The 114634-nt window shown below is 40.3% G+C and overlaps 3 protein-coding genes and 1 long non-coding RNA gene across 7 annotated transcripts; 1 reads left to right on the top strand and 3 right to left on the bottom strand.

The window, feature by feature from the left end:
* Window positions 1–2180: 2180 nt before the first annotated feature.
* On the bottom strand, window positions 2181–6573 carry LOC311266501 (uncharacterized protein). The gene is made up of 4 exons (XM_084368896.1): window positions 6402–6573; window positions 4348–4831; window positions 3506–3609; window positions 2181–3010 (listed from the first exon to the last, which is right to left on the bottom strand). Exons 2-4 carry the CDS (start codon window positions 4821–4823, stop codon window positions 2835–2837), a joined length of 756 nt encoding a protein of 251 aa, XP_084225022.1. The 5' UTR covers window positions 4824–4831; window positions 6402–6573; the 3' UTR covers window positions 2181–2834.
* Window positions 6574–7313: 740 nt separating this feature from the next.
* rab11fip4b (RAB11 family interacting protein 4 (class II) b) lies at window positions 7314–68239 on the bottom strand. 4 transcript variants are annotated; one of them, XM_084345579.1, is made up of 16 exons: window positions 67861–68239; window positions 62927–63014; window positions 60638–60717; window positions 23515–23771; window positions 22934–23122; window positions 21188–21322; window positions 18068–18103; window positions 16325–16424; window positions 15655–15758; window positions 15298–15438; window positions 14908–14989; window positions 13288–13425; window positions 12940–13101; window positions 11160–11240; window positions 10571–10714; window positions 7314–9657 (listed from the first exon to the last, which is right to left on the bottom strand). In XM_084345579.1, the coding sequence occupies exons 1-16, from the start codon at window positions 68011–68013 to the stop codon at window positions 9541–9543; spliced, it is 2007 nt and encodes a 668-aa protein (XP_084201705.1). In that variant the 5' UTR covers window positions 68014–68239; the 3' UTR covers window positions 7314–9540. The 4 variants fall into 4 exon arrangements, with proteins under 4 accessions (XP_084201705.1, XP_084201706.1, XP_084201707.1 ...); XM_084345580.1 differs by lacking the exon at window positions 11160–11240 and having other exon boundaries at window positions 67861–68234; XM_084345581.1 differs by lacking the exons at window positions 60638–60717; window positions 62927–63014; window positions 67861–68239 and adding an exon at window positions 39001–39486.
* Window positions 68240–71958: 3719 nt separating this feature from the next.
* LOC311270547 (uncharacterized protein) lies at window positions 71959–80603 on the top strand. Its single transcript, XM_084375487.1, has 11 exons — window positions 71959–72027; window positions 72436–72584; window positions 72679–72841; window positions 74015–74392; window positions 75310–75591; window positions 75681–75704; window positions 75945–76046; window positions 76159–76189; window positions 76594–76643; window positions 76804–76838; window positions 79844–80603. The coding sequence occupies exons 2-11, from the start codon at window positions 72582–72584 to the stop codon at window positions 79940–79942; spliced, it is 1167 nt and encodes a 388-aa protein (XP_084231613.1). The 5' UTR covers window positions 71959–72027; window positions 72436–72581; the 3' UTR covers window positions 79943–80603.
* A 5823-nt stretch (window positions 80604–86426) lies between these two features.
* Window positions 86427–90812, bottom strand: LOC311272115. The gene is made up of 3 exons (XR_014624526.1): window positions 90725–90812; window positions 88242–88315; window positions 86427–87065 (listed from the first exon to the last, which is right to left on the bottom strand). It is a non-coding gene; the product is annotated as an uncharacterized lncRNA (long non-coding RNA).
* Window positions 90813–114634: the final 23822 nt, after the last annotated feature.

Raw genomic sequence — 114634 nt, 5'->3', positions numbered from 1 at the left:
CTGGTCACACTGGAAACAGATGGAATTACTGGTGGTGATTCACATCTGAGAAATGTGGCCTAAAGGCCTGGAGCTGATTTCCCAAAGCCATCTCAGCACTGGGAAATGTAATTTGTATTATAATCAGAGTCTATCTAGTCATTAATGTAGTAATACAGCGTGGGTGGGTTTAGCGTATTAGCAGTGAGCTGAAGTTGACCCATAGAGCTGGTTACAGTACAGACCTCCAACATGTCTGCTTATTTGTCCAAAGACAGGATGTGGAGAAAGGGCCCATTGAGACATATAGAAGCATTAATCACTCACCAGGATTACAACATTTATGAGACATGAGGCTATTTCTTAACAATGTAACTCTGATACCACCCCCATAAATTTATAATGCAAGCTACTGCAGCATTGAAGGGGAAATCCAAAGGAAACACAATGAAACTGAGGCCGGCTTAGTCAATAATTGTGATTGTGAAGCAGCCTCACACAAAAACTAAAAGTGAAGCGTGGTATGCGAGCTGCTCCAGTGGCAATGAATAACAGATGGGTCTTTGGGAACAGATTGATAGGGTTGAGGGGCACTTTAAATGAGGAAACAGGCACATTTTTATATGAAAAGCATCTACGTCTAAACAAAACAGGACCCATGGGAGTGAAAAAATTGACCGTGTAACATTTTCTGTCAAAGAAGCAGTGACAGGACTTAGTCTCATGATGACATGACAGATTTGACTTATGATGACATGACAGATTTGACTCTGGCATTTCTGGTTTCTGAATTTGGGATAGTTATTCATGCTCGAGGGTATTTATTGAATTGTCTACTATCAAACAAATAACATATGTGATTTCTGCTTTGGAGTCGATTTTGACTTGAGGGCCAGAGAATGATCATTGGTAGAGTAAATTAATAATGACATGTCAGAGTGGGTCAGCCTTCTGGAAACAAATGCTTCAAACAGATAAAGACAAACAGATTAATGAACATTCAGACCATCCTATAAACGGTCTGGATGACTGGATGTATATAATACTTCTCTTTATTGGAGGCGCCGTGGGCCAAACTCTACTGGCAGTCGCATATTTTGCATTTAGTTTCATAACCAATGAATAGACAAAATATGTGCTTGTTTTGTTCCTCCTTGTCTTGTGATTTTTTTTTTTTTTGGTTGAGTTTTGTCTTGTTTCAAATATTTGTGTCCACTGCATTTGATGGAGCGTGTTTATGTTGACGACCATGGCCAATTGTGTGTGTGGCAATGAAGAGTTGTGGGGGTTTGTATGTATATCTTGTGATTTATATTTTGTAGATACAATTACCCCGGGGGGGGGGGTTTCTACAAAACTGCATTTTTCTCTTATTTTTGGCGCTCCATTCGCAACTGTCTGAAACTCCTATGAACAGTTCAGTGGGACTTGCACTTCAGGTGCTCAGTGACCATCTCAATGCCCGTCTTAAGCGGCTGCGAATGCCAAAAAAGGATGACAATATCATCATCTTTCACAATCCTCATCGTCACTCCTCCAGTCACATTTGCCCTGTACATCAACTATGAAATTCACGCAGACGGCCGGGGAACATCAAACGCTACTTCATCTCTTTGATAGTGATGGATCTGATGTTGCATACTTTTGCTTGAAAAACAAACCCGCAGCTACTTAAAATTCATCTACAAAGTCTCATCAGAGCACACTGTGGTTGTGGATTTTTCCCCAGATTATGACCTCAATCTATTATTGACATGGTGTCTGTGAACATGAATGATTTAGTATCATTAGATGACAATCGGCTTAGTAACAGTTGCCTCCATCTTTAGTTGCTTTCTGAATGAAAATCCAGGGAGAAAGGGGGTTTGAGCAGTCTGCAAGAAAAGTGCCTTATGTATCCCAAGTCCTTGGGAATGAACCCACTGAACTCCCAAAGGTGTGTGGAATAACTCAGAGAAACAAAATCTGACACCAACTCTTCCATCTAGTGGCCAAAAGACGTCACTGCTTCTAAAAATCGATCAAATAAAACATAAAGCTGGCAACATGAGTAATTCTTTTGGTTTGTGTGGTAAAAATAGGACTGAGAGATCCAAACTGGGGAGGACCAACTCGTCCTGGACAACCCTGCAGCACAGGAGAAGCTCATTTTGACTGGAGCAGTGAGCAGCGGAGATAAATATGCACGGTTTGACCACAAGTTAGAAGAAAATTGGTTTATTGTGGTTATGAAAATGAAAATGAAGGTCTGAACAGGCAGATAACAATTTGCTGTTGCCATATAACCAAACCATAATTTCTTGGTAGGGCTGGCTGCCTCAAAAGAGCAACTTCTAAGCACAACCCATTTGAGGTAAACTTACATAAAAACATTAGTTCAGTTTTTGGAAGACTAGAGAAAATTTGAAGATATGGAAGAAAGACAAATGCATGACTGTTTTTAGTAACAACGGTCACTGGAGTGGTACAACAGCAATGTGTGGAAGTTAGCTAAAATCATTAAGATCACAGAAGCCTAACAAATTATTATGTTGCAATATAAAACAAATATAAAATCTGATTATAAATTATAAAATAAAACCCATGATTAAAAAAAACCAACCTACACTCCACCCTACAATATTTGACCTAGAAAAAGCATTAAACAATTTGATTTTGAAGCTTTGCATAGACGCTAAAGTTTTAAATCTAATTTCTTCCACTAATGTTTTCGATGAGGAAAAAAAACACAGATGCTGACTCAACAAATAATCTAAGAAAACCATAAAAAGTCTTCACAACGAACTTCTCAGTTAATTTTGGAATGTGAACGTCAACTTCTTCCAATCCTCTAACATAAACAGATTACGTCCGGCTTACTCGTCAGCGTCTGCAAACTGGTCCGGGTCAGTGGGGATGCTGAAGCAGGACCACTTGACAGGGCGTGGGTGGTGTATTGCTGGTCTGTAATTGGCTGTCAGCGGCAGGTCAGCGATGTGCGTTTGCTTAAGTCTCAAATCCCGCAAAGCAAAATGGAGCAAATCCTCTGGACCTGGAGGAGGCAAGGAAAAACAGAGTCAAACACGTGTACTTGGCCTAAATCCTAAAAAAACAGCTCTGAAAGCCAACCTCAGCTGGAGGAGAAATAGCTTGTTGTGAGAAAACCTTCAAAAAAGCTGAAATTTGCCTTTTGATCTCAAGTTGTCCAGGTAAAACAGTCCGGTAGGTTCAACTGGGTTCAAGCAGGTTGAGACATAAACACCAACTTCCATCAGAGAGAAAACAATGACCTCTTTTGTAAAACTGAAATGAATGTATCTCATATAAACAGCAATTTCTGTAGATTAAATAAAGATTGTATTGTATCGTTTCTTAGTTTCAGTCATTGGTTACAACTGCAGTGGTAACAACACTGCTACAATTATCCTCACTGCTGCAAAACAGATGTTAATTTGTAAGACCTATATATGTATTTCAGATATTTTGTGTCATCAATATACAGCACTGTTGAGGGAGATAATGTGATATTTAAATGAGTTTTCTTTACCATAGGGTCTGACCCCAAAACACATCTTTTCCCAGACAGGCACTGTCACCTCTTGAATCTCACTTTCCCAGTCCTCCTGCTTTTGTGGTGGCAGCGGTGGAGGTCTGTAAAGGATTAATAGGTCTCAAACAAACATTTTTCAGAAAAATGTCATCAAATGTCATGTCGTCTTTGCCAAGACAGCAAGGGAACGTAGCAAAATGTTTACATGTTTTGTCTTTGATTATCTGACACTGTTAATTCAATATTCTGCCACAGAGCAGTGAGAGTGGTTACAGGAGTAGTTTATCTGCTGTATAAGGTAAATGAAAAAAAAAAAGACACCACTCATATTTATTATAAGTATAAATTATTTTATATAAGACTACAGTCAGCTGCCTCAGTCCAAAGAGGCTACCAGAGCCTCTACAGCTCACAGAAGGTTATGGCTGAGCCGTCTTCCCTTGTTTCCAGTCTGTATGTAGGCTTGTGTTTTAAAGACAAATATTATCTTCTCATCCAACTCCCAGCAAGAAACACTGTTAGAGCTTCTTCCAAAATGTCAAACAATTTTTTCGAGTCATAACTTCTCTGATTTCAGCTTCTCAAATGTGAATATTTTCTGGATATTTAGATTATTATCATTATTATTATTTTCTGACATTTTATGGATCAAAATAATTTTAGTTGCAGCTATAAACTATTCCTCTGACACTGAGTTGCACAACTGTAAACAACATTTACATTTTAACCGTTGCAAGCGTCTACACCAGCCTTGTAACAGCTCATACTCGAGTCATATAGAGGAGATTCGACTGACAGGTGAGCAGTTGTTTAAAGAAGCTGTGAGGCAGGTGACGCACCTGTTCTTTCGTCCTAATTTCTTCCGTCTTCTCTGTTTCTTTGCTGCTGCTGACAGGCTGGGCTCTGGAGCCACTTGGTCAGAATAACAGGGTGAAGAAACAGTGTCTAGACTGGCAGCCCCATTTACTGAGATACCACCAGGATAGTCTGCTCTGTTGACCCTGCCAGCTGTTGAGGCATCACTGACAGCTGGAATAGTGCTACCATGCTTCCTGAGTGTCCTTGGTGGTGGTGCTTTTCTACGCTCGCCCTTGTACTCATGGTTAATATAACCATTAACCATGCATTGCGGTTTGGTTCCATTCAGTGTGCCAGCTGGTGTGCTCTCATTGGTGCTAGTGGCAGCTGCTGGGTAGCCATTGTGGACAACGGCTCCATTAACCAAATCTGTGCCTGGAGCCAGACCGTTGGCATTACAGGTGTACCGACGCCTTCCTCTCCTTCTGCCCTCATAGTTCATACCAGTCTGAGGCATCACGTCACCTGTAATGTATAGTAAGACCGTTACTATGCCAAAGAATGGCAAAAATCAAAACTGAAAACTCAAAATATTTTTGTTTTGTTCTGTTTCAATGGTTCTAAACAGATTAATTAAAGATATGAAGAAAATTCATAGTTCATTATTTATTGTAGATATCTGTGGAAACTACTAGATTCATTGCCATGAAATCTGGTGCATTCACGGTCCTGGATGGATGGGTCCTAATGACTTTGTTGATCCCCTGGCCCAGGCCTGTTTGTACTGAGTACTTTTAGGCTGTACTGGTCATATAGAATGAAATAATAAAACCAGTACATGTACCAGTACAACTAACACCTGTTGCAAAATCATCTAGTGTGAAATGTGATACTTTAGATAAGTGTAATTTTCTTTAACATACACTTAAATTAATCCAAATGTGAGTTCACTGCACTTGCAAAACTATTGTTAATAGAGTAACAAAGCGGGAGGAGTTATTTTGAGCTTCCAATGTTATGGAAGTAAAAGTCCTGCTCATTTTCTCCACAGACATGAATGTTTAATGACTTGTTGGTGTGCAATCGAGGCTTGGAGGGACATGAAAATAAGACAATCACTACAAAATATGTGGTCCACTGATTTAAGATAAAGGGCGGGAAATCTAAATATAAGAATAAGTTTGTAGAAACCTTCTAACTTATCTTTTTTGTATTTCTGAGTCAATGTTAGATGTACTAAGCAAGTATAGTGCCATCTTCAACACACTTGCTTGGCTTTTCCTCCATAGCAACAGTGGCTGGGGATCCTGGGTATTGTAGTACTAGCGCCATTCACAGTCCATACCAAACAAGAGAAAAACACGATTTCTCAGAAACAAAATAGAAATAATCAAAAGAGATCGTCCTGACTGATCTAAAAGATTTCCATGATCATTGAGGAAAACATTGACAAAATAATAAAATCAAAGGGGGATTACAGTAAGTACAGTACCCTTCTCTTAGCACTTCTGCTAAAAAACTCTTCATTTTCAGGACTGAATAAACAAACTCACCTAAAAAGGACAACACATTTTCATACCGTTTATATTTGGTGATGCACTGATGCAATAATGCACCTTTATTCCAACTGGAATAAACTAGTGTGAAGGCACCACCTGTGACAGATCTGAATCATCTCAGCCTGCATGCCACAGAGCATGATGGGATGTTAATTGCGTGATTTTACCATGTGTTGAAGCATCGGCATTTCTCATGTCTCTCCACTCATTTATTCAGTAAGTTTTTCCCTTTGATTTGCCCCCCCATCTGTACACTAGAGGAGTCCTCCCAACCCCTAAAGAAAGACAGTTAGTTTGACTGCCAGTTCAAAGCTAGAAGCTAACTTAGCTCCCTGTCGCGACAGGCTAACATTAGCTACGTTAGCGCTGTGACTGACAGCTAGCTTACTTATTGAGAGTTACTGTGCTTAGTTATGGGGGAAAAAAACACAATCGGTTAAAAACATACATCACACACGAAAGTCCAATGGGAAAGAAATCTCATAACTTAGTGCTAAATCCTAGCGTTAACTAAGTTTTATTTAGCTAACTCTTACCTGCACCGTAGCCTGAACACTCCCCCGTGTAGCGCACAGGGACCGGCCCACAGACTCAGTGGGAACGGGGCGGACGACAGGGAAGAAAACTACACGCCGGTAGGAGGCGCCACAAAAAAGCAATGCCATATTTTTTAGAGTTTGTTTTTTCTATTCAGCTTATAGGGCGTTAAAGGAACACCCCGAGGAGAAACTATAGTCTGTTTAGCTACAGTATCACCCTCTAAACTTCTTCACAATTGATTCTTATGTTAAATTAAAGGAAGTTAACGACCCAACAGCGACCCCTAGCGACAGGAGCAACTTCTCAAAGTCACCAGTGGTGACAGGACTGAAAAGTTACATCACTGAAATATTGCTTACAAACAAAACTACCTGTATTCAAATAATACTTAAGTAACAGTACAGAGTATTCTTCTCAAACACTAGTTTGAGTTGATGTTTAATGCATTATCAATAGCAGGCATTCAAACAAAGGGGGTTTGACATATTTACAGTAGTTTGAGTAGTTGTAATTAGTTACTTCAACCCCTGAAAAATCCCTCATATTTGCCATATTCAGGAGGCTTGTCCTGTCGGGGCTCTGAGGTAATGGTTTGCTTCTAACAGGTCCCTGTAAGTGACAAAAATAGAGTAAAACTGTACCTGGCATTGTCTATATATTCAATTTGTTATAATTACTGAAAGACAAGAATACACACACTTTAATTTGATTGTAAATTCAGGAATCAGATGTGTACCTGTATAACAATAGGTTATTTCAATGCCAGGTCAAATGTTTTTATTTACAGCACAGTATGTACAACACAGTGGAAGCTAAGACATCAGCAGCGTACACTGTAGGCATAGAATAAGTAGTTTCATGTTTTAGAAATCTATTAACTAAAATGATAGAAAGTTCATGAGACAGCATCACTGCCAAAGCCATTTTTATTGCTATTTATAATGACTACATCGCATTGGATAGCCCCAATGAGTCAAAATTTAAGAGCTACAGGAAATGAGTTTCTGACAAATTTTACAGCTTAATGTATCGTTCAGAGTGTTTTGTAAAGCAAAACATAGACAAAAATCAGCAGGTATCGGTAAATAAGTTAATATTGCTCATAATGCTCACCATTTAGTCGAAGTTAGGAAGACAGTTTGCAAACATATAAAAAGCCAGTTTAAAGCAAATTGAATAGCAATGGACTCACTGTGACTAACAGAAAAAAGAAATAAGAAATGCAACAAAACTTCCCCTGCTGCATTAAAAAATCCTTGACAAAATATTCCCAAAATGCTAACCCGGTCTGCGTACCATACAAAGCATTGTGCTATATCGCTTTTCTAATAGGACACCTAGGCAATCACAAGTTCTTTCTTGATAAAACTGTATAAAATTGTTTTCATAGTATCAATCTGAAAAAGAGTGGTGAGTGGCACATGAATACAAATTATCACTATATAATTACAACATTTACAAGTCAGGAAAATATGTCAGACACAGACATAGAACGTAGCTTCAAAAAACGATGTAAATCTATCGCAACATCATCTTGAAAAATGTCCTCAAAAGGCACAGACAGAAGAACAGGTGAACCATGCAAAAGGAAACAAAGTTTTTTTTTGTGCAAGGAAGCAAAACTCAAGTTTAGAATAATTACATAATACAGCAGATTGAAGTTGTTTCCCCTCTCTAAAACAATGCCCTCTTCAGTACAGTACTGAATACTGTACATGTGTATCACAACGCATATTAACCTATGACAGAGATTTAAAGTCAAAAAGCCTTTTTGGCTGAAAGTGAAATATCCAGTTGTACATTCATGATATTTACAGTATTAGAGCGTTTCAGAGAGCTATCCGGGTGTTAAAAACAATCAGCAACCTGTAGGCTTCAATGAGATTGCTAATCCAGTCGTTTGTACCAAAAAGTGAGTCTCCTGTGCATGATCACATACAATATCTGAGATGATTTCACTGAGCTTAGAGAGATGATTCAGTAAACCATGTTACAATGGCTACCAGTCACTTCAACACAAATCCACCACTCATCCTGTACATTCATATCCTTACATTTCTGTGCAACATCGTTGGGTCTATTGCTAGCAACAGTGGACCTTTTTCAAGATCATGCATTGCTAGCAGATAGCAGCCATGGAAGTTACAGTTTAAAGACACTCCTTGGTTGCAGCTTCCGCTCCGTAAAGTGACACTCGACTGCTCACCAGCACCAACTAAGGGCCACTTCTCAGTGAAAGAATATTCACTATTGGACTGATTGACACTGCAAGGTTACTGGAAGACATGTTCTCAAGAAAAATCACCTTCGATTATCCATTTACGACTTCACCAATACCCTCCTTTGCTACCATACACGGCCCATCACCTGACTCCCCAACTTGGCTCATCTCGACTCAAAATTTCCTGCTTCCCTTTTAGTTATAGGGGTTCTCATTGTTTCCTTTCTCTGACCACTTGCCACGATCTTCTCTTAAAACGTACCTGTCCAAACACGTCATCAACGTGCACTGTTCAGAGAACACCTACATGACGGAGGAGAAATGATGGGCAGTTTACCGATCAGGCAACACTCGACTGTTTTTGCCTTCATGCCTCTGAGAGTCGGGTTAACAGTCTGGTTGCCAACTTGCTCGTCTGCCTCACGACTGATTCTCTCTTCATCACACCAAACTGTTTATCTGTGGATAAAGCAGCTAATATTACACCAGGATGCAGTAGAATCCACGTCAGGCTTGTGAAATGTTCCAGGTTTATGTTTTACGTACGTGTCCAGTGTTCTACGCAAGAAATCACCAGTTCAAAGTTGTGACAGTAGCTACAGTTCACAGCATCGACAGCGAATAAAAAAAGAGCAGGGTAGGAGTTGAAGACTCACAGTAGTTTGACCTACAGTCAGAGAGCAAAAACTTGTTGAAAAAACTCCCTTTAGCTCAGTGCAGAAGTACTTCTTTTCCCTGCCACAAACAGCAGGGGGCGACGCATGTCTATGTATATGTTCCAGGTTCTAAAACTGGCTCTGGTTCTCTCTGCATTCCTGTACAGATTCCTGACCCGGTGTGCAGGTTCTCATCAAACAACTGGAATGATCCTTTTCCTGAAACCGGGAACGATTCTCATTCCAGTTGAGTCACTGCTAGTTCTTGATCTCCAGGATGGAGGGGTTGTGGTCCAGAATGGACAGGATGATTTTGTCCATGTACTGTCGCAGCCGTATGTTGATTTCTTCCTGCTCCTTCAGGGCTTCCATTAACTGAGGAGAAGAGTAGAGGAGAAGGATGTCAAACACATTTTCTTTTTAGGTTGTCAAACAAGGTGAACTAATCTTACCAGTTGTGAAGTATTAACACAAGAATTTCTTTGTTTTATTGTGGAACCTTTGTTAAAGCTAAAGCTAGAGTATTTTGTTAAAGCTGGGATATCGTTTAATACTGGACACATACAATGTTTTTATGGGTCCACATATATATAGCAGAAATGGTGCTCAAAGCAACCAATTATCTTGTAATAGGGTGAATGATGTCTCTGTCTCAGCTATCACTTGTTTCTGCACTATGTGCCTTCAGTCAGAGGGTAGGATCACAGTGTTACATCCATGTTTACTTCAACATACAAGTTTTCAACACATAACATTGTTATGATGTAATGAGTTTTGTCTGTAGTTAGTTAGACTATTTGTCAGATGTAATGCCTAACAAATTGTAACAGACCTGGGATTTGTATTTAACACAGTGGTGCCAAATCACACAAAACGGCAGTTTCTACATAATGTTGCTTTAAGGCTGCAATTAACAAATTACATCGTAAATTAAACTCCAAACTATTTTGATAATCGGTTAATAATTTTGTCTTAATTTCATAGTTGACTTCTAGTTAATCATGCAACTCTAATCAAAATGGTTGCCAGGTATTTTCTGCCTAATCAATGAATTGTATTTCTAATGCTGCTATACAGTAGTTACAGATCTATGGTGTTAAATTATTCCATTTTAAGCATTGATAGCCTATTTCCATAGTATTTGTTTATGTGTGACATATAGCCATGGTGACGACCACCATATCATGCATATTTGATTCAAATCTACACTAATCAAATATCTAACACTGCTCTCCTGTGGCATGTCCTAGAAATACAGTTCTGCTCTAACTGCTGCGTGTGATTGTACCTGGTCTCTGGAGGCGTTATCTATCTCTGCAGCTAGAGACTGGGCCTTGGTCTGTGTGGCAAACAGGGTCTTGGCTTCATACAGACTGAGGCTGAGGATCTGACCATTGAGCTCATCGTTCTGCTCCCTCAGCTTCTGGTTCTCCTGAAATACAGAATAAGGGTGGGAGTTAGAGGAGAGAGCCGTAGGATGAGAATGAGATAAGTATCTGGACCACAGAAGTGTATTTGGAGTGATGATGATATAAAAAAAAAAATGACCGCTACTCAAGCCTCACTCAACCCACACAAAAAAAACACTGCACCTCATCCAGCAGCAAACAGAGCATCTATTTTGGCAACACCTACAGGACATAACATGGGTTATAAGTGTTACAGAACAAACTGCTCCCCTGCTTTGTCTGGCGTGTTATGAAAGCTCCATGATTAAGTTGCCTTTGAGTGCTGACACGAGGTCAGTCTGCTTTTCCCTTGTTCCATCCTGAACCATTAGTGAGGGAACTGCAGCACTGACCCCAATTCAGTTCACTCTTTACTCCATTGTTATTAGTGGTTAATCGAGAGGTCAAAGGTCACGGAAGCAATTTTACCATCAGACCGGGACAGAGCCGAGCCCCAGATAACACCAGGTGCTGGAATTCAGGGGGGAGAAAGTCCTGGGACATAAATCGCTGGACACACACACATACAGACATTTACAGAGGTGCACAGGCAGGCGTAAGATAGTGAGCTTAATCCTGATGGATATCACAGTGCAAATTAGAGCTACTCTGAAACTGCAAGAAGTAGCTCAGGGTAGGAAGTTGATATATTGAGAGAGAAATAAGTATCAGAAGATTAAAGCTGGTATAAAACCATTAATATAATTCCCAGTCTTGGTTGCCTGCAGTGAGTGTGACGAGTTCAGTGCGAGGTTGCAGGAGGAAATGGACCTTATCATCTAAGTCACTGATAAGATACACACACTGTGCAAATCAGCAATTCTGACTGACTGTCTATGCAGAGGCTTACAGAGTTACTTCAAGGCTTGGTGGTTTTAGTAACCTCACCCTATTCTGTTGGCTAAGGAAGCATAATATCTAATGCATATCATCAAGTCCTGAAAATGACAGACTCCTGTGTAACTTCACGAGGCTTTAACGTCGACTTTTTCAATCTGAAAACACTCTCATCTAATCCCTTATCTCTACTTTGCACCAGGTCTGTTCACTTTGCAGGGATGGAAACAGAAAGTTGGCATCTGAGTCTCTAACTGTGAGAGGCGGATGTTACTGCATCTAGATATACAGGCAGGAAAGATAAAAAAAAAAGTGTGTATTTTTTAATTTTGGGTTGAACTGTTCCTTTAAAGTGGATCTTAAGAGGAGGAGCCAATGTGACTGACTGTGATCGGTACCATCCCCTAACCCCACTGGTAATGTGTGATAATGTATTCTGCCTAAAACCACCCTGTTAGGTCTGCAGCCACACAAATAATGTTCCTCTGGCAATACTTAAACCAATTTATTATGTTAAATGGAAACAATTATACTTCCTGTAAGACCAAGATTAAGTGCACTGAGTTCTGCAGGGATAAATATAAATCTGTAAAGTATCATCTGATCCATCTCAATCATTGTGCAGGCATGTCCTCCCTGGTTATAATATAAAAAGTGTACACGTATTGTGTTGCTGTGCTGCAACTGTACCCTATTGGGCCATTATGTGTGAGGAAGTAATTGTTTCTAGAAATAATGCAGGGATTAGCTGAATTTGCATTTTTATTACAATTAAGTTGCACATTGCTGAAGAGACTGTCAGACAGTAGCATGACGGTCAGTCAAGCATTTAAACTGGTGAGAAAAAGACACTTATGATAAATAAAATCAACCTGTACTCCTATACTTCTAATATCTATCAAATTGAGACACACTTTTGAAATCAAACTTGGAAATCAAGTAAATTCTTCATGTTTAAAGAAAATAAAAATAACTGTGTTCAGCCAAGACACACGACTGCTGCTTTAACATTAAATCAACCATGATTATAGACAGCATTCAATCTGTGAGGTTATAATTATGTAGTATATAACAGTGCATCCAAACCAAAGCACAGAAATCCCAGTTCACTGTACAACAAAAACCCTCTGATGAAGTCTTCTGCTTAGGTATTGGTGAAAATCCTTTCATTTCGTATGTATGATCACCTCCCTGCAGACTAGCTGTGCAAACACCAGATTTAAGAAAGCTGTCCAACAGGCGCCATGTTGCTTCTTGAAAACCAAAGTGAAAGTGTTTTATAATTATCCCTGCATCTTAACGCACACTCAGTTGCTACATTACTTACTGAGCTATGCACAACAAAGACATGAAGAGAGCCTTTAATCGGTACCTGCTTGAGCCGCTTGACCTCGTGCTCCAGCTCCACCTCCCTGGTCCTGGTGTTGAAGTCTGCCAGCCCTGAAGAAGTGCTGCCGCTGCGGCCGCCGGGCCTCTCTGTCTCCAGCTTGAAGAGCTGCAAATGCTCCAATTCTCGACGCAGGTCCTCTATCAGCTACACAGAGACAGGACAGATGAACATTATATAAGGCCAATGCAGTATTTTGTAAGTGTGGGTGTACGAGCAGTGCATGATTGCAGTGAGAGAGAGAGAAGAGTGAAAGAGAGGAAACAGAGTGAGCAGTAGAGCAAACAACCCACTCTGTGTGTGTGTTTGATTACATAAAATAATCCCTCCCACCTCCTGCATTTCTTCCTTCTCTTTCTGGAACTGGTATCTGTTCTGTCTCAGTTTGTCCATCATTTTCCTGTAGAGGTCCATCTCATCCTTCAGCCGCAAACTGGTGTCCTCCAGCTTGTCTGTCATCCTTTGTTTCTCCTGAGGAAGGACAGACATACACCCTCAGTGTAACACACACCATTAATCTTGTTTGCTGTGTTTCTTTTTTTTTGTTCAGAAAGAGTAACATCTGTCGTTTCAGTTCCTGCCTCAGTGTTTCTTCCCTGTCCTGATTATCCGAGCTTCATCCGCTTTAGTACTGTAAATATCTTTTTACACCTTGTCCTGTACTTTCCTCTTCACCTGAGTTTCTGATCCACTAGAAACGTAGCACACAGTTAGAGTTTGAAGGTAGTGTGTGCTATGTTTTTCATTTATGTCAATATATACTATGCTGTATAAACTCACTTCTGAGATAGGCTTTATACTTACAGTGTTTCATCAAACTTTGAGAACCCACAAAGACATACACACATATCTACATTGATAGACACATTTGTATTATTTATATACTATTAAACAAAGATTTGGCATTTTTATTCAAGTATTTAAATAGAGTGTTACATTTTCTATTTTCTGTCACTCTTTTGCTCAGACTTTTTATTTTTAAGCGTGAGTTAGAGCTGACAACTATCTGATTTGGTGTCATTAACGTAGTTACTGTCTCAAAATGGAGGTGTGCATCAACACCCCAAGGCTGTTTCTAACACCTCATCCTGTGAATAAAATTAATCTTAGTGTGTGTGTATACACATGTTGAACAGTATTTAACTACTAAAGAAACATTCAGGGACAAGACGACTGTGTTGACAATTGTGAATGGGAAAAATTACATAAGACCCTGTTTATTAGAAAGAGAAGATAATCAGATCAGCAACTGATTTAGCATTGTACTAGTATGCAAGTGTTACTAATCACATTAATTAAGGCTTTATACCTAAATAGAACAGAACCTTCATTGTACGGTAACCACCATTTTTCCAAGGCTGTGTGAGTAGTACTCGTCAAGTAAACACACACTTTAATTTGTAAAAAGGTCGGCGTTACCCTTTAATGTCACAAGCAACACCTGTGTGCCCCTACTATTTCATGGCAACATGGCTGCTGTGAAAAAGGACAAAATCAATGCAGCAGAACCAGAGAAATCACGTTCTTCTTTCTTGTCAAAGCCTTGCTACATTACCCATAATGCACCCCATATCTTCTGGTATGTATGCTAGTAATGGCCAATGTAACCTCGAGGCTGCTAGCCTCAAGCAAAGGTGAGGAGCAGGCTACAAAGGTCTGCCAAACTCATGTCTTTCTAACTTCACACTTCCAGATTTTGTCTACTTTGAAATGTGTAACCTTCCAGCCTGATTCAAGCGACATCACATAATAATCAGATTTCACACATCTCCCTCTGGAGCCAGAAAAGGCTTTTATAAGTTCTTTCACATATGCATAAGTACCCCCCCCAACACCTGTAAACAGACTTTGTTGTGTACAATCAATGGTGTTCCCTTTTAAAAGTTAAAATAAGGACAGAATAAAGAAAACACAAACAGGGTAAAAGACAGCAAATATACAAACATGGCTTACCTCATCCAGTTTCTCTGTTTGTGATTTGAGCCGGCACATGTTCATAGAAAAGTCACTGTTCTCGTCCTCCAGTTGTCGAACTCTAAAAAAACACAAAATCCCTTATGTCAGTTTACTTTTATATAAAAGCTGAGTTTGGCTCAGAGTCAGCTAAGGCGCCTACACTAACCATATGCTGCAGCTCCAGAGGCAACAAACTAACCTCTGGAGGAATCTGAGTTTAGCATACGGTTTTACATTCTGCATTTTCTCTTAACAGGCAGGCCTGTCAATGTCCATATTCAGGGGCTTTAAAGCAACGAAGACAGAACATTATACACTTCCAATCCATACAATTGAAAAATGTATTGTTTGTGCATCAGTTTGCTCGATTATTTTAGTGTTTCTCACCGGTTGGTCAGCAGCTCTATCTGTGTGTTCTTGTCTCTCTCCATCTTGCTGTAGGCCTCTCGGTGTCGTCTCAGCCCCTCCTGCACACTTTGTTCTGCTCGCGTCTCCTGGTCTTTAAGCTGCTCCTCCAGCTCATTAACCCTGGGATGATCAACACATCACACAAGATTGTGTGTTACATTTTGAAACAGTGAATACCAAATGACTGTTACATTCTGTTGCATAAGGTCTGCAAGATGAATAGTGTTGACCTTTCAACAGTGAGAAGTTAGACAGATGATCCGTATGAAATGGTCCCATCATTTATTTGTTCTAAAATAAATCTTTTGTTTCTGAAACCCAGCTTTCAGACTCTACCTGTGCACTAGCTGTGTGTTCTCCTGCTTCAGCTTGGACTTGAGATCGCCGTTCATCAAAATCTCATGCTCCAGTTCTGCCACTTTCTTCTCCAGAGAACTCACCTGATAGAAACAAAAACAGTTTACCAAAAACCTGGATTTACACCATATATATAAATAACTGATAATTAAATGTAGGGATGCATGCTCAATAATGCCTCCAAGTATGAAAATGTCTTTCAAATGTCTCTAAACATAACAAGAAATATTAAATTAGGTCAAAATAAAGCTAGTCTACAGTTGAAAGACACTAAACGAAAACACTTCCAATACTTCCTACAAGTAATTATGCAGTTCCCAAGTTTTTAAAGACTTTTAAATGATAACCATACTCCTTGAATTTGCAGACGCAAGAGGAATCCCAACAGGGCTCATCCTATGAATTAGCATTCTCAGCTTAAGCTGTGCATCCACCAGGAACAGCCCTTCTCAACTCCCTCTGTGTTTGTAGAGCGTAAAAAACGCTGACGGTGAGAGTTATTTAATCTTTTTGAGTTTAAAGTATCCTCACAGAAACAGGAAAGGCTATTACTGCTTCCCACGGTCATTTGTTCAGTGTGTAAAAGAGGTTGGTTAAATAAAGGTCTGTTGACGCAGATCAACATACAGACACGCAGACACATCCGTACCTTCTCATTGATGTCGATGTCGCAGGAGTCGATGCTGTCTCTGAAAAGGTCTTCTGTGCTGCCGTTACTGCTGCTCAAGTTGCTGTTGTGAAGCAGCTGCCTGCTCAAACACACACAGAGACACACACAAACTTAAATAATCTGCTGGGAATAGATCCAGGTGAGGACCAGCTGGTTCTCTGCGAGTCTGCATATATATTTATATGTGTGTGCATGTGTGAGAGAGGAAAGGGAAGTGTGCTCTATCCTGCAGTGATGTAGATGATATAGGACTGTGAGGACAGAGCCAAGCAGAGAGGCTGCTGCAAACAGAATTAAAATTAGTACTGTGTCGCACAATAAAGTGTGATACGGCTGCCCCCTTTTACACTGATGGAATAACTTGAGAACAGAAAGCTTGTCCATTATTGAGATTAGCAATATGGAGAGGAGAGGGGAGGAGAGGAGAGGAGAGGGGAGGAGAGGAGAGGAGAGGAGAGGAGAGGAGAGGACAGGAGGCTTCCCACACCTTCTTAAATATCAAATTCAAGTTGTTATCGAGGACTTTTCAGGCTAAATTCCTTAAAATTCAAGGACCCAATACAGAATAGTCTGAGACACGGATCAAGGTTAATTAATGTTTCAACACAGAGAATCTTTATAATGAGAACTAGCAGGCTTTACAGAGAGAGGCTTGAATGTGTGAACACACACTCACTTAATTGTGCTGTGGTGTTACAGTGATGACATGCAGGAAGCAGAACATAACCTTCACACTGACGTAAAGTGAGAATACATTACAAGAACCCAACATATATAACTTCAAGCATTTTCAATTAACGACTTCTATTTATCTCCTAACATTCAAGGCCTTGATTTTTTTCCCCTTCAAATTCACAAACTGTCAAGGATTTCAAGGAGCGACTAGGAGGAAAAGATAGTGGAGATGAGGCGCACAGAAGAGTAGAGACGCCATAATTATACATTTTGATCGTATTATTAAAAACCTCTAGAACCCACACGCATCGGTGTCATATTACACAACACACCACAAAAGGGCATGCTAATCATGTAGCAGTCATGCAGCGTACCCACTTAACGGGACGAAGCTCTGCTAAAAGCACATCATAACTATTTTTACCTAAACAAAACCCATTTTTAACACCAAGGGGAGGAGAGGAGAGGAGAGCAGAGGAGAGGAGAGGAGAGGAGGAGAGGAGAGGAGAGGAGGAGAAACAAAGCTGTAAAGTTGAAGAAGTAATCACATGAGACAGAGAGGACAGTAGAAGGAACATGGGGAGCGAGCCAAACCTAATATTGAATACATAGATCAGGCCTGACAGGCCATTTTCACTCTGTCACTATAACTCAGTTAGTGTGGGCTGAAATGGAACAAAAGCTCGGATACAAAACATTTCACCCAGTACAGACCAACAGGCTGTGAAGACGGATACATGGCTGAAAAAGCTGATGATCAAACTCAACTCTTAAAGTAAAGATTTTCCATCAGTTTCGTTCCAGATAAGATTACTTCCATCCAGACATTAGTTAGTAATTAACTAGTTGTTGGAGCACAATGGTCGGGAGGCGGACTGATAAGGAAGCAGCAACTAATCTTGCTGTCAGTGTCCTTGTGTCAACAAATAGAGCAAACACGTGCAGCACAGGCATAAACACACACACAGTACAAGTGAGTGACCTTCAATGTAGACACACACACAGAAGCACACTTAAGACTCACATACACACAGGTAAGAGGCCTACCTGCCAAAAGCAGTGCTGGAGATTTTCCTGTTGGGGCTAGAAAAAGAAAGAGAAAACAAAACGAAAGACATTTTTATTACAGTGAATTGCCATGGATACGTCTAGACTCACAACAATGCACTGGAAACTAACTGCTGATGGCAATTAAGATTTGGGCTGTACAGTGTGGCAGACATGTAGCAAAGAGAGAGAAAGAAACACCGAAGGACAAGCCAATGATAATACAATTTCACTCCTGGTTCAGTGAGCGGGGGTTTCTGTCAGCTCAGCAACTGTCTCAGGGGGACAAAAGCCCAAAGGCTCTTTCAGTCTGACGTGTATCACTGTGCTGGATTTCACATTGGATTGACAAAAATGAGCAAACATACTGCAGGGTCACACAAGAGACAGCTAAATTAATACAGTAAAGAATATACAGAGTCTGCGCATGTTTCTTTCTATGATGTGTCAACCCAAATTTGATTGGGGTAATGTTTTTAGGGGTTACACCTATGATAATAGCTACTTTTTGACAATATAAAGGCCATTTTATGACACTTATATCGTGATACTATTATAGAATAATTATCAATAAGTACACCCTTTCAAAGAGCAATCACCATCTCATTCTTAACGGTCAGTCAATGGAACTGTGAAAAAAAACGTAGAAAAATCCAAAATAAATAAAATAAAAACCACACAACCAATATGGTATAAATAAATATATACATTTAAAATATATAAATAAAAAACAACAACACTCAGGGGAGGTCCACATTCTTGTCTAAACAAACATGCTTGTAAAAATAACAGGCAATATTGAAGTTAGCATAAATTATCAAGGTCATGCATATTCATCGATAAGCTGATAATGTGCGATAAGTCGATAATATCATCATCATGACAGGCCTAATGAGGTTTGTAGTCCATCATGTCTTATATTATTCTCACTACTTAAAAGGTAAAAGATCAACTCTGCTTCAACAGTCATGCAAACTGTGAAGAAGCTCAAACAGGACGCATTATATTCAGTGCAAACAGCAATTGTAGGAAACAGAGTGGTGGAAAGAAATGATTGACAAGGGTGTTGAACAGGCTGATCATCAAGAAGGATCCTCTCAGCATTTAGACAGAGTAAAGTTTTACAGTGTGTATAAACCTGAGTGACAAAGGGACAAATTGTGGAGAAGTATACAGCTTTGTTTTTAGTCTCTGAACCCTCATTTATTATTGAACAACATTTCTGTGGTGAAGTACTTGTGCTCTCTGTCTGTCTTTGCTGCATTTACATTCAAAATCAACTAATTAAAACATTTGCCTTTAATTTCTGTCACTTTTTGCACTTTTGACTTGGTGCTACCGATCTATCAGTCACAATCATTCTTCTTTTTCTATGCGTTATTTTCAAATGAACCAAACTCCACTCACTGTTTTATGTGTTTATTACCTGTGCTTCACTGTGGCCAGTTTAATTAAATTAATTGTGTTTGACATGCATAAGTGATCCTTTAAATATTGTATGCGTATTACTTTCTAATTGCTTAATTGAAAAAGCTCCTTCCTCTGTCCTTTCTGAATCCACTTAGTCTTGCTTTTAATCCTTTACTCCTTGGATTAATCTATATGATGCCTTGTTTTTAGACAGTTTCATATTCATCCACGACCTGCTGCCCATGCCTTCATACAAATCTTCCTTCCTCATCAAAATCCATTCCCTCCACCATCCTAGCCCAGCCTGTGTCTACTTGCTACGAGCTCACTCCATTTTAAAATAATTCTTCCAATCAATTTCCCTCTCCCGTTCTTTCTCTTTCCACTCTCTAACTCTTCCTTTCTTTCTGCACATCTCTGATTCATTATTCATAAAGGAAAAGCATGGGTCTAATCAGGAGGGGCATGTTGGATTATTTCTCCGGGGAGAAATCCTGCTGAGTCAGCAGAGAGGCTCAATCCATGTAACAAAGAAAGAAAGCGACTCCACCATTCACACTACAGTCAAACACATTGTTCTACAACATATAATCTTCTGAAATAACTCTGTGCGTGCTTGTATGTGAACTTGTGTTTGCAGGTGGACAGTAGAGCTATTGCTGGTCACCACGGATTATGTTTCCAATAATAGATTCCCTATCACAATGGTGGATGAGGTAAGCACAGGAGTAACAGCCTTATATAACAATCAATTAGTGTTTGTGTACATAGTTGTTCATGCATTAAACAGAAGGAGGGACACTTAAAAAACTCCCCTGTAACAATATTACATCATTGTTATTACATATTACGACCATCGCCAGTTTGCAGTATGAGTGGACCAATGCACTTTAAATCCCTCTGTGTGTATCCTGTATATACACATTATAGCTGACAGTGTGGTGCAACATTGTGGTGCATAGTTCCTGTCATGTATAATTCAGTTATCATACCCTGGTTGTGTCTCTAAACAATAGACACCAGGACAATTAATGCTCACCCTACCTGTTTTTAATTGGACGGTTCTGTTTATGGAATCAGCTATTGTGTGGCTGCTACGATATATTTCACCATATGAAGTTACATTGATTTTAATTTGACTAAAAGAGACAGGAAATATTGCAATCAGCAACTAAATGTTGACTGGATTATAGGCATAAAATGGTGGTCAGCAGGAAATGTTTGAAAACAGGAAAACAGCAAAAAATGTCTTAACTCCCAAAGTTACCTCTGTTCTCCACTTGCACAATGTAGTGTGATGTATATTAGCTTACAAACTGCATGTCCTTTTGCCTCCAGTGCCTTCAGTATACATCTATAATTATGTCAGTGCTTTTTCATCCATAATTTAGTTAGAATACTTCACTTTTCTCAGTTAACTTGTCTATATTTTGTTTAGTTTACCATTCGCTTTTGTATATAGTGTTTTTAACACACACCTAATATCACGCAACTTTAGCATGTTGTTAGTTGCTAACGTAGCTAACAGTTATCCATCTTTCTAAATATGAAGAAATAGCCTTATAGCCTACTGTAGAGTTGGCACTGGAAAGATGATCTGCAGTTCGTTAGGTGGATATACATCATACTAGATGGAGCATTGTGTTTGTACGGACAACTTGCATTTAGTGGGGGCAGATATTGTGTCATACTGTTGTGTATGTGTCCTACCTGTTAGCCTTGAGGTTTTTGAGGCGAGCCTCCAGGTCATTGAGCAGGTTGACCTTTTTGCTGCACTGAGAACAGTAGACATCCATCAGTTCACCAGTGTAATGCTGACGCACCTTACGAGGAGTTTGGCCTGCACTGTGAACAGACACACACACACACAGTTTTTTATCTTTGGATAAGAAGAAGTCATCTTACATTTAACTGCTTTTGATTACAAGTACAGGTGTAAACATTTGACCATTTTAGTGTGTAGAGAAGAAAGGCTGACATAAAACAATGCCGCCTGTGCCAAGACACCTAGAACATTGATCTAGCTATCCACTAAATAACAGCAATAAAAACTGGCACCGAGAGAGAAAGAGATGTAAAAGACTGAGAAGGAGAGAAGGAAAACTATCTATCAGATGATCCACATTTCCTGGGACAAAAATTCTGATAATAATAATATTGATAATTGTGCGATAAGTGTGCGGGTCAATCCTGCTCCACTGCTTTTTTCTAATCACACATAGAGCTGATCTCTATAAAAACCTGAATTGAATGTAATAATGAATTTATTACATGTAGCGTTTTATGTGTTCCTGGAAAAGCACGGTGTAGCTTCCTCTTCACAAATGAAATTAAAAGGACCTGACATTGTGATGATCTGCAGGGAGGGATTTTGTGATATGGAGAGGGCAGAAAAGATTACCTGCATGTTGTGAGAACTGCCGGTAGCGTTCAGTACCAGCCTCCTTAAAGCACTGGTATCGATATCTCAATGTTTTTTGACAACACTAAAAGGTAGCAACACTCGAAGCAAGACAGCAAAACAATGGCCTTATTACCAAACTTTTAAGGTTTTAAGATACACACCTTGATTTTAATATAGCTTCCAATAACTCCCCCAAAATCCCATTATTTTCTCCCAGCTCACTGTTCATATAAGTCAACACAGTTCCCACACAGTTGAGGTTTTAAATCTCAACCTCAGACTCTCAAAATGTTTGCTTTGAGAGGCACTATACCAAAATTAGTGAGTGCACCTTTAACCCACTTTGTACTGTAGTTTTTCAAACTTCTTTCCCATGCTGAGTTTTCTGAGGCTTCTTGTAAATCCGGGCCTCATTTTGAATTTAAATCCCCATGCCAACTCCATCTGGTGAGTTTTGTCTGCTTGGTATGCGTGGAAGGAGCATGGAGCAGTATTGCCAGTCTATCAGCCAGGAGACTTAATCCCATTAAACACAGACCTTTGATGAATATTAATGTGGCCTTAAGGGTAAAAACTCCTTAGCTACACTTTTACAGTCAAGACTCAGAATAATATGAGTCAGGTAAGGATTCAGAGAGGAGCATCAAGTCCATATTTAATAGAGGTGAAGCTACAGCAGCTGGTCAATGTCCTCATAATGACTTAACATGAATTAAACTACACTTAGCAGCACGGTGGTTCCCAACCCATGGTCTGCAGACCGGCACTGAGCCACAAAACATTTGCTACTGGGCCTAGAGGAAATGCTATGATCATCAAGAAACCTGAATAATTGAACAATTAGAAAGACATTCATAGCTAATTAAGGCTATTTATAGACTAATTACATTGCCCTTTTGGTTTGTCGGTACTATCGCTCCCTGTCACACCCCAAAACAATTGGACACTATTAGTAGGTCATTAGTACATGTGGTAATCAATTTGTCTACCTACTAGTGTCCCACTCAGCATTCACACATGAAGACATGTTTCTTTGTCTGTCTCTCTCTCACCTAGAGGGAACAGATGACCCGAGGTCGGAGTATCCGTTGGTGCGAATCTCGTCGTCTGGGCAGGGGCTGCAGTAGGGAATGTAGTCCGGTTCCTCTCCTACTCCGTAGTCCTCAAACTGCTCCTCGTTCAGAGAAGCCGAGGAACGCGTCGATAGGTCGGAGGTCACTGAGATGCTGGTTTGACCACACCTGAGGAAAAAGCGGAGGGGGTTGGTGTTATACTTACATAGACTCTTTATTTTGAGTGGCAAACTAACAATGACATATGATTACATTCAGGAGCCCCTGGTATATCATACTTTTAATTCAGTATATAAGATACATTTTCCCTCAAATATCACTTAGACTAGACTGATACATGTACATTCAGACTTAACTATTTTTAGTAGTAAAAGATCATTATAGTCTGAGAGATAATTTCAGAGAGCCTGGGGAAAAAAATGAAAGGAACAGACATATTTCCCCATGAATTAGGTTCTCTACGGTATGCAGCACTGGATCAAGGAGCGCAATCGAACATGGACTGAGGTAAGATTTAGAGACAGTCAGACAGAAGTAATAAAAGATGGAACAGGGCTTACTTCTCCCCAGGAAAAAACAGATCCCCCAGTACGTCCTCCTTGTCTCCCGGTCTGATCAGGCCTTCAGAGGTGTCTGACCCTTGGGTGCTTTCCACAGCACTGTCTCTGTCTGATTCCCTCTCCCTGCCCTCGTCTGCCACCTCCTCCTCTGGCTCCTCCACCTCTCCTGGGAACAGCTGGCACTCAGGGACGGGGTCAGGATCAACCCGTGTGCACATGATGACCGGACAAACCGGCTCCTCCTCAATCTCAATACCCTGGGGAAGAGAGGAATAGGGAGAGAAAAAGGTGTTCTCATGAGTATGTTTAGAAACAACTTTACAGACGCTGTCCTGTTAAACAAAAACATCTCGTGCAGATAGGGCCGGGTTGTATGGCTATAGTTTTAGGTCATATTGTGATGTATGATATATACCTCGATTATCAAATTATCCGTATTCTTTTTGAGTGATTGCAAGCCCGCTTCCGAACATCACAAGACTGATTTCAACCGTCAATGCAGACATAGCAAAACAAAATGACATAAAAGACACAGGGGGAGACTCTAATGGGGGGAAATCAGTGTTAGTGTCTTGTATCTGCAGAGACCCTGCAGCCGTCTGCCTGTGTTTCCTTTTTTCTCAGTTTTTTGCTGCTCGGGATGCTTTACCAACCCGTAATGTTGGTATTTGATGTCCTGGGACTGAGATTCAACCAAGTTTACGAACATCTTGGCCAAATCCTACCGATTCTACCTTTAAGTTTAATAGTCTTTGAATTATTTTAATATGATGTGAGGTTCAGTGAGATTTGCACAGAAATATCCGGTTGAAATGTCCTTCAGCGGGATACTTTCAACTTTAATCCTTTGAGAACATGTCAGAGCCTGTGCCTTTTAACTTTATTTTTGAGTAAGAAGTTGAACCAGTATTCTGCAGCCAAGGGTTAAAGACTTTACAGTGTTTAAAGTGTGGAGAAAAATTTGAATCCTTCCTATTTCAATATCTTGCAAATTCATATTTTCAGACAGTGGAATTCACAAATCAAGGCTGTTACAAGTGTTGTCAGTAACACTTGTGGATTCTGGTTTAGGGTGGATTTCCCATTTAGTAAATTCCTTCACTGTGGGAATGGTCTTACGTTGACAAGTGGGGGTGTAGAGGGCTTGAAGGGTGAAAGGGCAACAGGTCAAAAGTCATAAGTCCCGCTCCATCTAGTTTCATTCTTCAGCGGCTCAAATCTGGTCTAACGCAACAGAGAACAAGGACTTTTCTCAGCATGACTGAACAGCTGAGACACGCAGCAGCATGAAGGAGGTGGGCAGGTGACGAGGTAATCAGAGAGGAGAGGCTCATGTGTTGGGTAGTGAGCAACAGAAAAGTGGAGAAACAGGCACGGATGGTGGTATGGACAGAGCTGGTGAAGAAGAATAAGTACAGAATAGAAGAAAACAGCTAACGAGTGAGGAGAAGAAAAATAGGGCACGGGGGAACAAAGCCGAGAAGAAATGAAAGGAATTATCAAAACAGAGTGGGGCTGAGATTAGACGAGAGTGTGAAAGCTGCAGAAAAGATGTAGGTGAGGCAGAGATAACAGTCAGGTCGGTATTCGACAACATTACAGACTAATAAAAGATTTAATAAAAGAAAAGATTCAGACAGCTCTCTGTCTCTCATACACACAACCCTGATGTTTCATCCTTAAATCTCCACTGATACAGAAACTGTGAACTGTGAATTTCTAACCCCTTACTGAAACATTTAAATAATACAGCACGATTTGTATTTGAACCCTTCCTTTAGCCCATTAAGACCAAATGTTTCTCCCTTTCGAGGCTGATGTCGTGAGTGTGTTTTGGATGATGTTGTCACATTCAAGATGTGACTGAGGAAATGCATTGTGATGTGTTAATTGACATTAGAGCAAAGGCAATCATTTCCAATTAAAGCCGAAGTCTTAAGCTCTTAAATGTTTGTAATCTCCAAAAGGCTGAGAAATAAAGGTTTTTGTGAATGTTGACAATTGTGTCAAGTCTTTTACAAAGTCCTTTTTAGTTTTTAGGAGGTGTTTTCAAACGATGCCTTAGGTTTTAGATGACATCGCCCTAGGTCTTAATGAGTTAAAAGAGGAAAAATGTTTTGTCTAAAATGACTTGTGTGGCACTGTCAGGTGGAAATGGTGCTGCCTTTATGTGTGTTTGTTTTTAAAGTTATTTCCTTTTTTCAACTCTATTTTTCCTCAGTGCGTTTTAAAAATGTGCTTAATAAAAAAAACCTTTTACTTACTCTACTTACTTTATTTTGAGTAATTATTTTTCAAGTAAAAACTTAAAGTTGTTTATATAATGGGTGGCTGTCCTAGTGGAATACAAAGTTGTTCTCAAGTGTCAATAAATGAGAAAGCAAATAAATAAATGGGCTGTAATATAACAAGCCATTGGGCCTCGTTGCTTAATTAGAAAAGGAAGATTGTGCATGCAGATCCAAAATAATAATTAAAAAAAAACAATAAAGTTGGTTTGAAGCCTCATTGAAATGAAAAACAAGAAAAAGCTCTCTTGGCAATTTTGGCCTGTTGAGTCTTGCCATGACTGATGAGATGGTCTGTAAACTACATCCTGGTGTAATTTGAATGCTGTTCAGAGAAGATTATCTGCTCATATCTGAATTATGTACTGTATTCATAATCATTTACATCCCTATCCTACACGCAACAAACACACACAGACACACAGACACACACACACACACACACACACACACACACACACACACACACACACACAAACACACACACACGCACACACGTTCATGCCTGTGCACAACTAAATTAAAAAACTACCAATTCATCTCATAAACTGAGGCTTTGTGCTGTAACAAAGAGCCGACGTGGGGTCTGGAGCTGAGTCACAGAGAATAAAAAGAAGGGGAAAGGTCTCTTTAGCATTCCTCAGACCAGTCTCTTTATTTCCCTGCAGCAGAATAAGAAACAGTGAGAGGCACGAAAACAGGCAGCCCCCCCTCTGCACTGCAGCACAACAATTAAAGAAACTGAACAAGCTAACACAGCGGGGAAGTTTAACACCTGATGTGCTCGTTCTGAGGAGGAGAGTAGAGGAGCTTTTCATGTAGGGCTAGCCCACATAATAACAACAAGCAAAGTTAGAACTAATCAAAATATAGAACAGAGCCCTTCAACATGAGTTCAAAAGGTGATATCAGATTGATGACATCAGATTGTTACATTGGCTGGAAAGGATAATTTCATTGGAAAAAAACAAATTTTCTCATCAATGAAGCAATAATATCCTCAAAAATGTTTAATATTCTTACACCGTAAAGTCTGACAGTGACTTAACTTAAAAACGAATAATTCTAAATTGTTAAAACTTTTTAGCTCGTAAAACTTAAATTGAATAGTCTGCGTTACTTACCTCTGAGGGATTCGGTTTGGTACTTTTTCAGTAAAGTCAACTTTTATAATTTACAGTAGGTTTGTGAAGTTAGTTCCTTCTTTCTAATCACTCTTCAAAACTTACTTTTATAGGAAAGCTTTTTATCTTGACAGGTTGTACTATTTTTGTATTTTTTTGTTGTTTTTATATAGACTGAGTGTGCTGTTGCATCTTGTTCTGTCGAGCACTTTGTAACAGCGATTTGTGTTATACAGTAACGTCTATTTTTACTATTTAGAATAACAGTCAGGTTAAAGTTATTAATAGCTTCATTCTCATAACTACTGTACGTGTGTTACACAAATACAATATGCCCAGTAAAGTCTCATTTTTAAGTATTTAAAGAGGATCATTTTCTCTCTGTTTAGGTGAATGCGTGTCGAGTACTCAAGTGTTCAGACACAGAAACGATACCTGTTGAGCAGTCAGTCAAGAAGGAGGAGAAGAGAAGCACATGTGCCATCATTTAGACTGCTAATTAAAGCCGTTCTGACAGCTTTTGTTTCAGGCAAAGACACTAATGGACAATAATACCCTACAGTGTGTGTGTGTGTTTGTTTTGAAACAGAAGTACTTTGCACTCTGACAGTCTGATGAGAGCAATAAAAACGTTATGATGGAGGGAGGAGCTGTGTGTGTGTTTACAGTTGGCCTCTATCTGTACCTGCCAGTTATAGAAAAAGCCTTGGGGCTGCAACGGCCAAAACATGAGCCTGCAGATTGTTTTGAGTTGTTTGATTCCCCGGAGTACAAACACAGCTAACCTGCCAAACAGCACCTAACCTGCCAGTGGCCTTTAAATTTTGCTTGTGCTTTCAAATGCAGCAGCTGTGTCTGAAGCGCCTTCACATCACCCTTTGGCCAAAGCAGGATTTTTATCGCCATTAAATGTTTGCTGCTTGGAACAAGGCACCTCTGGTCAGACAGAAGGGGGATACTGTGCTGCAGCACTGGACCATATGAGAAAACTGATGCATTTTCTGAGCATTAAAGCATGTAAACATATTTTCGAAGTTACCCAAAATAAAACTATGAACCTCAAAATGAGCATAATATGTGTTCTTTAATGTTTATGGTGCCTTATGGTCAGATTATCTGTATTAAGTGAAAGAGAATCTATACTGTATCGTGCTTGGACAACATTCATGTCCATGGATTTCGTTTCTCAGATGTAAAGACATTTACAGGAGAGGAACAGGAAAGATGTAATAAATAAATCAATAAATAAATAATTATTCAGCTTTACATCATTACACTGCGCGGCGTGCATGCTGTTGTACACATTTTTATTTCATATTTTGCCTTAAATAAAATCAGGAGAAGATTTCCGATCTCTCTGTGAGTCTGTTGCTGCAGGGTCTGACCTAGTTAAAATACAGACATCCTATCATTTCTTTCCTTCTTTCCTTCCCACTCTCCCAGGTGAGACTAATGTCAGAAGAGGAAAAAGATAGAGAGAAGAAGAAGACGTAAAAAAAAAATCAGGCTCTCTCTGAGATGAGAAATTCAGGCTGACTGAACAGACCTTTTCTGTGTGTTTGTGGTCAAGTCAGGTGTTAATTTAAGAGTAGAACATGAATGTGTACTGTACATCATGCTTAGCCAAACCCTGTCCAGGTGCTGAGTATAAAGCCGAGCTTCTCTTTCATCAATCATCACTGAATCCCTCACATGTGGGATTTATTACACATAGTTTTTTTTTTACATGTCATGTGTGGCAGAATAAGCATGCGTATGCCGTGAACTCTCTCTGGAAAAAGACTGGTCAGGCACTATTTACGAAGATAGTCAGCGCAGATTTTCCAGGTAGAGAAACAGTTGTGCAGCAAGAATAGTTATGTATGAGCTGGAGTAAAGAGGAGACTCCAACACAGCCAGACTCTCTGAGAAAAATGTATTATTAACATCTACTGCAGCTATAAAAGAAATGTAAGTGGGGAGAACAGAGGTGGATGGATGGATGGATTCATGGATAGATGGAGGGATAGATTCATAGATACAGAAAGTGAAGAGCAGGGACTCTCGTCACTTTTCTATGGGAAGTTGAAGAGAAAGAGAGTGAGGGAGAAATATCACCAAATGTCAAGTGGACAGAAGTGAGTCAGAAAACATCAGAGGCAACTTAAACTAACACAATAAACACAACTTCTGAAATCTGTTTGAAGTAACTGGAAAATAATCTGACCTCTCAATTAACTCTCAGCTAAACTTGGCAGTGAGCATGGACGGTGGGCATAGATGGAAGTTTATGTAACATGAATGATGACTACTACTCAAACCATGTTGACACAGCCCTGAAACTCAAAGTGTTGAGTAACATAGTTGTCATGCTAAAGTAATTGAGCAACATTGTGAAAGATCACATAGAAAATGGTGAGATGCAAATGATGTCACTGTATTAGAATTGCTGCTACAGTACTAGTTGCTAGGGAGGCAAACATTCATTATTTCCATGTTAGAGACAAAGTGTGTGTTTGTGTGAGAGAAAGATTTGGGACCAAACAGGTGAGACACACTGAACTATTTTATTTCCTCTGAGACGAACTCTAGTCAAATAATTAAAATTCATCCAAATACACGATGCAAATTGTCATGGACATAAATATCACAGAGGTGATTCTTACGAAGTCGCATCAACTTGGTGTTTGGAAAACGAATGCAGCCCGACTAAGAAGCAAAGTGAACAACGGACCATTGTCCCCGCAGAAATGCATGCTTGCTTATAATATTTTTCATATTCTATTCGATATTCTATTTCTGCTTCTTCATTTGCAGCACTTGCTTTTTTATCTTTTTATTTCCTTTTACTATGTTTATTGTTCTGGACCAAAACATCAAGTGAAATACCCTTACTGTGAAAACTTACTTGGCAATAAACTTGACACTAATTCTGATGACTGGCGCAATACAATGAGATGGAGCCATAATCAGTGTTAATAGTTCAGATTCAGATTCAGATTCAGACAACTTTATTTATCCCCGAGGGGCAATTCGGTTCAGCAGACTCAATTTCGTTAAAAGACAGATAAAAGGAAGAAGAGGGAGACAAACAAATCCATGTCGGGTAATCAGTATGTGGCACAGACTCTCACAGCGCATCAGTAAATAAAAAACACAGTGATACATGGCACCATAAATAAATAGCAACAGTAATTACAATAAATATAAAGTGCTTCTTAACACGTTACACTTGTGCTTATCTAAAGCAAGACTGTCCTCTCAGGAAAAACGACAGCATCAGATGTTTCCCCCCGAAACAACGTTCAAATGACAAAACCCTCTAGCGACATAAAAATTGAGACATGAGCAAAGGAGGAATTCAGGTGACTGTATTACCAACAACACAACTGTGAACAAGGCAGATGGCTGTTCATTTTACACTTCTAACAAGAATTGGTCATCGTTGTGTCTTCAGAGCATGTCCACAATAGTTCCCCAACTCCCCTTTAAGGGTACAGACCAGAGTACCAATTCAAAATAAATCAAACAGTGCCACATTTCGGTATGTCATAGCTTATCTTTAGAGTATAGAAAAGAAGAGAAAGACCAATACATCGCCCCTACAACAAGTCACAGTGAGTCAGGGAAATGCTCACTGCAATATTTGTACTGAAAAATACAAAGCTGAGCCGTGCAACATGTCTAACCTGAGGAAACAACTGGTCAAACAGAAAATATTAAAGCTGAAGCTTGTGCAGTGCTCGACAGTCCTGAAGTTCCCTGTAGCTCTCACAGCTGACTTTAGCACAACATTAATTAGCTCATTAATGTAGCGTGAAGCCCCTTTATGAACGGGGAAACCTTAAGTCAGGCATCAACAATTCATTGGTATCTTGAGGTAATTAATTAGCTAGTTGGAGAAGTTGCTGCTAGAGATAACTAGATTTTTCCACTGTCTCGAATGATGTTATGTTAGCATTTTTACTTGTGTTACCCAAAACCCAGCTACTGGCTGCATCTGAAATTGTTTACCGACAATCTGTTTAGTATACTACAACAATACCTGAGATGTTTTACTATGTCTGAAGCCTTAACCAAAAGCACATGAATTGCGTAGTATTTACTGGCAAATACAATAGCATAAAAGCACTGCACTTCCTCTACTTTGGATAAGGCTGACGAGACGCTGCAACAATGTATTGCTGCTTTTAATAATTTTCCTTTTGAAAGGTGTATTTTTATATTTTGTCAAATAATGTGCTGATATTACATCAGTTTCTACAGTTTAGTGCAGTTATCTAGAGGATAGTGCCACTCACTCAAGAGTCACTTCCAGGTCTCTGAGCAGCTTAATCTTTCGAAGTACTACAAACTTTGGATTTTGTCATTTCATTTGGAGGAATTTTCCTGCTACTACTGCTAGAAGAGTAAAGTAATCTACATTCATTCATGTGAAAAAGTTTAAGAAAATTTAGTTCATTCTGTTTCTTTCTCTTCACACAAGGAATTTGATAGCTTTTTTTAGTAGCTAATCAGTGTATTTCCACTTGGCAGCCATATACTGTTGTATACAATAAAAGCTTACATGCACACACACACACACACACACACACACACACACACACACACACACACACACACACACACACACACACAGTGACAGGCAGAGTGACATTAACTAATTACCTACTGAGAGGCAAATTAACTTGAGATTAGTGTTCAAACATGAAGTCATCAAAGACCCAAACTGTTTATCAAGTTCAACAACAACAGCAGCAGCAGGAACAGGATTGTTGCAGCCATCATTAAAAAGATAGACTCCCGATCCACCTCTTCTCACACCCCTTTAGTGTGTGCTGAGTGCTGAGGGTCAATACCATTTTAGTGCTGAACATATCATTTATCTGCCCCTCTGGCACACTGGAGAATTATGTGGATGACCATGCATTTCAAGGCGCTATTGATCTCGATGTAAAAAGTGGGAGATGGCTGCTAGCCCATGACTGGGTAAGAAAATACAACCTGAACATCTTATTTTCTCATCTGAAGAGTGACATGTGTAGGTTAGTTTCACTGTTTGTTGTCAACGTTTGCAGAATTTTACAGGAAAACATCTCAATTGCCAGCAGATAACGCAATAAATATTAATAAAATACATAAAAATCAAGGAAAGTGTTGATGCAATTTGATCTACATTAGATATTTAATTAATTAAAAACATTCTGCATTTGAAGAAGTTGAAGCTTCATCTGCCAAAAGAGATGCAGCAGTCTTTAAAGATCTTAGCACTCTATTGAGGACCGCCCTCTAAGAATATTTAAGGAACATGTTTGTGGTTTGGGCAATACTAGATTAAAGGAATTATGCAGCTTATAGGGATTTAAAACGTGTTGTTGTCTTTTTGTTGTATAACCATCTTGTTGCTGTACAATGAAGCAAAACAAATGTTGTGCAAAAAGACAGAGAGGACAAAACAGAGATGGAGAGCTGCAGCAGTGTGGGCTGGAATTGGATGAGCGGACACATGAACTGACATCGACTGGATCGATCCACACTCTCACGAAGCTTTGATTTAGCATGAGTCAGCAATCAAAAGGAGAAGAGTGAGGGAGAAATTGAAAATGGGGGGAATATAGAGAAATGGAGGGAGAGAAAACAGAAAGAGATAGAGGAGAGAGAAACAGAGAGAAAGAGACACAGCAGTCTCTCTGCTTGTGTTTGTCAGACCGGGCTCCAGAGATAAGAGGCGTTTCTCTGCAGAGGCTTCATCTCGCTCTCTTTGTTCTTTTCATCCTCTCTTACTCTCTCTTTCCGTCATTCTTCTAAGCCCTGAGCTGCTCAAATGCTGCCACCACAGAAATATTCACCTATAAAGTGAAACGTTTAATGCTCCTGCTCTGATATTCAGCTTTTTGACTCTGTCACCCATGGCTCTTCTGTCACTCTGAGCTTCAAATCTCACCAGTGGGTAACAAGAAGCACTGAGACAGGCGGGCATAAGAGGCTTTACAGAACCTAAAAGGGATATTCTAATTCACAAAAGCTGAAATGGTTAGTTGATTATTTGATTATCATTTCAAGAATTATTTGAAGCGAAAAACCCCAACATTGGTTGGTTCCGGCTTCTAATATGTGGGGATTTGATGCTTTTCTTATAAAAAATATTATATTATAATACATATTTTGAGCTTCTGAAGTGCTCTTTAAAGATGTCACCTTTGGCTTGGGGAAACTGTTATTAGGGCCCGAGTGCTTGCCAGCGCGAGGACCTATTGTATCTGTAAGGATTATTTTTTTCCTCCCAAACGATCGCATATTTGGCGGCCTGAACATACCCCAAAACTCACCAAACTCGGAACATACGTCACATGTGGTGAAAAATTTGATAACTCAACATGATTGGGGGTGGGTGTGGCCAGGGGACTCCATAGTGCCACCTAACTTTTTTTTTTGCAAGCGGAAACAGTCTTGGATCATCATGAAATTTCTTGAAATCGACTCATGGGTCTCAAGGATTTAGCCACAAATTATTTTTCTCGGAATTTTTGATGACCTTGATGATCAACAGTTATCCAAATCTTTCGCCTCCGATATACCTGGTGGGCGTGGCAGTGCAGTCAATTTCGATGCTTGCCCATTGTAAGAGGCATCTCCATGTATGACCAGATGCACAAAATACCGCCAGGCACCGAAACCCTCAGTCCAACAGGAAGTCGGCCATTTTCATTCAAAGTCGATCCTTTGCCATAAAGCAGGAAGTCCTTATAACTTCGACATACAATTTCTCATCTACACCAAATTGCTCACACATGTAGAGGGGTGAATACGTCTATGCATCAATACTGTGTCATATCTATAGCGCCCCCTAACGTCGGGTCATGTGAAGAACAACTTTCTCTGATCTTCATGAAATTTGCAGGAGTCAAAGATTTATCCAGGAATTATTTTTGTCAGAACTTTTGCCGCAACATGAAGTCGGCCATCTTGAATGGCATGTGGCGATTTTAATTTTTCTTTAGGATGACTTTAGGCTGTTTGCAGACTCACCAAATTTGGCTCGTAGCTTCTAACCCATGAGTACGTTAATTCAATGCCACAACTGCCCTCAGGAGTGGCACAACAGCTTAGTAGCGGCCCCTAACGCCCCCCTTATGGCTTTTCCCATTTTGTACGTACCCATTTGCTGCCTCGTACTTTAACTGACTCCTCCTACAGTTTTAACACCACAGACTTCACATTCACTAAGTATCATCCTCAGACCTTGATGATTAACACTTCTCAAAAGCTTTCGCCTACGTTATACCTGGTGGGCGTGGCGGTGCGGTCAATTTCGCTGCTTTGCCATTGTAACAGGCATCTCCATGTATGGTGTGTGTTTGACACAAATTGTCCACTAGGTGGCACTGTTGTGTTTTGGGTCACACGTATCCCATTTAGGTAGGAACCTTTCCACAGGCAACGGGCGAGCAGACATCTAGGCGCGTGCCCTCCGACGGTGGCGCAGCCCGAAGTACGCAGGTCGAGGGCCCGCTCATCACTGCTTGCAGTTTTAATTGCAATTTTTTTTTTTTTAAATTTCCTTACATTTCATACACAAATAATCAAATAATCAAGAAAATTTTGAAAATCAAGAATTATGCTTTAAACCAGAAAATAATCAGCAGATAGGTGGAACTAATATTTGCATGTACACATCACCTTCAAAAAGTCTTCATTAGTTGAGCGACGATCATATTCACACAATACCACGACAGGGGAGCATACACACTCTCTGTGTACGCGTATGTGCATGTATCTGCATGCACGTCTGTATTATTCAGCTCCAGAGGTAGGCAATACTCTTCCTACGCATGCAGACACTCACACATTACACAAAGGGGAAGTAATGAGTCATATTTCACAAACATTTTGTTAAGTCAACACTGTGAAAAGTAAATGAGACACACACACTCGCCAGAAAGAACTACTGCACGAAAACACCTGAGACTGCTAAATAAAGTCTCTCTTCCTTCCTGCTCATTCATCCTTAAGTCAAAACGGTAAGTAAAACATCAACACCAGGGCTGTAAGAGCAGCTTGACACACACACCTACACATCTATAAAAACATTATGACTCCACGCTATGCAAAGTGTTCCAGTCGCACACACACACACACAAACATTTGTTTCCACCTGATTCTCAGGGGAAACAGGTAGCTGCTTGGATTACCAGGAATGTAGCCCTGGACAAAGGACAACATAGGGAGGGACTGGAGCTGCACACTGGAGACTTTGTGGAGGTATTCTCAATTAAGCCCAGCTTAGACTCAAACAGGAAACCCCAAGAGGTGAAAGAGCATGTGTGCCTTCGTTTTCTGTTGTATTTCTGTATCGACTGAAAAAGAAGAAAATGTCTTAACATGCAGAAAGATGTGGGAAGTACTTATTTCAAGCTGAAAATCTGGGTTTAGAGTGAAGATTTACATTCAAACTAGGTTTAGAAGTTGAGTAAAGGGTTAAAACCAGGTAGAAGTTACAGTGGTTAAAAAGTTAGCCCTGTTACAAGTGTTTCAAACCACATGTGTGTAGGTGTGTGTGTATGCAGTATGCCCATTGAACTAGGAGAACTTGAAATACATCCCTTGGTTATGAGCAATTGTGTTCGTGTGCGAGTTGTTGAGTGGACTGTGGTTTATCCGTTAGAACATGTCAAGACGATTTAGCTCTGTTAATTGTAGATCACAGATGCTGCAAAGCAATCGTTGCATCCTGCTGACTGCTGCACATTCAGTCAGTGCTCCACATGTGGAGGTATGTGTGTCAGTGAGTAAATGTGTGACACCACTGATCCAAAAGATAAGAGTATTTCTTAGAAACAAAAAGTAAAAAGAAAGCTAAATATTTGTTCTGGGCCTATGCTATAAAAATCCAAACACAGGCTAAACAGTCCCTGTCAATTTGAGGTGTAATTAAGAGAAGCTGTCACATAAGTCGGCAGGTGTGTGAATTCGGGTGTGTTAGTCCATTTGTCCTTGTTATGTCAAACACCTCTTCTGAACTCTAAGTGTTTGACGACTACTAACAGTATGTTTGAACAAAACTTGGTACTTCATATCAAAACAAGGAAGTAAGCATTCACCCACAGAAGTCAAACCAAAGTCATGAGCTTTGTTTTTAACCCTACAACAGACAGTGTCATACAATCCACTGGGTCTGCAGCTCATGATTATTTTCATTATATTTCTTTAACGGTATAATATAATATTATAATATATAACATTTAAGCATTGAAGTAGCACTTGCTGCATATTTTGTGGAGTTGTGTTGATTTTACCAAATGTTTCCGACAATGTTCAAGCCCAGAGAAATCTGTAATTCTATTTAATGTAAGGGTGCATTTCATTTGGCACCATGGCACTTTAATTTACGGTAAAACATCAGATGATACGGCAGAGAGTGAGGTCGGAAGTCGGCGAACATTTCTGCCTGAGTCACGTCAGATTTTCGTCGGCAATGGTGTTTGTTTAGCAATTAAGGCAACAACCATTATCCAGTTCTACTTATTGACGTCATCAAACTCCGTCTTTTGTCGTCATTGTTTTGATTGAGTGATATAGCAGAAAAAATACTGTGCGTTTAACATTCAGATGTCTTGTATTGTCTCACCAGAACCCAAGATATTTAATTAACAATGATACAAAACATAGAAAAGCAGCAAATTATCACTTTTAGGAGCTGGAACCATACATTTATTTTCCATTTTTGCTTGTTTATATTACTTAACAAATGAATCAATTGTCAAAGTTTTCAGGATTCATTCTTTACTCTAAACTTCTGAACTAATGGTTTTAGGAACACTTTAGTCATGTTTCCTTGAATTATCATCATCAATACTATAATAAGCAATTGCGAGAAGAGAAGTTACATTCATCTTTAAGGGAAAAGCACAACACCCTGACTCATATGTAGCGGAACGAACGCTTCACAACTCTGTCTCAGTCAGTGTTCAAATCTGTCGTCCTCACAGCCACAGCGTGGTGTGTCTGGCACGTTGAACGTCCTCTCTGAGTCATCACACTGACATCCAGTGAGAAGAAAAGAAAGCACCTCACTGTTTTTTTTTAACAGCGTGCATTGTCTTTTTCTTGAGCCACTGTTTGACAGCCCTCTTGCTGTTGGCCGTTGAATGGGGGCATTTAAGTGTGTCGTTAGTGGCAGGCAAAAAGCAGGTGGTCAGGCCTCTGCCTCTTGTCAGCTGTTGCATGTGCAGAGCATTAAGTATTTTCTTAAAGGAAAACTACAAGAACCAGAAGAGCTTCTGCAGATGTTCAGAGATAACATTTGGATAACCACAGCAAAATGTTGCTACTTAACGTTTCTGCAAACCAATGATATGCTGCCATTTTTAAAGGTCAGATACACCATATTGAAATTTCTACACATTTCATTAATGAACTGACTGTGGGAGGCAGAGGGGATGCTGGTGGAGCCAGTGACAGCAGTTCGAGACTGCATATTAACATGTGTTAGCAGGACACCACTGGACCTTTTTAAAGACACCTCAGGACAATTTCTGAGCTGTGATTTCTGATGAGAAGTCAGGACATCTCCAGCCATGTTTGTGGCGACCAAAGCAGCTAATTTAAGTAAGAAGTAACTAACTATTCGTATTAAGATAATTATTTGTTTTGTTTCGAGTTTGTTCTTTCTTCTCTTGCAGAGTGAGACATCATAGAGAGCAGTGACTGTTTTAACTGCTGCAGATTAGCCTCCATTCATCCAGTACAGCTCAGTGCTGCATGCTAATCTAGTTATTCTAGTCCTGGTGTACACACTGTGCACTGTGAAATACACTTGGCTGAATGTCAATCTTGTTTAAGCAGACAAAAACAAACTACTGCAAAAAAACAAACAAAAAACCCCAACTATACTATATGAACTTTTACAAAATGATTTTAGTGGGAAACAAAATCCAGGAATGTGTTGAGCACAGGACAATCAACACGCATTTTCCTGTTCAGCTGAAGGAGAGTAAATCTCGTTATGTAACGTCCAGTCACAGACCAGGAGTATTCAAATCGACTATTGGGTCTGACGTCACATGTTGCTATTGTGATCCCCACAAAGGACTCACCTTGCCTTTCTATTTTTGGAGTAATGAATTAATATTAGAAGGTGCAAAAGGTACAGTTGTACTGTTAACATCACATGTTTAATAAGGCTTATATTCCTGTGCTGGCAACAGCACACTGTTGCTGCATTTTTTAAGATCATCTTAATGTCTCTGGTAATATAAAGAACCTGTTTCTGAGGCTGTAAACATCTTAAGTTGTAAATAAAATGAATTTAAACACAATTTCTAAGCCATGTCATGTGAGTGTCATGTTAACAGTACACCTTACATTTTCAGTGTGTTTGGTTCAAAACACAGTGTGATTGTTATGGTATAAACCTCCCTATTTTCTCTGAACTATGGCCTGAGTAAACTAAACTAGAATAACTTGAATTACACTTTAAATCAACAGAACATTTCCAAAGTGAACCTCTTTACGTCATTCATCTGTCTTTTCCTTTTTTCAATCCATCTATACCTGGCCATGCTATATCTGTCCTGTTCCCTGCACACTTATTTTGATCACGCTCTCTTTCTTGCTCCCTCCTTCCTCTCTGTCACTCCCTCTCTTTACAGCTACCCTGATTTTCCAATTAATCCCATTACCATCAGAGGGATGGTGAACCGCGACAGAGCCACCAGCGACTGAGGCACCGAGAAAATGATAAGACGGGGAGGAGACGAGAGCGAACAGAGGAGACAGGACGGTGCAGAGTGATGACACAGACGCCAACAGCTGAGCAAGACAGACAGGGAAGCTGTGAGGCAGGGTCACCCGCATGCAACACACACACATTCAAACACAAACTGGGGGACAATGGACTCTGCGCTGCCGCTGATCTCGCCTGTCTCCCCCCTTCACTAAAAACTATTTTTGCTTTCTTGGTGTTTTTAGCCTGCCTCTCTTTCTGTCTTTCTTTCTTTCGCCTTTGAGTCCATCCTCTGTTTTGTTCCCATTCTGTCAAGTATTCTTTCGTCATCCCCATTTTCCAGCTGACTGGGTGCAGTCTGGTTGCTTACCCCGTTTACTAGTGAGGAGAGTCCATGGTCAGCAGTCCCCCTCTTTCCACCGGCCAAACCCTCATCCACTGAAGTCATCCACTCGCCCTGTTCACCAGGGCTAAGTCTGTTTGTCTTGGCTCACACACACACACACAATCCACACACTCACACACACACACACACACACACACACCACACACAGGTGCTCCCTTCAAAGGCAATAGGAGGAGGAAGCGCCGGGATAGTCCAAAGGGTGAGTCCCTGCTAGTGGTATAATCCAAAAGAGAGGCAGAGGAGCGGCGCAGGATGTACCGTTCACTTTAAAACGCTGCTGCACCGGCTGCCTGGTTTCTCCTCCACCAACAGAGACTGCGACTGCCTCTCTCTCTCTCTCTTTGTAGCACACACACTCACAGATACACACACAAACACAGACTCTGGACCTCACACCCTCACACTCACACACTTTCCCTCTCTTGCTGACTGGTTCGCCGGCTGACTCGCATTCACACAGTGAGGGCTCAGATCAGGCAACAGTTGTTGAATTCATGGCCCCTCCTCCCCCTCCCTCCCCTTTGCGGGTGGTTGCTTAGCAACTGGCTTCTGTGGGCGGGGCTTGCGAGAGCCCTCACATTGCTGCACAGTCTGCTCTGGGCTGCCGCCTACTCAGGCTATATTTGCATATCAAGCCCTGCCTGCCTCTCTGTCCGGCTCTGCTGTAGCAGAGGCCAGTGTCTGTGTGGGCTGTGGAGAGGGGGAGGGAGGTGAGCGCTGTCATTTAAAACTGAAACAGTTTGTCTTCAGTGATGTAGCAGATTCAAAAAGAAGAAGACACACTGGTTAGTCACAATAGGAAGGAGAAAAGGGGGCATGCAGGGTGATGGCAAAACAGCTAGAGGCATTTGTTGTTCATTTCACTCGCCTAAAACTTTCAAACAAGTTCAGAAAATCACTAGTGTCTGCAATGTTATCTGCACAAACAGAAAGCTTGAACTGGAACGGTCAATTCATTGATTAGTTATTTATCAACAGAGAATGAATTGGCAACTATTTCAATAATGAATTCATTTTACAGCAATCTTTTAAGCAAAAATGACAAAAATACCGTGGTTCAAGCCTCTTAATTGAGATGATTTGTTGGTTTTGTTAGTCTTCTATGTTATCAAACTGAATATCTTTGGATAATCAACTGTTGGACAGACAAGCAACTTAAATATCCAAACTGCAGCTTCAAAGTATTTTCTAACATTTTATGGACAACTAACTGAGTAATTGAGAAAACATCAGACAGATTAACAACCCAGTCACCGGAATAAGCATGTTTCTGCAAAACCATATGTAGGTTAAAACTGGAGTTGCTTTATGTTGCAACTGTACTATGTCTGTTTAGGTAGAATTTTCTATTTCTCTCTTGTCACAACTCTGTGCTTATGCTCTGCTTAGGCTTAGCCACAAAAACCACTTGGTTAGAAACTATTCCTATCACGGATATTTCACTTCCGTGAAATAAAGCTTGTTTTGGTTGCCACAAAAGTACATGTGAAGCTCTTTTTCATGGTTTCTAAATAGTTGACATTCTACAGTTAGATGTGTTGTATTGATGCAGTAATTGATTTCTCTAAGAGTTGATTATTGACTTAAATGAATCAGTGAAACCAAGATCAATTAAAGATCTGTATTTACTTTCATGTGCAGAACGGATGAATGGAAACTCTCTGCACCAGCCTATTTAAAAAAGCAAAACTATTCTTGCTATAAATGTTATAAAAACAACATTTTTCTCTGCTATGCCATTTCTGCTACATTTCTAAATAATTTCATAGTACTTAAGGTCTCACTGTTGGGCCCCTAAGCATATAAGTTATTCCTCAAAGAATACACAGAAGTTTTACATAAATGTAGGAGCCGAGTGGGCTCTCCATAATGTTTACCATTATTTCTTTTGCAACTCTTATCTGAGCTCCACAGGGCATTTCAATCATCCTTTCAGCTGCTGTACTCCTCCACTTGGATCTTTAAAAGTGGCCCTATTCTAGTTAGAGGCTGACCAGCTTCTGTTATCAGTCAGAGATACAGAAAACAACCTTGAAGTCAGCACAGTACGATCCACTCTGTTAGTATTGTCATCTCAGAACTACCCTTACTCTCATATTGCTGTTGTCTCGTTTATATTTGAAGGACTTGTTCGCCATGCTGTGGAAACAGGATAAATCATACACTCTGCCATCATCACACACTCTACCATCACAACAAATCCCCTCTGGTCTCTGTGCCACTTGAAATAAAAAAAGAACAATGACAGCTTCTGTTTGATTATTCTGTTACTTCTGTGCTTTTATTTTTTGATTCTCTCATCTTCTTACTGTCTTTCCTCCTCACCAGAACTTTAGATTAATTCATCAATTTAATTAACCCATGTTGTCATCAAAATTATGATACAATCTCTAGCTATATGTTGTTTTGTTTGGACTGGACTCAGCTGCCTCTGGCAAGAGCTGATGGCAGCTGAGCCAAAACTTCATCCTGCTAAAATTACAAAAAAATGTCAGTGAGCGTATCATCTCTCGTTATCTCTCTTGCTCTTCCGCTCACATTTTGTAGTGTTTCAGCGTTAATTTAATGACTCATACTCTGCATGCCAGCCAATCTCTGTGTCTCATGTAGTAGGTGTCAGAGAGCTACTTGATGTGAGCACCCTGATGCTGATGAAGAGGGAGAGGTTGTGAGAAAGACGAAGAGGAGGAAAGAGATATGATCCAAGCTCAGGGAGCCAAATAAAACCTAATTGTGTGGGAAGGAATGCACCCTTCCTACCGTTTTCTTTCTCCCTCCCTTCCTCTTGCTCTTCTTCTCCGTCACTTCTCAAAGATGTTGGCAGCGACTCAGCCAATTGCCTGCGGCTATTTGTTTATGTGCAATTTGTTAGAGGGCTGGCCCCTTTCCCCCCTTTCAAAGAAGCCATTTACAATTCTATTCATGTCTACCTGCCTCATTCACACTGCAACACATAGTTACGGACCAAGGGCCTGGCTTTCACTACGTGCTTTCACATATCGTTAACAAAGTTATGTTAATGCTATTCAGAGAGGGGACGACATTATTACGTTACTTTCTGTAATGGTGTATAATGGAGTAGGGAGGTGCTGTATTAAAGCGATGAGGCTAAGTGGCAAAGAGGAGGTGTTGAATGGACACAAGGCTGAAGCACCTTCAGATATATACCTTAAGTGCACATAGTGAAGTGTTAAAAAAAACAAAAATTAAACAAATGTGTGGTTTCAGCTGAAGCAGCTCTGTGGGGATTCTCGTCCAGCTGCTGGGGTTCGCAATGCAGCAAGACGAATGACAGAGAGGAAGAGGGTGGGGGTAGAGATGGATGGAGCGAGAGAGGGAGAGGCCCCAAAGAATAAGGAAAGAAGCAGAAGAAAACAAGGCAGGGATACTCTTTAGGGGGCAGTGGGTCGGTAGGCTGCTTATTTGGGTCGAGTGCTGTGAGTGCCAATAACGCTGCTGCTGCTTCTTGCAAAGATCTGCAGAGATTTGGATGCACGCTCCACACGTGAACCTACAGATTTCCTGTGACAATGTTGTTACTAGGGATGGCAGGAGAAAGATTTAATTGCAGATTGCGATTAAAAACACTCACAATAAGGTGATCGTGGTGAATTGTTATTATCAGGATAATCTGTCTAGCTCGCTAACATACAGTCCTAAATTTATTTAACCTTTATTTGCGCAGGATAACCTCATGGTTTATGATTGCTCTTTGTTTGTTTTCCACAAAAATGCAATAAAAATATCTGTTGCAAGATTAACGTGATTTCAATGTTTTAGTGCTATTTTCAAGAATTTTAAATGATATTATCTTGATGACATCGTGAATCGCAATTATGTTGGACATGAGATTTTCATATCTTCTCATGCCTAGTTGTTACACACGAGTGAATTTCATTTCAGTCCGTGAGATCAGCAGTTCTGCCATGTGTCTTCAGGCTGCTTAATCCCACCAGCCTCGGGTATTCATGCCGCAGCTGATTCTGCAGCCTTCTGAATTCCTTTGGTGCTCCCGCCCCCGATGATTTCCATAACCCCAGTCTGCAACATGGCATGGCCTGATCGGACTACTATATTTTTCTACAGCCTATAAATTATGTGTATGTTCTGTGTTAATTGATAAATACACGTAATTTAGGGTTTAGGGTTGCAAGGAGTATCTGTTGCAGAGCCTGAGATCTGACAGCATGCAAACATTAACTGCACAACTATGTGACATTCATTTTAATGACAATGTAGGCAGTGGAGGCACTGAGAGGGTCAGGCAGCGTGAGTGAGTGAGAGAAAGATTGAAAGGGCTGAAATGTGCAGCATCATTTCTGTTGCTATCTTGAGTTTGCAGGGCTTGACAGAAAAAGTGAAACTATGAATAAATTATTTTCAGTATGTGCGATTGAAAAATGTAAAAGATCAATCTGATGGGAGCAGGGATCCAAAGAGGAAGAAGAAGGCACTTCTATTAATTCCATTTTTTTTTTCTCACACATGCACAAACAGGATCTATACACATGTATTAGGTTTGAAGAGGTTTCAGAGTGAAGGGGCTGCCCCATATCAGGCACCCAGAGCAGTGAGGGATTCATTTCTCTTCATCAGGAAGCACTTTTTATCATAAAACCCTTCAGCTCTAATGCCAAACACAGAGTATCAACAGCGATTTAGTTTCAACTTCCTCAAACTTATTTGTGCGCTTAATCCATCCAACAGTATACTACACCATTGTGCGTACACACGCAAAAGCAGAAGTACTGCATAGATGTATGAAATATAATCTCCTGCTAGTGCAGTTCTAGTCAGAACAAAAGACTAGAAATATAAAATTGAAATAAAAATATGAACATATCCGATGACAGAGAACATTTAGAAGGAATCCCGCGGGTCAAACATGTAAAAGATGCACCACTTCCTACAGCAGGACCCAGACTCTATCTGTTGTTGACATTATGGCGGGGATATAAGTGAAACCAGGCCACTGGGTTAGTGTTGCCTGCAGGGAAAACTCACACACAATTGTGGAGGTATTGATTACTGGTGAGGATGCATCTGTTTATAGAAGGACACAATGTACTCTGACACAGTTATGAATGACAGAATACAATAAGACTCCACTCAGGAAGGAAGGGATGCACTTCAGCATAGTAGGCAAAGACAGACACACTAATACAGGCAGACACGCACAGACACGTACAAACCCTTTTTGCCTGTAAACACCTCAAGGTCTGTGATGGACGGGGCATTAACCGATCAGTGGTTCCTGCTACATGAAACATAGCTTAGCAAACTACAATCCTCATTGTTTTCTTTTTTCTTTTTCTGGCAGCTTTATATGGCCTTTTGACTTACAAATTCAAATCTATACCAGCTGTAAGGTAATACATAGAGTACTTCACAGACAGCGGGCTGCATATGAGAACAGTGCATAGTGTGATTTCAAACTGGCACGGATGGATGTGTCTGTGACTTCATTATGCACAGGTCAGTTATAGGTCACTCAACATGCCTTATATATGGAGATTAATGTAGGCCTTTTTACTGACAACATGACTGTGAGACAAAGCAGAATGGAGGTTCTGTTGAATATTTAAAATGTTTAAAATATTAGCCAATGCAATGCTGTGCTCAGCTAATGATTGCTATGTTGCGATGACAAACCTAGTTAATTAGCTTATTCAGTTTAACTTTCTGATGTCAACTTTGCTTCTACTGTATATTGAAGTTTTCTCTCTTTTTAGGCCTATCGATGATGTTGTAAGATATTCTGTATGTTCAGTATCCTTGGACAAGAACCCCAAATTGCTCCCAGTGGCGGTGCCATTCACAGTCTGCTTGAATGTCTGAGCACAGAAATATCATGGGGTGCTTCGGATAGAAAACTGGCAGCCCATTTGTGCATGAATGTGTATGTGAATGGGTGAATGTGACAAGTTCGGTAGCACTTTAAAGCTCCTATTTGTAAGATTAAGTTGATTTTTGAGTCTCATTCCCAACTTGACAAATAGTGATGCTTTGGGATTGTAGGTTCGGTCAGCTGCCATCCAAAAGCGTCAATATGTATACAAGATGGGAAATAGACAAAAAAAATCTTACAAACAGGAGCTTCAGAAAAGAATGGTAAAGAAAACAGGTGATTGACAACAGATCAAAGCCTGACGATCAATACTCAACCTGACCATCCATCTATCAAATCACTTAGAGACAAGTGGGACAGGAGACCACTCAATATTGAAAGTGAGGAAGACAAATACCAGTCTGATTAAAAGCTGAGATAGGAAGCTGAGAGAGGAACAAACACAAATGAGTTCAAAAAGAATTCTTCCTATCTGCATAAAGTTTTCTACAACACCATTATATCAAAATCCCCTGTGTATCTTTAGCTCAGAGCCGAAGAAGAAGTGCTTCAGCAGGATGTTCAGGGTTTAATGGAGGTTTTCACTTCCTTTATCAAAAGGTTACAGTGGGTAGAGGGGGCACTCTGTGTGAGCTGAACCGAAACAATGCAACGAGACAACGGTTGCTAATTAGCCTGACAGACAGGAGGGAAAACACTGAACCGTGAAAGGAGTTATTGACCAAGGTCATGGAATATAAACACACTTTGTTTAGAGATGAACAAACACAAGAGATGCACAGAGATCACACAAGCAGTGGCTGAGGTAATTTGAATCTAACGAGACAGAGAAACGGTATTTTCAAAGCCTCGACTGTTCACAGACATGTTTTTGTCTTTTCTCCTGAATGGACACATTCATTCATTTAAAGACTTTCACATCTTGTTCTTTAAAGTTTTTGAAAGGTGCCACAACAGACACACTGCACTAAAGCATGAGCTGTAACCTCACAGAACACTAGACATGAAGCACTGGAACCAGTATCAACATCACAGCAGGACACCAGTGATAACCCATTCAGCATGTGATAAACTAAGAGTTATATTTTGGAGTATTATTCCAGCTGCACAAAAAGCAGTGCAGCAGTGTGGGTGCTGACACAGGAAGTCAGCCCCGGTAAACATTTACACCAAAACTACTCCTTTCTTTCACTCACAGTTCTCGTTTACGTGGAAAAAGGATTTGAGCCAGCTATCAGGCTGTTTTGCGTCACCTTGTTATCAAACCATTGTGCTGAAACACTTTGAAACAGTTTGTGCAAGCATGAACTTCCTTTAAGGCTGTATTGAAACCCTGTGGTGTGGAGGCAACACTTACGTGTGAAATTGCCTTTTAAACTTAGTACATACGCTGCTCATCATTCTGCTCACAGCTGCAACAAGAACGATGTTGTGCGGCAACTAGTGATTAATTTAACAATTGATTATTATTATTATTATTGATTACTGCTGCTTATTTTCACTATAAAATTATTGTTTAGTATGTAAAATGTCAAAAAAAAAAGTGAGTTTAAGTTTTGTCTTATTTTCTTAAGCTAAAATTCCAGCTGTGCTCATTTACATATTGTTAAAGGAGCACTACGTCAGAATTTTAGTTACACTTTGCTCAACAGTGTAAAGAAAAATAAATTTTGACATTATGATGTTTTGGTATTGGTTTGCCGAGATATCGACTTAAGTTAGCATGCCAACCAGCTAACCCCCATCCTGTCCTGGTCCAAAGCTCCTGTGCTAACTGGGCAACAGCAGCTACAGTTAGCAGCAGTTTTGAGTATGAATCCAACAGGTATGAATCCGACAGCTGCACCTTTAAATATCATGTCAGTAAATACCCCCCTAAATTCAGAAGGTTTAGGTCATCTCCAGTCAGTTTAGTAAATGCAGCGCCTGACTCCAACCATGAGTGGGAGTGTGTATATCTAACATGCTAACTTCAGTAGATATCTCAGCAACCCAATACCAAAACATCATAATGTCAAAGCTTTGCGTGTGTGAAAGAGGCAAAAAAAAGGGAGGGAGAGAGACAGAGAGAGAAAGAGAAGAGAAGGAGGAGGCAGTGATCCAGAACTGAGCTCCTGTGACAGCTTTTCTATTCAGTCCACACATCACAGGACAATCAGCGACCTAATTAAACAAACAGAAAGCGAATGAGGGAGAAAAAGAAAATAGAGAGAGAAACAGAGAGAAAAGATGACAGGAACAAAGAAAAAGTGACGCTGGAGGGAAAAAAGATGGGTGGACTGATCGAAAGTTAGTTGGACAAACAAAGGAGAAAATGGGGATCAAAGAAACGACAAACTGCCGAAAGATGGAGGGAAAGAGAGGATCTAAAGAGCCGGTGGAAAAAAATCAATGATTAAATCAGACGAGGCCCAAATAAAACATGAGCAGCAGGGTAAATACATAGTAAAGTTAGAAAATGGAACCAGTAGTGAGGAGGGCTGCAGTGTTTAACACACTGGCCTTGAGCAACATAAGAAAATGCTGGCTCAGATTTGGGGGCAGAAAGAGAGAGGGGTTGAGGGCAACAGTGCTGTTGCAAGCAATTCAGTTTATCCACTTTGAAAGGAGGAAGACAGGGTCCGGACACTAATTATGGATAACAAGACAGACAGACGGACAGCAGAGCTTAGCGCAGACCTCCAGCACTAGTCAGGGGAGATAACAGTAGAGAGAGACAGCAAATTAAGGAGAGAGGGAGGAGAGTGGTACAGAACGCAAGAGAGAGAGAGTAAAATATTTTATTTAATAAGACTCATAGCAGATGGATGGCTCAGGGTTTATATTGTTTCTGCCTTCCACAAAGACACAGTACAATTTCCTGTCTGCAGCCTTTACAAAACAGGCAGTACGGCATAAACTGTGAACAAAAACAGTGGAAAAATCCACTCAAGTAAAAGAGGAAAGAAAACAGACTCTGCTGGAAACCAAAGACTAAATGACAGAGAGTGTACCCTGTTGGTCACACTGATTCAGCTATCTGACACTTTCAAGTGAGGCATCACTCAGACTCAGTCTGAGAAAGACACAGAGCAGTCTGTGCTCATAACACAGTCTGTGCTACTGCTGTGACTGAGAGTTTGGTGGTGGACTGCAACAATCTGTAATGTCAGCTTTGACGATGACAAATGTGTGTTTCTGAATGCACATGTGTGATTTGGTATTTCATATGACACGTGTGTGAAAAAATGTGTCAGATACATGTTTAAGTTTCACACACGATTAAGTGTCGCTGAGCAATGTGACATTTCCTTCTTCAATCTTTGCAGAAAGGCCTCTTACCAGTGTAAATGTCTTCGTGCGGGGAGCGATGAATGAGGCACGCAAGCAGAACGAGAAGTTGTTTGGAAATCAACGGCTTAAAGTGATGGCAAGGCAAAGTGTTGAGAGGGGTGTCATCAAAAAAGGGAAGGGCCAGAGGAGATCACCCACGCACGCCCTAAGATAGACAGAACAGCTGCATAAGCACATACAGTGCTGTATAGACTCTCTTTATACCAAGTATAGTATAAGTGCTCCAGATTAAATGACAATATACTTCAACTACTTCATAACCTGTACAATGAAACATAGAGGAGTTTACTAAAATTATTCCAAAATAAATCAGTGAAGGTAGCAAACTGACTTATACTCCTCTGTTGCACAGGAGGAAAAAAATTGCATTCAATTGCCAGTGCAAATGTCCCAGCAGTGGTGCCGCAGCCTCATTGACGTTTACTGTTGGGAGGCTGGTGAGGGATCCTAAACGATTAACAACTGGTGGGTCTGTCTACACTATCGTCTGTATACACCATCCTGAAGCAAAAAGCAAGGACTGCAGTAGAGAGAGAAGACGTCCTTTCAAATTGGGCCGAATAATTCAAGTAATAAAATAAATTCCATTTATTATCTCAATATTGCATGGCTATCTGTAGTTTTCTTCCATAACTCTACCTCTCTACTCCTCCTTATTTCCTGTCAGACTGCACAGTACAACTCCATTTTCTCCCTTTGGCAAAACATGCAAGAGCAAAAGAAAACAACAAAAAAAGCTCTAAAAAAGGTAAAATTTTGAGGCCTACTGATTATCTGTGACTATATCTGTGTGTATTAGAACAAACTCCCTGTACGCAAAATAAATGAGCATATGCAAGTCTACGTGTGTGTGTGTGTGTGCATGTGTGTGTGTGTCTGTAAAAGCTCATGCTTCATGCTCTCCACCCAGATGCCCCTGGCAGGAGGTGACCTCTGTCCAACAACAGACGGTCTGGACCTGTGGCAACACACACACACACAGTCACACAGGGATGGAAAGAGAGACTCAAAGTCCGCTCAAAGTGAGAACAAGGTCATGAAAACTTACAGAATAACTGGCTGAAGAGGAACAGCAGAAATAACCACCTTCTTCAGCTTCCTCTTTGATTCTAGCCACGCTCGCATTCATCGCAGCTCTCCTCCAAAAGCGAATCCACCTCACAACACTGCCTCAAGCTCGAAATGTAAGGTAATGTAATATTCCCACATCAGCAATATGAACATTGCTATAAAAAGATTTTAAGCCCCTTTAGTGGAGTTTGTAACTTGTTCAATATTGCAACTCTGTTTTGAATAACAGAGAAGTAAACACCCCCAGGACACAGAGGTAATCAAACGCCAATGAAAAGCATCATCTATCAGAAAGTTGGAAGATGATTACTGAATTTGTGTGTGTTTCCGTGTGTTTTGATGCCCCGCAAAGACATGACGACAGTGAAGGGAGAGAAAGAGAGAAGTGGCAAGATGAGGCGGTCAACAATAGTATGAGATTATTAATGCAAAATAACAGGGTTGCTGTATACGTAAAGAACATATATGCGTAAACATTAAACTGAAGAACTGGACAGTGCAAGAGAAATGAGTGAGAGTGAGTCGTGCTAAAGATTCATGGCCATAGCTGTCCAATGAGATCATGGGAGAAAGGCAATTTGTATGTTCATGTGTGGGAAAGATGGAGAGAGAAAGAAAGAGGGAGAGAAGCAGAGAGAGGGAGGGTCTCAGGGTGAACGAATGATGTTTCTGTTCATTAGCAGTCCGCCCTTATAGCCGCGCAGTTACAGGATAATCATGTCTGCTCGGTGGCGGTGTGTCCTTGACTGTCATTGGTGGGACTCTGCTGGGCCTTGTCTCTATTCCAGACTCTCTGTGTATGTGTGTGTCTGTGTGTATGTTTGTGTGTGTGTTTGTGTGTGTGTGTGTTTGTATGTGTATGAGAGTCTTTCAAAACTTTAATTAACCAACTAAGCCAAACACATCGGTGCCAGAAACTGTGAGGCAGCAATGCTTGTGCTCGTCCAAAAAATCAACAACATGTAATTCCCTTCCTTTCCAGTCAGCCTATTGTGTGTGCATCCTCCAATCCTCTGAGAATCTGATGTATAACTGAGACAATAGTAACAGTAATGAGCATATTCTGCACTAAATATTTTTTAATGGTATTTTTTTGTCAAATATGAGCATAAAAAATGACAAACATAACAACTGTCCTTGAGTGTTGCAGCCGCCTGCACACCAGAACACCTCGCTGCAATTTTTGTTATTGATACTATCTATTGATCCTTGAACAGAGCCAGAATGATTTGCAACTACACAATATTGGGTCGACTGGCTGCTTTTCTCAAGGGTGCTGTGCAAACTTCTGCAGCACTGTGATCGATGGGTTTTCCACACAGCTGCATTACGGTTACAGTTTGTACATGTGACGACATGAGTTGTTTCAAATTCAGGAGATGCAGATGGACTCTCTGTTTCAGAGAGCTCCAGATCAAATCTACATCAGATAGCTTCAAATAATGTAAGACTCAAAGGCAACAGTGAAGAATAAACTATTATTACAAGCGACCATGAGGCTTAGCAATACTACAAATCTTGAGGAATAACATAATGAAAATGAATGTTGAATCGAGGATTTTTAAGATCTTCAGTCATGTTTTTTCAGGATCTGAAGACACCATGTTTATCTTTCTGAGCAAGACAAACCCCACTAAGCTTGTTTCTGGCTCGTCCTGACCACATCATTCGTTCCTCTTTCCATCTGAAAAGAGAAAGGCCAGTGACTGATTTAGAAGTGAGGCCTGACGAGTGTCACCTTCACTAATAGGCCCCGTCACTCACAACCACAGGCCAAATGGCTCACCCATTAATGAATTAGATAAAAGGTGCTGCTTATCTGACTCTTCTGGCTCTTCTTCTGTTCTTTCTCTTTGTCCATCTCTAATCTTTTTCCTTTTTTTTCCTGTTCTGCCTCCTTTTCAGCTAGTTAATCCACATGATACGCTCCTCTTACTGACCATGGTTCAAATGCTACCGTACCTTAATCATTGTACTGTATTATGCAGTAGTCAAATGAATTGTGTACACAATATATATTGCTAAAGCAAGTTATATACTTCTATCTGTTATAAATGCCATTCTGGTCTCAGTGTTTCTTGTTCTACGTCATTTTAATTATACTACACCCTCCTATACATTTCTACATAGTTCTGTATCGAACTCAGCTTGGATGCATAAGAATAAGGGTCGACTTATGCACGAAAAAAGTAGTTCATCTGATGTGTTACAACAAATAATTGTTGTAGCTATTTGTTAGTTGCGTACTGAAGTGGGAGTGCATGTGCAACTGCCCACAGGTAACATATATCTTGAATATGATCCAATTGTTGTATAAATAAATAATAATATTTACACTGATCACAAAAAATAGAGCAAATTCGTACAAAATCACTGCTTTCCTAATTTACCATCAGGTCTGCAAACATTTCATGACAAAGTTACAGCTTTCAATTTACATGTTGTGTTTTTTTTTACCTGAATGCAACCATTAAAATATTAAAATCATTGTGTCTAATGAATTGCTATCGAGGGGGCTAGATGACAGATTGAATCACATTCAGATTACACTACGTGACACTACGTCCCAGATATTTGTAATTCTGTAAGTACAAACATTTCCCTAAACCCTCAGAAATATTTTGCTGCTGTGCTCACACACTGCATATTTTGAAAATGATGTGTAATGTTTGCTGCAGGAACGTCCTCAAGCAATGTAACGCTGTCTCTAGTCCTCCGTACTTCAACATCTGATGACAGTTGTCTAAAATGAAACTTCCAAATGACATTAACCGCAGCAGCTGGGAAGGGTCTGGGTTATCAGCAGACATCACAGAAAAGGCTCACACTGCCGGCACTGTCCTCTGATCACAAGAAAAATGGTTAATCTGAAAGACAGCTTGTCAGAATTTGCCATCACATCAGATCACACCAGATGGTTCACAATGTGGCATCACATATCTTGAGGTTTCCATGGCTGTCAGCGGCACTCTCAGTCAGCTCTGTGGCTTTTAATGTGGCCAGAAAGTTCATCATGTTGGTTCTGGATTGTCCAAACATCACATGCCTGCAGGCGTTCACACATACACATGTGTGCCATAAACATAAAACATGCACAGATACATGTATACACAGAACTGAAGCCTTTACAATCTTCATCAAAGATCTGACACAATTGGATTTCACTGTAGAGTTGTTCTTAGATTCTTAGAGAAAATATGGAATATTTTAACAGATCAATTGATGCAAGCAGATCAATATTCCTGCAAAACATCCGGCTAAGAAGACTTTTGAAAGCATTAGACAAGTTCATACTGTACGTTTGTAATCTCTAGCCTGGTTTTCGGTTCATCAAAAGTTAGTGAAAGACTCCATTTATCCAATTTAGAGTATCTTATCGTAGTCAGGGTATAAACTAAAAACAACATGTCTTTTAATTTTCTAATACATATTATTAATTGCTTGGATGAAGCTTGATATGGATTTTGTTCATCCGATACTGATAATTTCATATTTTTGTATTTCTTAGAAGTTCCCGATATGGTGTTTATGCACACCTGAGGAAGACAAAGGTTCAGATTTAGTGAGCAATGATGTAGCCTATGATTTAATATTCCACAGCTTGAATAAGATCTGTGGTGTTAAAACCTGCAAGTTGCTTACTCTGTATTTTGGACTTTCCACACCAGTGACGACATGTTTGGCTCTCTAGTCTATGTCAGTCTGACGTCATGAGTGCAACAACGGTGTGCTTGTCTTCTTTTTCTTAATCTTCTTCTTGGATGGCAAACTAACTTTAAAGTTGCAGATTTAATGCCTCATTCAATAGGATAACATCATTTGCCAGTGCTTTCCGAAACACTTATAATGATGATGACTATGAGTAATTATTCATGACTTTTCTCTGCTCCCTTGGGTAGGTTTAGGTGCCAAAACATCTTTTTTAAGGTAAGGGAAAGACCGTGGTCATTGTTGAAAGAAACTAACTTTGACTGTTGGTCGGAAACAGGAAGTGAGAAGTTGTCCCTCCTGTCAAACTCACACACTCTGTAAGCCTAACCGCCAACCATGACCTCCTCCTTGTGAGGGTTTGCGGTGCCTTACAGACAGTCACGATGGCCACAAGAGCTCACTGTCATGTAAACAAATGACTGCGGCTGTTGTTCCTCTTCAGCAAAGGCACAGATAAAGTAGAAAACACGACGAAGTTCTGATGTGGCATCGAATGACACTGCAGACTTTGTATCAATAATATTTCCCCATAAAGGGGTGCAGCTGTTTGAAATTCAGTGTAGTTAGCAGCATTAATTCATTCTGCATGAAATGACACTGAGATATGAACCATGCGCCATTTGTACTAACTACTTTGCTGAGTGATAAGGACTGATTAGGAATACTGCCTAATGAAAATTGCATGAACAGAGTCATGAATACATTGTAAACAAAGTGATGTTGACCTTTAGGCAAAACTCATAGAGCCACTTCATTAACAACACACAGCTCTGAGGAGGGCTTACTGATAGTTATCATGAGGAAGTGTTCATGTTGCAGACAGGCAGATAGAGAGTCTGCAGTGCGGCTCGTCTGGCTGATTTTCCCATCATGCTTGCAAACAATGGTAAACAAACATGCCCTTTGTACTCTCGCTCTCTCAAGTTCCCCTTTTCATCCCCTTTTTGTTATTCTTTACTTCAAATTTCGCCGGTATTACTCTCTCCTGACGTTCATCTCGATTCTCGCCTCTCTGCCTTGCTTTCCCTCCCCGTCTCAGTTCTTTAATCAGACCATGAAATGACTGCAGAGGCTGGCAGAGCAATCTCCTCCTCACTGTTCATGTGAAGTGCCAATGTGAAAGGAGGGAGAAGAAGGATGACGGAAGTGAGAAAAGAGGGAGAAATCAAAGGAAGGGGGCGCAAGATGTAGACAGGCAAAAGGGGGGAGGAAATGAGTGGATAGCGGCAAGAGAAATTAAGTATTGGATGAAAGGAAATTCTAGAAAAAGGAGCACTGGGGAGTGATGGATAAAATATAAAGAGATGTGCTCTGCACAACAATATATATCAAACAGAGGAGGGGGGACAGAAATAGAGCAGAGGGTGACAAGATTAATATTTCTGTGCTTGTGTCTGACCTGCAAACCCCACTTCTATAGCTGTAACACATACGTGCACAAAAACAAAACAGTCTGACGATAACCTAGGGAGCACCTGTGTTCACTAAGAGCACTGAGATTGAACGAAATAAGCAAGAGATGAAGAAAACACACAGGGAAAGCGTCAACGAGCTTTGACAGGAAAGCAGATTAGAGGCACAGAGCTCAGATGATTCCTCTGACCTGTTGGAAACTCTGAGGAGAAGAAATTAACATCTCTCCATGTGAGGACAAATGAGGAGTAAATTATTGATTATTTATCTGCAGCGGCGGAGTAAATCTGGGCCAACACGCAGTTTTCACATATTTTCAGGATCAGGGTCTATGAGGTTCCCTGCTGCTTAAGGACTGGTGTATGTGGGACTTATAATAAGCTCACACTGGGTGTGCAGGGATATTAGACTAAAATGTGAAAGATTTAGTTGCAAAATGTCGTACACTGTTGTGCATTAATACGCATTTTAAAAAGACATTAGTAACCTAAAATGTTACTATTCTAATTTCCTTTTAACGCCCGCATCTTAGATTTAATTCCCAACTTTGGGATTAAACCCCGTACTCGGTAACAACTGACTCTAAAGGGATTAATTAAATGTAATTGACCTGAGCATGTAGAGTAGGAGAAATTTGTATTAGCTGGCACAAAATAATAATCTACAAGCATTATCACTGCAGATGTGTAAGTCCTTTAATGTGGTGACAACTCCCTGCCTGGTAAATGTTGTTTCCCGATGTTTTGGAGTAACAATACAACATTAAACAGGTTCTCTTACTTAAAATGCATTAATCAATGATTTCAAATGAACAATGGCTCAAATGTGTACTATAAAAAAAGCTCACATATAGTGAAAACCCCCACAGATTATTATCTCCTAATTGTGCTATTCCCCCAACTCAATGAGCTTGTTTTGGTTTTACAGCAACAACCTGATGTGTGTAACCTTCACTCAAAACACTTGACTTTATGTTCACATCAAATTTCAGTATTATACATAACAGCAATACTTAATTTCGGCAGACAAAGTTATTTAATTTATTCGCATTGACTCGATACGATTGTATTTTTAGATTAGTTTCTTAGGTTTGTATGTAAAAGAATTGTGAGTTGTCGTGCTTAAAATATTTTCACTTGAATCTAATTAAATTCTGTTTTCACTTACTCACACCACTTGCATCTTGTTTCAAGCGGCAGACGACAGCTGTTTTCAGCAAAAAAGCTCTGATAAACACATCTGCCCATCACCACACAGCAGAAAAGTTAGTGTGTCTACACATGAGGAGTAACAGCTCGCATTTCACTCGCTGTCAACTTGTGGGTTACCGACACTCAATACTGTGCCTGAACACATCTTGTGTCGACAAAGACCACGGTCCCAACACCAGAAGTTTTCAAGGACTTTCCAGGCCCAAATCCCTCAAATATAAGGGTCTAACATGGCATAGTTTGAGATACGGATATAGGTTAATTACTTCCAGACAACAGTTAAAATATTAAAAGACCTTCAATTTCTATTCTTGCTCAAAATATGTACAATTTCAATGACCCATGTCTATTTATGTATATTCTAAAAAACTCTCAAGGCATTGATTTTTTCCCTCCAATTCAAAAACCTTCAAGAATTTCAACGACTCACGGGAACCCTGACAGACTAAGACTAAGACTATACTTGCTCTGCTAACATGCTGCTCACACATACACCTTATAACACCTTACACAGACATGTTGTCAGCGACTATCTGGTTAACATAGTGAAGCATTTTGCAGCTAAGCAGCTGGATATTTCCCTCAGGGTTGCTGGTGACCAAAAACCAAGCTAAAAACCAGAGTGAATATTGAAATTACATTTATCTGGTAGCCAAATACATGACTAAATATGAATGCTAATGTAGCTCCCTATGCAAACTGCTTGCTAACATGTTCACCATTACAACTTTATAATGTGGTCATGTGTCAGTGATACAGCTTGTCGCTTCATCCTTTTAGAGAACAAAGAGAACGAACAGTCGCTCACATGCGAGTCATGAAACATTTCTGAGGGATTCACATGGAGGAGCATTTGTCTGTGAACACTGCAGGGAGGACAATAGATCCACAGGCAGCTGCTGCAACTATCAACAAGAATATCTGGCTGATTTAAGCTCAAGTTACAAAGATGTTAATCTTTTTCTGCTGTTTCAGTCCATAAAATGCATCATTCATCCGTTCTCCTATTGATCATGCTATCCCTGTCTTTTTTTATCTGGAGCAGAGCATCTAGGCCACAACATCTCCACACACATAGGCGCGCGCACAGACTCACGCACACACAGGATGTATCCTCCCAGCTGCTTAGTCCACCATTGTAATCCATCTTTGCTCCATGCCAAAATTCATTCCAGCACCTGCCTTGGCCATGCTGAGTCTTCCCTGGTACTGGTATACTTGTGTATGTGTATGTGTGTGTACCTAAGCTGCAGGCGAGAGCAAGCTAATAAATCCTCTCCTAAAGCGTCTCTTGCAATAATGAGACACCTCTCACCTTTCCTCCTGTTTTACGCCCTCTCTCTTCTCTCTCTTGGGCTGGTAACACACACACACACACACACACACACACACACACACACACACACACCCCAGAACATTTTTTCCACATTTGGACACCACAGCACTCATACTACTCAACTGAATTTTTACGGGTCATAAATATCATTACAAAAAATATGCAACACATATTTTACCCAGCAAAAGAGAGAGAGGCCACTGTCTAATGGGAAAATGAGATAACGAGACGTTTACAAAAGACCTCCAGTAGGCTGAATGGCTGATAATAAAGTGGCTGCTATCAGCGAGAAGGTTAAATAGCTGATATTAGTTTCACGTTATCTCCATCCACCACAGGAGGAAAACTCCTTCCTACAAGAAACTGAGATAAGCTCTGCAAAGACCAAGATGGATAGATGGAACAGAGGAAGTACCTGCACATTACACTTTGTGTAACTTGTCTCTACAGGAAACTAATCCTGCAGCATAGACTGGCTGCAGCTTCCAGTGAGTCTAAATGCACTGGCTGCTTTCTCATGCAGCAGTTCAGGGCTGAGGACTATTTGACCTGAGGCGAACGTTCAATAAAAGATAAACAACAAGGTGAAAATAAGAGATCCTTGATGTTGAACACAATATTTGTAACAGAAGATCCCATTCACCACATTCTCTGTAAATGACCATCTCAACAGGATAAACTTGATCTTACAACAGTTGAATTATGTATATGGACCGGGTAAAGTGTCAACTGCAGAGCTACCATCACTTTGAACAGCACTTAGGCAACATCCACACTAACACATTTTTAACCTTTGCTACTGTACGTTTAAGCCTAGTGTCCAAAATACTCTGACGTTTTAGCATCCCTAAAACAGAGACTTTTGGAAAGGGCTGCATTTTAGTCTGAATGTGCAGAAACATTTGGAAGAGACTTTTGGAAACAACAACGCAAACACAAAACATCACTCCTGATTGGCTCTTATCAGTCATGAGGTGTCCTTCCCTGATTCATCATATCGCTATGATGTGACCTAATTCAACATGGATACAGCTGTTATAGGGCTGCACATTATGGTAAAACAAAAACAAAAAATCATTTTGCGGTTATTTTGACAGACATTGCAATTGTGACAGGATTTACGACTGGGAGTGATAATTTTTGCATCACAATATTCATTTTCACTGAAAACAACATTCAAATTATGGTGATGTGACATTTGTTGGGGTCTGTACCAAACAAAAATGTTTTCTTACATCTGGAGAAGAAGATTTGTAGGCCTGGACATCTCTACAGCACTACAGTACTATTACTGTTTTGTCACACATTTGACCTTTAACAAAAAATGGCAGCTTCTGCAATTTGGATAGTGAACTTGGCCAAATTGCTATTTCACAAATATTTATGATTTATGAATTGTACAGCTTTAAGCTGTTCTCTACTGAATGCCATGTAGTCAATATCAAATAAATAAATACATACACCAGAACAAATATACATAAATGGGCAATAAATACATAAATAAACTAAAATATGAATGTATAAATGAGTCAATATAGTTCAATTAAAACTAAAAAAACATTTTTAAAAAGTTTTTTTTTTTAAAGGAAAACTTTTATTCATTTCAGGGGACTTTAAATACATAATTCCTCATTTATTTATTTTAGGATTTATTTCATTGGCATATTTATTTACTTATCTATTTATTTAATATAGACCAAAATGGCATTCCATAGTTCACATAGACAAGTTGGCAAGTTTGAGTGTTTAAAATTAAACTAGCTATCTAATCTTTTTCATTTTAGCCTTCTAAAATCCTCTATCACAGCAGTATAGTAAGTTTTTTACTGTAGTATTGAAATACATTGCTTTTGTTTTGAGTGCCTAATACACCCGTCATGGGAATAGTTGATGTGGTATGAAGGATGTGGCAGAATTTGCGATGGACAAAATGACAGAAGTCTCACGGTAGATGTCTTCATGTCGTCCTACTCTGTTGTCAGTCTCTACTCTGTTGTGAAAAAACAGAAAGTCTAGTCTAGACTAACAGGTTTTTCCATTGTTTCTTATTTAAATTATCATCTTTTTAACAGCTGAAAGTAATTGTAGCAAAAACACATTGCATCATTTACCCTCAGTCTGTACAGTACAGCAACAACATGCATATTTCTGATTTCCTTCTCATCGCAAAGACATTTCCAAGGGTTGAAACACAGTGCATTTTTGTTCAGACAATCAAACCCATACCTGCAACTGCAAATCACATTTACCTGTCACTGTGTGGAGAAATGGATCAACAGGGAGAAGTAATCTCGATGAAAGCAAACACCTCTTCAAGGTATGACTGCTACCAGAAAGTAATTTATAGGCCAGGTTTCACAGGGAAGTGCACAAATGAGACAGCATTTGAAAAAAAGAGAAGCGCTTTGTTTCGCCCATCAAAGACGCAGTAGGTAGGGAACGTATTGCATTTCACCCAGTGTGAATATTTTAAGAGCACTTCTTCATTGGTATAATGAAACATAATACTGAACCACTTGCAGTAAAAGACTCTTAACTTCCCTATACTTCCCTGAGCTGACATTTACTTGACTTTGTTGCTATGCAGAGTACCCATCTTTTTAATGCTGTGCTATTGTACAAAGTTTTAAATTTCCCAAGAGATAGCCGCTGAACTTCATGAAATATGTCACATGTAACACTGTGGGATCTTTCTTCTCAGACTATGATGTAACAAACCAATTATCACAGCGTTCCCAAATGTCAGATGGACTCAAACAAAAGAAATGAGACAATAATGTGTGGCAATAAGATGAAATTACTACATCTATAAAAACCGTCCACCTGAAAAACCTAACAGAAAATTTTAGGAACTTTCTTGGCAGACAATAACATGAGGAAAACCTTTATGTTTAACTTGTTTATTTTCTAACCATGAGCTTAAAAGCCAAAATATGACATTAAGGAGCACAAATGAACTAATCCAAGAACTCATCTGGGATGACTGTACTGTGTAAGTGCTCCTGGTATGTCATCTATGTTTCTGCGGTATATGTTTCATCTGCAGCTCAACACTACCACCTAGTGGACAGAAAGATGACGTACATGCAACACCGACTTTTAATGTATTGGTGCTGGCGTTATGACTCTCAACATGGCTGATACATTAATGATCAAACTGCCTACAGGACACAGTCTAACTCGTCCTATATTGACTGATATTGACTGTTATCAATGATGAGCACTTAGCACATTTTCTTCCATTGATTAGTGAAAATGATTTCCTGTGTCATTATTGTAGGACCTGGGACTGATATCATATCATATCTTCTGAACTGTGGTATAAACAAATTACATCATGCTCAAAGTCCCCTCCAACAACTGCTCACATGTGCATAATTGGACTGTAAAACTAAAATAAAGAATAAATAAAGAGGGAGTTTAAAGGGAAGCTGTCAAGGACTTTCTGGCTGTATTACAATTAATCTGCTAGTCACCTCATGTCTAGCACTGCTGGTAGTAATCAGCACAAAATGAATACAGCCATAACTGTCTTAATGTAGTTTAGGCGGAGATCATATGAGTGTCAAGTCAAGACAGACAGTTGAGAAAAAGAGACGGTGGTTGGGGGTGAGACATTTCAGGAATTGCGGGCGTGTAAAAATACACGCACACACTACGCACTTTAAAAAAACATACCTGATAGAAACTCTTAGCCGTTTCATGCGGCCCTCTGATGAACTGTGCCACACTTTTCTTTTTGATGATCCCGACATAACCTGCAAAGCAAAACAGCATGCATGACTCTTCTCAGACTGTCTGAGATTCTGCAGAGCAATGAATCATTTCCTATCCAAGATGCAGCAAGTGTACATGCTGCTGCTAAACACATAACATATTTGTTGACACAAACAAATAGCAAATTTTAAAAGGGAAGAAAGTAGAAAAAGGCACTATATATCACTGGTAAAGTACAAGTTAACTTTGATTTTCTACATGATTGTGTTCTGGAAGAAAAGCCCCAACAACCAGACTCTCCAGTGTGATTTAGGAAAGTAGCAGTAGCAGCTTTTCTCTGATACGCCCAAAACACTTCAAAAAACAGTGGGTCAATATCAGGACAAAGGAACAAGCACTCCCTGTGATAAAACTTGCAGTAGACTGCAGATAAGTGGCGTAATTTCTGAAACCACTCTATTATTAAAGAACTCAAATCTGTTGAGAGACACACAGGAAAGCAGTTGTGAAGTTGCACCACGGGGAGGGTTGACAGAGTTGACATGAGGTAAAATATGCCAGACTTTCTCCAGCAAAATGCCCAATAAACTGATGTATGGAATGAAAACTTTCTCTTAAAAGTTGCACTGACAGATTTTTAGGCCACTTCAGCATGGTGGGAACAAGCTTTGACCACAGTATTGACATATCATCACCTTTTAAGCTGAACTTATTTGAAAGTAGTTGCTCATTTCAACATCCAATAGTTATGGTGCAACATTATTGTTCATTTGGAGATGTGTCTCTGGTCTCTACCAACTAGGTCCATCAAAATATCAACATATCACATGTCGATTTTGAATATTTAAAATAGTTTAAAAAACTATAAATCGAAAATGGTATTGAATATGGATATTTTTAAAGGTATTGTATCAAATTTAGAAATTGCAGTATTGTGAAAACACCACAACTAACTCCTGCGGGAAATATCTGGCTCTTTAGCTGCTTAACGCTCCAATGTGTTCACCAGCCAGCTTCGTCTGTCTGCTGTTTGGTACCAAGCAGGAAGTCTACAGTGGGTTTTAGATTGATTGTAGTAAAAAACAGCTGCCTGCTGTGGCTGTGAGAGCGGTGACAATGAACCAAAACAGTGAAGTTGTGGACCGGACCATTAACAATGAGCTGAAAGTCCGTAGAAAGCTCTGCAGCGCTGAAGGGAGCTGCAGATTCAGGGGATAATTCTCTATAGAGGTAGCAGATCATTACCTGACCCTCTAAACCCAATTTACTCCATAATAACTAAATGGGAGTATCCAGGCTCTGTCCCTTCCTGTGTCCTGGTTGGCCTGGGTCCACTGTAGTGGATAATCTGCCCTGCTTTAACAGAGATATCAGTCGGTGCAGAATACCAACTGAGATCAATGCCAAGATGAGTTGGCATAAGCAACTTGTTTGCTTTAATTTATCTCTCTAAGGTAAATATTGCACAGTGTAATGGCTGTAGAAAAATGACAGCATCCGCATATAGATTGGTTGCTTATAAGTCACACTATCACTATGCTAATCGGTCTGCCACCGGGCTTTCACGGAAAAATGAAGTAATGCAGAAAGAAAGCACATCAGCCAAAACAGAAAAGGGGCACTGTGTCACGGTATCTATCCCGAGGTCAGACAACGACTGGAATAACTCTACACCGCAAAAGAAAAGCTTCCCGCTGATGGAGAAGGGAAAGATGACCGAGAAGGAGAGCGATAGACACCGAGGTAAAACAAGAGCGAACGGACCGGCATTCACTTGATGAGGGCGCTGGTGCTGTCTCACTGTCTGACAGATTGACAGTGACAGTATTATATCAAAGCAAAATGCTGGTTCATCCCAGTTATAAAAACAAACAATCCTTCTCACTTACTTACTTGAGAAATGACTAACAGGAGACAAACAGGAAAATGTATTTAAACAATAATAAAGAATGATGCCACTGCTGAAAATGTTTTTGATGATTGCAGTACTTTGAGTTCATAGAAATAGAAGTGTAGCCAATTCTAAATTATTCCCAAAGCTACAGTAAACGGGAGAAAAACACTGCGAGTTACACCCTCACAAAATGTTCTCTATACCAACACAACATGTGCAACTCTTAAACTATTAATTCTCTGCACTGCAACTAGAATCATCTTTCATGATTTACTTCTAGCAGTCAGTCACACACACATAAACAAATACAGAAAGTATATCATGTACTCAGGAGAAACATTTGAGCTCATTCTAACCTTTCATGGTGAGGACACCACGGCAGAAGTCTTTGAAGTTGATCCTCCCATGACAGTCGGGGTCCAGACATTTTGCCAACTTCTTCACCTGTGGAAAAGTACAGAGACGCCACGAAGGCTATCAGAGCACAAACACATTTCTGCTCTGTTCATGCACACTAAATGAAATTATGAATGGGTTATACTTTTCCCTGCAGCACAAAACAGGTCCTGCAGAGCAATTAATAAATATCCTGTGAAGGACTGGTTATTTTTTTTCACATTTTTGTACGAGTGTTTATGTTACGGTAACATCATACATACAATGGAGACAGAAATTCGTTGTACAAAAACTTTTTCCTTTTTCGTTTGCAATATCAGGGCTCCAGGGACCAATTTTGGTCACACATGCACCCAAAAATCTGTCAAGTGCGACAAAACATTTTCATCGGTCAGATCTTCGTATAGCATGGATCTTTGGCCGGATTTTTAAAAAATTAGCCAATATATATATTTTTTTTTAACAAACACCAACTGGGTGTGTAGACAGTTGCCTTTGAACAAATGTATTCCTGTTTAAAATAATGTACATAATTTGCTAAGAAATTAAATTGTATTATTGGCAGGACCTAAATGAAAATGGTAGGCGCACCAGTGCAACCAGTGATGAAAACTTAGTCTGCTGCCTTGATTTCAGTGAAGCTCAATATCCAAATCACAAAAGGCTAAAAATGTATTGGTAAAGGCAAAAGAAAAACAGCATTATAATGACACACTGTAGTGGTGCAGAGATACCCTGGACAACAAATCTTGTTCTCCAAATATAAGAAAACATGTTTGTCGACCCCAACAAATGTAGGCATGCCACTGGCTTAACAGAAGAGAGCATTCGTTGATAGTGTTATTAGCTACAGGTGTGCTTTTGTTGCAACACCAACTCAAAATGCCTACTGTGAAAAATGGCTATTGTCTGTTCAAAAACCCAGTTACACCTATCGGTGGCAGCAGGCTATTGAAAAAATACCTGTGTAGTCAAGAAACCTTCAGCTACTTGTATAGATATCACACAAGTGTGATTGTGTGCATGTGTGAGGTCTGTGCCTCCCACCTTCACCATTACACCAGTTGGTTTCACGGACAGAGAGGTGTCTGAAGTGTACAAACCTGTCATCAGTACATGACTCATCGCACCAAGGCTCCTTTCAGAGTTGCACACTGCTGCAAAGAGTGTTATATCATTATAGCCATATTAAGCATGATAGTTTAAAGACAGAGTATTCGGCCATGCTGCAACTATCCTCTCTTTTCATTATTGATGCAAACATCTCTGTATGGTCTTTGAAATGCAGAGCTACACCATGCATGCCACGCTGTATATTAACACCAACTTATCTCTCTCAAACAGAACGGCAGAAACTTTTTTCAAACACAAATTTTAATTTTACTTCAGAGCATCTTCTATGCGATGCCTTGCAAACAAATGTCACAAGGGATGTTAAAATACATAACCTTGTAGGATTATAACCCCAACAATATGTGACAGTTTACTGCCTTTATCACCTTGAAAACCAGCCTATAGCCACAATGGTGTCTGCAATTATTATTACATTGCACCTAGTGATTGTGTCAGACAACATAATATTTAATATTTAATATTAGAGTAGAGTAGTAGAGTAGTCTAGATATTGACAGTATAGAAGTCGTTACAATCAAGAGTTTGGGAGTTTGTGCCCAGCCAAGTAAAGGCAATCTTCTTATTAGATCAGCATATGTAAATGTGCATCTGGCCTGATGGTGAGGCACAGATGTCCAAAATAGACTGGAATCATCTTTTGTGGGCCCATGAAACTTTGATATATTCTTGAGTAATAGTGGAAAATTTGTTCCAATAACGACACAAGATAAAAGTGCAAAAGGTCCCAACAATCATTAGAGAGTATTCCTCTGGGAACCATTAAAACATGGATATTTGGCTGGTAGCTGTCTTATTCACAGAGCTACTGAAAAACCAACAGACAGACAATATAACTTCATCGTCCGTAGGCCCTCACTGACGCAAAATTTCCCACAATAAAAAAAATATATCTGTAAATAACTTTCAACCTGAGCCAAGACCGAGGGTAGTGGGATGGTTTAATAAAGTAACGTGTATCAGGTGCAATTTCACACATATGTATAACGGGAGTATTCAAAGTACATGCAGATCCTGACTCATGAACTTACCCACATTCACATCATCACTGAAGAGAGCTGCTGCCTTTAAGCACTCTGCACCATGGCTGAATAATGCATTACTCTCTTTGCAAGCTACCCACAGCCATTTCAATTTTAACAGGACTAATTTTAGCATTGGTCTGTGGCTGAAACAACTTCAGGGTTTTTGCAGGTTAGAGAAACAACTGAGGTAGACATAGTACTACAGGAACATTCATGAAATACTGCCTTGCGTATTATTACAACAAATAGCACACACACTCACAAAGTTCATCTCATGTTCTTGTAACTATCATCCTGGCAACTCGGTCACATTTGTAGTACAGCTGATTAAAGCATTTTGAGGTCTTTTAAATTGAGGTTAGGACATACATCTATCTGTTCTAATCTATTCATCTATTTGGATAAAACCCATTTTAACAGATTCAGATAACTCAGCCGGTCCTGTTGAAGACTGTTGACAGTCTAGATAACGGTTTCTGACTTTTTAAAGGTGAAATAAAGGGTATAGAAAAGAGGACAGAGGGATTACTGTAGGATTATGTGAACGTATGTGCACGTTTGCATGTGACTGTACTACTGGGAGAAGAGTGTCACCCACTGTGTGCAATAGTAGGTCAGGTTGTCACGAAGCAGCCGGTGGGATTTGCTCATATAGGACAATGACATGAAAGGGCAACGCATGCAGTGAAACTAGGAAACTGCTTCATACAGTACATCAGATAGATGAGTTTTTTCTGTACACAGTCTTAATTAGGTCACATGATCATCACCAAATATATAATGTTTTGTTGTGTGAATTCTGAATTAGTTTCTATACAAGAATCTTATACCTATTCCTGGATCATTAAAACAAAGTTATCCTGTATGAATAATAATCAAAAACGAATAAAAATGGTAATTTGGTGCACTGTGGAGTGTAACGTGTGTTGCATTATGCTACATAGGATCTACTAACATAGTTCTTTGAGATATAAATTGCATCCACTTCAACCCATTTCCCAGGTCAGTGAAAAGCTTCCCCCGAGAGCTAATCAGCGCCTCCACAATGTTCCTGCTGACGAGCAACACAACACTGGGGAGCCAATCAGCGACAGTGTTCAATTACCCTGACAAGCAGTGAGACACAGAGAGGCACGTCAGCTGTGACACACGCACTGATAAAAAACATCTAATATACAGCCAATAATTCACCCTTATTCATCACAGAAGATCTATATGTCAAGGGTATGTTCCACAAACAGCATCTGGATTCAAGGCCTGTTGGGAAAACTTAAGAGAAAAATGATTTAACTGAAAGAGTTTTTAAGCTTGGATTATCCACAAATGACATACAGATTTTAGTGTTTGTTTCATCAGTTACAGTACCAATACTAATATCAAAAGCCCAGTACAACCACAGTTTGGCCTCAGACTTGGGACAGTCTCTCCTGGTAACAAACAACATTCTCAAGCAGGGATTTGAGTGAAGCAAAATGTGTGTAGAAAATCAATAAATCACACTTGGATTTCCTTTTTCGGTCCGAAATACATTCATACACCAAGCATCTTCTAAACTGCTGATCCTGATAAGAGTCTCAGTCAGCACAGACTGGGTGAGAGGCAGGATACACCCATCCTGAACAGGTCACCAGTTTAAGTTTAAACACACTTCAGATGTAACGTGTTAGGGATATACGTTTTATAGCACTTTATGTAGGTTTTTTAGAGTTTAAAAAAACCTGAAACAAAACTTTTCAGTGAGATCCCTTAAATGTGGTCATTAAAGAAGTGTTATTTAGTAAACATGTGACATTACGTTGCTGAGAAGAACTTGTCAGAACTCGCTGCTGGATAAATGCCTAGACGTTCACTGAATGTACAATGTAAATTAAGTCAAACTAGCTTAAACACGTCATGCTACAATTGTCTCTGCTTCATACACAAGCAAAACTCACTCAGTTCTCATTTTCTGTGACTGATCTACAAGAAAAGTCTGTCTAATATCACATAATTTAGTCAGATTTAAGGGTTTTTGAATACATGGGTGTTTGTTGCTTGTGAGTGACATGAAGGCTCTGCATGTACAACAAACCACCAGTCATTTAAACTGTAAAATATCCAGCCTCCATTACTACACCTTGTCACAATTTGATGACCACATTTGTGAGATCATTGCAAAATAATGTATGTACATGGATATATTCAGTTTATAGAGGATATTGGCTGGTTTTTACTACTTAACAGCATTGCCCCAAAGATACAGTATCTGTGTGGCACATTTATCCAACTTTATCTATCCTCCCCTCTTCACTGAGTTGCAGTCCTCTGCTAGGCCAGTTCGCTTCAAAGTTATTATTTACATGTCAGCTTCATCCCCTTTTATTGCTGGATTATGCCAAATGAATATAATAATGGATTTCTATTATGGATACCCTTCTATGTATGTTGATCTGTTGCCTCTGACACAACACTAATGTAGCTCTGCTTTAAGGCTCCAAGCTGAAAACATGTAGCCTACTTATGAACCTCCTCTGCAGCAGGTTCAAATGAGCTCTTCCCAAATTGCATCATGAGTCAAAATAAAGGTGGAACTTCGAGTCAGCCTTTTCATCACATAACATGAAGTAGCAAGACAGGCGAGTTTCAGTTGTCTATGAAGTTTCAGAAAACAACAGGCTATAGCCGAGCACCTTACTTCACTGTAATAGTCTATCGTTTGTGAAAAGGACGATAAAGTGTCCAGGAAAAAATGTTCTCACCTGTTCTGCCTGACCGAACTGAGAACCGAGCTGCACCAAGTGTTCGGGGCGGATGAAACCGTCCGAGTCCTCGTCACACACGTCGAACACCTCTTTGAGTTTCCTCACAAAAGTCAGCAGATGCTCCTGCTCACGAATCAAGTTTTCACCCATCTCTTTTTTTGCTCTCTTCTTCCTCTTTCGGGATGTTTCACCCCGACGTGACTCTCGACGGCACCATGTTTGTTTAGGAGCAGCTCGAGCTGCGCGCGTGTCACGAGAGGAGCTCGTGGATGCTGCTGGTGCTGCGCGCGAGAGGAGGAGTGATGCTGAGTGCTGATGGACGGAGGACAGGTGACGACCCGGAAGAGAGGAGAAACACAGAGCAGCAGCTTTTCATCAGCAGCTATGTGTAGAAAAACACTTTTCACTTCCCACTCAGTTTGTCATCACATTTTCACCTCCATTGAAGTGTTTGGAGAAAAGCTCGTTACCATAGCAATGATGCGCAGTAATATGGACCAAAATCAGGAGTTTAAACCACATTCTGAGCTACACCCTGCCATTCATTCACACAACACCTGACCACAATAAAGAAGTCAGGGTTAAACAAGGTCAGTTAACAGATTTGCAGAAGTGTGAAAAGTGATCCAGACTGTCTTTGCCCTCATTGAGTCGTTGATATTAGTTGAATTCAAAATGCAGTTGAGGTAAGCTCTCTCAGCTCCTTTCAAAAGTGTTGAGCCCTACTAACCCCTGTTTTACTTTGTTAAACACACTTTTATACAGGAATGCGTAAACTGAAATAATCAAACATCTTAAAACTAGATTTTAACTCAAGCTTAAAGAGGAGAGGGTCTGGAGATTATTGACCACGCCATATTCAGCATGTATATGATTAGAACTGTTATTTTATGTTGACATTCATTATCTGTTTATAAACCACTCCTCTATGTATGTGTACCCATATTAGGAGTTCAAGTTGTTGGCAAACACTCATATCTGCTTACAACGCTATTAAAGTGTGTTATAAACCTTTTAGTAAATATTTATTAAGCTTATAAATGCTTAATACAGGGACTTCAAAGTCTTGCCTACCCGTAAGTGAATATCCTGCTTTAGTGTCGCATTATCAAACAAACACATTTAAACTCATTGTCGACGTGTTCTCTCACAACAGACCCAGTTGACAACACCTCCGAACTAGCACTGTTTTTATTTTTAACCAAGGTCTGCATTGTTGATGATGTTGATGTTCTTTTTTGATCAATGCACCTCTTACATCACCAAAACCATCTGCAATTTTCTCTGTGCCTCTTCCAAATCTGGAAATTGTTTGTGACAAAGAAATCTTGTCCTAATATCCTTTGCTATGTCTTTAGGTGTTCCACGGTTGAGCTCCTGATGCATCTAAGAGATTTTGTTCAAATATATTTCGCTGTCACGTCACTGTGTTTGTTGAGGTATTTAAAATGCCCAAAACAGGCCAAGAATCTTTGTGATGTCATGAATGCACAGCAACAGCTGTATGTGAATCGGTTTCGTTAGCGAACATTAGTTAACATTTCTCAGGAAAACGGAAAATGAAAAGGCATTTTATAGAGCTGAGGTCGTGGTTTTTAAATCTATCTTACTTCCTCCTGTCTATTTGCGTCCATGGCTGTATTTCTCAACACACTTTATTTTGGCATCTTATCAGAGACAGTGTTGAAAGGTGAATAATGTTAATGGAGACATATAATGCTGATTTTCAGGTTTATCATTTTATTTTGGGTTACTACTAGAATAGGTTTACATGCTTTAATGCTCAAAAAACCCACCAGTTTTCTTATGCTGTCCACTGCTGCAGCACTGTATCCCCCCCTCTCTCTGAAATGCTCTGTTTTTCAGCCCACATACCCAGCCTGCTCTGACTGGTCAGCTCACACAAGCCTGACTCATAATCAACAGATCAAGAGAGCAGCTGTTCTAACTCAATTCTTACGAATCAAACTAGACGCTAGGCATAAATTATGCGAATGTGTGACATGGTGACACAATGTGATGTCACAAAGTCATGGAATTAAAGGTGGGACTGCTGACAAGGCGTTTCAGGACCAGCGTTTACTGTGGGAGAGAGGAGCTTCTGTTGGTGTGAACCTTTTTAAATTTCAAGATCTTTTTCATGTGCAAGAACTACTATGAAACACTGAAGGGAAGTGGGGAAAAAACGAGAAAGCCTCAGAGGTCTCCTTTGATAAGAGAGAGGAACAGAAAGCACCAGTTCCTCGATCACATACAAAGTATACTGTATGATGTAAAGTTACTGATTTGTGAGGACACACTGAGCTACATTCTGTGAAAAACATCCTATTTTGTGTTGTCCTGTAAAATGATTGGAATAATTCTCATGTCTTTTATGTCAACTCTAAAGAAACGTCTCTTCTTTTACACCCTCCTGTGAATAATCATGGTTAAAATGGGGATTTTGTGTTTTATTTAGAAAATGATTCAGAGGTGGCATTTTTTTGAATAACTCATCTTCTCTCATATAATAAACCACCAGTTGTTTTTCTCGTGAGTCATTGTATTCGCTTCCCTGTACTTTACATGCTTGTTTGTATATTTGGTGGGAATATGACACATTTCAAAGAGCACTTACAAAATGTTAATTCTGAGAAAAGAAAGGGGAACTTTCTATAAAGTAGTCCTGTTCAATCCAGTCTCAAATGCTTATAATATATTTTATATATAATGTTTTATTTCACCTGATCACACTCGTAGTAGACTCACAAAGAATAAGTAATCGGCACCAAAGGATCAGCACATTTTTTATGATAGATGAGATTTACTCCTCTATAACTGACTTTGATGTCAGTGAAATACTGAAGAGCCAATTTCCTTTTTGGTGAATGGATAATGAAATCCAAATCCCTACTTTTTCTGGGTGCTAGTGGAGTAATGTTCTCAGACTAATTTGATTTAAATGCCTCATCGTCTTGAGGAATATTTACCACACTGAGATCAATTTAATGTATTATGTGCACTTCAATCCTTTCTTTGAGCTTGAGATTGAAAGTCCTTCTGTTGTTCAAACTAAACTACTTCTGCCTCCCAGAGACTCAACTTTGGAGTTGTTGATACAGTTTATAAACATCTTGTTCCGTCCAACAATGACCTAATTCTTGGTCACTGTTGTCCGATTTCTCTTTTCTTCTATCATCTGCAGAGGTTTTTTCATCTCAGATTTTGCTCTTTTGTGTAGACTAATAAATTCGTCCCAGGTGCAAGGGGGGACAGAAATCATCCGGGGAACACACTTTCACCGTTACCTGGGGTTAGCGACCAGGGAAAACAATGCCTCTTCCTGTTTCAGATGTGCAATATCAGACATGCTTCCTTTGAGCTTCATCCTTTGCGGGAAAAATCCAGCCTGATGACAGGCAGAAAGCGAGGTTTATAGGTAATCCATATGTGAATGGTGTCATTTTTCTACAGCCGTTACTTTGATTTTTAATCCAAAATGATAAGTGGAAGCAAATTGACACTTAATAATTGTCAGTTGTCTATTGCTAGTTAAATAATCTTCTGGAATCAAACATTCACTCACAATAATTAAAAAAACTTAGTGTCAGACTGACATATTGTATCACAGAAAATTAAACTAATGTGTCAGTAACATCTTTTCTCACTGGTGTTGAATTTCAGCACAACTTTAATTCAATGGAGATGACAGTGGATGTGTTTCAAGAGATCTTAAAAGTAGCTTATTATCAAGCACATCTATCACATCCTGATGGCACCAGGAGACTTGTCGAGGAACATTCTCACTTCTTTTCTCATCTTTCAATTTTCTGTGTCCCGATTAATTTATTGACACAGAAACATTTCTTAATCGTGGGTTTGTGAGACGCAGGCCTGCAGCTATTTATTCTTATCATAACATGTTATGTGACCCGTGGACTCCAAAAAAGGAAGTGTGTTTACAGGTTCCACTTCCCCCACCGTTCTGTCTTCAAGAGGATGTCACACATATTAAAAAAACAGACAGAGAGAGGGAGGGGTGGTGGAGAGAAGGAGGGATAGAGAAAGAGAGAGCGTTCTTACTCCAACCATTCAGTCTTCTTCTTGTGTCGAAGATGCAGGTTGTAAGTGGCGGACAATCACTTTGGATATACACTCTGCTATTTACTTCTCTACAGCTTTGCGGTAAGCATCATACTAGAGCTGTTCCCAAACATATTTTTTTCTTTTTGTTTTGTCTTACAGCTTAAAAAAATATAAGTTTCAACTAGAAATACGTATTTATTGATGTTTTTGTCATTGAGAAGATATAAACAATAGAGAAAATGGCCATGAACATGTGACCATTAACGCAAATAATTCTGGCTGTTGTAAATGTACTAAATATTCAAGTGACAGGCAACATCTCTATTTCGAGCTTCATGTTCCTTTTTGAATTTTCTCATCAGCTGCAATCACCAGCTTGGTACAAACTGAGCGTCACCACATGTAGCAATCACAGCTGCTTCACAGCTGCACTGTTGCTCCAGCTCAAAAGGAATTTGTGAAACTCAAGTATGTAGCCTTTGTTATACCTTTCTCTCTCTTGTTTAGGAAGACTATCAGCTTCCACTTCGTCTCCCCCTCTTCCGGCACCTGAACTTAACATCTATTCGAGGTCAGGGGACTCAGTGGTTCTGGTGTGCCGGGCACCAGAGGGCCACCATGGGGTTCTATTCAAATTGTACCGATACAGAGACATGGTACTTTAACTTTTTGAGGATGTGTGTGTTTTTTCTGTCGTGTTTTGTATCCTGTGATTGTATTTATTCTCCGTATTTCTCTTCATTCATTGAGGTGCACTCTCAGGAGCTGCAGTCTGTTGCTGAGGAGGTCCAGTTCACTGTGAGGGTAAACGCAGAGGCTTCAGTCCAGCGTGAACTCTTCTGCTGTCTGTACATGAACCAGGAGGGTCGTTACAGCGCCTTCAGTCCCTATTTGGAGCTGGAGCACCAAAAAGGTGTCTGTATTACTCGCATTTCAACCTATTACATACACTTTTACATTATAAATTTAAAAGGATCTAATACAGGACAAATCAGAGAGGAGATGTGGTCTCAACGGATTAACGTTTGTGGGGTTTATCTGTTCAATCTTCACCTAATCTTGATTCTACATGTGGTATAAAACAATAAACACTCCCATCCGCTCCTCTCCAACCCCCCGAACACACTGCTGCATGCAGGTGCTTTCTGTGGTTTCTTATTGTCCTCCGCTCTGTGGGTGTGTGCAGTGGTGTTACATCCTGCCCTTCATATAGAAACCACACACCCACACAGACAGAAACAAACATCAAACACAATGTGTATTGGCTTCCAGTTGTTGACGGTTATTATAGGAAGTTTGGCTAGCAACTGTGGCGAGCCAAGGTTGGTAGCAATATCTTCTTTTCGTTTTTTTATGAATTATAATCTCAAATTTGATCTTGTTTCACCTCAAGCTGTTTGTGTGTTGGTTGATTCATTTGTTTTGAAATTTGAACTGCTGTATCTACTCTGAAAGTTATCTTAAGTAATCTGGCTTTTGACTATTTTTTACTTTATATTGCCATTTTTATCTAAGTTTTCAATTTGTGTTTCTTGGTGTCTGTGCCAGTCTGTCCATTTTTCCACCTGCCTATATTATAAATAAGGTCTATAACTCAATGTATTTCCAAGTTTAAATGCACAAAATACAAGGTTTTTGCCTTAATTCATCATTTTGAAGTACACACAATATGATAGCATTTAGATTGGTTCCTTGTCAACCCTGTTTTCACTATGCAACTCTGTCTGTCACTGGGAACTACTGTAAATCTCCCAGGAAAATGTAGGCTGAGAGGCATTAAAGCCAGGCTGGAAGCCTGCCACCATTTCCATCTGCTTTCAAGTCTCCAGTATAGACTAAATATATGAATAAACTCATATTTTGTCATGTGTTGGTCATGTGTTGTTGGTAGCTGCTACCCTGAGTAAAACGGAAAGCGATCTGTTTGTCTTGGCACCAACAATACTTCCAATCGTAAATGCTGGGGGTTTAAGTTAAGGTTGAATAAAAGAAGTTGTGCCTTTGAATGCAATTCATTAAAGTAATAATACCACAGAATTATAGCGATAATTGTCTCATTTTCCTCTTCCTTTCTGTACTTCTCCAGATCCTGCCCCTACTCGCTCCACACCCTCTTTCCCTCCTCCGGTCTTGTCTGTGCAGCCCTCGACTGGTGTGGTAAAACGTGGGGCCACACTCTCCTTCAGCTGCTCGGTCCCCACCCTTCTTTCCGGGCCTCAGTCCCAGTCTACCTCTAAAAACAAACCGGTGGCCTTCCTTTTGCTGAGGACTGCCGAGGGATCAGGGACGACATCCATTATCTCAACCAGCCCGGTGTCAAACCGTGAACCCCAGCCGGGAGTCTTCACTGTTGGGCCAGTGAGGGGAGGAGAGGAAGGCGAGTACACCTGCCTCTACCAGATCACCAAAAGGAGAGGACTGGTTAATTCAACTGTCAGCAACATGATTCAAATCACAGTTACAGGTGAGGATGTCGCGCTTAGAGCCCCTACTCAGTGCTTTGAATAAAATGTTGGCAATGTAAGTTTCTGTAGACCAAAGATACATTGAATGTCTATGTTTAATATAACAACATTTTCCTGCAACACAGGTAAAGTGACATAGTTCAGATGACATCTATATGAGCTGATGTGAGATGTGAGATGATGCAAAGCAGCAGAGAACAGACTTTTGTGAGTACAAAAGCTGGTGTTTAAACCCAAAACATTATCTTTTCCTTAACCTAACCAATGGTTTTTATGCCTAAACCTAACAAGATCTTAACACAATTTTGTCACAACATAAAATTTAAACATGTCTGGGTTTTGCAGAAACGTACTATGCCAACATTTATTCTGCCGATTGGGTAGCAGCGAGGGCCCGTCAACTCTTGCACAACATCCTTGTTAAGATTGACCTTGCTACCCCATTTATTTATGCATTTATGCATCTTAACGCTAAGCTGTTTTTGTAGTTGTTTTTCTTTGCATTCCTCAAAATATATTTATATATTTCATTGATCTGGGATGTTTGTCTTCTCTTAAATATTGTTTTTAGTTTAGAAATGATTTTCTTCTATTATTATGATGCAGATTAGAAGAAAAAAAGTGTACCAATCGCTGTCTTTAAAACCTTTAAAATGAGCAGAGAAGGTGAATTAATTTATCAACAGAACTGGAAAGTGTTGCAGTGCTTTACAGAAATTGGAAAAGCTAAAAAGTATTTCTTTTATTTACATTTGCAATTATTGATGCACTTATCTGCTGATTTGTTCGTCAGTCAATATATTGCTTTTTTTTTAGTTACTGTAGTACTAGTGATTTTTTTTTACTAGAGATTACTTTAATGATTAATTGATACACATGGCAGCACATTTCACTCTCTTTCCGCTTTCCTTCCCAGATGCGTTGCCGGTGCCTACCCTTGTTCTCCAGCAGCAGACAGACGTGTGGCATTTGCTCTGCACGGGGTCTCCTGCCTACCCCGGTGCTGTCTTCTCCCTCTACCTTGCCGATAATGAATTGCTTGTCGCCACTCACCATGCCACCTTGATCCACCATCAGGCCACCTTTCCAGTGCCAGTCCAGGAAACACCAGTGGCTTTGTACCAGTGCCAGTACAGTGTCCTCCTGGGGAAGAAATGGAGCAGCTCTGAGCGCAGCCTCCCTTTGGCTGTAACCAGAGGTGCAGATTTAAAGTTGTTCTGTATGTGTGTGTATGATTTAGTTAATCTAACAAGAAATGTGACTGTTTGCTCTTTTCTCATCTTCCAGGAATCCCTACTCTGCCATCACAAGGTAGGCGTACAATACCACGTCATTATTTCATGTGATATTTGAAGTAATGTGAATATCGAGCAGAAGGAATTGAAAGACTAAAAAAATGTCACACTTTCTGATCAGTGATGGATATCCTTACAGCTCGGACAACTTAACAACCGAAGTAGCTCCCTGAATCATACTTCTGCTCCGGAAACCATGAATAAAAATTTTATTTGTTGCACAATCCCTTTTTGTATCTGTGTGTGATGTCTGCAGATGGGTCTGGTGTTGACTGGCCTCTCGTTCTGGGGTCTTTCTCCGCTGTGGTGTTGTTCCTCTTTTCGGTGGCACTCGTGGTTGTTGTTGTACGTAGAAAAGGTACTTCACATGAATCTCTACTTCCTCACTGACACATTTTACTGTCGTGATTATCTTCCCTTGTGAAAGGTTTCATTTCCTCTCTTTCTTCTTTTGTCATCCTTCTTTAAAGTTAAAGCAGCAGCTGAGGAGAAGAAGAAAAGGTATTGTCTTTTGAGTGCTTATTAGTCTCTAGATAGTAAGCAAATGATCACTGTGTTTGTATCTGCAGAATCATTTTGGCGTCGGTGAGTGAGATTTTCTGAGAAAGCCGTGACACATGAGCAACATTTAGAGGCAGCTTTAACTGCAGATTTTCCTCAAGTTGGCAACATAATGACTGTTTATAACAGCTCAGACTTTGCTTAAATATGATATGTAGTTTTAAAATGTTTTATAGCCAGCAGCGAAACAGGAGTTGCACTTTATTAATCCCTCTGCCACAACCTGAAAGCTCTGATGCAGCAGTTATTAAGTTAATTTTCACATAACTTGGTACATAAAACACATTACTTCATTGCCACATTTATGTTTTGGGAATAAATGTTGCTGTGCTGAACTGTTTCAGACAGGATGCAAAGTTCTGGACTCAAGTCCACGCCAAGGACCATGTTGTTGGTGAGTTTACAATAATATTTATAGCTAGTTAATTGTCTATTCTTTCAGTGTCATTTATTTTCTTTGGGATTATTTCAAAAGCACTGCAGTGTATCGCATGGGTAAGTGAAGAGATATACTGATACCAACCACATGCATGCTCTGTCGTTTTGTTTTGCAGACCTTACACTCAGGCGTACAAGCTTCAACTCTCAGGTAAATATGAATCAATACATGAATCTGCAAATGCTAATAAAGAAATCTTGGATGATTCATCAACGCTGACTAAGTTAGCAATAGCTTCCTTTTCCTTTGTACTATTACAACACTAAAGGACTAGGCTGGCTAAGGTTCTGTTTTTGTGAACAAATGACTGAAACCAGCAATGTGCTGGTTCCATCTCTCAATACTTGATTTCCCAAGGCTGTCTATTACACATAGTCTTCAACCCAGTTGCCAGAATAAATCTTGGTGATGTATTAATTGAACCATAGATTTGTTGAACTGTATGTTTCTTCAGGTTCAGGTTATTTTTTATGCCGGGACACGGCCGTGCTTATGGTTTAATTAGGTTTGGACACAAAGTAAACTTGGTTAGGGTGAATGAATGGGTGAATGTATACAGTTTATTATACTGCATTTACAGGAGCAGGATGGTGTGTACAGTATGCGATTGACTCAAAATTAACAGAAATGTCCATGTTCATCATAATGAAGGAATCAGGCTTTGGACACACAATACCTGCTAGTCGGATCAATTCATTGCTGGTTTTGGTCTTTTAATGGGATTTGTTGACAATCAGAAAAATAGGATATTTCCAGCCTTATCCTCTAAGCGTGTTATACCTTGCAATAGCATTAGCCTTCATTTTGACACAGAAATCTGTTGCTGAAGGCCGATCATGTGCAGTCTTCTGACATCAGCCTCCTCTTCTCGCTGTCTTTCCCTTTCTTCTGGTATTTCTGGTATTTCTGGGGCCTCGATGTTTCTCCTGTAGATTCTCTATGACAAACAACTGTTGACTTCCCTGATCCCTTTGCTGTAAACACACTCGAACACACATACGTGGATGCACACAGATGAACACATGTACGCACTCAGTGACAATCACCGAGCACACTGTGAACCCACACATATTCCTTATTAGCACTTGTGCAGGCTTTGGATCCACCTCTCATTAGTTGTAATCACTTTCATTAACGTGCTTGATGAAGAGCTCTAATTAGACTGCAGGCTCTCTCCTTCTCTCTGTGTTACTGAACAAACAACTCAGAAGACAGAACGCTGTTATATCCAGCTGATGGCAAGACTACCAGCTGTCATGAAAACACCCAGGAAACTTAATGTTATCTGATGTGTCCAAGTCTTAGCTGTGTCCTTTTTTGGTTTATTTTTGTCAATTATTTCCTGTTATTTTACATACTGCAGCTACACAGCAAAGAGATACACAGTTTACTTTTATTTTGAATTGGCAACTGCAAATAACTTTCAAATTAATATCTATCAATATCAATATTTACTGAGGACAACAACAGAGAAAGTCTTTGTTGATTCAACTCTGTTGATATGAGGCATTTTCATTAAGAGTATGTGGAGACTGGACGGGATCTCAGGAGTCTGGGCGATGGTGGTGATAGAGTAAAGCTTTCATGTAGTTGATGGAAACTATTAGCCTAATAGCCTAAGCCTGACCCACTCTATGTATCTCTGGTCGGCTTTGACCCGTTTTCAGCCTCCGGTTAGCTTCACTTCTACTGTAAATATAAAATTATGCAGATGTCTAACATGGCAACTGGGCGTAATGCTAATAAGTCATGCATTTAAAGGCGGGACTGCTGATGAGGTGTTTCAGGCTCATCAGGAGCAGTGTTTTCTGTGGGAGAGAAGAGCTCCCTTTGGCACAGACTTGGGCTTTTGAACTTTCAAGACCTTTTACATGGACAATAACCTACATAAGCAGTGATAATAAGAAGCATAATAGTTCTCCTTTAAAATGTGCAACTTTGGCTCTGATGCAGCTTTCAATCTGCAAAGAAACTTGTAATTAAAGTAATCAAAAAGATGTAAAGGAGTAAAAGTCTACAATTTTCCCTCCAATACTGCTACTAATACTCAGTAAAGTTGTACCTCAAAATTGTGCTTAAGTAAGTACTTGAGTAAATGTACTTTGTTCCATTACTGCAGAATTGCAATGACATTGAAAGGCAAGGCAAGTTTATTTGTATAGCACAATTCAGACACAAGGCAACTCAAAGTGCTTTACAGGCGCATAAAAACATTTAAAATACATTAAAACAAAACATTAAAACAAGTTAAGAAATAGACATTAAAACAAAACATTAAAACAAGTTAAGAAATAGGCAAGCAGGCTAAAATAGAATAGATTTCCTATGCACAATAATAGAAAACAAAAGTCACAGAGAAAATAAAAGTTACAGTGCAGTTCAAAGCCTTAAAATTGCTTTGGTGAAAACAGAAAGGTCTTACACTATACGAAAGCTGCAGTAAACAGTAATGTCTTCAGCCCTGATTTAAATGAAAGTGCAGCAGAAACACAAGTGTCTGTTATGGTGACATCAGAAAAAATCAAAAGAGGGATGTTGACAGTGAAGCAAAGAAGAAGAAACAGATAAGGTTATAAGAGGAGGACACCCACAGAGGAAAGTGTTCACCTGAAAGCGGTCTTTCATCTTCAGATCAATCATGCTGGAGAACACACTCGTGTTCTGGGAATGTCAGAAAATGATGATGTATCGATAGTGATGAAAGTCATACTAGATTATGAAATACTCTCTCACTAAAAGTGGTATGAGTTATGCCACATGACATTATACTTCAACTTCACATCACAAGTCAATAAAAAAATCAACAAGAGAAAAGAAACTACTCGCTATTACATGCAAAAGTACACACACATACATTCTCACAGGTTATGATGTTAATATGACATGGTTGAGGTTAGTCATTTTAAAAACAGAGCTCATACAGTAGAACTGTCACAGCCTTCTCAATTAGGTAAAACAGTCAATGATTGGGATTCAGTCTGGATTTGAAAGTGTCAACAGAGATTGATGGGAAAGGCTCGGCCAACGAAAGAGTTCTTATTAAATCAAGGATTGGTAAAGTAACAGGCAACAAGGGGGCGTAAAGGAGTGAGAGCTGAGATCTGTAACAGCTTGTACCTGTGTGTTTATGTGTGTTTATGTGTGTTTACATGCAGGAATGGGCCAGCGGGGATACAGCTACAGAGACAACCTCCAGATCCCCTTTATGGAACTCACTGTCCACTTTCACAACCCCGATCCATCCGATCCATTAGAAAAGTTTGTTTTCTCTCTCTCTCTCTCTCTCTCTCTGTTTACACTTTTTATTCCAGTTTATCAGTGTAGCATCAGTTGGGGTTACACAGCAGGACAGGAAGGGCTATTTCCTCAGTTCCTGTTTCATGTGTAGCAGTAAAATTGCACAATTTGACAGGACACAGTTTATTTGTTTTCCATGTCAGTGAGTCAGTGAATCTAAATACATATTTTATTATTGTTATTATAAAGACCTTGGAAAAAAGCATATGACAAAACACTCTCACCAGAAGGTTCTTTTGGTAGATTCTCTCACAGGGTCTTCATCAGCTGCCAAATGGACTCTGAAGTGAGTTTGTTTTGTCGTATTATCTTCCTATCAAACTGTTTTTAACTGATATGACGAATGATTTCGTTGCGCTATTTACAGATTTGCAGCACATTCCAGCACCTTCGCGACATAATGTAAAACCATTCTGTACATTCTTTAACTCTGTATGGAGCTTTGTACAAAACATCTAACATTGTAATGATAATAACAAAGTGTGAAACAAAAGAAAAATCCATGGCAGTCTTCTGGCAAAAAGGTTACAAAACCTTTAGTCAGATGTCTATTTCAAACTGCCAGAGGAGCGCCTTGGATTTTTCTTTCTCTTTTTTCTTTAACTCCAGTGTTTCCTACCAAAGTCATCACATTTAGTTTTAACTTCCTCAGCTCTACAGACTTTTTCTTTCTGAATAATAAAGTTTATTTATATAGAACTCTGTGTATCAAACCAGTTTGCAAAGTTTTTTACAAGGAAAAAAGAGAAACACACACATGACATCTACACACATATAACACAAGTTATTCATATAAACATGTGTGTCATAAGTTATACTGACAGACCAACACACATAAATGCACATAAGCAAACAAATTACCCAGATCAAATGAGGGGATTTAAATAGTGATTTAATAAATAAACTAGCAACCATCTTGCGATGGGATCTCAACATCTGGACATGAATGAGTAGAGCTGGCTGACAGTAATCCACAACTTAACTCGATGTCGGCCAGGGGAGTGATGTGGGAGGCAATGGCACCTTTCCAGAGGTGGGAACACATACTTCGTTACGAGTATTTATTTTTCTGACATTTTTTTACTTTTGCACTGCTACATATAAACACAAATCTGTACTGTCTACTCCTTACATCTTCAAAACAGGCTTGCTACTTTGGTTTTAATGCATTTGAGGGGAATTATCGATTATTCTTTTTATTTTGCGTCATTGCACTGCCCTGCCTTCCCAACACGACAAGACTGCTTTCAACCTATCAGAGCATATCACACAAGCTATCGCCCCAGCTCAGGTGCCCATTCAAATGCAGCCTTCATTTTAATCTCAATGGGATTATTCCTGGTTAAATACAAATAAAACAAAATAAATAAAAAATATAATCTGAGGCCAGCACATGATGATGAATCTCAAATAGTTCACATATTCTGGCATACTTGTATGATACAGTGTGTAGTGAAAGACCGCAAACACCACTTCCTGAAATTGTCCAGCTGTAGTTTTGCTAAATATTCTGCAGAGGGCACCGTTTAGATATAATTTGAATGCCAAAAACACACCTACAGTGCAGCATACAAAGCAGGTCCTGTGCTCACTGGAACAATGTGACTGTGACGTGCATGAAGTCAAGCAATCCTGGTGTCACCACAGTGAGACAACAGCCATTGACAGGTGCAGCTGACCTTTCACCATGTGGTCATGGGAAAAGCACCAACCCTAAGAACCATCATATCTATATTTTCTTTCTACATTCGAAGTGAATGTGCTGAGACTTCAATACTGAGTGAAAGTAAAAAGGTAAATGGACTCAGGAGGGAGATGCGCCTCACACCTGTTTATGTGGTTTTTATGATGGACAATAACTCAGCAGAGGACTGTCACTGTACTTCAGGAAGCAGCAGAAGCCAATTCTGTATTAGTACTGAGTTTTATTACATTTCACTGGCCTCCGAAGCAGCACACGGGTTTCTCTCTGTAGCACACAGGGAAGATATTTATTCATTTCTTTTTCATGCACACAGACAAAAACAAGATGAGAAGCGAGGGCAGACGTAGATGAACTCAAGGGCTGCGAAGCCTGCATGATGTCCAGCTCATATCCATGTCTGAGTCATAGTTTGCTCTTCCTGTGCGGTCACACGCGAGCACATGCACACACAGTGAAGATATTCAGCTCCAGATAATGGCATTAGGCAGATCTGTTTGAATACGAGGCAGAATAACGATAAGAGGTTCAACATGCTGATGAGTTCAAGTGGCACACCGGCTTGTGGCAGCCTCACCCTGTGCTTCTCTGTGTGTGCGTATGAATCAGGTCTATTATTAAATGGCATTCCGCAAACTCGAAACTAATTGTACAGTAATTGCCCTTTTTCATTGCACCCCATGCTGTGTCTGTATGCTACAGGAGTAGGACATGAAGTCTAAGACTGTGGGAGGTGTTGGCATTTCATCTACACCCTGAACATTTTACCAGACAGGTTGGGTTCATAATTTAATCTGATGCAATGTACTCCATTAATTTACTAAATCAGGACTAAAGTGAGGATTTAGGTTGGGAAGCAAATCATCATCGTCACTAGATTATCACAAAGAAAAACGTAGTTGCTTTGTCCATCTTTCTGAGCACTTCAGACACATTAGCTAATCAGTACTTTTAACCATTTTGCTCTCTTCACTGCAAAGGTGACTGTATGTGCGAAAAACATTCAGACAACACAAAACACAGCCTACATTAGTTGCCAGTGTGGTTTTACACATTGATCAAGTGATACCAGAGTCCTTTTGAGATAAACAAAGGGCTCTTACAGTGGCGGACACAGGATGTTTGAGGGGCAGGGGTGAAAAATAAAAAGTGCACCATATGTACGGAGATAGTCATGATGTATTTATGGTGAAGAGATGGCACTTCACAATGTTTTGAGCTCTAGAAGGGCATCTAAGAGGGCACTTTTTCATGTTTTATTTACCAAAGGGGCAGATAAAACATGCTTTACCTATGTTTTATCCAATAATTTATTCAGTTTAATTTAATTTAAACATGAAAAAGCACTAAAACTGACAGGTGTTTCAAAAGCGTCAGTATGAAACCTGGTTAAATAATGGCAGACTGGAAGTACATCCAGCTGTGATCATTGACAGTTTGGAACGTGTGCCGGGCCACATGACTGCTGGCTCTCACACACAGAGGTAGATGATTATGAATATTGCAGCTACCTCCATCTCAGGGAGTCATTTTGTTTGTTAATGAGTCAATTTACCTTCTTTTCCAAGTATTAAAAATGTATTTTGTTAGAACGACTGAAGAAATGGCACATTTTCTGGAATTAACTATATATTTCAATGTTTATACTTTCTCTTAATATCTGGTTTTGTTTTAGGATACTGGCTCTGATTTCCAGATTTTTTCTGCGGACATAATATTCAACAAAACACCACATTAACAGGCATGTACCGCCGCCGATATGGATTTGCAGTGCACTAGTATTTGGTCCTCTCCTCCTCTTCATACAATAAAACACAGAGTGCATAAAAATCTGCTGTCACTGGTTTATGTTGATTCTCTGTGACTCAGCTCTGCCATTTTATTCCCCCTTCTCCCGAACATCAAAGCTACACACCCACATCAAGCATTGCGATTTGCACAAGGCTCATGTATGAGGAAATCAAAAGAATAATCTGTGGATCTCGTTTATTGTCTGTTGACAGTACACACACATTTAAACTGGAGACTGGAGGCCTGTGTCTGTGGCATCAAACATGCTATAGTATGCTATAAGTCATTGTGGTTGCACATACATAAAGGGCTATAGTCTACGACTACAATATGATATGTACGGAAGCAGTGGGAGCATTCAGATCCTTTACATAAGTAGAAGTAACAATACAACTATAAAGTCACTCAGTTAAAAGTAAAAGTGTTAATTTGATGCTGCTAATTTTCACTTCTTTATCTGCTGTTGGGTAGTTTCATCATCTCAAAGTGGGGCCTTATGTCCAAAGTTGTCCCACCATATGGTTTTATTCAGCCCACCAGATGTTTCCAGCACAAAAAAAGAGGAACAAAAGGAATAGGAACCACCGTTAATGCTGTTTTACAGTGGGTGACACTTTGAGCAGGAAGTGAGTCAATTAATGCAACTTAATTGGGATCCTAGTACTATTACCTCTAGAGTCCTTTCATGAGCAGGACTGCTGAACGTGCAAATGCAAGGATGATAAATTATTGATTAATAAATATTTACTTGGATTAAATTTCAGCTTTCATTTCAAGAAAAACAATAAATGCTGCTGATATTTCTCTGCAAAATATAGTGAGGTAAAAATAGCATAAAATGGCAGTACTTAAGTACCTTAGAATTATACATAATTACAGTGCTTGCATGAGTACACTTACTTACACTCCACCACTGTGATGGAGAGACAATTTTCTACACACACACAAACACCCACACACAGTTATACACGCTCATCTGAATACACACAGAACATCTCCTGCACTCAAAAATCACCCACATGTTACAGTAAATCTAGGAACGACACAAACGCGCACACGTACACATATACACATCCCCTTCACTTCCTTTCATACTTTTGTCCTCTTGACAAAGAGGCATTACAAGACTGGCTGCTAATCCTCCAAACACAGTCTGTCTCACACAATGCTGCTTCGACGCCTCCGTGCCAGCAGGACATTGGAAGACAGTGATAATGAAATATCATGGAAATGAGTTTGGAGCTGAGCAGGTGATAAACAGGTGTGCAGGCTTCTGTGTTGGTCAGCATATCTGAAAAGGCAGCCAGATTAGATAGAAGAGAGAGAGCGATAACTTGGACAGTGCAGTCTTTCTTGACCCTGTCTGGACAGGTTGCCAAAAAAAATTATCTTCATCTTTGACTCTTGACAAAACAGAAACAACGCTGAATGACTATACATCACCTGCTGCGACACCAAGACTTTTGGTAAAGGACCTGGCAACGTGGCTATATGAGGGAAGGTGCCTCGTGAGGAATGAAGCTTATTAATAATTTTGAGCACTTCAGTTGCTGCACCTCCACCATAATAATGTACCGGCAATGTCACTGGGCTGCGTCCAGTCAGAATGAGGTGATAAATTATTCACAGGAGATTGGGAGGTCACTAAAGCGTGGTCTGCTGATCTCACACACACACACACACACATACCCACACACACACACACACACACACAAAGGTCCATTTATGCGGTTTCTTTCTAGCGCAGAGCTGCATACATGGCGACACATGACTCTTTGACCACTGAGAGTCTGGTGGATCAAAATAAAAAAGAAAGCAGATAATTGATGGAGGATATGCGGCGTTTATGTTGATGCAAAAACATAGTGTCTGTGCTAACAGGTCAGGCCCTGATGGAGACAAAGAGAAAGTGGACTGACTGGCTCCACTGTGGTACATGAGTTTGTGGAAAAACACTGACTGCATCACAGAATTGTATATTATGTCTGCCTCAGTCAGATCCAAAGCAAAGAATAACACAGAGATAAACAAAACAATCATTAATTCACAATCATAATAATGTTTTTAAGGGAAGAATAACTTTCATTCTGCACCTTTCTACAAGCTCTGTAGATGTGTTTTTTTTTAAAAGTGACTTCCCAACATAAAAATATATGTGTCCTGTAACTTTGCACTTTTTAAAATGGTGCTTTTGGCACTATAATCCAACTTTCAGTTCTGATGCATGAAAATAACAAAAGAAGAAGCTATTCTTGGATTAAGACTGTATAGACTGAGTTGCCAGTTAATTAGAAACACTTCAACAATGTCATTAAAGGATTAAAGTTCACCAAAAAATAAAAATTCAATCAGTATCTTCTCAACCTCATGCCAATGGAAAGACGTTTTTTAAGCCCTTTTTATGATTATGGAGACTTGGATTACAGTGGACGGGCTGTATGGAGCCAGTTTATGTATTTAAATCTGTTGTTTTTTTCAATTTTCAAACAAGTCCCCATCTACTTCAGTTGTTTAGGAGAATGCTGCAACTCTGTTTTCCTGTGAAGCTCCAGTAATGTGTTGTGAACTTTCCATAGGCAAGGGGGTCCGTAGATAATGACTGAATTTTCATATTTGGGTGAACTTATCCTTTAAGTAACGATGAGATGAATTCTTCTTGTGACACTGGGCCTTTTGGGGAGCTATAATGAGTATTGGCGCTGCGCTGGAATCCACTATGCTGAGAGGTGTTTTCTAACTTTATGTCCCTCTATATATGTAAATGGAGTCAATATAAGAGACAAGTTTCAGTTTAATGCAGTCAATGCAACCGCACCACAGCCTCTGAAATGACCACACAGTTGACAGTGTCAATAAAAACTGAACAGACTGAGCTATGCAAGGGTGGGATTTATTGCATGGCTATTGTGTAGGATTGCAGTTGATTGTACAGGTGTAATAAACTTTAACTTAGTGTAGTAAGTCTGTAAAGGCATAAAAATGGTGATGACTTTTCACGGTCAGATACTGTACAAATCTATTTTCATCAACAAATAATAGGTCATTATTAAGTTTGACATGGCATTCTTCATAAATTTACATTCTTTTCAGTGCAGTATTATTATCATTATTATTAGTTTTTGCCTTTTTACATTCATTAGTCTCAGAGTTTTCCAGCCCCAGTGTGCTTATCCACTAATAGGTAGCCCTCCTCCTCCGTTTTCTCTGCTCCTCGCTGAAGGACTCTTCAGGGTTTTTTTAGTCCACCACCAATCCTTTTCCTTGCTCCCAATCCTCCTGACCCCCTTTGTAGCTTCAATCCCTGACCTCTTTCTCGCTTCACGTTCTCTCTTTCCTCCTCTTTGTCACCGCTCCCTCCTCTCGTCTGTGCCCACTTTTCTCATACCGTTCTCCTTTTTTTAATCACACAGTCTTTCAGCCCTCCATTTTAAAAACTATAGGTCTGGGTGAGCCTCTTCTGCCCTCCTTCAGTTGGACACCTCGACATCTCCTCAGTCGTCTTCCTCATTGTGTCCGTTGACAAGGCCGGACTCCCAGCGTTGTACCAGAGGGGTCTTCTGTCTGGGGGTCCGGGGACTGTGGAGGACCTGGGTGAAAAGATGGGAATAAGCAGCAGAGAGTGGTGATTGCAACGTAAAAGAAACAAGAGGACAGAAAAAAGTGGGAGAAGAAAAAGCATCAGATGTGTGAGAGTAGGAGACCAATAAGCCATCACAGGAAAAAGGAGGAAAAAGATAAAAAAGAGTGGGATGAATTTCCTCTAAAGGACATCTCTCTGGATGAGCATCATTAGCTCTGTTAGTCAGAGGGAGGTTAATGCGACTGTGATCTGGGGCCATGTTCAGTATGACTAAGTCAACAACTGAGACCAATTTCTCCCGCAATCCTCCATTTATTCTTTAACTGTAATCAGGAACCAGGTCTGTGCAGAGAGCAGATAACCAGAGAGAGGGAGCGCGAGGGAGTGAGAGGAGAGGAAGCAAAACGTTTCTAATGCTAACGTCAAACTGAGCCGTGCAACTGAAACCCGGCATATCAATGCCAAACTGAATTAAGGAGCTGCAGCCACGGAGCAACACTCAACTCTAATCAGAGATACCACAGTTTCAAAGAGATGCGAGACCCACAAGGCAGGTAACGGAAATCAGTGGGATTCTGAATTGACTTTCCTCTTTCTCCGCTATTGACTGCACACACACATACACACTCCTGCCCACACACACAACCCGACTCTACAGTCCTTCCCTCCTGCTCTGTCTCAGGGCTGTTTGCCTTCTTCCCTTATCTGTAAAGATAAGCTCCTTACTGTGTGTTCGGTGTGTTATCAGATGTTTGTGGCCCATATTTGGTGCAAAAGAGATGCTGACATCCTCCCAACAGCCTTTCTTCATTGGACCCTTTACAATCTAGTGCACTTTGAAACATGCGTTCGTATTCATGCTGCTGAGAGACTAATTGAACCCCCAAAGCAACATTGCAATTCATGTAAACTCTCAGTAAAAGAAGTTTTATGATTGTGGAACCTGATATCTTGTTGGCTGCATTCGAGGGAGACTCAGGAAGGTGATTTGCTTACATTTTCATGTTCTATAGCCAGTGTACGTAGGGTCAGTGTGTTAATTTATCGAGCAAAAAATACTTAATAATGTCATTGAAAGGCCTGGTGTTTTTTTCCCATGGTCAAATTTAGCAAGCAGTTAGTATGAAGGGAAGTGTAATCGCTCAACTTCATTGCAATAGGGCGACGGGGATCGCTGACTCACCTCTGGACGGTTAATCTTCTCCTCTTCAGCCTGGGCCGGGGGCCACATGCCGAACTTGCCAACTGACTGGCGTGCTGCAAGAGACAGAAAGAACAAAAAAGTGGCTGAGGGCAGGATGAGCAAGAGCAGGGCAGAAATGAGGCAAAAAAACTATCTCTGTGATTTTGTTTTTGCTCCACACTGTGAGCAATGAAGCCTCGTTGAATCAAATTAGAAGTGAACACGGTGAAGCAGCAGAGAGAAATGATTGGAAACAGACAGCAATGCGGAGGGAATTAGGGAGAAGAAATGTACTTGATTGAACATGAACATGAAATAGAAACAAAAAAGTAGGCACCAGAAGCGAAAGGATATGAAAAAGGTTTTATGACTCATAGTCTATGACACACGATTGCTCAATCATTTCCCAACAGTCATTGTCATTCAGGTGCAGAGTGGCACACCCTGGTCAGTTTGCCACACAGTTGTTGGTCACATTTTCATTCATACGCGTAACAAAAACACATTGGCAACCCTCCCTGCCAACACACACAAACATACACTCAAACATACTGTACACCTGTAGTTTCTAACCTCTTTTGTCTGATGTAGCCTACCCTCACAGCACTGCCCTACTGAAGTATTCAAATAACTTTATCGACACCGACAATCTATTGCTATTGCTCAATGCTATTTGAGACGATCATAGAAAAGCTGATATTGCTTCCTACCATGTAATTTTAGGACTGTTTGCCCAATTTTGCATTCATGCCTTCACTTGGAAGGTATGTATTCATTATTTTTAGCTTCAGCTGATAATCAATGCTTACTATTATTTTTTTTCACCATTCATAGAACAGTTTTAGCTGTTATCCAACACTTTCAGCAAGCCATTTCAACGATTCGTTCATCAAAGCCAAATTTTCAGCTAACTACATGTTTATCCATTACTTTAAGCCATTTCAACTGTTAATGCTTTCAGCTAAAATTACTCCATGAGGCTACTAGGCTACTTACTTCATTACTCCTTTGCCATTTAAAGTGTTTATCCTTTTTGGCTAACTATTTTGACTCTTTATCCATTAGGCTACTTTCAGCTATCTATTTTAAAATATAACCTTTACTTTCAGCTATTTCAACCATTTACTGTTTATCCGATCCTTTAAGTTAACCATCTCAACTGTTTAACCTATCCATTATTTTTATCTAGGCCCATCCATTTCAAAATGTAGCATACTTTCCGCTACCTATCCAATTTTAGCTGTTCCATTTGGCCTTCTTTCAGCAAGCTATTTTTGAAATGTTAAGCTATTTTAACTATTTTCCATTACTTTTAGTTATCGTAAATGTTGATCCTTTCTTTTTTCCATTGTCCATCCAATACCAATCCAATACCTTTAGTTAGTTCACCTGCTTATCCATTACTTTGAGCTATTTCAAAATGTATGTGATTACTTGCTCGCTGCTAACTTGCTACAGTAACTTTTACACACTCCCTAAGTTGAAATAATGTTCAGGCTTTACAGCTGAACATGGAAATGTCTTTGTTGAATCAAAACTGTAATATCCCAGTGAGCAAAAAGTGGTCTAGATCACGTCTTTTAGACGTCATTTATGGACATCCAAGACGTCTAAAAGACGTCTTCTGGGGAGCCAGAATGAAAGTTTTTTTATACGTCTTTTCTGGACGTTGTATAAGCGTTTATATGTCGTTTATCGACTAATTCTGGCTGTCAGTGGACGTCCAGATCATGGCCTGGCCGAACAGACATGTTATCAACCTGATTTGGACTATATTTTCATTAGTTGAGCAAGTCCACAATCTTTCCATATTCCCCCTGCGACTGCAGAAGTATATGCTGAGGTACAAGTGAATCACTGCTCTACAGTACATGTGTACCATTGCAGCAAAGTTGGAATGACGTAGAGATACACGTCCTCTCAGCAGGCTGTACATGCAGCCCTATATTTCGCATTTGCTCTTGTTGTAAATAGTTTCTTTGAATCTCACCACAAGAACTAAAAACACGTTGTAAGCACTTTTTGAACGCTGGATTTAGACCTCCTATGAATATCGGACTCTTCCATCACGCTGCTTTGCTGACACAATAAAGTGTCCAGATATGACTGTTCCTCATCTCAACTTTTGCAATTAATATGACAGACGAGGCACTTTATTTATTGTGGAGTTACAGAATTTTATTTTCTTGTCAGCCAGCTTATGGTCTCCGGTGCAAAATTATTGCTCATAACCAATAACACTGGTTTCGATAGCTGATTGTGGTTTTCCACTGACCATGAGAAAAATGAAATAATGTGCTCACTGTGCTGTTTCAGGGGGTTTTCATCATCTCACTACAGATATAAAAATTACACACAAACCCAGACACAAGCAGCCACACACAAACACATTGTCTGTGTGTGCTTGTGGGTGCAAGCAGAATCAATTACACCCTCCTCACACACTTTTATTCCTAGACCAACACTCAGTGCTATACACTAACCTGCTGGGGGTCCAGTTACCCCCCTGGAAGATGAACCAGGTGAGTCAGGAACAGCCAGTCCATTCAGAGAAGTAGAAGACAACGTTGGACTCTTTCCTTCTATGCTGGCTGGCCTCCCTCCTCCTCCCCCTCCTCCCATCCCCCCTCCTTTTGAACCCTCCGTGCCCCCGTACAGACTAATCCTTTGCTTGTGAAGCTCCTTCTCCCTCTCCTGAGCCTCCCGGATGTCCTGCTCCACTTTAACTACATTGGTTGAGGAGCGCAGCTTGAAAAAGGGATTCTCCTTGGGTGCCACCTCTGCCTCTTCCTCCTCCTGTTCCTGCTCTCTACTCTTAATCCAACCATGTCCTCCTGTCCTGGATGATGAGATGTTTGGACGTCCAGAGTCAACTACAGTGACGGGCTGTGCCTCTGGTTTGGTAGGGTAGCGCCTCTGTCCTGGGACACTCAGGTTATTCTCCAGGATGATGACCTGACAGCCTGTTCTCTCAGAGCAGCCTGGTCCTCGGGGAGTCAGAGAAGTGGAACCCACTTCTTTTGCTGAATTTGGGCTCTGTGTAAGACTCCTCCCAACATTTGAGCCTTCTACGGTTGATGAGATGTCCTCCTGGTTCTCAAGGGCTGAAATGTCACTGGCAGAAGACCAGGACGTCACCTTACTCCTTGTTGACGCAGTCAAAATTAAGTCATCGGGTGTCTGAAAGGCCTCAAAAAGCTGCTTCTTCTCTTTAAGTTGACGAACCGTGCCTTTGTCATAGATGCCTGGAACTTTCCCAAGCTTGACCAGATCTTGTTCCCTCCGAACCTCCTCGTGGATCTCATGCTGCATCTTTTTGCCTGCAAACTGCCTGTCTTTGCTTTGACTTTTTTCAGGATTAGCAGTTAACGACTGGCAGAGAACAGTTTTCCTTAGAGGGATTTCTACATACTCTGGTGTGGTAGGCGGATTCGGCAGCCCTCTGGACCTTCTCAGGCTGTGCTCACGCTCTATTGCTCGTCGGATTTCCCTCTCAATGGGAGTCTCTTTGAGTGCAGCTGCTGGAGTGCCTGTAGAGATGGTAGTGTTGCCCTCTAAAGTGCTGCATGGAGAGAAGTCCGCTGAAACTCCACTGTCACTCTGGCTGTCATCATACGAGTCACTTTCCATCCTGGTGTGTTTAGAAGACACAAATCTGTATCTTTCTATCTTAAGCTCTTGTGTTTGGACCGTTTTTGAAATCCTTAACAGTCCTCTGCCTTGTTGTCGCTCAAGTGCCTTGTTCCTTTCAAGTCCACCCTCTATATGCCCTTCCTCTCCACCTGTTTGCTCGCTTTCTCCCTCTGTCCTTCCCCCCTCCCGGCTGTGCCTTTCTCTCACAGCTACAACACAACCAGAGCCTTGAGAAGCTGCCCCGCCCTGATCGGACAGCTCCATGGCAACGGACGACAAAGGTGGAGAGCCCTGGCCGAGCACCTGTTGTGCAGCTTCCTGGTTTGCTCCCCTGGGGGCAGGTTCACATTGACTCTGGGTCAACAGCTCCTCCCTCTGTTTGACTGAGGGAACTGAAGGCAGATTTGAGGTTTGTTCGATGCAAACTGAACATGAACGTTGGAGAGGCTTGCTTCTGATATCCAGTGTAGAACATTGCTGCTGACAAGACATAATATCACTACTCACTTCCTCTTCTTCTTCACTTTCATCAGCAAACGGAGGGGAGGACAGAGTATATTCATCATCTGAATTGTTTCTGTCATAGGGAGAGTGATGAGTTGAATTTATTACAGAGGCAGCAGCCCCTGACATATTATTTTCAGGTTCACTGTTACCATCTGGTAAGAAGTTCATCTGCGTGACATTCTCCTCTTTTGTCATATTATCTCCTGTCATCTCCTCAGGTGAAGAATCCTCTCTATCTAATGGCTCTGTGAGAGGAGGTGCATGTGGCCATTCTTGGGTATTCTGGCTGTCAGGGGACATGAGACCTTCTGTTGCGTCTGAGATTATCTCAGCATCACTGATCCACTCAGCCACCTCCCCCTCTAGACCGGAAAAGCCCTCTGTCTCAAAGCATTCTTCTGTTGATAAAGCTCTGATGGCAGGAGGAGGCGGTAAAACATCCTCACATAGATCGACGGACTCTTCAGATTCCCTATGAGTCTGTAGTGCTTCTGATAGTTGGGCAACGTGTTCTGATTCTGTCACAATCTCTTTTGTCTCCCCGGGGGTGCAAACACTAATTCTTGTTGATTCCTGATTTTCCAACTCAGTAACATCAGCTATTTTGGTTCTTGAGAGTGTTTGGTTTTCTGCCAAAGTTTCGTCTTCAGCTCCAGGCTCCAGGATGTCAATGTCCTCTTCAGGTTCTGCCCTTGGTGCCTTTTTGTCTTGCAGAGGGGAGCCGTGGCTCATGATTGCACCCACTTCACCTCTCGCCCAGGACTCATTGACCCGCTCGTCTAGTGAGTTGACAGGACCCTTTTCCTGCCAAGCCTCGGGCTCTGATGCCATGGTGACAAATCTGCTGATGTAAAACCGTTTGGAGCAGTCAGGATGTTCGGCCAACAGCCAGTCAGTCTGAGTGAAAGCAGAGGAACACAGAGGGGAAAGGGGAACAACAGAGTGATTAACGGAGTTCAACAACAAACACGGCCACCCATTTTACATCCCATCATTACAACGCAGATTAAATTACTTGCTATACTATTACCAAGAGAATGAATCATCATGCTGTGTTTACTGTGACATTTACTGTGTAATCATTTTGAAATGCTAAGTATTATGTTTTCAATTTTCGTCTCACACTTCATTCAACCTGGTTTGTGACACTAAAGCCAATAGAAAGGAACTCACATTTCAAAGGAAATGTTAAAAACAAATAAAAAATAATACAAACAATTGTTTTTCATCTTGCTTAGACAACTGACATTTGCAGAGTGTACCCGTCTTAAACTGTATCCCATGTACAGGCTTGTGGTAGTCCCTCACCTTATGAAGCTTTATGTTGTATTTTCTTTTAATTTATCAGCCACTGCATTTGCACAAAGAATTGCGTATGGTAGCTTGTGCAGGATTACAGGCTATCTTTTTAATAGCAGATACTGAGCGCTGGTGTTGTTGTGCGACTGGAAGTCTGTTTATAACTTTGAGCTCGGCTTTGGCAGTAAGGTAACAGCTACTCTGCTCCGCTGTGCAACGTATAAAGTTTTCTGCTGAGCACACCTTTCTTTAATCAGCTTACAGGCAGGGGAATGGCTCAGCACCACACACACACTCACACACACAATCTGAAATAACAATACGGATTGTCCGCAGGGTAAATGGGCTGAAGGGGAGTCCAGCCCCTCTAATATCTTTTTCTCTTTTCTATTTCAAACTTGCCCTGTATCAATGTTATTGCCCTCTTCGCCCCTCTTTTATACACACAAATACACACGAAATCCCTCTGTCATCTCCTGTTCAGCCTGCAACTCCCATCACCATGCACGCTGACTCTTGCCAAGTCAACATGGCTGGACTCCAAAACTGTGATCATTAAGGGGAATGTAGATCACAGCACTGGGGATGACTAGTCTAGATTAATTGGGACAGATGGACAGATACGAAAGATAGACACTCAGATAGTTATAGTGGCATTTCCCCCTTAACGTAGAAATAATAAGGACTGACAGCATTACATGGCAGAACGAATGGCGAACGCTGTTGTAAAAATAATGGCAGAGCATGTCGGCATCACGGCACAACAACCTGGCCTGATGTGAGTAAATTAGGATGAGAACATTGAGGGAAACAGTGGGTCATGAGGGCCGTGCCAGGCTATTTACAATCAACAATGGCTGGGCACTGGACTGTCATTGGTTAAACTGTGCACTGCAGGCACAGTAATACTACCATTTCAACATTTTTAAAAACATGTATGTAAAAATTTCAGTTCAAACAACTTATTTCTTGTCCTACACATGCAGAACAAAAGGCTTATTAGAGTGGACTCATTCATTCAGTGCCCATTATGAAATGTACCCTGGCTGCTGTCAGGCTGGCTGTTTTCTCATGGTGCATGAGTGGGAGGGCGAATGGAAAAGTTGGCACAATTTGTCAATGTGTCTAAATGTGACTGAACTTCGCCTCATTATTTTAATGTATGCATACTGCACTTTTCAGACTCAGAAAATAACCAGAGAAGACTATATGCTGTTTGTATTCAGGTACTGTATTACTTGGGTAAACTTCTACCAGCCTTGTTGTACAGTGGACTCACTCTCATGCAGTTTTCATAACGGTAGCATAATACGTCACTCATTGACTGAGAATTTTTTGTGTGAAATGGAGCATGAAAGCGAGTCTTTTGTCACAGTGAGAAGGCGAGTGTTGTGAGGGTTTAAACTCTGGTAAGAGAGTCTCGGCTTAAATTCCCTCACACCTGCTGATTCTGTTGAAAATCCTGCTGAAAACAAGAAAGCTCAAATTGATGAATACAATAGCAAAACAATCCCCTCATTTATATTGTGGCATGGTAATGTAATCTGACTACCCCAAGTGTAAACGCTGGCATGCCCTAATGAGATATTTCCCTTATTCACATTTGCCTCAACAAACTAATGGCATTATATATCTAATAGGACATGCTGTTTAATTTTATTTTCTAAGATGCTCGGAGAAAGCTGGCAGAATTTAACTAGAGGTTCTCCAACTCTCTCTGGTTAGAGGTAAGGTTGCAAGAGATTGCAGATTAAAACCTTGTTACATAACAGACTTATGTTTTGCTCATTATCTACGAAGGGGGCTCGCTTTATCAAAAGAACAGCAAAATCACGATCATCATTAAAAATACATCTGCGACAGGCCCTATAAATAAACTTGCCCTCCTTTTTTGGGGTCAGCATTGTCCTAAGGTACTTTAAGATCTAAGGGCATTTGACAAAATGCAAATGAATTTAAATAAATGCCACCAACTTCATCCGTAATTAGAATTAGTTCTGTTTCTGTCTAATGATTGCTGACATCATTCTTTGCACATTTTACAGTCGCTTACATTGATATGATTTAGTCATTGTGGCGAAAGTAACACCAAGTAAAGCTGCTCTCTGCGGACTTGTTTCCTATTATTGTAATTATTAGCCTGATTGAAATATAATGGAGGTGTAATGTACAAGAATGTCAAGCTCCACAAAAGCAAATCAGAAATACTAGAACATACAGTTGCACATACCTGTTAACAAAATGCTTTGAAGATGCTCCCCAAATGACAGACACACATTTTCTGAGAATGCACACTTGTCTTGTTTCAGGTCACTGATGCTCAATCAACACAAAATAATTCTCTGTGCTCGCAGCTCTACAGCCTCGCTGGCTGTATCTCCTCCCTTGTGCACACTAAGGCCCCTCAGCACACCACTTGTGCACGCCCACATTTGCACGCCATGCTCACATTAGGGAGCAGTCACTACTACGTGCACAAGAATGAGCACGTGTGCATGCACAAACACACAAACATGTGCTCAAAGCTTAACCAGCCGTTGTGGATTTGAAAATGTATAGTACTAATCCAATTAGTGAGCAACACACATTAATCATTACACCATTCAAGTGAATGAAGAATGTACCAGAGGGATAAATGAGTGATTATGTCACAGCATGCTTTAATTTTCTCTTCTTATATCTGGGAAAAAATAAACAGTTTTTACTGAGAATTTTAACATTTTAATTATTTTGCATTTTGGTGTAAATTACAGGCAGGAGTTCAATGTGAATATATTCAGAAAGGAAAGTACTGTAATGAATAAATCTGTTTATTTGAAAAGTAGTCAAATCAAGTCTTAAAGGTTTCTACAATTACAACAACAGACAACAGCCTCTGTCGTCTGTTAATAGCCAATAAATACAAGCATGCAGGTCACTGATTATTCAAACAGTCTGCTGCATTACATCAGATGTACGTCTGCCAAATGACAACACAGACATTAGACAGAAAAAAGCACATTGTAGCAAAATAAATCCCATCTTGCCTGTTACACTGTTTTGGCAGCATCCAAAGTTTTATTTAGGGCGACATCTCTCAATGATGAAAACATTCATTGTGTTTATTGCCCTGTGATTTAAGATATTTGGGGGAAATAGGAATGAGAATCTGTAGAAAGCAAATTTGCTTCACATAACTTGACTAAAAATGTGTGTAGCAAATACACCAAGTCCAGTCTTTTGTGCAGGTGATATGCCAGTCCTCCCTAACAAGTTTAGTGGAAAAATATAACAAATAAAAAGTGTCAGTTGAGCGAGTATAAAGGGTGACGCAGGGTGAAGGGTGGGGATGGACGGGCCAAACAAACACAGGAATGTCATGGTTGACTTGGTTGCCTTTATTTGATCGGTGTGCTGCAGTGCATTCTGGTTGATGTAGGTTTTCTACCCTTGGAGCAACAGTGAATACCACAGGCTCTTTTATCTCTGCTTTCTCATGTACACAACATCATCTTTACCCAAAACTAACCAAGTAGTTTTGTTGCCTAAACCTAAAAACTGTTTTTTTGTTTGTTATCTTGATAACACTTATCTTGATCTGCTCTCCAATGATGTTAATAGGACGGACTGGTGTATCACCCGTATGCATGCAATGTGTAAAGTTGTGTTATTTGTACACAGATGAGAATGAGACCAGGTTGTACTGTACTGTAATACATATTATTTCCATACTGTGTCACTGAATATCATGTTCCAAGTCCCTCATGCCTTTAATCCCCCCGTTGTCTCCTCATTCGCTGCTGCTGCTGCTGTTGCTGTTGGTTGGCTCTCGGGTTGTTCTGGACAAAGCTCCTTGGTAGGATCCATCACAACAGGTGTAGGCAGCTGATGACACTCCAGCTGAGCCCTGAACTCCTCCATCTCGTTCTGCTCCACCTCCCTCCTCCTGCTCAGCAGGTACAAGTCTAATGACACCCTCTTACTTGACTTCACAGCCCACTGCATCACAAGACAGTCTGGACAAGATGTATAGAGGAAGTATCCAGTGAGGTTGAAACGATTCCCTACATCAAAGGTGAAGGTGCTGCCTACTACTGAGATGTTGTAGGGCAGGTACTGGCATTGATCGGCGAAGCGGTTGATTTGGGTGTAAGAGAAGTTGGAAGCTTCACTGGAGTTGGAGAAGTACATGGTGATGCTGTCTCTCAGTCTCAGGGCCTCCATGGATGCCGTGTGGTTGAGACTGCCTCTGACTAAAGCCCATCTGCCCACCAGGTGATGAGGATCCAGTTGTTTCAAAGGATGGAGCAGTTTTTCACAGACTGGAGGAGCTGATTGGCTCGCAGACACCAAACAGAGGAGAGTGATGGAAAACACAGCAAACATGTATGAAACCATAATGATATCTATTCTTTGCCTGTCAGTCTGTGGTCTCAGTTGCTCTGTGTGATGGGGGAACGCAGTGGAGGCTCAGTTTTATAGTACAGATTGCATCAAGAATGTCCAGTGTTGCAACACAGTGCAGGTTCACGATCCCTTATCTGTATGTGGATACCATTATTGGGCAATGAAAGGAAAGTTTGATTATTGTTGTTTGTTTTGTGGTTTTTTTTTTTTTTTAAAGATAAGATACGTATTATTATTTGATTACTAAAATCTGATGCATTAAAGAAAAATATTGATAAGTGGGGATGTGTATGGGATGAAAACATTATAATAACACAGAGGAAAAGAGAAAATACATATTCTCTTTTCAACTGTGGCTCCTGAAAGGACAGACTACAACTAACTGAGCATCCTTTGTCTTGCCCTCCCCTACAGCGACCATTAGAAAACGCGAATCGCCCTCTCTAGAGTCGGTGTGAGGATTGTCTGTTCTAGGCTACTATAGAAAGATGGTGGACTTCTAAGGAAATGAAAAAACACAGCAATTTTTAGTTTCAGATGATCACACACTAATGAAAAAAATCACGTTTAAATCCTACGCACTGCGCCTTTAAAACAATAGTTTGACATTATGGCAAATACCAACAGTAATTAGCTTAGGTAGCATAAAGCCTGGAACAAAGCTAGCACATATCAGACCAAAGGTAACAAAATCTGCCTCTGAAGGCAGCAATCAAGATTATTTCTGTGTTTGTTTAATCTTTACAAAAAGTGTAAAAACAACAGTTTGATGCTTTATGGAAACAACTTTCTGGAGTCTCAGATGGTCGCCTGGCTACTGGTCCCAACAATGAAATATTCCATATAAAACAAAACAAAAATGCAAATTTTGTTTGTTTGATCAAACACATTAATGTTGAGCCTTAGAGGTGCTGAAAGGGTTTAGATTCAGACAAAGCCTTTTTTAAAAAAAAAAAAAATAGAGTTGTTAAATATAAATATAATAAAATTGTTCTGAGTGGCAAGTGAAGCCATTTTTTTCCTTTCTTCTTCTGATATAAATTGTTTTCTCTCCTGTTTTTGACTTGAGCTGAGTAGAATTTTTATTTTTTTTGCCAGGATCATCTTTCTAGGTCCTTTCTGGCAATCATCGCCAAAGCGCTTGAGGGTGTAAGAGAAGTTGGAAGATTCACTGGAGTTTGAGAAGTACATGGTGACGCTGTCTCTCAGTCTCAGGGCCTTCAGAGGTGACGGGCGTTGAGACTGTCTACAACTAAAGCCCATCTGCCCACCGAGTGATGAGGATCCAGTTGATCAAAGGCCGGATCAACACAGCAAACATTTCTCTGTTTGTTGAGATCATAATGAGTCTGTGATGATTGCTCCTCTTTATTTGTTTTGATGTCTCATCAAGACTAGAGCTGATTTTTTAGTACAACTTGCATCAGGAAACTACCCAGCTGGACAGAACATTCTGATATTGTGCAACGAAAGAAGTTTAGAAACGATGGATGTTTGCTTTTGTCTAACTTGGACTTAGGACAGCTTGCCTGGGGTCAAAGAGGGATACACACAAAGCAGCAAGCAATAAAGTTTAGTTCAGAATCATCAGGTTTAGAAATACAACAATTATTTTCTTTGTTAGTTGAAAAAGTCAAATTTAGTGTAGGGTGGCATCTTCAAATTACTGACCCACAGTCCAAAACATATGAAGATAATCAGTTTATTATCATAGAAACACAAATCAAGGTAATATTCACATTTGGGAAGCTGCAAGGAGTTTACGATAAAACAGCATTGTTAATTAATTAAAATTTTACTGAGAGAACAATGCAGAATAATTCACTCCTTTGGCATGAACTTGCATAACACTCTGCCATAAAGTAATATCAATCAGTTTTCATTCATTCATTTTTGCCCCTTAGAGAATCATTGCACACCACTGCCCATGTGTTCCAGCCTCTCGATGGTAATTGACAGAAAAATCGACGTGGCAGATTTTACAACAACCCAGAAAAACGGGAATTCTTTGTTCCAGGAAGTCTGTCTCTCACGCACTGAGAGGGACAAGGCACAACAGCACTACTGTACATGTTGCAGTGCGGTGCCAGAAACAGGTTATGGTTGCTAAAAGGGGAAAAAGGCGTGAAGATTTGTCATAAATCAGGAGAAGTACGGGAGAACTGTGACGCCAAAAGGAAGCTGGGAGAGAGCAATAATAAAAAAAGATACTCCCAGGATAATCACGGAGGGTTGGCAAGTGTGTCTGTAATTCCTAAGGTAGAAGGAATGTTGAAAATGAGCTGAAATAAAGACATTGGAGGAGTGGATTTAATGTATTTCTATTTCAAACACCTCATGAATAATTAGCATATTGAAGAAACACATTCATTGTTGTGTATTGTGGTGGTAGACATTTATTACAGAAAGAAATCAGCGAAAAGAAAAAAAAACTTTCCTCCAGTTTGTCTATCATGCTACATAAAAGGGGCACTTCAGTGAGTTTACGCGTCAAAGTCAGGAGGAGGACGACCGCCTGGAGGAAGCTTTAACAAGTTTGAGAAAATCTGTCTCTATAAAGTCCCCCAACTTTATGGAAGTGCGATGATGACTCGCTAAGGTTCCTCTTAGTGACTTTTCTTTAAATGCAGGATAGAGGTTACACGTTTAGATTACATGTGTTTAATATGAGCAGAACTTCATGTCAGCAGGAGGAGGGGGTGGTGGTGGTGCGACCGCCTGGTGAGGTGGCGCTGGATATTTTCACAAGGACGTCGGGACGATTTCCAGCCGTGTTTTTGGTACCAGAATCAGGTAAGGCAGAACATGATCTTTTCCCTAACCCTACAGTAATCAAGTGCTTTTTGTGCCCAAACCTAACTAAACCACAGTGTCAAAACATAAAAATTTAAAAGTGAACATAATGAAACATTCGGTGTTTCTTTCAATTAAGAATTTTAATGGCTCAATTCGACAATGAATACAGATATTATACAAGAATATGGACCATCCAACACTGCAGACTGCAGTTTGCAAATACTCAACCAATAATTGAGTCTTATTCTGAAATTAAGACACATGTTCCACTTGAAAAATTACACATATACAGTATATACAGGTACATGTAGCCCAATATCATGAACAATCGTGGACCAAAGTATCTCCTCAGCGTTGTTCCGTCTCAGGCGGAGCAGGTGCTGATTGGCTGATGCTCTACTCTAAACAAAGCTCCTTGTTAGGATCCATCACGACAGGTGGAGGCATGTTCAGACACCCCGCCTGAGCTGTGAACTCCTCCATCTCCCTCCGCTCCACCTCCCTCCTCCTGCTGAACAGGAACAAACGCTTGAGTTCCTTTGACTCGTTGTCAAAGCGCATCAGCACACAGTCTTTACAGGACGTATGGAGGAAGGTCACAGTGAGGTTCACCCGATCCCGCACATCGAAGGTGAGAATGCTGCCTTCCAGTGAGACATTGAAGGACTGCAAGTGGCACTTCCCGCCAAAATGGACGCTGGGTGTGTAGAGAATGTTGGAGGCGGCACTTGTATTTGAGAAGTTAACGCTGGAGCTGTCTCTACGTTTGAAGAACTCCAGTTGTGCAGGATCGCTCAGACTGCCAGCAACCAAAGCCCACCTGCCCTCCAAATGACGGGGGAACAGTCGATCCAAAGGTCGGGTCGAGTCTTCACAGGCCAGAGGGGCTGAAAGGCTCACAGACGCCAGACAGAAGACAGCGACGGTGCACACGGCAAACATGTTTCTGTGTGCTGAAATCATAGGAGTTCACGTCTCGACTCAGTAGCAGAATAAATTGCTGCTAAAGAGGCTTGTCAGGTTTAATAATCAACCTTCAGTTTCATAACAGTGGAAACACCAGAGAGCCCCCGAACCACCTGTGGATTCTGTGATTGGGAAATAAGAAAATACTGTGACTCATATTTGCACTGGAGCTCTACTTTTTTTTGTACGTGTCATTTTGTTGTGAATTCACTTTTAGTCACAGTGTGGAGAAAATGCAGTAAGCTGTTCTGAGGTTTCACGTTTTCTTGAGGTTTAAAGTAAAACCTCACCCAAAAATTCTGTGTTTGTACTGGAATAAAAGACTTTGACAACTTGATTTCAGAGACCGAGGTTGAGTTAATCGGTAAGACAGTACATAGTAACATACAAACATTTTTCTATCAAGGATGGAACGTGCTACTTGAACTGTGACCTTTTCCAGCAGTCAGTTCTAATCTCTCGCTCAAGCGATACATTAAAAAGATAAAAGGAAAGTGAGACAACAGTTTACGTTTGCATTTACTGTACATCATGCAAAAAATGTAAAAAGCTTCACCATTAAATCTGCCAGTTTATAACTGTTATTATGACTCTTTAAGCCACTTGGATTTTAAGAGAATATAGATGAAAACCTTGCGGGGTATTCTGGCAGGAACACAGGTGCTGAACTTCACGTGCAACATGTGTCTTTGCTTGTGAGTGTAGACTTTCAGGTCTACATGACGAAATAGACTTCAGACATTTTCTGTAAACTGGCTTCGTCCTCTCATTGTTTGATGTACTGATGAATTTCTATTTCTATTTTATGATACAGCTACCACTGTGATTATGCATCACGTGTTTCATACATTTTACCTGTGACATGCATTATGTGAGTTGCTATTTAAGGAATCACGGCCCTTCATCGTTTGATTCTTCTTTCCAGTCACACCTTGAGGAAGATCCAGTGTGGGTTGAAACCAGTCAGCATTTTTTCTCTGTGATTTTTAACTCTGAGACGTCCCAACAAATGAAGGCTTTTCAATGGCACCCTTGCTCGATGCGAGTGTGCCTGATAAAGTGAAACCTACATCCTTCCTTTTTCTAAAGAAAACCTTCCATTGTGATCCAATGAGGAATAAAGTTGATCTGATTCTGATTGTTGAATATGAGTGGTCTGAATGACTGATCAAAGTAATCCTCCAGTGGTTACATCTTAATGTAATCTGTGTAAAAAATGTTGAAATACTAAATGTATACAAAATGCAAAACATGAATGATGTCCTTCTTAAAAATCATTTTGCAAATCCAACTAAAATGAATAATTTTTTTATAAATATAGAGACACACATTTACAATGTAAATAAACAGTTCAAATCAGTGGTTTTAAATATTTTCTCTGTCTGTCTCTAGTTTTATATTGTGTGTGCAAGGAATGATGTAGAAATTCTGTCACCAAGTCAAAACATAAATGAATAAAACATAAATAAATAAATGAATGATTGATACAATGCATTTTTATTAGACTGCATCTTGGCGGTTGCTCCAAATGACATGCCAAATATAACACTGTTTTCAAAAAGATACATTTGAACGATTTCATTTCTTGGAAAAAATGAGCTATCAGCAAACAATCGCACATTTCACTGTTTGCACAAAGCATCCATTAATAATTCATTTGCAATTTATTTAACCCATACGACCATGTGCCACAGTCTGTTAGGCCTGTTGTTACTCTGTTTTCGCATCGGGTTGAGCCTCTGCATCGTTGGACATCTTTCCTGGACAGATCAGTTTTGTAGGATCCTTCACAACAGGTGGAAGAAGGTTCAAACACTGCATCTGAGCCGTGAACTCGTCCATCTCCTTTTGCTCCACCTCCCTCTTCCTGCTGAACAGGTACACACGCTGGACTTCCTTTGACATGTTGTCAAAACGCAGCACAATACAATCTTGACAGACTGTATGGAGGAAGGTCACAGTGACGTTATACTGAGCGAAGACGAAGCTGCTGCCTTCGAGTGTGATGTTGGAGTTCAGGTATTGACAACTGTCATTGGATCCGAAGGCGCGTGTGAATGAGGTTCCATTGACAAAGCTAATGCTGGCAGAGTCTCTAGTTTTGAATTTCTCCTCATATTCAGGAGTGCTCATACCACCGGCAACTAAAGTCCATGTGCCCTCCAAATGAGCAGGATCCAGTTGATCCACAGGCCTGACCAAGTCTTCACAGGCCAGAGGAGCTGAATGGCTCAGAGACACCAAGCAGAGGAGAGCGGTGGCACACACAGCAAACATGGCTTCGGATTATGAAGTACTATATGTTGTATCGTCTGCAAGCATCAACTCTCAGTTGCACTGTAGCGTCAAACTGAAAACCCAGCTGGTTTTATATTTGTGTTAGAGTTTCGCAATACTGCCAGTGCCAAACAGCAAAGTCCTCTATTCCATCTGAGGATACTGTGATTGTGAAATGAGGGGATGATTTAAGGACTATTTCATTTTAACTCTGGTGGGCTCTCCCTTTATGTACCTGTGGTCGAATACAATTCTGTATTTTTTTGTTTTTCTTTTACAATGTTGTGTTTGTACTGGAGTAATGTTATAAACTGCAAATTTACAGGGAATACATGTCAGCTGATTTCCAGGGTTGATAAATAAAAATGCTTTGATTCGGTAGTCTCTGAATGAAAGTTGTCTGAGGACAATTTCTCATGGTGTTTCAGGTAGTTTATGTGATGAAAACATCTCAGCAAATAAAAGACAAAAATAAAGTGAATCCAGTCGCTGCTTTGCATCTAAGTATATGTTCGCAACTTGCACAAAAAAAATCAATGTCTCAATGTCTTTCAGCTCCTCTGTCCCTCTGTTTTCTCCTCCGTTTGAGCTGCTGGATTCCCGGCTGTTTCTTCTGGACAAAGCTCTTTGCTAGGATCCATCACAGCAGGTGGAGGCATCTTCAGACACTCCACCTGAGCCGTGAACTCCTCGATCTCCTCCTGCTCCAGCTGCCTCCTCCTGCTGAACAGGTAGAAGTGCTGCCTCTTCCCTGATTCGATATCAAAGCGCATCAGTATACAGTCACGACAAGATGTATGCGTGAAGGTTGTGTTGACTCTGCGGTTGTCAAAGGTGAAGCTGCTGCCTTCCAGAGAGATGTTGTAGGATGCGTAGTGGCACTCGTCATCTAAACGCATGCTGCGACGTAAGGAGATGTTGGTTTCACTGGTGTTGCTGGAGAAGCTAGCGGTGGCACTTTCTCTACTTCGTAATCGCTCCATGAATGGGAGGTGGCTCAGACTGCCTGCAACCATAGCCCATCTGCCCTCCAAATGATGAGGATCCAGTTGATCCAGAGGCCGGATCAAATCTTCACAGGCCAGCGGGGCTGAAAGGCTCACGGACATCAAGCCGAGGAGAGCGACGGCACACACAAGAAGCATATCTGCATTTGTTGAAATCATAATTGCACTTTACCGTGATGTGTGCAGGCTGCTCTTAAATGTGTTATATGGGTCATTTTCTGGTTTTATAGTTGTTTTAGGAAAGTTAGCTTTCACAATTCTGGAAATAGCGGAGAGCAGAGTCCATCTTTCACCTTGTGGTGTGATTGTGAAACAACGTTTTTTTGAGTACTCTGACTTTTGATTGTTTACACTGGATGTTTGCTTGTTGGCTCTCTCTCTTACCTGTGGTAAACTTGTGGATTCACTGTTAATCAAAGGCGACAAAACCACTATTTTGGTGGTTTTACCTTTCCTTCACAAAATATATTTAAATATTCAGAGGTTGTACTGGGATGATAGCGGTTTGATATACTGCAATTTAACCCTAACCCTAACCCTATTTCAATGATAACCACTGTTAACTGATTTTCGTTAAACACCCGTAGGAATCTGTTACTTCAAGATAGATAGACTACAACACTGGCAATAGGGGGACTGGGGACCTTTGCTCAAGAAACTGTTTGTATCACTGTCTATCAGAGATGTTCAAGTCTTTGAGCTCAAGTCCAAGTCAAGTCTAGAGTCTCTGAGGTGCAAGTCGGAGTCAAGTCTCTTATGGCTGTAATGAGCGTTCTTTCATTTCCTGTATGCCATCCGGTCTGCTTAGAACACTGCATATCTATATCTCAGGAATTCAAAGCATGTACTGTGTTATCACTCCTTTATCTATAGTATACAGCATCAGCATTGATCAGTTTATTAGTGTATGATCACTTCAAAGTGGGGCTTACTGCATATCAATATAAGAAAACAAACGATGGAAGCTTTCCTTTAGAGTTCATAACTGTATTTTGCCTTGTAACATGAACATACAATACAATATAGAGCAGATGTGCATATACCTGTACACGTGTGAAGTGTTAAAGGAGACCTAATATGCTTCTTTCAAGGTTCTTGTGAGTGTAAAAGATCTTATAAGTTATAAAGAACAAAGTCCACACCAACAGAAGCTCCTCTCTCCCACAGAAAACACTGCTCCTGAAACGCCTCGTTTTGTGAGTTTGTGACATCACACTACGTCACCATGACATACATTTGGATAATTTATCTACAGCTAGTTTGGGACGTAAGAATTAATTGAGCACAGCTGGTCTATTGTTGTTTAGTGGTGCTGGGTCAGACGTGTGTGAGCTGACCAATCAGAGCAGACTGGGTATTCGGGAGGGGGGCTTTAAAGAGACAGAAACTTAAACAGAGCGTTTCAGACAGAGGGGGAATACAGTGCTGCGGCATTGTACAGTATGACAAAACTGCTGTGTTTTTTGTAAGTATGTAAACCTCTTCAAGTAATAACCCAAAAACAACAATGAACCTGAAATTGAGCATCATTTCTCAAGTTCAGTTAACTTAAAATTTGGTTTCACAGAAACAAAGAAAACTTAAATTTTTAAAGCATCACCTGAACCTTCATTTTGAAGTTGAAACAGCCCAAACTCATTTTAGTTAATCATCAGGTGGATAAAGGACTCTGCCCGCTAGAATCAACAGTGTTGCAAAATTGCAGATGTCTGATCCAACCACGCATTTGCACACAGTACGACAGAGAGTAAACATCTTTAGCACTAACTTTATACATGTACAATATATCAGTTTATATGACTGTAGTATACAGATATAGGTAAGCTTGTGTGTGCTAATTCAGTGAAGTCCTTCATTGTCAGAGCAGAGTCTCAGACAGCTCAATGTGATTCAAGACAAATTTATTTCAAATCATCAAAGCAAATTTGACCTTGTATTTCAGAGAAAAGGGACTCCGACCTCTGGGTTTTTTCAACATCGTGGCACTGGAAGTTTCTAAAACAGCTATAAAACCAGCCAGACTTCTTCATCAGCCACATTCTCCATTCGGCTCGTCAGTGTGACCGACAGAGGTGTCCCAGCAACTGCCTTCAAACAAGACAAAATGTTTTTTGCTGCAACTGCCATCGCTCTCCTCTGCTTGGTGTCTGTGAGCCATTCAGCTCCTCCGGCCTGTGAAGACTCTGTCCGACCTGTTGATCAATTGGATCCTCATCATTTGGAGGGAAGATGGGCTTTCGTTGCAGCCAGTATGAAAGACAAGACAGCAGCGGACCATGTAAAAAAAAGGGACAGTGTAGTTGTTTATTTCCACAATTCTTCATACACCCAGGTCGACAATGCTGGTGATAAATGCCAGTACCACCATCGCAACTTGTCACTGGAAGGCCACAGCTTTAACTTTCCGGATCCACTCATTAGCTATAATGGCACCTTCTACCAAACATCCTGTCCAGACTGTGTGCTAGTGAGCCTTGATATAGAGTCCCCAAAATATAATACAACAGACTTCTACCTGCTGAGCAGAAGGAGAGAGGTAGACCAGACTGTGATGGAGGAGTTCAAGGCCCGGATGGAGTGTCTAAAGATGCCTCCACCTTTCATGATGGACCCTACCAAGGAGCTCTGTGCAGAACAGCCCGCCAGCAAACCAGAGGCTCAAACTGAAGAGGACGCAGAGGGGCAAAAGGCTTAAGAGACTTAATGATCTGAAATGTGTTCACACAGTGTGAATAAGTGTTGATGCATACCAGCGTCTTGTCAGTGTCATTCCATCAGACAAAAATAAATCACTTTCAAAAACTTGAGATGTTTTGGGTTTTTTCTTTTATTCCACTGCAATTATCTGACAGTTTTAACAACTAGTTACATTTCAGATTCATATTTGATGAAAGCACGTGTTTATATATATTCGTTGTAATAAGCTGATAAAGTAGAACACATTTGTCAAGCTTTAATCAGTTTCTGACATTTTTGACTTGATTTGACTTGCTTTGAGAAAAAAGCAGCATGTAGTTATGTTGTTACCCTTCCTTTTAGATGTCAATTAATTGTTTGCAGTTTCACTAATGAGAGATTTACCCTCTCTGCTTTGCTACATTCCTCAAAACTAGCCTAACCTTGACAAGCTTATACATGAATACATCAGGATTAACAACCTGATTCTGTCATTTATAACAGTATGTAAGTCACGAGGGACATTGCTCTGCAGATTTAATATTTTAAGGGTTTTACCCTGTTGTTTTAATTTGACATATATACAGCAACAGCAAAAAATGTTTAGTTAGGCAATTTTATATGAATGTATCTCGTTGTTAAAGGCAGGGATGCATATGTATGTCTGTATGTATGCAAATCCACTCTTAGAAATAAGGGTTCCAAGAGAGAGAGGTTCTTCCTGGTTCTACTCAGAACCATTTGTGGTTTCTAAATGGTTCGTCCAGGGTTCTTTGTAAGACTGAGGGTTCAGTACAACAAGGGAAAAAAACGGCCATCAGCTGTTGTGTGTATTGTCTTCATGTCTGTGACATAATAACTGTTAAGATGCAGCTAAGATGTCGACTGTCTGCAGCTCATTTTCAGGTCTATTTCTCTTCTCACGTATAACGTTACAGTTATGTTTGGTTCTAGGAAGAACCCGTTGAAAGGGTTCCAGGTGAAACCTTTATATAAGGTTCTGCCAGGAACCAAAAAGGGTTCTCCTACGGGGACAAGCAGAAGAACCCTATATGGTTCAATTTTATTTCTAAGAGTGTAGGTTCCTATTTATATGTGTGTCTGTGTGTATTTGTAAAACCACAGTTCACCATTTCACCACAGACATCTGTTTCTATCTTAATGTGTTCATGTCTTGTTTTGCCTATCAATAGATATTTTTGTTTTAATTGAGTTGTGTTAATCGATCAGATGATAAATGAACAAAGATGCCCTACAAAAACGTTATATTTTTGTGCTTATGTATGTACCTCTCAGTAAAACAGAATGTTTGAGATTATATGCATATTTTAAATACATAAAAAAAACTCACTTTTTGTAAGTTTTATTAAAAAAAATCATTATAGTCACAATAAAAAGGATCAACACATGGATAAAGGACTCATCAGGCCATCTGGAATCAACAGTGTTGCAAAACTGGAGTTTTTCGATCCAACCACGCATTTGCACACAGTCCCACACAGAGTAAACATCCTTGCCACTGCCTTCACGCATGCACAATTTAACCGTTCATATGCTATCATATCGCTGTTGTGTGCCAAAGCTCTTGTTCAGGGGGGTCCGTCATTTGCAGAGCAGTGTCCCAGACAGCTCAATGTGAATGGAAAACAAAAAGACTTTCAAATCAGAAAAGCGAAGTGAAAGTTCAAAGTGAAAAACAATTATAGTTTTTTTCAGTGCGAAGCAGTCCCGACACAACACAAACACATTAGTTGCAATATGTCAAAATTGTTTCTCAGTCCTTCTGAGACTCTGAGATAAGTATAATAAAACACCATGAGAAAATGAGCGTGTGCAACTTGCATTCTTAAAGCATTTATGTTATAGTCTGCAGTTCATTCATCTAATGGTATTCCATCACCAATACTAATTTCACAGAAATTAATTCCAGGAGAAGTAAAGAGAACAGCAAACAGTGCACCCACAACATCACAAACATCAAAACTCCACTGTCAACAATCAATAGTCACACACAGTCCTATAATTTCATGTCACAATCACTGAATACACAGATGCAGAAGGGACTCTGACCTCTGGAAGTTTCAATACTGTGACACTGGAAGTTTCTGAAACAACTATAAACCCAGCCAGACCCATTCATCAGCCACATTCTCCATTTAACACTACAGCGTGACTGACTGCACTTCAAACAAGACAAAATGGTTCTTGCTGCATGTGCCATCGCTCTCCTCTGCTTGGTGTCAGTGAGCCTTTCAGCCCCCCTGGCCTGTGGAGACTTGGTCCGGCCTTTGGACCAACTGAATCCTCGTCACTTAGAGGGAAAATGGGCTTTAGTTGCAGGCAGTCTGAGCCATCTACCATACCTGGAGCGGTTCAAACAAAGAGACAGCGCCAGTGTAAACTTCTCCAGTAACTCCACTGAGATTAACGTCTCCTACACTCGCAGCATACGTTTGGATAACAAGTGCATGTATAGCTCCTACAACATCACGCTGGAAGGCAGCAACTTCACCTACGATGGGACAGATAAAAGCAACGCCAGCGCAAGCTTCGTCCGTACATCCTGTCATGACTGTATGCTGATGCACATGAATATGGAGTCAGGAAAGAGGCAGCACTTCTACCTGTTCAGCAGGAGGAGGCAGCTGGAGCAGGAGGAGATCGAGGGGTTCACTGCTCAGGTGGAGTGTCTGAAGATGCCTCCACCGGTTGTGATGGATCCTACCAAGGAGCTTTGCCCAGAGGAGACAGCCGGTGATCCAGCACCTCAAACTGAGGAGAAAACGGAAGGACCAAAAATTGAGAGACCATAAAAAGACCCCATAGTGTTGATAATGTTACACCAATAACATTTGGCATAAGTAAACTTGTTTTTGTGAAGATGTTAAATCACCAACATCAATATGCCACCATCATAAATTGCTGAAAAACTTTTTTTTGTGTTCACACATATCAATCTCTAAACATAATGCATCACACCTGTAATTTGGTTTCAGCAAATATGTGACTGAGAAATAAATATGTTTTCCAGATGGCACAAGTATGATAATTTTGACTTTCATATGACTTATTCATTTATCAGACATTGTGTACATAACTGAGCAACACAAAGGGGTAGCACAGCAAACTTTATATTCTTCATCAAAGAATAAATTTATTAGACTGAGCCCAACCAGGCCCAATGCGTGTAGGCACGACCATGAGGTGCTGATCTTGCAAATCCTTCTTGTCAAGCAAAAGGTTAGCATAGCTGCTATAGTGCTAGTTACACCAGAACTTTCATTAAAAGAAGAGCAAAAGATGGCGATGAAGGCTTTTCTCAATACAAAATATGTTTTCAGTTTCCTCTCAACTGGCTTTTGGTAAGAGTTTGATGGGTGGTAGCACTCAATGTTAGCTACTGTAGGTACGTTTCTGCAAAACCAAGTTAAAACTAATTTTGTTCAAACTGATTTTATATTTCTCTCTTGTGACAACTCTGTCGATGGTGGCCAATGGTGTGACTTAAACTGCAGTCAGCTGTGATACGGCCACCACCATCCCCTCCACGTCATCACCTGAAAGGTGGCTAACAAGCATATAATGTGAATGTGACATGCCAAGTTTGGCACAAATGGTAACCTTGGATGTATTTGTGGTTTGTAGAAACATTGAGTGCCAACATTATATCCTGGTGACTGGGCTGGATAGACAGTAGAGACGGGGACTCGAGTCACACTTAGTCACCACACACAGAGACTTGAGACTCGGACTCGCGATCAGGTACTCGTGAACAATCTTTGTTTTAAGTGTGGGGAGCTGACAGTCATTCCCTCCCTCCCGTTTGACAAGTGCACAGCCACAGATGATGACTACGCTGCAGCATCAGCACAGCTCCAAACAACACCATGGCAAGCACGGCGGCAGCTGGTTTGCTGTTTGTCATCACCTTAGGCTATTAACATACAGAGATGAATCAATAACTGTTCAGTCATCCTGATAAGCATTATTATCAAATTTGATTTCTTTCTGTATTTTCTTTGTTGCAGTTCTTTAAAGCTGCAGTTGCTCCTATTGGAGCTACTTTCCAGCACACAGACAATATGTGAAACTGCATCCAGTTAATTGTTTTCATTTGTGTGGGTGAGAGTGAGTAGACTGAATTCAAAACTAACCTTTAAAAACAAACAACCGCCACTTGTCTTAAAATGTATTTAAGACACACTTCAGTATATTTTGGCATTTTTATGATATTTCATATATTTCTGTTTCATTTCCTGACAACGTTGATGAGCCACGCTGTTCACCAAATATTTTTTGATACATAACTGACTTTTTTGCTAGAACTTAAAAAAATAAACCTGTTGCCAGAATGAAACGACGACGTATGAGTACAGTCGAATCTGGGAGTCATCTGTCCTCCTCTAAGCTTGTGTGGGAGTGTCCTTACCGAGTCGTTAAGGACATGTGTGAGCTCTGAGTTTCAGAGTCGTTAGGGCCACTTGTGACCTGCTGACCCAACGGGCCTTCATGTGGGATGTTAGGGCTTGGTGAGCTCAGATGTGAGAGGTTGTTTCTCAGAGCTCACACGTGACCTTAATGAATCTGTAAGAACACTCCCATACAGGGTTTAAAAGCCTGCAGCTCCCCTCCAGTTAGTTAGAACTGAAGAAGCCTCTTGGATGAGAGGTGAAACGTCTTCAAGAAACCGAAACAAGTCCAGCTGTCTACGATACAGCACCTACAATCTTAGGTGCTGGGCTACTTATTGTTTTCACTGGATGTTTTCCAGTCTATCTTAGCTGTGGTAATGTGGCAGGTTCAAGGTCAGTCAAACATTGTTAATCAAATAAAATGGGGGGAAAAGGTTTCACTGTTTGAACTTCTCCTGAACTGAAGTTCTGGAAATACTCAGTGTTTATACTGGTCTGCTGGTAAATGCAGATAAATGATTGATGGATACACATCTGTGTGTGGGAGGGAATAAAAACACTAATAACAAGTCACCTCTACTTTGTTTAGAAAGTGGCAGTATGTGGTTGTTAAAGTGTGGAGATTTAAGCCATCAATCAATATAAAACTATTTCAAACTGAACATATCATGACTGTGTAAAGTTGTTGTGGCAAAAATGCTAACAAAGACCAAAAGCAACATTTGCTCAAAGAGATACTGTTATCCAATCTGTCATGTGTATTAAAAAACAGAGCCAAATGTACTGTCGGCCCCTCTGTCTCTGTTCATTTTCATTAAATGTATTTATTGATTTTTACTGAAATGTGAATCTGTACGTTTAGGGTAAGGTCCCCAAAGTCCACAGAGCCAGCCCTAATTTTACCTTCAGACAAACCTGTGCTGCAGCAACAGATCTTAAGTTTCATCTCTGAGAAGAAATCATTCAAAGGCATTTGATCAAATACAACAACAATATCAGACCACAAACTAGAGCACATCTGGTTTGGTCTTTGCTTTAACTTATATCATTCCCCCCCTTCATGAAAACAAGGGACAATGAGGAGCCGAAACTATTAAACAGTTATTTGGCAGATAACCAACATGCTTAAGTTTCTTTAAAGGCTTTTCTACTTCTAGGTTTCAACTTTCAAGCCCTTTTGGTATCTTTATTATCTTGATAACCAGGAACAGCACAAAGGTTATTCATGAAATCTCACATTGACCTAGTTGTAGACTATTTACCATATGTGCAAAAGCAGTCACAGACACTGTATGTATTTTCAATCATTTTATTCACACTGTTTACAGATATCATGCACCAACAACTCCCAAGCCTTTGGATTCTCTGTCTTCTCCTCAGTTGGAGCTACTGTATGACCTTGGTGGGGCGGACTGGACAAAGTGGCTCGGTAGGAGCCATCATCAGTAGTTTAGGCATCCCCAGACACTCCACCTGAGCGGCAAACTCCTTCAGCTCCTTCTCATCCACCTCCCTCCTTTTGCTGAACAGGCACAGTTCCTCCGACTTAAAACCTGCTGACTCCACTTTGAAGCTCAGCACCACGCAGTCTGCGCAGGACGTACGGTAGATGGTGCCACTGAAGTTAGACATCTGTCCCACCGTGAAGTTATAGTGAGGGCCCTCAATCAAGACGTTATGGGAAAAGTAATGGCACGACTCACCATAACGATTGGCTTTGGTGAAGGTCGAGTTGTACAAATAAAGACTGATGCTGTTGGGTAGTTCAAAAGGCTCATCAGATTCAATGATTTTCATGCTGTCTGCAATCATAGCCCATTCGCCCTTGAAATCATTAGGATCCAGTTGATCCAAAGGCTGGAGCACGTCTTTACAGGTCAGAGGCGCTGAATGGCTCACAGACACCAAGCAGAGGAGCGCGATGGCACACACAGCAAACATGTCTCTGTACGTTGAAGTCATAAGACTGGTCATCTGGACTCAGTTGCACTGCAGTGTCCGTATGAAAGTGTTGCAAGAATCGAGGCTTGTCTGGTTTTATAGTTGCAACAGAAAAATCCAGTTTCACAATACTGAGAGAGCAGAGTCCAGCTGTGTTCTTTACCTGTGACAGTAAAACAAGGATTGAATAGTGCGAATCACGATTATTTACACCGTTCTTACTCGCGTTGTCTTGCATGAAATATTGCAGTGCATTCACTGATACTCATATTGTAAACAGCAGCCAATAAATCTGCTTTAATCTTATTGGCTCATACTTAGAGCTACAATTTCGTTATATGTATTGAGTTTGTTGAAATCACTGTAAAACCAAATGCACTCATTTATTGAAGATATTCTCACTTGCACTGAGGTCAGAAAACACCGTTGTTGCATTGTTGAATCAACACGGATTGATTTCTACGAACGCTTGGAGTAATTCAGTGAATCTGGG

This window comes from Pagrus pagrus, assembly GCF_965226575.1.
Source record: "Pagrus pagrus genome assembly, chromosome: 2".
Lineage (NCBI taxonomy): Eukaryota > Metazoa > Chordata > Actinopteri > Spariformes > Sparidae > Pagrus > Pagrus pagrus.
The sequence above is the reverse complement of the archived record's forward strand: the minus strand, read 5'-3'. Positions and strand labels throughout refer to the sequence as shown.

Excerpts from the sequence above, each read along its gene's own strand:
- LOC311270547 (XM_084375487.1), top strand. Across the intron at positions 76,047-76,158 it reads TGTTGTTGTACGTAGAAAAG|TTAAAGCAGCAGCTGAGGAG; the intron begins GTACTTCACATG and ends CCTTCTTTAAAG. Across the intron at positions 76,644-76,803 it reads CGCCAAGGACCATGTTGTTG|ACCTTACACTCAGGCGTACA; the intron begins GTGAGTTTACAA and ends TTTGTTTTGCAG.
- rab11fip4b (XM_084345579.1), bottom strand. The coding sequence starts at position 68,013 with ATGGGTGAAAACTTGATTCGTGAGCAGGAGCATCTGCTGACTTTTGTG. Across the intron at positions 63,015-67,860 it reads AGTTCGGTCAGGCAGAACAG|GTGAAGAAGTTGGCAAAATG; the intron begins GTGAGAACATTT and ends ACTTTTCCACAG. Across the intron at positions 10,715-11,159 it reads GGCTCTGTCCCGGTCTGATG|GAGAACCAGAAGCTGAGGGA; the intron begins GTAAAATTGCTT and ends TCTGTATTTCAG.
- LOC311266501 (XM_084368896.1), bottom strand. The coding sequence starts at position 4,823 with ATGCCTCAGACTGGTATGAACTATGAGGGCAGAAGGAGAGGAAGGCGT. Across the intron at positions 3,610-4,347 it reads AAATTAGGACGAAAGAACAG|ACCTCCACCGCTGCCACCAC; the intron begins GTGCGTCACCTG and ends AATCCTTTACAG. Across the intron at positions 3,011-3,505 it reads TTTTGGGGTCAGACCCTATG|GTCCAGAGGATTTGCTCCAT; the intron begins GTAAAGAAAACT and ends TGCCTCCTCCAG.